Here is a 141423-nt window from a genome sequence, read left to right on the forward strand (position 1 = left end):
ACATGGCTTTATCGAGGATGCTTGGGATATCCTTTTGGTTTTATGTAATAGAGAATGACGTGGTCCTCATATCAGATTTTATTTTATTATTTGATTGTTTGTATTCTTGATCTTTTTAGACAAGTAACCTATTTTAGTGGAGAATTAGTTAAATTTTCTCATGTATTTAAATCAGAAATTATATATATGTTAATTTTATATTGGAAGTTGTATTAAAATTGCAACCATCTGTTTATTTGTTTGTGTTTGTGTAAGAATATTGCATCATTGGACGGTGAAACTATATGTTTGTTTGTGTTAATTTTATAAGAATATTGCATAATAGTGGACTATGATATATTTACTTGTAATTGTCAAAACTTTTAATAATTATCATCATCAATCAACAATCTATATATCTATATATGACTTTCTATTTTTCTTTTTTAAAAAATTTTAGAAATTTTATTTTTAATTTTCTACCATTTGATTGGGTTAACTTTTTTTAAAACTAATTTATATTTAATAAACATACAGAACTGTAACTTTTTTCAAACTTTTTTCTTATCTAGCGGGCTACCCTAAACATCATCTATTTAGTATTGGTTGGACGGTGGCTGTAAATCTTTCTCAACAATCGTGTCGTGAAGCCTATAAATCTATAGTCCAAATAAAACAACTTCATTGTCCCTTTTACAGCAATTATCGCTGAGCTTGGTGAGTTTTATTTCATTAAACAATGTCAATTAGATTTTCAGTTGGTGAGTTTTATTTTATTAGAATTTTTTATTTTTTGTTTCATCTCTTTTGGGTGTTTGTGCATTAAATAACACATGGTTTTATTTAATAATAAAATTAAGTATTATAAATACTCAATTAGACCAGATATAGAACTCACTATCATAATTAATAGAAAGTTCGTTGATCTTTTAATAATAAAAGAATTATCTATATTCTTTTGAATAATAAAACTACAACTAAAAGAAATAATAGTGGATTTTTCTGCTTGAAGATAACTTGATCGATATAAATTTTCATAGTAGCAATTAGTCCTTTAATTGATCTGGACGATAAAATAATTTCTCTGGATCTTATTGAGTCTGTAATGCTTTCATAGACTCTTCAATTGAATTCTATTATTTTGGAAAAATCATAGTAGGATCCTTCCGAAGTAAAACTAGTACGTCCTTTTTTTTTTTTTTTTTAAATATATCAATTTGTCCTTATATTTTACTTTCGTTATACTACTAGGTCCTTCTATCCATTTTCTACATCTTTTTCATTAAGTCAACAAGAAAATACAAAGGTTAAAAGAAAGATACTAAAATATTATATTAAAAAAATTACGCTACGGTCCCTACAGTTTAAAAAATACAACTAGTTCGTCTCTGTGTTTTTAAAAATAAAGAGGTATTTTTGTCATTTCATAAGGTACTTAATGGAAAAAATGCAAAAATTGGACGGAAGAACTTTATAGTCTGACGAAAGTAAAATATAAGGATATTTTAATTTATTTTAAAAAAGATAGAAATAGACTAGTTGTATTTCTCAAACCACAAGTATTGTACTGTAATTTTTTCTATTATATTTTATTACGTAACAAAATATATTTTTTATCAATTGATTTATCTGTAAAAAATTATATATTTATTAATTAATTTTTATTTTTTATTAAATATATTTATAACCATTTACATATAAGAAATTTAACAACATATTTAATTTATAATTTTTTATCAAAAACTTAAACTTAAATTTATGTTTTATTTCTAACTAAATTTCAATGCATGATCTATCTAGTGGATAAAATAAGAAATAAGTGTAAAAAAAATTCTATTCAATCTATTTTTATTATTAATTTTAATATAAAATTACAAATAATTTCTTTTTTTAAAATAACAATATAGCACATTACTTATTTAAATAATATCAATTACTCATGAGCGAAGCACGACATTTGACTAGTTAATGTATGTATAGATGTAGCATATTGAAGAAGGGAAGGAATTAATATTATTTAGAACCATCATTGGTTCATTCAAAATAAATGGCTAATTTGGATGAGATTTTTTTTTTTTTTGAAGATAAGAAAATAATTATGAAAAATACCTAAAGAAATAAATTCTCTCTTGTTTGGAAGAATAATAATAAAAATTTTTATCACTCTGTCCATAAAATATGATTTACTCATCAATATAATCAAAATCAGAAAATAAATTATATGAATTTTGTATATAAATCAGAACTTGTATATTTTAAATTTATATTGGAAGTTGTATTAAAATTTTATTAAAAGTGTAACCATATGTTTATTTGGTTGTGTTTGTGTAAGAATATTGCATCATTAGACGGTGATACTATATGTTTGTTTGTGTTATTGCATAATTAGACTATAGTGGACAATGATATATCTGTTTGTCATTGTCAAAATTTCTAATAATTCTATTCAAATGAATAATTTATATACCTATCATGATCAATCAACAATCAAAATAAATAGATATAAGAAGGGAAGGAGTAATATTATTTAGAGCCATTATTGGCTCATTCAAAATAAATGATCAATACCAATAAGATGTTAGTTGGGGTGGTTAGCAATATCAATTCCCGTAAGAATGAAAACACAAGTTTGATCCTAAGCACTTTGCTTAAATAGCCAAAAACCTTTGTACCCTATGGCTCCAGAAGATTAAACCTCTTAGTTATAAAAATATATTTAAAAAAAAAAAGTAATAAATGGCCAATGGAGAACCAAGTGTGGTAATACTAAACCCAACCACCCTTAATCAAAATAACTGAATACTAGAAATATACTAATCAAACCAAACCGAAAAAGCATGATTAATTAAATTCAACTGAATTAAATTGAAATATTTAGGTGTTACTGATAGAAAAAATTAAACCGAATTGAAGGAACTGAAACACAATTTTTACCCTTCCTAAAAAAATTGATTCAGTTGGACAGTTAAACTGAATCAACTAAAAAATATCATTTGTTTAATTAATAATCGAATCAAATAAGATAAGGATGATTAATCGAATTGAATAAACTATTTCAGTTTTACTGATAGAAAATCAATTCGTCAAAATAACATTTGTTCAATTTGTTTCTCACCGCAGAAAAATGTTTGTGTATTTGTGAATTTTTCCTTTTTCGGCAGATCGAAATACAAAATAGATTTTTCTCCTCCGATCTCCATTAATATTTGGTCTTTAAAATCTTTTGTGAATATCTAGAGCATCAAACTGCATAGAGTGTTTTTAGAAGTGTCAAAATGGGCATGACACAAGAACACGATTCGTCTAATACAGAAATTAAACATATTAGAGTAGAGTTTAAATGGATCGTGTCGTAAATAGGTGACTTGTATATGACACGAGTTTAAACTGATCGTGTCATGGATTGACTCGTCTAGCCTGTTTTTTTAAGGATAAAAATATAATATTACATATAATATGTATTAAACGAGTTATGCCGATTATACGTGTTATATATGTCGTAATTTTTACCTGTATACACCCATGTAATTAAATTTGATTTAATTTTGCACTCATATGTAACCTATTTAATTAAACAAATTACACGTGTAATGTTTATTTGACTTGTTTGATATTTGTGTCGTGTTCGTGTTTAAATATTTGACACGATCATTAAACGAGTTATGTTCGTATTGACTCTGATCATATTGCATGTTAGGTGGGTTGTGTCGAGACCGATACGGCTAACCATTTTGACACCCTAGTTTTTTTCATTATTCTATTTGAAAAATGACAAATTTTTATACCGAACATTAATATCTTTTCAAAATCATCTGTAAGTATTTGTATTTTTATTTCTATGGAATTTTATATTGTCCATTTTTATCTTTGATTGTAAGTGGGCTTGTAAATGTGTATTGATAAATAGCATTAGGTTTTCTACTTGGGCTTGATCTGTAATTGAATATGTGAGCCCACACTGTCAACAGCGATGAACTAAACTAATTATGTTCTTCATTCTCTCCGCAGTCTGTTTTCTCTTTCGTTTTCCTTTATTTATTTATTTTTTTTTTCCGTTCTTTATTTCTGCCTTCTCTTTTGCTTTTGCTCGTATGGAATGCAAAAACAAACAAACGAACGACGAACCTGCCATTTTCTTCTTCTCCTCAATCTGCATCAGAGGCAAAAACACACACTTGGCTAATCTTCAGTTATAGTTATTCGATTCATTTCTCTGTTTGATCTAATTGCCTCTCCATATAATATTCCTCTAATTTCTCCCTTTTTTTCCCTTTTGAAAATACTCGTTTATTTGCTCCAGTTAGACCTACTAATCTTCAAATTTATCGAAAATGAAATCTTTTGTTATAGAGCTGAAATTGCCTAATCAAAGTTTCCTAAGCTTATACCTTATTTGTGCTTCGATTTTTTAATTTTTTGCTTCTTTGTTGGGTTTGTTGATGTATATTTCAATCGAACAGTTTGGTTGAGTATGAGATATGATAATGGAGGTGGATTTTGTTAGGGGTGGCTTATTGGGATCTTCCTTTTCAAAACCCATAGTTTTCTATTATATAATATTGGATTTCACTTCCTGATTGGTCTGCCATTTCAATCTGCAGGCAATAATTGGAATTTTAATCACACGTGGCCCAATCTTATCATTTCAAGAAGATTCCAACAGCTTCCTTATGGGAATTCCAGAAGAACAATCAAGAAAGATATTGAGGCGTTTTCTGAAAAAGATACTGCTACAGGTCCATGTTTTTCAAGCGCTGGACAAGAAACCTAACAATCTTCTTGCCCTAAGAAGATACATCTGCCAGCCAAAATTAATAATTAATTGGACTAAAGTAAAAACCGCCATTAAAAAAAAAAAAAAAAAAACAGAACAAACCTTTCTTATAGAGAATAACTAATTAGAGGGAATTCATGATTTTCAGCAATAACTTGTGTTTTTTTTTATCAGCCACAGAGATACAAAATCAATTATTTGAAATATTTTTTAAAATCATTTTCACAATGTTGCTGCTATAGGAGCATATCGGATACGTTAAAAGTGAAAATTAGAAAATGTTTTCTCTAACAAATATAATATCTCCAGGACTAGAACATCTTGTTTCAGAAGGTGAACCATCAAACTTGATCAACCATCAACGAGTTATTTTTATATGGATGGGTTTATCTAGAGAGATGCACAGATAGTGGTTGAAGGCCAATTACGTGTCAAGGGCTTGAGTATGAAATAGATCCATAAAATCATCAAATCAATTGAATTATAATTTTAATCCTTTTTCAACTTATTTTTGTCTTACTTTTGTTTACGGAAAAAAAAACATTTATACTCTTTTAACTCAAATCGAATAATTTTAGGCATTCCATTTATTGAGTGGTTTCTAATTCCATTTATTGAATAATTTTTCAATACTCTAATCTCCTTTCACACAGTTTATATGTGAAATACAACAGCTCTATTCACTAGAGTATTGAAAACTCATTCTAAATATTATTGAGTTATACTCGCCCCTATGATTTTTAATTTTCAAAAACTTTTAGATTTAATTTAAATATAAATACACTGTATTTGAGCATTATAATATATTTGAATATTTAGAAAATTAAAATATAATTATTTAATCTTTTTATTAATTAATTTAATTTATTAAAAAAATAGATGATGTTTATTTTTTCCTTTTTCTCCATTAAATTTTTTTTCTCCGTTCAACTAAAAATTTAATCTTTTTGATCTTTTTTTCTCCATTATAGCTAATTCTTTTCTATTATAATAGTCACTCCCTCTTTTTTTCTTTTCTTTTTGCAAACTTATATATTTTTTATCAAAGAAATTTCAAATCTATCTGCTTGGGATAAATGAGTTTTGTTCATGTTTTTATTTATTTTTCCATTGTTTTGTTGTGATTTATCTCTATTTTAGGTAGCGTTTGTGACCTCTCTATTTTATATAGAGTATTTACTTTGTCTTTTTGCATTTAATTTATTTTTATCTGGATAAATGTATAATTTGTGGAGAATTATTTGATAGATGATGATCTTCATGATAATATAACATATTCATTAATTGGATTTAGTAATTCAAAATTTTTTTATTCATAGATAATTGACTATGTTTTGAAGGATTAGGTCTATCGATTTTTCATTAATATTTCTTATTAAATCAGTAAACTCTGTTTAGCTATTTTAGTTATGACAATTTTGCTCTATATTTAGTTATTAAATTAAGAGCATTTCCTTCTTGTATGATTTGTCTTACTTTGAAGTGGGTAATCTCTCATGAAATCCTAATATATATTATATTTGAAAAAAGAAAATACAAAACTGATGAATGCCTTCCGCCGCCTCTCTTTAAGGAAGAAAAAAATATAAAACCCTTCTTTTCTATTTCCATGGGTGGCCACCGCTGAAATATCAGTGATGGTAACCCCTTGTCTTCTTTTATATATATATATTTTTTTTTTTTTTGAATAATCTTCAAATTTGTATCTTTTGATATAGATCTGAGTCATTATTTTTCATATTTTGGAATTATTATTATCCATATTTTGAGATTTTGTCCTCAGAGTAGTTTTTAAATTTTTTTCATCACCATTATGGTGATTTTGTTTATAGTATTCTGTTATTTTGGCAATTATGCAGAAAGAAGTATAGATCATCTTTTTAATAGAAGGAAGAAATTTAAAGATAATTATATCAGACTTGTAGAAATACTATAGAGTCGAACAGTAACCATAAATAGCTACCAAGTGGAGCAAGTAATCGCTTACGGCAAGTATATTATGCTTTGTCAACTTGATCGATTACTTCAAATCAAGATTGTATTTTTTATTTTTTATATGAGTGGTTTATTATTAGACTTATTTTACAAAAATATAGAAACATATTAATTTGTATTCTATATCTATATACGGTTTTCTCTTTAACGAAATTTTCAGTTTGATTTCCTCTCAAAAAAGAAAACACAAGTTGTAATTTTTTTTTTTAAATCTTTTTCATGGATAATTGACCTTGGATTATATTAGAGAAAAATAAAATTTAATATAATTCCAAATAATTTTTTTTTATTTGTCTTTATGTCTTCACACGTTTAAAACAAGCTGAGTTAGGTTTAAAAGCGACTTAAAATTTTAGTATTAGAATCCTACATTTATAGTTTAAATTTTTAATTAATCATCTAGGCTTGGGACCATTGTTTGGTAGTCCATAAATAGTAGTTCCCTCTAGATTTTAGATTTTGTTTTAATATACAAGAAATATATTATGGGAAACATTATGACATTCTATATTATGCAACAATATCTAGTTGGTGCACCAAACATAAGATATGAAAGGTAAATCAAAATTATTTAATTGATTTTAATTAAATACTATAATATAAATCAAAATTACCCCATTAGGCAAGTATTTGGTGCACCCAATTTTCCCAAAAATGGAATTGAGCGCACCTAACATTCAATCATATCAATTAAATAAATTAATGATTTTCATCAAATTCATCCATCAACATCACCCTGCTGAATTACTGGAAGAAAAAAAAAAAAAAAAAGAAAGAGCGTACAATTTCAAGAAGAAAAGCTGGACATTTACACCGATGAATGAGTTCTTGATTATAAATATTTGGTAAAATCTATACACCAGATGGGTAAAAATAGAGTTGATGATGCTTAGCATGGACGCCGAGGCAAATGCTTCAGAACTAAAAAGTTCCACATCCAGATTAAAAGTTTTAAGATCTCCTTTCCCAATTTTTATAAATTTTTTTTATTTAATTTAATGGCTGCCCTGTTTCTCTGCACCATGCCATTTAAAAAAAAAAAAAAAAGAAAAAAGAAAAAAAAGAGAGAGAGGGGTTAAAGAGCAGCAATTTGAAAACCCTACACCAAAGTCCCAACAAGAAAACGAAGAACAACAGCAATATCTCATCCCTAATTTTTTTTCTCCATGTATTTTCATTCTAATTTTTTCTCCATATATTTTTAATTTTTTCTCCTAATTTTTAATTTCAAAATTATTGGACTTAATTTAAATAGAAGTATGGTGCTTTTGAGAATTATAACATATTTTAGTATTTTTGGAATTAAAATATAATTTTTAATTATTTTTGTATTAATTAATTAATTTTATTAAAACAATAATTTCAAACTGGCATACTAAATTAAACTTCATTTTATAAGAAAAATTTTATTTTGTAATTTTATAATTTGCATTTGATAAATATGAATTTTTTAAAAAATTTATTATAATTATAAACAACATAAAATTTAGTTATTTAGTATTGAAATGAAATTCGGAATGGATTTAGTTATTCATTTAAAATATTTTAATTATTTAAGTTGATTTAAGTGAATTTGTGAGTATTTCATTTATAAGTGTAAAAAATGCATTGTGATGGAGTTATTATGACTCATATGTAAAAATGCAAGCTAGTGTGTTAATTTCTAAGCTTCATATACTTACATAAATATCCATATAACATTATTTTTATTTTGGTAGTTAATGAGATAAACTAATAAAGCCTTGAGCCTTTTTTTTTTTTTTTAACAGATATAAAGTTTTAAGCTTTAGTTAGGTAAGAGAGAGTTGTATTAACTATTGTCATATGCCAGAATTGGCGGTTTTGATTTATGAGGTTTTCGGCACCCATCTTATCAAAGGAGGAACGAGGATTGATCCATTTGAAACCGATATATTATAGTTTTCGAGATTATTTTCGAAACTGATTTTTAGTATGAAACCCAATAACCATGAATACTATTATTATTGTAAAATTGATAAATCAATACTCAAGAATGCTCCTTGCATAGAGTTGAATTCTTTTCAAGTTATCAAATTTATTTTGATAAGATTGCATCTCAAAGATTCTTTTACTTTAACACAAAAATAGTGGTTGGTTGGTGTTAGTCTAATTATTATCTTTCATTTAATATTAAATTCACAAGTAAATTCATCTTTAAACTAAATTATTGCTTGAGAGTTCAAAATTAAATATAGGATTTATAGGTAAAATAGAGATATCTTAATTAGGTAATTTAAATAAATAAATCTATTTGTCAAAAGGTTGCACAAGTAAGAATAAGTTATAGCTTATTTAAATATTTTTGAATGGTATGAATAAAGTTATTGAATAGTTTAGGGCGTCAGCTCCCCAAATTTAGGATACATGTTTGGTAGTATTAATTGTTTCAGTAGTTATTAGTTATTGTAGCAGTTGTTAGATGTTCTAGTAGCTATTAGCTTTTTAACTTAAAATGATAAAACAAAAGATATTAACTGTTCAATTAGCTAAATTCGGGGGAAAAAATGGATTTAATTGTTAAAAAATTAAGTAAAAGTTAAATGGTAAAAGTTAGAGTGTTTAACGTTTCATAAATAGCTCTCCGAATTTCCAAAGAGTATAATTAACAGAGATAGAGTTTTAAGTTGATCAAAACGCTAAAAACTAACTCAAAAGTTATTGTCAAATAAGTTCTTAATACACTTGTTGTCAATTTATTATTTGATTAAAATGTCATATGCATTACTATTTATATGGCATTGTCTCATATTTTAATCATATAAATGTCATTGTTATTGGGTTTATTTTCCATTTTACGTAATCTGATTAGTTAAAGCTTTTCATGTTATTTTAAATTTAAACTTTATCAGTTTTAAGTCATTGTGCTAATTAGTTTAATATTCTAGTTTTCCTACGTGGACCTAATTATCCTTTTATTACAATTGTTTGTAGTTGTCTAAGAGAGAAATGTAGACAATATCTACTTATACAATCTTAGCCTATTATTACAAACTCTATCTCTATTATCTAAAAATAATTGTAGAATTATTTAGGTATATATATATAAGTTTGTATGTGTTGAAAATAAGAGACATAAGAGATTTTGGTCATGGTATTGTATAAGATAGCATATCCTTTTTGATTTACACATTTCATAATTTATAATAATTAATATTTTTGTTATTCTTTAGATTGTGGCAATTCATGTTCAAATGAAGACCCTGTATTTAGAATACGAAACGATGGTTATTACGTTAGAAATATAAATTATATATATATACTATCGTAATTCTTATTTATATTAATATAGTAGATCAAATATGTTTGAGTACACGCTGTAATATTACTTTTTAAATATTTACCACTATGTTATATAAATTTATATTTGAACCTCACTTTTTACTTTAATTGCATTTCCAACCCCTTCTCCATTCTAATAGTGACATAGAATGCTTGAAATTAGATACATTGCAATCCTGTGTTATTATGGTGGAAGACGAGATAGAAGATATTGCTTGGATTGAAAACGACGAGGATAAAGTGGTGGCAATGGAGATTTTAAGTTGTGGTTTGATAAGTGGATTTGGTGGGGCCATCAACCAAGGGATTGTACGTACTTGATCAGAGGACTCTTGGAGACTGTGGTGCATATGCATGTTCTATACAAAACAACCAATGCAATGGTATGGTTGCTTGTTTCTCTCTCTTTTTTTTTTTTTTAATATAGAAATGTCTTTTTACACGTTTTCACTTTTCATTACATAATATTTCAAAGTTTTTAAACTCGAATTGACTCAAGTAGCATTAAAGATTAGATAAATCTATTTATTACTATTAAAATTTTAGATTCATAAAATTTTATTGTTATTAGATTTGCAAACCGTTTGAATTAAATATTATGCTATAATAATAATCATAATTTAGAATATATATCAGATTATAATATATAATTGACATTTGATTAGATTAGAAAAATAAACTAAATTTCATGTAATTCTAAGCAAATTTTTTGATTCATCGTTTTCCATTTTACAATTTTAGATTTTATAAAGCAAAATTAGTTATTTAATAACTGTTATATGTTTCAGTAATTGTCAGTGTCTCGCTAATATTTAAATTGAGTAAGATTTCATAATTGCTTTCCGGCTCAAAATAAATTAGTTTCTTATTTAACTATTAAATGGAAGGTGAGATGACACCCTTAATAACATTAAAAGAGAGTAAAATTTCATAATTCGCATCTTTAAATTATTTTTTTTATAAAATAGAAAGCAAGAGCTCTAAGAATTAGATTCAATTTCTAAAATGAACTACACTACTAACATGATGGGTGAGCTAATAAGCAAACCTTGGAGGAGGGTCCAACAAAACATGAGTGCCCAAAGCAAAAGTTCTAGCTAGTTTAGACAGGAAGTCAACGCTAAGAGGTTGGAAAAAATTTTCAAAAATTAGGAAGATTAAATAAACAAAGTTATTCATTTTTTAAGTAGATTTTTTTTTTAAAAAAAAAAAGTCTTATTAAGATATTTATGTTTTCCTATGATCTTAATACTCTTTTTTGGAGGCAATAAAAACTCATTTCGCTTTTTACTGTTCTTACTTTTGGAAATTATAATAATAATAAGATAGATGGTAAATGGAAATAATAATATGTACTATAATTTTATTTACCTGATAATTTAAATAAACTTTCAAATGAAAAATTTTGATTAATAACTTTATTTTATTAACTAGTTCTCAATAAGATTTGAATTTGCAAATCTTAAAATTTCAATATTGCTTAAAGTTATGTTGACTTGGACTATTAATTTTTAAATAATAATCTAAAAGTACTAAAATAGTTAGCATACTGTCTAAGAACTCACTAATTTAGCATATTGTGTGTATATATGAAATTATAATTTAAAAGAAAAAGAAGATAAATAATGTTTTATTTTTATTAAATCAAAAGATTAATACCCTTCATAAAACTTAATTTATTTTTATTAAATAATGTTTTTTCTTCCGGGTTGGAACTAATTTCTATTTTTTTTTTAAAAATAATTTTCTATTTTTTGAAAATTCAACTGCAACTAATTTTCTATTTAAACATTGATTATGATGTTGATGACAATTTATAAAGACAAAAAATAGTGGAGGCTTTTACGTGCATCCATAATGATTTATGAAAAAGCTCTTGGCGTGTCGATTCGTTTTATCTCAGAAAATAAAAAATGAAATAGTTTAAATATATTTATTTTGTGATAGTAAAAACAAAAACTATGTGGTATTATAACCTTAATCTATTGAGACCTAGTTATAAAAATAATATTTTCTCATTTAATTAATTAAAACCCAATATTTATTTAATAAAAATTAATTCTAATTCACCGGCATAGGTTAAATATTGATTACATTTTGTTTCGAGTAGGAAATCATCAAAAAAAATTTGAAGAAATCCAAAAACTAGCTACTGCGTCACTGTCACGCCAGTCCCCTAAACTACAATGATTCACTACCCCGCTCACCTCTAAACGACACAAGTCCAGCCCATAATTCCTCGCCCAACGACAAGGTCGAGAGTGCGCCCCCAAGCGCAAATGATAGGCTGACAACTATAAAAGACAAATCCCAGTTTAACATCTAAAATAACTTTTTTTTATGTCGCAATTCTCTCCCAACTTAATCATTGATTAAAATTTTAATCACACCTCATATGAAAGTACAAAAATATCGTAATATGATAATAGTTAGCGATCAAAATTTCATCATTATATAAAGAATTATTTGTAGTGTACCGATTTAGAATTATTTGTTTAAGTTTTAATTTTGTTGTGATGACAAGAAATATTTTATGGGAAGATCTTGACAGTAAGTATAATGAGACAAACATCTGGTTGGTGCTTGCACCAAACGCAGTATATGAGTAGAATATAAAGCAACTCGTATAATGTTGATTTAAAAATTTTGAAATTTCTATTCGTAACGTTTGAATTATTTGCTATTTCTTATAAAGATATCATTTGATAACTTTTGAGTTTAAACATTCCAATTTGTATAACAATTTCTAGAAACAATGTCTTTGTGTTACATAAAAATTATACTTTGCTAATAATAAATTTATAAAAAAACATTGTAACATGTCAAGTACTAAAAAGATACATTTAATTAAAGTTAAACAAATTTTGATAAAACTGAACAAACATATATCAATTTCATTCGAATAAGTCTTCGATTTCGTTCAAATAAGCCTTTTAGATAATCGGTTTAGTTTTAGGTTAACTTAGCTTTTGTTAAATTTAAAAAAATAAGTTAAATTGCCCAGAAATACATCAAACAAAATTGAGGTTTTATTTTTTTTTTACATTATTATATTCAATTCAATTTGCATCTCAAAATTTTAGTTCTTCAATGACAATTTATTCAGTGTGGTTTAAACCTAGCTGAATGCTTAGTGCACCACTATTGCACTAAGAGATAATAATGATCAGAAACGAGATGTACTTCATGGATATGCTTTATACATATCAAATCATTTAATATCATGATTATATATGTAAATAAATAGACAAAACTTCCATTAATGGATGCTCAATCTACAACCGCCAAGATGTTTGTTATCATAATTTTTTCTTTAAAGAGTTTATAGTTGTGGAAAGCTTTTAAGAAATTTCAATAACATTTAAATCGCAAATATAAACCATAATAATGGTAAAATTAAGTCCAAATTCTTTAGAAAGTTGCATGGATATATCTAGTAACCTTTTTTCAACCAATATACACTGCGCAATTATAAAATACATGGGTTTAGATTGCTCTAATCCGTATAAGGAATTACTTAATTTAATTAAATAAATTTCTCAAGAACTTAACACTACAAAAAAAACGCCATTTTGCGACCGACAAATCGGTCGCAAAATGGCAAAAATCGGTCGCTATTTATACTTTGCGACCGATTTGCGACCGACAAACGTCGGTCGCAAAATCACTGGTCGCAAATGTCAATTGCGACCGATGAGAAAATCGGTCGCAAATTAGAGACCGATAATTCGGTCGCAAAATTGAAAAAGCGGTCGCAAATTTTGGTCGTGGTTTAATTGGAAATTCAGTCGCAACTTTGGTCGCAGAATATCGGTCGCAATTTTTTAAAATCGGTCGCAAATCGGTCTCAATTTATAAATTCAAAAAAATTTTTTTTGGTATCAAATCGGTCGCAAATCGGTCGCAAAAATGAAAAAGGGAATAAAAAAAATTAAATATTATTTTGAAACCAAAATTTTTCTACACCTGTGAAAGTTGACATAAATGCATATATACACACACGCAATTCAAGAACAGTATAAAAATGTAATTTTTATTGTTCTGAACAAATTAAAAAATGAAAATACAAATGAAAAAATAAAAGGTCGGAAATCAAATCTATATATGCTGCTGCTCATCTGCAGGATCCGATGTCAGACCGCCGGGAGGAGTACCTGCTGGATGTGATGTAGCGCCAGGAGGGGTGAGCAAGGTATCGCCTGCAGCATCGGGATCAGGAGCCAATAGTGGCTGCTGCTGAGACGTCGAAACATGTCGGTCTGTAGCAGGCGCAGGATCAGAGGAAGAAGTACCAGCACGGTCCTCACCGGACAGCCGCAGCACATGCGCTCTAAGCTCTGCAATCTGTCTCTGCTGATCAGCAAGCTGAGCCCGTATATCATCATCATAGTGCGAGCCAGTGTGCTCCGGCTGCGGTGCTGCGCTGGCTGTAGAAGCGTGAGCTGCTGAGCCAGTGTAAAACTGTGATGCCTGAGACCCGATGCCGTATACCTTCCTCTTCTTCTCGCCCCCTACAGCCTCGAGATAAAGCGCTACCTCGTCAATTCTTGACTCAGCTTCGGATTCATCGGTCTGAGAAGTAACAATACGCTCCCGAGCTGTAGTATAGTTCTCCTGAAAATAAAAAATTAATTAATCAATGCAATTGCAAGCTTTATTATATTGAACTTTGTACATCTTCGCAATGATTAGAGGGTAAATGTAAATATTATTCATTGTTACTTACATTGACGCTCAGCGCACGTCTGTCGACAAAGGTATTACGATCGTGGTCCTTCGTGTGAGTGTATGTAAACACCTCCATCGGTGTGGGCTCACGACCTAATTCTTTAGCCTGTAATAAATTTTTATTCATGATATATTAATATATATAATGTACTTTCATTAAACATCAGTGTATTGTAAATGGACTAGGTCACTTACTAATAATCGAGCTGTCTCTATAGCAGATATAGATCCGCCTGTGTGTCGCGAAGGTCCTGCTCCATCACCGCCAGTCTCACTGCGCCTGTTTTGTGCAAATATCTCCCGCTTTCTCTTGAATGCAGGATCCTCCCAAGCCTTTTGCCAACTCTCCCATATCTCCTGAGACACGCACTGCTGCTTCTTACCGCTTTTTCTCATCCTATACGTGAAGTCAGCGTATCGATCGGCGCATATCTTCTCTCAGGCTACTTTCAACATAGCTGTAATGGCCTCGTCCCATATGAAATGTTTCTGCAAAAAAATGAAATATAGCGTTTAAACACTAAGGATTTATCTTGAATTGTAAACATTGAATGATGATATATTCATCTTTCATACACATTGTCGGTGGTAGATTATATGGTGTGACAATGATAGGCCATGATGAATATTGTTGTCCTGATTGGCCAAACGGCTGAAACCCATCAGTACAAAGCCCCAATCTCACGTTTCTTATTTCAGCAGCAAACAGAGGATGAATGTTATCAAAATGTTTCCACGCTTCAGAGTCTGACGGATGAGTCATTATACCATCCTCATATTCATGCAAAGCATGCCATGTCATGTGTTCAGCTGTCGCCTTTGATGCATATAACCTTTGAAGGCGAGGAACAAGAGGGAAATAATACATCTTCTTGAAAGCCTTCTCCCTTTGTACTTTACCAGTCCCTTGACCGCGCCGTTGATATCTTGGAAGATTACAAAACTTGCATTCTCTGAATTCCGAGTCAACACCCCAGAATATCATACAATTATTACGGCAGCAATCAATCTTTTCTACCGGTAGTCCCAATCCCCGAACTAATTTTTTTGTCTGATAAAAATTATCAACCATTGAATGGCCTTCAGGCAACATTTCTTTTGCTAACTGAACAAAATCATCGTAACACCTTTCTGAAAAATGGTGCTCTGCTTTCATGTGTAGTAATCGTGCAACAACAGACAGAACTGAATGATTCTTGCATCCAGGCCACAGTTCAATGTTAGCTGCACTTAGCATGTCAAACAATTGTTGTGCTGCGACATTTGGCGATTCCTCCATATTATCCCAATCAAATTGTACTCTACTCGCATCGATTACCATATCATTGCATTGATTACCATACAGAAATTGATAAGGCTGAACTTCTAAACTTACCGGAATGGAGTGGCCTGACCCACTGGCAACTCGAGCTTCACCATGATGTATCCATTCGTAATAATTTTCCACGAACCCATTTTTGCACAAATGAAGTTTCACTGTATCGATGTCTAAGAAGGCTCGATTTCGACACTTCTTGTGATTACATGGACACCTCAACTTATTCCCATCCATAAAACTGGGATTACCAACTGCAAACTGTATAAACGCCTCCAATCCGTGCAGGAACTCTTGTCTTAATATCCCATTGACCTCGAACCTCCAGTACATCCAATCTCGATTATTTTGCATTTTTGTTACCTAATTAACAATGTGTTTATCAAGGGTAAATTATATGTAATTGCATTAGTCTGATCTAGCCTTAAAACATGCCACTAATGTAATGTTCAAGTTACACTTATAACTAACTAAGGTTATTTCTATAATAAGGGGGAACTATAGATAAATGTAAAATAACTAAGTTCATTTATTCAATACAAAGGTTATATATATATATATATATATATATAAAAAGGTAAGTGTACTATTCTACATATTGAATTTATTGAAAAAAATTCGGCAGCATTTCGGCACAACACTATCAAATCTCAAATAGAAAGACACTTCTATAACATATCAACATTCTCCAAAGGCAAAATGGCCACTACTAGGCCTCCAATCCAAACTCATCATTAACAGGACTTGCTCAAACAACAATTATCACAACAAAGTTGCACGTTAGGATAAAAAACTGCAGCACTCATTACAATTATCACAACCCTGATTCAAATTCAATTTCAATTAACCTAAAACGCAAAATTCAATTCTAGTGAGGGTTTCTTTTTAATTTTAACTTAGGCAGTAGTGGAGCAAGTACATGTTGATAATTACTATAACTAAACAATGCGTATTTATAAAAGCCCATAATTCTTTGGGCCCTTTAAACCATCGCCTTATTAAATTGGGCCCCAATGAGCCCACCTCTATCTTTTCTTGTTAACTAGCCGTTTAACTTTTTCTTTTTTTATTTAACTTATAATGTTAAAATTATTTTATAAAATATTTTAATTGAAATATAATGAAAGCATTTTCAAACAAGTTGTCGTTATCCATTAGAAACGGTGGAAATTATTAAAAAATAAATTAACAAAACACCACTTTTGTCAATGCAACTGTAACAACAATGACAAGTAAGTTTATTATTGAGAATGACAAATAAATTATATATATATTTGTTGTGTTCAACGTATTTTTATCTTATATTTGACGTAAGATGGTTAGACTTGCGAAATAATTTCTGAAAGTGACATAATTATTAAATAAGAGTTGGTGCCACATTATTTCATAATTTAACAATTATTAAAAATTAATAATAAAAAATATTTATCATATTGATGTAAATATGCTAATAGAATCCCCCAAAAATCAATACTTTCCTCATCCAGGTAACCAATTACGTTTGGGAATCTTTTGTTGTTTGTTTATTACTATAATTTTATATTTCTATAATTAATTAATTTTATTTAAATATTTTAAAGAATTCTTTTTTAATGTTATTTGGAATCTTTGTACGTATGATTTTTTACCAACTCCATCCCTCTATTATTGATGGTTTATTCTAATTTCATAGATAAATTATTCATGTATAATTATTGATATAATTATATATATATTTTTAATAAATTTAAATGAATGCCGATTTAAATTTGTATTTTTTAATTTAAATAATTTACTTATATGTTTTCATTAAATAACAAAAGATGATATTATATGATCAATACTTAAATATGATCATTTTTCTGCCAAATAAATTGAAATATTTATTATTGTAATTAAATTATTTTAATTCAACTGACATAATTATTTATTTTTTTTCATTTTGAAATTCTCATATATTCAATTCAAATCCTTATTAATTTTTTTTATAATTACAGGACATATATAAAGATTTAATGATAATGCAATTAATCTTAATGAAATGAAATTATATTTTATTTTATTAGTTAATCTTATTATTATAAATCCATTATTTGATTAATGTTATTAATTATAATAAACAGTCACAGTAACAATAATAATAAATCGAAATAATAATATTAACAATAATAATAAATTGAAAAATAATAACAGTAACAACATTAACAATATTAACAATATTAATAATATTAACAATAATAACAGTAACAATAATAATAAATTGAAAAAAAACACAAAAATCGCAAAAAAAAAATTTCGAAAAAATAATAACAGTAACAACATTAACAATATTAACAATATTAATAATATTAACAGTAATAACAGTAACAATAATAATAAATTGAAAAAAACACAAAAATCGCAAAAAAAAAAAAAAAAATTGGAAAAAAATAAAATGGTCACCGGCTTACCTCAAATGCTGTCCAAACGGTGGCGAACGCCGTAGAGGAGTGACTGGAGCGTCGGTGGCGGCGTCACAGTGGCTGGAGCGTTCTCAGGAGGGCTGGAGGCGCGCTGCGGACGGAGGAGAAGAGAGGAGAGGAGAAGGAGAAGAGAGAAAGAAGAAAAAAGGAAAAGAAGAGGGCGCGTTTAAAGCCCTAATATTTGCGACCGACTAATCGGTCGCAAATGTCATTTAAATCGGTCGCAAATTTTAATTGTCCGACGTCGTTTTAATATGCGCCAAAATTGCGACCGATCTGAGACTGAAATATGCGGTCGCAAAAAATCGGTCGCAATTTTATCTCATTTCGGTCTCAGATCGTGTCTTTTTTTTTTAGGCGCCCATTTTTGCGACAGAAACAAAGTTGGTCGCAAAGCGGTCTCAAAATCGGTCGCAAATGCGCAGTAATTCAGTCACAAACTGAAAGGCAATCCCGCGCGAGTTTTCCGCGCTAAAATCTGCGACTGTTTACCAATCAGTCGCAAATTGGTATCCATATTGCGACCGACTTTTGTCGGTCGCAAAAATCGGTCGCAATTTGAAGTTTTTTTTGTAGTGTAAGTTTTATACTCTATGCATCCCATTTTGTTTGTTTGTTATTCTTTTTTTGATATTCCGAGACGTTTGCAAGGTTTCTAAATTTGTATATTTAAACAATTATTTTTCTTATAATAACTTTTATAATTGTTCATTAAATTAATGACTTTTATTAATGTCTTAATGAGTTAAAAGTAAAAAATGATAAAATAATTTTTATTGATTAAATTCTTAATATGCGTGTTTTGTAAAAACATGCAAATAAAATAAGAATGAGAGAGTAATTTAAACTGTTTGAATCCTTCATATATTATCATACATACCTTTATCAAATAACTTATATAATAAGTAGTAACCACATCCACTAGACCCATTTTTTTTAAAGTTTTTTTTTTAATGAATTGTCAAACTAATCCAATATCATAGTACAATTGCACAATACCCATTTATATACCATTAATTTACATCTTCTTTTGTTCGGATTACAACAAGTGAATTTAATCCTTTCTTAATTGCCTCATTTCATTTTGGCCAATCAATTTTCGCACACATTTTGCCAATAGACTTAGGTTCATAATCATTATCATCTTTCATATTAAAAACTATATTATATGAAAAAATATCGTAAATGTTTGTTTTAAATCTATTCCATCTTTGTCTTTGTATAGTATAATTTATTGAGATTTCTTCATTTCATTGATTTCCAATACCTAAATTTTGAAGTTTACTCTTCTAGAGTTTTCTCTTCTAAAGTTTGATCAAATAGAATATTTAATCATTTTCGTATTCGATCTTTTTTATCATTATGGGGCAGCAGCTAGAATATTATATTACATATCAAAAAAATTTATACAAAAAGTATTTACCTAACCCAAAATTAATTGTAAAAAAGTACTTATTGTCACGCGTTTCTATAATGTATATAATATGAGTGCCATTAGATGCAAATAACATGTTTCTAGACATAAATAGAAAGTTTTGTTCTCATAAGCAATAGTGTTGTAATTAATTTCAGTCGTATAATAAGTTTTTCTATTATTACTGCGGATGTGTGAGGATAGGCAATAGGATATTCAAGAATTTTTACAATTGACATATAATAATTAGTGAAGAGACGTAAATTCACTAAAATTATCAATATAGATTATCTTAATTTTAGAAATATGCTCACAAGCATATTATTTATGCAAGTAATCTAGCAAATCCCAAACTATGAGATGATAATAAGCACACATATGACCACCTAATTGACGCATTGGTTAAAATCATAAATAACTAAGTGGTCATATAGTGGGAGCATGGACTATATACTACATTTAAAAAAAATGCATGAAATTGAAATCCCACTTTAGTTTGTGATGACCTAACAATTAATTTACTTTGACAACAACAATTCATTAGAACTCATTGAATTTAAGAACCTTATAGGTTTGTGATGAATGACCATATATGAATTTTTATTAAGTTCTACTACCATTATTGATCCAAGACGACCCAACTGCTCGTGTCAAATAATAAAACTATGTTGATTAGTAAACTTCAAGTTTAGTATAGCGTGTGTTTCAATCACGTTATCTTTCATGTAGAACAATTTAGGAGAACAAGTTTTAACATATATTTCCTAGCTACTTGAAACAATAGCAACAATACAAATATACTCTACATATCTCTCATTAAATATTCTGTCTAGATGATTTTATCACGTCAAATATCGTTAAAGCTTAATAAATTTCTTAAGGTAATGCATCATTCATTATAAGTGTTGTTTTTCTAGGTAGTAATATATTATCTAGTCCATGCATTCAATCAACTTTGCTCTAAATATGGTATTAGCATACAAAATATAAGTATATTTTTTTTTATCTTTAAATATGATATTGTGGTTACACTATCTGCAAGATATATATCCTCATTTTCTTATCTACGTGAATATCTATAATTTAATCATTCGATAAGATAGATATAATAAGAAACTCTAATTTCTTTATTAAACAAAATAAATGTAATAAGAAATCCCAAATAATATAGAGGGGACAAATAACTGTAAGAAAACATTGTATAGGTACTAGTAAAACCATAACAAAGGTATGTGAAATAAAACAATTAATAGTTGAGTTATTTATTTTTAGATATTTACAATAAATAGTAAATTAATTATACTTAGATATTTCATCAGTAACCATTCAATTACTTCTTCTAGATAGAAAATCGATAACATCTAAATGTGTTTAATAATCTGCCCATGGTCAAAATCATTATAGAGACTATTCTTATAAATGATTTGTCCTCTTTTTTTTTTTTTTTTTTTTTTTTCAATACGATGCTTGATAAGACTCATGCTTTAGTATATGACAAGTACATAATCAATGACCTTTTATGCCATAATGTAACATTTGTTCTTCATGTTCTTTTTATTTTGTCCACTTTATCTTTATTACTATTTTCCTACTTATTGGGTTGAAATGTAACCTTATGATTAGAATAACAATTATCATAGTCATCGCGATTGTAGAAAGTATGTCAATTTTGACTCATGGTCACATCCACGAGATTTATTCAAGCTTCATAATTTTTCATTAATAGCTCATCATTTTTCTCATCCATAAAGAGATATGAAATTTAATTTCAAATATTTTTTAATACCCTTTTCATAGTATTAGTGATGCGAGAGTGCATTTGATGTAGAGAATGTTTTCTCTAACTGTGATATCCCAGACTGCGGGACACAAGAATGAATCGATTCATATATCGAAAAGGAGGAAACTAATCAATAGAGGCATTTTTTCTTGAAATGGCTTGGAGAGTTGGAAGAACTCCAAGGTTAAGCGTGTTTGCTTAACGGAAATCCTAAAATGGGTGACCACCTGGAAAGTTTCTCATTTTACCTAAGGGACAAAACCGTGCGGATCCTACCAATCCAGTATGGGATGGATTCGGTTTGATCCAAAGCGAACAATTCTTCTGGTGGTTGGAGTCGGACGTGACACTAACATATCCTATCAGTAATATTTAATCCATATAATTTTGATTAAGAATGGATTTTAAACATAAATATACCCATTGTAATACCTTAATTTTTAAGTTCAAACTTTTGGACTTAATTTGACTGAAAATATTAGTATTTGAGTATCATAATTGTTATTTTAGTGTTTTTAGAACTAAATTACAATTTTGAATTGTTTATGTAGTAATTAATTTAATTTGTTAAATGAGTAAAGAATTGTTTTAAACTACAAAATGATTATATTATTATTTTAAATTACAAAATAATCATTCTCAAAATATGGGCATACTAAATTTAAATGCATTTTACATGAAAAGTTATTATTGCTTGTTAAAATTTTGGATTGTATATTAATTATTATGAATTTTTGAAAAAATTTACAATTATTAACATTATAAATTTAATTAGTTATTTAAGTTGATATAAAAATTGAATTCAAATATTTTTAATTAATTAAGTTGATTTTATATGAATTGGGGGTATATTTATTTTACAAGTATTAAAGATGAATTGTCATTGAGTTATTATGACTCATACATAAAATGCAGACTGATATACTAATTTCTAAGATTCATATTTCTACATAAACATGTTTTTGATATGGTTATAATTTATTAGTTAATGAGATAAATTAATAAAGTTTTAAGCTCTAGATTGGTAAGTAAGAGTTGGTATATATATCAAAATTCAAGAATGCTTATTGGAATATAGTTGAAGTTTTCCAAGTTTTTGAATTTATTATGATAAGCTAAGATTGTATCTCAAAGATTCCTTTATTTCAATATCAAATAATGATTGATTGGTCTTAATCTAATTATCTTTTATTTAATGTTAGATTCACAAGTAAATTGATCTTTAAATAAATTATTGCTTTAGAATTAAAAATTAAATATTAAGATTTATAGGTGAAGTATAGATATCTTAATTAGGTACTTTAAATAAATAAATATATTTATTAAAAGGTTCACAAGTAAGGATATGCTATAGTTTTACTTGTATATTTGAAAATTTATGGATGATATAAATAAAATTATGAATATTGCGCATGGGTTATTTAATGTATGATAACGATAGTTATATAGTTTTTTATTTTATTATCTAATAAATGATTGGGATATGAAATTTTGATTCTACCTGTAAAGGAATTATGTTGAGATCTAATAATAGACTTGAGTAGTAGAGGACATGATGTAGACTTAGAGGCTTGATCAGGGATATATTATGTGTGTAATTGTTGAGATTGACTGCACAAATTGAGAACTATAACAAGATATAATATTTGTTTTTAGTAGGTAGTAAAAGTATGATTTTTTAGGGGATGCTGTTAAATTTTTATCACGATCTTAATTGTAATTACGTTAAGTCCGAGGTTGAAGTTAAAGGTTAGATGTACTTCCTTGGCACATTCAATAAGCATTCATTGAAAATGCATTTATGCATTTGATCGTCGAATATATTGTTATGTTGCATACTCCTAGTGATTGTAAGAATTGGGCTAGGATGACGTAGAACCATCTAAGTGCGAACTCTGTATGATAGTAGGGGTTGATCATTTCCCAGCTACTTACTATTGAACATGGAAGCTGGATCACTATTTAGATTAAGGACAATATTTAGAGTTATGAGAGTTAAAGATAGGGCTCAACTTTGCAAATTGAAATTTACCATGGTTTCTACCTTCTAGTTATCATCCTATTGTTTGATTGTGTGATTATCTTATTAAGATGTTCTATGTACGAGCATTGATAGCACATAGGAATGCTTCACTAGGCAATGCATCACACTTTGATCATATAAGCTTCATGATTATTGCATTCGTTTTTCATTTTAAGTTATGCGATCAATTCAAGTTTTTCATATTATTTTAAGTTTGATTTTGTTAGTTTAAGTTATCTGTATTAGTTAATCAATATTCTAGTTTTTCTTTATAAGCTACATGGACCTAATTCTTTATTTATTAGGAAACATAGTAGTTGTTAAAGAGAGAGATATATAGGTAACCTATGACTGCGGTCCCAGATTAGGGTTCCATATCCTATGCCCTGAGGTAAATAAATATACTATAGAATTCATTGTGTGTATGATTTAGTTAGCACGTGTTTGAATGAGAGACTTATTTTATTTCTTTTCCTTTTTTATTTATTTATGATTGTGACGGATTTTTTATAGGTCATTTTGATTGAAGTGCAAGAATCTTTATTGTAATTTTAGTGATGTATAAGGTTTAAGGATCTCTATATTTATAATTTGTAGTTGTCGTGATTGTTGCTCAATTTTTATCTCTATATTAATGATCCACACACAACTCATTTCATTCAATTCAATTTTAGATATATCACCACTATGTTAAAACCTCTCAACTACTTCTTCCTTACTTTCTTCTTCTATTCTTCCTTCCTTTTTATGAACTGTTATGGCGAAGACTTTGTATTTAGCCCTTCTGTGAACTGCTCTACTCATCATTGCGGTAATGATTGTAAGATATCATATCATTTTTTGCTTATGGATGCCACGATTTATAATTATTAATATTTTTCTGGTTATCGAGATTTTGGTATTTCATGTTCTAAGAATAAACCTATACTTAGAATATCGAATGGTAATTATTATGTTAGAAACATAAATTACACAAGTAATATCATAACCATTGTTGATATTGATGCAACAGGTCAAATATGTCCGAAGGCACTTCACAATGTTTCTTTTGGAGATCTACCACTAAATTACTCAAATTTAGATTCAAACTTTGCTTTTTATTTCAGTTGCACTTCCAACTCCTTTTCTTATTCTATTAATGATATAGAGTGCTTGAGATTCTGTACGTTACAGTCCTATATTGTTATGATAGAAGGTGGGATAGATGATGTTGATTGGAGTAAAAATTGTGAGGAGAAAGTGGTGGTGACGGTGATGAGGACGGAGATTATAGGTCGTGGTATGATCAGTGGATTTGGTAGGGTTATGAACCAAGGGTTCATACTTAATTGGAAGACAGTCAAAGAATGTGCTACATGTGAAGCTTCTCGTGAATTTTGTGGGTATAGTTATGCCATTGGAAAGCCTTTGTGCTTTTGTAGCGATGCACAAAATAACCGGTACAAAGGTATGGTTGCTTATTTCTTTTTCTTTCATTTTTTTTATATATATTTTCGATAAAAAATTTTTCATTTATATGTTTTCATTTTTTACCTTCTACATGATATTTTTAAAGTTTTTGAACTCCTTCTACATCATATTTTAAAATTTTTGAACTTAAATTGACTCACTCGTTAAAATCTAAAAAAATTAAATTATTTCATCATACTTTTTTTCGGAAAAGGAAAATTTTCATTGTATTACCTTAAAACATAATACTGGAACAAAGATTTAAGGATCGAATCGCAAATATCAAAACGGTCAAAATGAATAGAGGTAAATGAGTTTTCGATTCGCTTGATGCCTAATCTTTCATCACACTTTTAAAAGCAGCCGAGTTAGATTTAAAATAAATTTTAGGACGAGAATGCAATAGTTTCATATAATATATAATTAATATTAATATATAATATAATGGCATTGACCCTATCACTTAGGCTTAGGCCTATTGTTTGGTAGTTCACAGTGACCTATTATTGGGTTTAACAACAGACAAAATGTAGTCTACAAGTCACTAAAAACGGCTGTGTGGATATACATTGGCCAACCAAATTACACCAAGTGGGAAAATAATACTATTCATGCAAACTATTTTATATTATTCAAACGCATCATTTTTAGCATGCCTTTAACATTACTAATTCAAACTTAATTAATATATTTAACTTTTCCTATGATCGGGGCAATCAGTTCTATATGGATCTACACATTGTGTGAATATATAATTTTTTTTATTAATTTAAACATATTGATGATAATATTTATTAGAAAAAAGGAAATTGAAAATATTAAAAACATCATTACTACTTTATATTATTAGTTTAAGAAATACTATAATTAACATTATTAATTTAATTAATTATAAGAATAATAAATTGATATTGAAATGTTTATTAACTTAAAAAGCATATTAATGATATCTTTAATTTTATTAATTATTAAAAAAATAAAATGAAACATTTAACATTACTTATTAACGAAAAAAAATTGAAACCTTTTGAAAATATTAATGACATTATTAATTTTATCAATGATTTTAAAAAATATTTAAAATAACAAAAACTTTACTTCAAAAAAAAATATTTTAACTTCAAAAATAAACATTGCTTAAATACCATGAAACTATATATGATGATTTCTTGGATTATAAATTTTTAAATAATAAGATAAATGAATCCTTTCTTTTCTTTTTTGCTCTATCTACGAATTTATTTCATTATTTTTGTTTTGTTTCGAAAAACAAAAACATATGCACATTTGTTTTTCAACAGTAAAACAAACACTACTTATTATCTTTTTCTGTATAATTTTATTCGATGACCCCCTCTTCCTTTTTCTCGGAATTGAAATGGGAAATTACCTTGCCTATGCATTCTTTCTTGTTCCTTTCACCTGCATCCTACTTCTCTCAAATCCCTTTGATCTTTTCTTCTCTCAGTTTATGCCTATGAAATTGTAGAGCAGAAACATATAATGTAATTGATTTTTATCTCAAATAATTATTTTATTTATAAACGATAGGAAAAAAATTATTTCTCGCTGCTAAAAAAGATTCTTGTTGTTTGAATGCAAGAAAAATTTTCTATCTCAAAGGAAATATTCCATGATAATAATAGCTAGTGTTAATCAACAACGTGTTGGTCGGGAGCAATGAGCTAATTCACTCTTGATATATTTTACAATACAAATTTGATTTCCGAAAAATATGAAAAAAAAAATTACTATTACATAGGTATTATAATTAAGAGCAGCATTGAACAAATTCAATTTTTCTACATAAATTTTTCTTCACCTTAAACAGCTAAAGAATTAATATTTTTGATCTAATTAAGGTTCTAATGGCTGTATATTCGTTCATTTGTCGCAGCCAATGGCCCCGATCTGAATGTGCCTATGAAAGTTGGTATAGGTAAGGTGCTCCAATAGTTCTCCTTCCTTTAAAAAATAAAAAATAAATTAAAAAAAAAACAAAAAACAAAAATTAAAAATTAAAAAACAACTGAGCCTATATCTCAACATTCAAAATTAACCCTAAATTATAGATCAATTCAATATCATCCAACCATACAAATTGCTTTTTCTTCAAGTTTTGTTAATTTTTAAAACAAAATATTAAAAAATTAGATTTTTTTTCTTTGAAAGGAATATTAAAAAATTAGATAAAGTGACACTATTAAATGTGTTAACTTTTATTACATATTGCTGAAGTGCCTTTAAAATGAAGATTTACTGCACTTTAAGTTAGATCATAAGGTCCACTTTTAATTATTAACTTTTTGTTCAAATGCTCAAAGATATTATATTTTATGTACTTAAAATTGTCTCAATACTTAAATTAGTAGTGTGCCAACTTAAAAAAACTATCTGTTTCATTTTTAATTTCCTTATTGATATACAAGAAATATTTTATGGGAACATCTTAACATTCAACACTAAAAGACAAGATCAAGTTGGTTCACCAAACCTATGATATAAGATAAATTTTTTATGTCTAACAATCATAAAACCAAATGCACTCATAAATTAATCTCTTGGATTTTTTAAGGATTCTAGTGGTAGCATTTCAATTGTTTGTTTTTCTTTTTGCTGATGAAATATCACAAAATAAAAGATAATCAATTATCAATTAAATATAAATTTACAATCCAAAAATCAAATTGGTACCAAGAAAGTTTAATCCAATTTAGAAGGCGATTATTTCAATTTTTATAGAAATTAAAATTTTATATTATGATCAGATTTCTGTAATCCCTATTCATTTGTTGTGAACAGGCTTAGCCATTGGAGAAATTGGGATATTGATCACTTGTTGCCTCATTTATTGTTTCAAGAAAATTCCATTAGTTACATTAATAGTTTCCTTGAAGGAGAAAAATCAAGATTTTGAGGCATTTCTTAAAAATCATGGACCTCTAGCTGTGAAAAGATACAGCTTCTCAGAAGTAAAGAAAATGACCAATTTTTTCAACGATAAACTTGGCAAAGGAGGCTATGGAAGTGTGTACAAGGGCAAGCTACACGACGGTCGTTTTGTAGCGGTAAAGGTCTTGAATGCTTCCAAAGGAGTAGAGGAGTTCATCAATGAAGTTGCAAGTATTAGTAGAACTTCTCATGTTAATATTGTCACTCTTTTAGGGTTTTGCCTTGAGGGGCAAAATCGAGCATTAGTTTACAACTTCATGCCTAATGGATCTCTCGAAAAGTTCATAAGCTGGCGAAATATTTTGAAGACAAATAGTTATTTAGGATGGAAAATTATGCACAAAATAGCAATTGGAATAGCTCGTGGACTAGAATATTTACATCACGGGTGTAATACAAGGATTGTGCATTTCGATATTAAGCCTTCCAATATACTCCTCGATGAAAATTTTTGTCCAAGAATTTCAGATTTTGGGCTTGCAAAACTATATAATAAAAAAGAGAGCATCCTAAGAATGTTAGAGATTAGAGGGACTATTGGGTACATAGCACCGGAGGTTTTCAACAAAAATTTCGGCAAAGCTTCACATATGTCCGATGTTTATAGTTATGGGATGATGGTTTTAGAAATAGTTGGAGGAAGAGAGAAAGGTGAGGTTCAGACAAATGATACTAGTAGTGAGAGATACTTTCCATATTGGATCTATAAGCGACTTGAGGTAGGAAATGAAAGTGAATTTTACGGAGGGATTTCTATGGAAGAGACTGAAATTGTGAGGAAAATGACATTGGTTGGGTTATGGTGCATACAGACAAATCCATCTGATAGACCATCAATGAGTAAGGTTATAGAAATGTTACAGGGAAACATAGAAAACCTAAAAATCCCACCAATGCCTATCCTATCTTCTCCTCCAAATTCTCCTCCATTCTGTTCTTTTACCTCATCAACAGCATAATATTACATTTTTATGCTATTATGGTCATGTACAATTGAATTGGCTAAGGTTATATCAGATCCATTTCCTAACTTACAGTAGCAACTAGCAAACTATAAAAGACAAAGCAACTGGTTTTTGAGAGCTTGGAAGAGATATGATTGTCTCATCCTTGTGCGGTGAGAAACTGAGAATTGCTAAATTAATAAAAAAAAGAGAATCCTCCTGAATCCAAGGTCACAAGACAGCAGCATTATTTCGGGATAAGCATTTTTTATAACTATCTAATTGATTTTAATAATTTATATTCTGCTAATTTGTATAGTTTTAATTAATAAGTAGAATAAAATTATGTTTCTCATCCTCTAGAATATCAGCTCATCTATACATCAAAGCAGTAACTAATTGCCTTTTTTTTTTAATTACATTTTAATATTATTTTGTTCATCATTTCGAAATAAAAAGACATCAATATCATTATTTGTATTGGATAGTCTTGTTAGGTTATGGCTGGACATCGACATTAGGCGTAAGTAAGTGTAGATGATCATTATTTTGTTCCTCAAGTTGAAATGCCTCATATATTTACCCTTTTTGAGCTTTTCTAAATCACCTTGAACAAGATGATCATCAAAATTTCGAACATCCAAATGTTCAAACTCCAACCCCACAAACCATTTTTTATTTATTTAGTTTCCCTAAATCAGGATTGGGATTCCTCCAGTTTAATATTCCAGTCACAAATTTCAGCATCGGCTTTGAAGCATGAAGGGGTAGATAATAGCATCAAGAATTTCAGGACGAGAAGAACTACAAGTAACAACAGAAGGAGAAGGAAGGTCTTGAAGTGAAGCAGCCATATGTACCACAACAGCATCAGTAGCTAAAGCTTTAATATTAGCACCAACATAATTATCAAGTGATGTAGGGAATAAATCCTATCGCCTTAGCAGTAGCACTAGAACCAATAACAACAGGAATAACAACGGTTGAAGCAACACCAGCACCACAAGGGATGAGTCCAGCACTGCGAGCTCATTCATCGCGATTTCCTTTTCTAAGAGGCTCAGCATTAACCTAAGTCTCCTCTTAATTGGGCTTCATGAACCTTTCTCTTCCCCTATCTCTTTGCTCAAGCCAGTCTCTAGAATTCTTGCCCCATCATAGAGATAGCAAGTATCCCTGTCCGGATAGAACTAGCCAGTTCTCTTCCTACAAAAATATACATAAGTAACAGTTAGCTCAATACAAAGACAAAGACACAAAATTAGCAAGCAAAAGTTAGCATAAATTACTCTGCAGACAAAGACATACAGATTTTGTGCCACTCATTCTCACCATTACAATGAACAAAGAAGAATAATGATCTCCAACCATGTCTTATATTAGTCGGGATTTTCTTCAAAAAATTTTATTAGCCTTAGCAAAGAATGAGAGGAAAAAGTCATTAGCCTTATTATGAGAATGGAACAATTGCAGAAAAGCCTTAATCATGGGTTCTCAATCCAGCAATCTACATAAGGCCCTGAAGGCTATGAGCATCCTCCTGGCGTTAAGATGGAGTTCAGCGATACTAATTCTAGACCCTTTCAGTATAGCAGCAAAGGATATATACATCTAAAAAAAACTTAGACCAGCTTCTAAGGCTTCCTCATAAACTGGAGTTTTCCCTAAACAACTACAAATCATTGTAATAGGCCTATTATCCGTCGCAGGGTGACGAGCGAAATATGCAAGAATTTCATATTTCTTAATAATTTGGTGTATGTCGTTAGCAAAAAAAATGGATCTGATGCCTTTGCTTTAAAGTTGATCTGTTTGCTCTCTCTCATTCTTCTCTCTCAAATAATTTTCACAGCCACAGTTGCTTGCTTCCTTCCTTCTTTTAATGCAAAGTCATTCTCTCAACCTCATTCTGCTCTAGAGTTTTAGGAACCATCTTTTCAAGCCTGATTTCACATTCCTTACAATATTTTCCAAGTGGCCCCCTATATTAACCACCATCGTTTGCTCTGACGCGCTTCAGATATCTTTCTGTTTCTCTTTCAACTCTAATATTAAAAACTTGAACATATCTAACACTTAATCTTTTCCAAAATTTAATGGATTTATAATTATAAGTATATTTATGACACAAGAATGTGTTGGAGCAGAATTTAGAGTGAGTTAATCAAGAAAACTCCAATTATGGCGAGATTATAAATCCCACTATGGAGGAAGCTAGCCAAGTAACACCACCTTGGAAGGCCAAACCAAGGATACAGAATTTCAGTCTTAGAAATCTACCTCAGGCTAGAGAAATCACAATAGCTAAAAGAAAGTATATTCTTATTGATCCAATCCAAAACATAACAGCTATGCACCTATATATAGGTGTTCAATCCGTAAGCTAAAAGGAAACAAAACTAAAATAGGAATAAAAACTAAACAAGAATAAAAACTAAATAGGAAATAAAAACTAAATAAAATTTATTTATTTCATTTTTGAAAAAGAAAAAAAGTGGAAAAACAAAAGAGAGTCTTCATTGTCATTGTTCAAGTCATTGTCCCCTTTTACCTTCTAGGTAATTATAATCTAGAGTAAATTAAATAATTTTATTTAATTTCTAATGAAAGAATGTATTGAGTTTACGCGTCTCTTAAAATTTTAATGCAACGACTTACTAATATTGTGGTTATCGGAATTTTGGAATTTTATGTTCTAATGATGAGCCTATATGACGACGGAGATTATAAACCGTCGTTTGATTAGTGGGTTTGGTGGGGCTATGAACCAAGGTTTCGTACTGATTGGAGCGCTGTTGGAGATTGGGCTGCATTTGAAGCTCACGGTGGATTTTGTGGGTATGATGATGCTGCAGGCCAGTTTTTCTGTTTTTGTAGCGATAGCAGCGTGCGAAGCAACTGCGAATGGGCATGGTAGGTTCATTGAACCGCCGGTTCCGATTCACGAAATCGACGGTTTAAAATTTTAAAAATGTTGAATTTGAACCGGCTTTTGAACTGTCAGTTTCAGTCCGATTCCAGTTCCAGTGCGATTTCAATAAACCGACGGTTTCGATCACGGTTTCTGGCGATATATGTTTTTTTTTTTTTTTAATAGTTCTAACTTTACATTTTTCTTTTCAAAATATTAATATGAGTTTAAAAAATATTGATAAATTTTATTTTAAATATATTTTAGAATGTTCATACTCATAAGAATAAAATTAATTAACTTTACAAAATAATCAAATAAGTTATCAGTTTATTTTGTTTAAATGTTGTTAATAAAATAAATTATAAGAAAATTTTGAAAAATGCTTTAAAAGATTGTAATTTTAAACTTAGTAAACAATATAAAAGGTTAAAAAAAAAGTTAAAAACAATATAAATTTAGACTAAATATTTCTCTTTTTTTTACCATTTTACTTTTTAGAATTTTAACTTTTAAAGTAAAGTGTATTTTTAAAAAACAATCTTAATTAAGGTATATCGTGTAGTAAAATATTATTGAAACTTTTAGAAATGTATTAAATAGACTAAGTGATTATTATTTTCAAAATAAAAATACAAAATTTTTAGTTCAAACCGGGCTGGAACTGCCGGTCCCGATTCAAAACTTTGAACCGATAATTCTGATCCAATTTCGGTTCATTTACAGTACGGTTAGATTTCAGTTCAACTCTAGTTCAAAATGAATTGGTTGCCATGCGTAACTGGGAAGGTATGCATGTTTATTTATTTTGCCTGTTTTCTCTTCTAGTTCAAGAAAATCAAAGGACAGTCAATTTCTTTGTTTCTCATATCGTGGGATTAATTCTATATATTTTCTCAGTAAATTTTTTAAATTTTAATAAACTATTATTAGATTGGAGAAATAAATTAAATTTAATATAATTCAATTAAATATTATGATTTACTTTACACTTTAAATCTGATGAAATATGAATTTATTCATATATTTTTAATAACAAAAATCGTTACACTCTCAACTTTTATTTTAACTCGTTAAATACTTTAATTTATAAAATACGCCTATTAAATATTTCATCTTGACCCATTAAATGCTTTAGTTTATAAAATTAGATCAATCAACACTTATATAAATAATTGAAATTTTTAAAAATTATTGTTCCAAAAAATATATTAACCACGTGTCAAATTAATATTTTATATATTAAAATCAATAATATTAAATTTTATTATTATTAGTATGAAAAAGTGTTTAATGCTGTCAAAACTTTTAACTTCAAGAATATGATATTTCCGCACAATTTGAGATAACACAAAATTTTTCGTGAAAATAATAAAGATAAATTTTTGTAGTTAATTAAGTCAATTTTAAATGCAGGTAAAATATATCATGCTATCGTAATATATTATTATGCAATGCACGAACCATTGTTGAATCACCTTCGTCCAACTTTTTTTTTATAAAAAAAATAAAATAAAATAAAATAAAATAAAAAAAGGAAAATCACCTTGGTTCAGGCCATTGTTTTATAAAAGTAGTAATGAGTAATTACAAGAAATTGAAAGAAAGTAAATTCATAGAAACTCTTCATACTTTGACTTCAATATTTTCAATTAGGAAGATGATATTTTTTGTTATTGAGTATTAGGGAAGGAGACTCGAACCTATATTTATTATCAGGTCGTATATCGTTAGGTACAAGACAAAAATAAAAATGATTCCGATATTAATTAAAGTATCTAAATCTTGAGAAGGACCAATTGCAGAGTTTGCAATTTAGTTATTCATCTAAGTTAATATAAGTCTTCTTCTTCTTACACAAAGCTAAAAAATTTCAAAATACTCGATCTAATTAAAGTTCATCTTCGTCTGTTGCAGCCAGCGGTCCCAATCTGAATGTGCCTATGAAAGTGGGAATAGGTAAGATTCTCCAGTTGATGTCTTTTCTTATTATTATTTTTTTTTCAATCGTTTTATTTATAAAAATAGTAGAAGTAAAAAAACAAAATACTGAAATACTTTTAACCCGCTAAAGAGAAAATTGTATCGGGCGCAATTTGAGCCATTTAACACAATTGCTATTTATTTCTTGTTTTTTTTCAAAGATTGAAGAAAATAGTTGTACATCACAATAAAATACAAGATAATCAATTATAAATAAACATGAATTTTACATTTCAGAAATCGAATTGGTATCAAGTAATTTGCTCAATCATACTAATGCTATAATAGTATGTACACATATATTAAACCATAACTCGACCTCTGTAACCCCAACATCTCAGTAGCATTGCTTTATTTTCTGCTTCAATTTCTTATATGATCAGATTTCTATGATAGCTAATTCCCACAATGGCCACGCCTAGCCATTGGAGTAATTGGAAAATTAATCACTTGCGGCCTCATTTATTGTTTCAAGAAAATTCCGTCAACAGTTTCCTTAAAGAACAATCAGAAATTTGAGGCCGTTCTGAAAAACCATGCACCTTCAGCTGTGAAAAGATACAGCTTCTCAGAAGCGAAGAAAATAGCCAATTTTTTCAAAGATATACTTGGCCAAGGCGGCTATGGAAGTGTATAAAAAGGCAAGCTATATGACGGTCGTTTTGTAGCAGTAAAGGTCTTGAATGCTTCTAAAGACGAAGGAGAGGAATTCATCGATGAAGTAGCAAGTATTAGTAGAACTTCTCACGTTAATATCGCACTCTTTTAGGGTTTTGTCTGGAAGGTAAAAAACGAGCTTTAATTTATGAATTCATGCCCAATGGATCTCTCGAGAAGTTCATATGCTCAAAACGTACTTTAAAGACCGACAATCATTTAGGATGGGGAATTATGCATGAAATTGCAATTGGAATAGCTCGAGGACTAGAGTACTTGCATAGCAGGTGTAACACAAGGATTGTGCATTTTGACATAAAGCCTCACAACATTCTTCTTGATGAAAATTTTTGCCCAAAAATTTCAGATTTTGGACTCGCAAAACCATACACCAAAAAAGAGAGTATATTATCAATGCTAAGACTAGAGGGACTATTGGGTATACAGCGCCAGAGGTTTTCAGCAGAAATTTTAGTGGAGTTTCGTACAAGTCTGATGTTCATAGCCATGGGATGCTGGTTTTAGAAATGGTTGGAGGAAGAGAGAAAGAAGAGGTTGGGACAAATGATCCTAGCAGTGAGAAATAATTTCCATACTGGATTTATAAGCGACTTGAGTTGGGAAATGAAAGCAAATTGTATGGAGAGATTTCTACAGAAGAGGCTGAAATAGTGGGGAAGATGACATTGGTTGGGTTGTGGTGCATACAGACAAAACCATCTGATAGGCCATCTACGAGTAAGATTATAGAAATGTTCATTCAAATCCCACCAAAACCTTTCCAATCTTCTACTCCAGAATCTCCTCCAATATGTTCTTTTATCACATCAATAGAATAATATTGTTTTATCACATAAAATTGAATTGGCCAAGGCTATCAATATTCATTATTCTTAATTTTTTTGATTTATTTTAGATATACAAGTATTCTTATTTATCAAAATTTATCTACAAGTATTGAGATTTTTAGGCCTTTTGCTGATATAAGAATCCGTTTCAAGAGATCAAAATCTACGTTTCTGGAAAACACTACGAATTTTCAAATATAACTATACCTCTATCATTTAACTGTTTTGAGAGTAATGATTATTTCATGCTTGTGTACTAAGAACTTTCAAATTAATAGGACACTCCTGAAACCAAGGCCAACGGCAGTTGGGGAAAGTAATTTTTTTAATTATTTTTTTGATTTTAATATTATTTATTCTACATTCAGTTAATTTACAATGTTTGTTTACTAATCAGTGGAAACACATTTTGGTTCTCGTCCTCAAAAAACTTCGTTTATGGAACTTTTTCTCATTCTCTTCTACCATACAACACCTTATGTAAGCATCAAAAGCATCTAGTATAAATCAAATTAAACCGTTAAAAGGTTTAATGGAAACGAGCACACATTCCATTCAATCATATCTATTAAACTAATTGATTTTCATCAAATTCCAGTTCTATGAACTTCAATCAGCATCAGCCTGCTGGATTACTGGGTAAAAAATAGGCCCTATCATTTCAAGAAGAAAAACCCGAAGCTTCACACAATGAATGAATTCATGATTATGTATGTATATTTGGTAAAATCTATACACCAGACGGGTAAAGAGCAGCAATTTGAAATGAAGAGTAGTGGAGCATTACCCTCAAGCCACTGGTTCGGTTTTACAGACCGGGCACATCTTTTTCTGTGCAAGCCATTGCTTTATACACTGTATGTGAAAGCCATGTCCACAATCCAGCTTTCCCAGCTCATCATCCAGTTCGTAATCCTCCTGTACACAGGTAGATATGTAAATGCAAGGAGTAAAACAAATAAAAATTGAATAGAAAAGTATAGGCAAGTGCAAAGCAGATCTCATCAGATATTTGGATTAAAAGATAAAAAGGAAATGTAGAATTTAAAGAAACAAGATAAATTACCAAGTAAACCTTAACGCACCTGGCAAATGCTGCACTTTTTGTCTGGTATCAAGGGCAATTGAGATGAAAGTTCATTGATAATTGAGAGCTTAATTTTTCGGACACAGCGTCCAATCTCATCATCTTTCAATCCGGTGCTCACATAACCAATTCTATCACCAAGCTCGAGCAATTGCTGTTAGGACCAGGAAACAGAACTCCAAACAATGAGAATCCAAATCCCGAAAATACAAGAACTAAATTAACTGAAACCACATTACTGCTAGAATTCAATACTTTTAAATTGTAAGCCATTTAGAAAGTGATAGAAATCTTGCCAAAAGTGGCCTAATCAAAAATGTATTACATTTGTTTAAATAGAACTAACAATTTCAAATACCACCAAAGCAACTCCAATTAAGGCAAATTTGTCTCTTTATGAATTATAAATAAGGATAAAATTGCAAAATAAGAATATTCATTTTCCCTTTCAATTGTTCCAAACATATCACTAACATTTATTACAAACATATAAATTCTAACAATAAATCAGGAGTCCAAATGCTTATGTAGAACATAAGCAAACATATCAGCAACACAGTAGTGATTCTGCCAATACAGTCCCTACTTCCAGCATTTATGCATCAGGTGGCGACTTGGAAGTTTCAAACGCTTAGATTTGAGCATAGTAGATTAAGAAACAATTTCACAAGTATCATAATCAAAATAAAAACTTGAAAGGCAACTCTAGGTTCATATAATACCTCATACGACATGTCATCAATGTCAAGTCTCCATTCGTGAAATCGATCCACTCTTCCTCCCATCATGAAGCTATTTTGGAGCAGCATTATCTGCAATTAGCCAAAACTTATAAATCATATTGTAAAAACACTCATTATAATAAATATTAGAAAGTCTTCCACAATAATACTGTGCAAGCAACATCAAAAATGTCCTTTTAACATGAATTAGACATGTTATCCTGCACAATAAAATTTTTAATTGGAAAAATTGCAGATATGCAAACTATAGTGCATTAAAATAACAGTATGTGAACAATTTACAATCGATTAATGCATATAAAAGCATAGACAATACATATTATCCGGTCTAAATCCAGCCTGATCAACTTTTTCAAGAATCGACATCAGCACATCCTTTTCTCATTTGTTCCCCTTTATGGCGCACAGATTCACAACAATAGTGCAAGCTCGCTTGTTTGGTATACCATTTGGTATTGTACCAAATACCAAGGGTTGCACACTGTGAATGGGAAGTTTAAAGGGCGATGAATGAAATACAACTTCAGAAAGAAAACAAAGAAACGAAATCTCCACACGTTTGCTATTACCAGTTACATCTTCCAAGAATACAATCATGTTTTCTAGATAACACAAAATGATAAATCATGTTTGAGGGCGTTACCCCCTTGAAGATGAAAAAAAAAAAAAATGAAAGAACAGTATTACCTACTGCAAAATTATTTGGATTCTAGATGGAAATTCATATTCAAATGGAACATGGGGCACTCAAACTCTTTAGAATAATTTAGTCCACTAACATTATAAATCATCTTGGGTGCAGTTAGACTTGGGAAAACATGAATTTGCCATCATGTCCTAATGTGCACTCTAAGATAAATTCTGTTTTACTATCCCCAAATGATGTAGGTAAATAACTAATGCAGAAACCAATGGAGCCATTAATTAACTCTTAGTCAAAAGTTAGGTATATCAATCTGACCAACCAACAACATATATGTAAACAATCCATGCAAAAAGCTATTATATTTGACTAAGCGAAGACGATGAATAAGAGAGTTTAAAAGCGTTGAGAACTTTAAACCTTAATCCCTCTTACCCATATGCCAGCCAAATTAATAATTAAATAGGCTAAAGGATAAACAACCACAAAAATAAGTCCTTGCTCATGCATACTACCAACAATTTGGTCCCATGTTACAACTCATTATCAGCTTGACCTCAAACTAATTAAAAAAGCACCTCTCCAGTTCTCCTCTTCTCAGTAACAATTGGGTAAAGATGAAAGGGAAAGACTGAAAATTTAACATCAAATAATAAATAAAGAAATGAACTTGCAGCACTATGTTTATCCATTACATGTAGTTGAGAATGGAATCATCAAATTCAAGTGTAAAAATCCTGCCTCAACTCAAATCAATATACTCCAAAATTTTATTGATAAGGAGATATTTTGATTATATTTCAAGGTGCAGCTCCACCATAACCACCAAACCCATGTAGAATGCATAGCTATATAATCACTCACTCCACTATAAGAAACATGAGATATTATAAAATTGCAATAACACAAGGAAATACTGAGCATATGACACTACCTCAGCTAAACCATCTGGGGAAGGATGCCGAACATGACGATAATACCTACTTCCAAAGACTTCTGGTTCAGGGCGAGAAGAAACAAAAGCAGGGTCCGTATCCAAAAAAGAAAGAGTTTCAGGGTTCACAGTTGCCCTTCTCCCTAAACAAAAAGCACGCTGCCAAGATTCACAGGAAAAAATAAGCTAACAAAAACAAACCGCAAACACAAATACTGAGAAGAGTGAGCTAACCAGAGAACACGAAATAGACCACAGTAATAAACCAGAGAAGAAAAGTGAAAGGAGAAATCTTTATATGCACAACCACAGCATAAAAAGAGAGGTGTGTCCTTCTCTAATTCAAAAACCAGAGAGCACGTATCACAAGCTCCGTGTAAACTAACTCCTACAAATTTGTGGGGTCCGCATTTTTTTGACCAGTAGAATGTTTGCGTTCCTAGCCATGGAACACCATACGTACACGCATTATAAGATTAGAGAAATAATAATAATAACAATAATAATAATAATAGTCACCCAATATTAAAAACCTAATGGATTCAGAATTAGAATAAACAAGTAATATAAATTCCAATGGTGTTGTACTCATAAAAAGTAAAAATGATAATAAAGGGTAATAAATTAGGGATTTAGATTAGAAGAAGCAAGAGAGGCAGAAGTTATTGATCACTTTCACTTGGTCTCCAATGGTGTGATACCCACGAAAAATAAAGCAGAGAATTTCTTGTTTCACTTAGAAACTATAAATTTATAGGTAAAATAAGGACTTTTAGATAACCCTTATTTTCAAAAATTACTAAAAATTTCTACTAAATATTTAATGAGGGTAATAATAATAGTAATATCGAAATGGTAAACGAACCGAGTCGCATTAAATTATCAAAATTTGTTTCCTAAACAATCTAAAATAACGCTACTAAAAAAAATTGAGATTGAAAATGATCAATAAATAATACTTTTTTATTCTTTATCTCAATCCAACAGTTACTCACGAAAGTATATAACTATTTACTCCTTAAAATTCTCAAAAAAAATATATATATATTTTGAGATAAAATAATCACACAAAAAACAAATTATATTTGGGATAGGAAAAAAAAAAAAAAGATTAAAAAATTGTCAGCAACCCAAGAATCATACTTGTCAGAGAGATTTCAATCAGCGATTACACCAACTCATCAATCTCCAAAAAATGATACTGAAAAAGATTTTAGCTTGAAGAACACCAACAACCAGAACAACAGCATGTATATATATGCAACAAATCTGAAATCAACCTCTCCAAATAAAATAAAACTAATCTCCATTGAATAGCATAAATTCACTGCACTTTCTAAATTCGAATAAGATTCAACTTTTTTCAAAGAGAGAAATAAATGGTGTAGTGTAGGCAAACACATCAAGCAAACTATCGCTAACAAAGCTTCTCTATTATACGTATAAGAAAGAAAGAAAGAAAGAAAGAAAGAGACGTGTGAAAGAAATAACCACAACAATAAAACTCTGAAATTAAAATATACCTCTCTCTCCCGCTCTCTTTCCCTTTGATTAATTTTCTCTCCATCAATTTTCCCTCTTCCAGACGCATTATTCCTTCTAGCCACAACACAATCCACTGACCCAACAACAGCATCAGCAGAAAACCCAATTCCAGGCCCACACCATACATCTTGAATAACCATACAGCTTCCAGAATTGAAACTCCCATTACCATTATCACTACTAACATTACCACCATTATTATTATTGCTACTATTCCCTTCACCGTTATTATTGTTACTTTCACTGAAAACCCTAATACTCTCCTTCTTCCTTTTCTGTTGCTGTTGACTCTTTTTCTTCTTCACCCTCTTCCCTTCCCACTCCGCCGATGACCGTATCACCGCCGGCACCGACACTTGTTGCGCCGCTCCAGCAGTGCATCCCAGGCCTCTGAATGGGGTTGTCTTCTTCTTGGAAGTGGTTTCAGTGGTGTTTGTGGAAAAAGGAGAGAGAAAAAGAGAGGAAATTGTAGATTTGGATGAGCGAGAAATATGTGGGGTTGGATCTGTTTCAGTTAAAATGGTAGGAATTTCACCTTGCTGTTGATTGTGATAGAAATGGTTTCTGGATCTTCTAAGCTTGATGTGCTCCGCTATAGTTGACGATGACGATGAACTCTCTGTAAAAACTGGCATGATCTTACAAGGCGAGAAAGAGAAAGGGACTCAAAGAGAAATGAAAAATATGAAAATGGAATGTCACAGAAGAAAGAGAGAGAGACAGAGAGGGAATGAGAAGAGATTTGATTTTGAGTTATTAGTAGAAAAAAAGAAAAAAGAAGAGAAGAAAGAATAGATTTTGATTGTGGGATTGAATTTTCTTTTTAAAAGAAAAGAATGAAATTGATTAAAAATATTTTTCTTTCTATTTTTTATTAATTTGAAAGAGAGTTTATTTGTTAGGTGGGCTATGGTTTGTCTTCTTGTTGGAATGGGAAGCGTGGGTATAATGTTCATCAAACGCCAGACTGAGACACTGGAATCCATTAATGCCCTTTGCTTTCTTTATTTTTTCTTTATTTCCTTCTTTTAAGCTTGATTGATGCTAACTTATCCAACAAAAAAGCTACAAAAAGCAAAAGAATTTTAGTTTATTGTTATATTATAAATAATAATAATAGTATTATTTTCTTAATATTTAACCAGAATATCAGTTCCTGCCTAAAGAGCAGTAAGACACCAAAATAAAATGAGAAAGGCTCACCTAATATCGGATCAAATTAATAAAAAAAATAATTTTAAAAAATGAAAATATTATTAATCATTCACATAAAAAATTTAAAAAAAAATATCTATTATCATTGGTTTGCCTTATAAATAACTATTTTGCTGAAAAAAGAATAGTCATCATGTATTTGTCATCTCTTTTAATTTGTTTTAGTTAATATATTACATTAAATTTTTTAGAGCATTCTTACAATTGATGATTTATTTCTCAAAAAATAATGAATAATTTATTTATAATAGTGGTTGGTAACATATTTGTATCAATTGATTTGATTTGTATAATGTATATGTGATGATTTTGTTTATTTTAGAAGTAAATGTAATAGATAAAGAGACTTGCAACTAAAATAAGAGTAGCTACGGAATTGATTACTATAATTTAAGTCATAAATTTGATTCTCCATAATAATGGAATTAGATAATAATAATTTAAAATAAGATATGAAAGTACATGATTCTTAAATAAAAATATGTAATTCAAATAATAAAAGAAAAAAAATTAAAAAAAGACGTGTGCATATATTATCTTATTCAGAATTTTTGTTAAATTTAAATTTAAAGGTATAAAATCAATTAAAAATAATTTAATTTAATTTTGTAATTTTAAATAAATTTGATAGATTTTATACTAGGGTGGGGGAAAAGGGTATTCAAGAGAAGAAAATAAGGGAAGCACCAAAAAAAAAAAAACTGAAAAAGTCATATATGTTGGGTTAGAGTGGATGAGAATAGAAAGGGACCCATAAGGAAATCACAAGGTCAAAACTGAATTGGGGTTGTCGGGATTGTAAATAAAGGGAAAAGGGTCCATATATATATAGGGCTATTAAATAGTTATGGGAATCCCTATAGGGTAGTGTTTGGGGTTAGGGGCCAAGACAAAGCCGGATAGTTGTAATCATGTGAGGTGCTCCGAAATCTGAATTTGACTCAAGGTATGTCTTCTGCCAAAAGCTTCCTCCCATGGGGTCCACATCTCGTAATAATAAACTCATTTCCAATTTCATATATTTTTTTAAAAATATATTTTAGATTGAAAAGAAGCTTATTTATTATTTTTTTATATGCTATTAAAATGTATTTAACTTTTATATTTGTATACCTTTTTAAGTAAATTTTAATAGACCATGATTGAAATTGAAAATAAAAGTTTTAACTTTGACCATTGATTAAAATATTTTAAATTGATAATTATAATATTCTAAAATAATTGTAATTAGGCGTTTTAAATCTATACTAAACTACTAATACAAGACTCTAGATAGCCATTTTTTCTTTCAATTCATGTAAAATCTTAAAAGAAAAGGCAAAGAAAATGTGACTTGCATAATTTTTAATTTTAATAATCTAGTCGCAAGAGAAAACTCAATATAAATTTTTTCAAATTTTAAAATTTTTATAAATTAAATTGAATTTTGAAAAATAGTTGGAACCACTTAATAAGTACCTAGAAATTCTAGAATATAGGTTAATTCATTAAATATGACCTTCAATTAACTATAATATTAATTGCACCTTGAATATACATAAAATTTATTAAACTATAATTCCTTTTCTTTTTTTTTTTTCCAAATGATAAAAGAGGAAGAGGAAAAATAAAGAAAAATGACAAAACAGAAAAGAGAGGAAATATGGTATAATTTTATTTTTCTTTCTGAAAATGAAAAACTATTAGTTTCTCTATTATCATTATTCATAAACATGAAATATGTTAAATTTTTAAAAATTTGACTCATTCAATTTGGTATTTTTCAAAAGTTTAAAAATTTGTCTCAGCTCCCAAAAGTATTACCAATTTTACATTTTATTATAATTGTACCCCAAATTAAACTTAATCCTCCAAACACAATTTATTTATTTTTTGAAAATAAGTCGAGGACTTCAATTATTATCAGCATCCACGAAAAGAACATTGATCAATATGAATAGCGGAGAATTCTAATTCATTCCCGTTAGACATAGAAACAACTATCCTAGTTAACTTATGAACAGCTTGATTTGCTGATCTATAAATATAAGAAATAAAAACACTAATTAGCTCGTTCATTAGAGCTTTATAATATGAAATAATAAGATCAAAATAAGAGTTTCCACATATACAAAAATGATATTGTTAGCCTTTAACCAGCTTAAAACATCTCTTAGTCCAATGGCTTCACAAATTAATGGATGAAACATAACCAATTTAACCCTCCAAAAACCTTAATTTTAACTTTCTGTCACAATTATATTTTAAATTCAAATTATAGTAAATTTACTCTCACAATTGCACTCTAAATTTACAATTATGGTAAACTTTTTATTCATCCTAAATTTATATTTTATTTCATTTTAATGGCACAAATCCTAGATTAACAGAGAAAAAAAATAATCTGGAGGAGATAAGGAAAGACAAGAATAGGAAGACACAAATGAAGAATATAAGGAAAGTCCCACTAAAGTTTCATACTTCTACTGCTTGGCAATTGAAGAAAACACACACTGAAACTAAATTAAAAAATAGTTTGAAAATTATCATTCTGATATAAATCTCTGACTTTTATTATATCAAATCATTTTCAGTATAAATTTTACTTAATTTTTTTCTTAGTTGTTTCATTTTGTTGCTTAAATTATGAAATTATGGAATTCAATAAAAAAAGCACAAAAATATTTCAACTTTACAAAGCTTTTTTCCATTTTATAATTAATTAAATATTAACATGAACTATATATAATAATTATAATGGCTGCTTATAATCAAGGATGGTTGACTATTGAAACTAATAAAAAAAATGATAGAATATATAATTATACTACTCTTTTTTATCCATTTCAACTTTTATTTAGGATAATTGCGTAATAAATATTTAACAGTAATTTACGAAAATAGTTATAATTAATTAAATTGCTCTTATTTTGACTATTTAAATAACTAATGGTTTCTTAATGGAGATAGCAGAAGATAATAATAAAAATTGAAATAAAATAATTATTAATCACTTAAATTTATAAAAAATATATATAATTAAAATTAGACTTGAGATAGATCCGATAGAATATTTTTTACAAACATCTACTTTATCTAAATTTTTAAAATAAACTATTTGTTTAAAAATCATCTTTTTATAGGTTTAATTTTTCATTTACGTGATAAACGAGATGTTTCATTTTTGAGAATTTTTATCAATTTAGTAAATAAATGATAAAACAATATATGTCATATTATATAATATTATTTCAATTTTGGTATTTTTAATGAATAAAAAATTATTTTCTAAAGGATAGTATAATTTTAATTTTCTTAAAGAAATGATTATACGGTTTTGTTTTGTTTGTGGACAAGACAATAAAATAGCTGTTTTTTCTTTTAGATTTTTTTTTTTTTTTTAAGAGGGTGGCATGGCTTTTTTAGACTTTTGAAGAAGCAATGTAATGTAAATAGTGAGATTGACCATAGTTTTATAGAGATGTGTGTAATTATTTAACAAGAAAAGAAGAGATGCTATTTGCTGATTGCAAGTTCTTTTCTTCAATTGGTGCAGAGCTGATTAGGTGCCTTTTGACTTTCCTTCTCCCTTACTCTTAACCTTTTCCTCACCCATTTTCCATTTTATTATTTTATTATTACAGCTTTGTGAAATAATCTAATCAAATCATCTAATAAAAGTCTAATGACTTTTTTATTATTAGAAAAAACAACAATAATTCATTCACACATCATTGTAAATTCTAAAGAAATAGTGCCCACATATTTGTTTCTTCCCCATTTTGCTATATTATTTATTAAAATTTATTAAAAATTAGTCTCTATAATAAGCTAAGATTTAAAGAGATCGAAGACAATCTTTATCGTTAAGTACTTGGCAATCAATTTGCTAAAATGCCACCAAAGCTAAAATTTGACACGTTTTGGAAATAAATATTATGTCTTCTCAAAATCATAATAATAGTGTGAGATTGTTTAACATTACAATTTTATTTTTATAAATCATAATTTTTAATATCATCATACAAATAATTTAAAATGCTATTTAAATTATTGAGGAAATTTTAATTTATAATATATGATTTATTTGAAAATAAAATTTAATAATCTTTAATTTTTACGTTTTGAACATTAATTATACAGTCATCAACAGCTAATCACAATAATGCTAATTAAAATTAACTACTCAACTACTCGATTATATTTCAAACAATAATACTAACTCACCTTGAAACTTCACCATTCTTTTTAAATTAGGTTGCAGTTGGCATGAAATGAAAAACATTTGGTTTGAAATTATTTAAAATATGAAGAAGATTAGTTTGCTAACCACGTACTTTGGTTAAAATAAGGTTGCAATGTATTTGACTAAGGTTTTAATTTAAATTTAGAATTACAACTACAACATTGTTAATTCTCAAAGAATTGGAAATGAAATTAATTAAACTGACTCCAATGCTAATTTCAATTTGGTAAAATTATTCCAATTCAATTTCAATCAATTCGATTATGGTGTCAGAAGAGAAACATTAACTATCAAGTTTAATTTGAATTTGAGTGTTTCATATTTAGGGGTGAGTTTTTTGTTAATCAAATCCAACCAAAGCTAATTAGCTAGGTTTCAATCTATCCAATTATATTTTCATGGTAACTAAATTTGGAATCAAATAACATAAAATCGAGTTAAACTAAAATGAATTGGTTTGATTTGATTATTTTAAACTAAATTATTTATTTTGGACTTAAAAATAAATTCGAGTAGTCATATATAATAATCAAACTAAAAATAAAAACTAAATAGTTTTCTATTTCAAATCGATTGACAATACAATAATCAAAATCCGATCGAAAATATATCAGTTTGGTTCAATTTTCGGTTAAAGAGCGAGTGTTGCTCAACGCTATCTATAAACATCATTATAAACAATAAATAACAATTTATTTTGATAATAATTAGTCATCTTTGGCCTTTGGGAGATTAATTACATTTTGCTTTGTCGGAAAATTAATTCTTTCTTGCCCAATAGTAGATTCGTTTTTTGGATTTCTTTTGGGTAATTAGATAATTCTCTCTTAATAATGAAGGGTTTGATAGTCCCTACCAGTGTGTTCAACAACAGACAAAATGTAATCTATAGCCATTAATATGCATTATTTTTATAACACTCTTGGGCCTAATTTCTTCAATGATACAAATGATACTAATTTGTTTGAATTAAGAGCAATAATCCAAATTCAATCTAGTGGAAAAAAAATATTATTAAAGTTCTAAGTGTGACTGACTAACAAAACAAGTTTCTTAACCAACTTTTTATTTTACTATATTTTATGTATGTCACCTTCAATTTTCATTTATATTTCGAAGCAAACATATATTTATATGATAAAATTCTGATAAAAACGCTTTTTATTTATAGGTCTGATGTAACATGAGCAAGATTAGGTTTTGGTTTAATGAACTAGAGACTCTTGTGATATAAACCTAAAAAAAAAAAATTATTTCTATAAATACATATGTTTATAATTAATATATTTGCTATTAATTATTGATAATTTCAATTATTTTGATTGGTTTGATTTCATATCCTATGAAATTAGTTGATCGTCAAGGAAAACTAGTTGCAGTAATGCAAGATTAAAGAAAATCAGAAGGTTACTGGTTAGCGATTAATCGATCAAATTTTATGAGTAAAATTAAGTGTTGAAAGGGCGAGGGAAAAAATGGAAACAAAATATTAATAAATTAATTAAGGTGATATATCATTTTATGAGAAGTGAGTTAACTGCAAAGTACATGATAATTGATACATGTAGATGCTAAAGAACATCAAAGTTTTCTTTAAGCTTAGTTAATCTCTATGCCAACCCTGGATACAAAAAGCAGGAAAGTGAGAGTGAAAGTCCAATTTATTTATTTGATACATTGAACATTTTCAGTAAGTTTTAAAAAAAGTTTTAAATTTCTTCTTTCTTGTACTATGAAATTGTTGATCTCATCGCATATTAAAAAATGAAATAATCAATAAAATAAATCAAGTGTTGTGAAATTTAAAAATATATATAAATTAAAATGAATGTATTATTTTTAATTAAATCATCCATATAAATAAATCAAGTCTAAGGCTTGCATTATAGTATTAAAGAGTGATTTGTAAAATGAAACGCAATATATATATAAAATTTATTTTTAGAGACGGTGAAAGTTCATTTTAGTTATTGATCAGAGCTAAAATCAACGTGGTATTTCAACTACCAACATCTATTTTAATAAGAAAAATTTATTAAAAAATTACAGGACGATCTATGTAGTATGCGAAATATAACTAATCGGTTTCTGTCTTTTTTAAAATATATCAATTTGTCCTTATGTATTGCTTCCATTATACTACTATGTCATTTTGTCCAATTTTTGCATTTTTTCAGTTAAATAAACAATAAAACACAAAGGTTAAAAGAAAGATACTAAAATATTATATTAAAAAATTATAGTACGGTACATATAGTTTGAAAAATACAACTAATCCGCCCCGTATTTTTAAAAATAAAAGGAAAATTTCATCATTTCATTATGTACTTAACAGAAAAAATATAAAAATTGGACGAAAGGACCTTACAGTCTGATGAAAGTAAACTATAAGGATGTTTTAGTCTTTTTTAAAAGGCAAAGACGAACTAACTATATTTTCCAAATTAAAAGGATTGCATTGTAATTTTTTCATTTTAATCCTGAAAAAAAAAAAGAGAGAGAGTAGATGTTAACAATTGGACGCTTTGGACATGTTCACTACATAAAATAAAAATAGGGAATAGAATTTTAATTTTTCCATTTCATTTTTTTTATTAATATAGGTGAGGAGAGGGAATAGGAATGAGAATGGGAAAGAAATAAATCACAGATTGTTTTTTATTTAAAAAAAATGAATATATGATCATTTTTTTCAAAATACCAAGTATGTCGATCTAAATCACAGAAATAAATCACAGAATTCGGTGCTTAATTACAGTTAAAACTCTTTACTTCTCTTTATAGGCGTTTTTAATCAGAATCGAACCCGAAAACCCTTCCTACATTTCTTCATCCCTATTTGCAGGCGTGTTTAATGAGAATAGTACTCAAAAAAACTCTTTCTACATGTCTCGTGTGCGTTGCCAACTGAACTATAACTCGTAGATTATGTTTCTTCTCTTTTTATAACAGAAGAAATAATAAATGAAATTAAAATTATATATATACTAAAAGGAAATTCAAAATCACTGTTCTTAGAACGGTGTTTTGCCTTTTAACCATTTCATTTTAATGTTATTTCTATTTTGCCCTTATCTCCTCTCGAAATTTTGTCTCCTTCGACGCTCCAAAATCCACCGACTCCAATCTCATTTTCTTCGCGAACTTCATCTTGGTTATATGCTTCTTCGCAGATATTATTTATGCACTGATCCTAATTCTTCCTCTTCTCTTCTCGTTTATATTCTATATTGCATACCAATTATAGGAATAAAAATTCCTATTTCCATTCTAGCTTTATCCCATTTCATGCTTTATCCTATTTCATTTCGTGCATCAAACATATTCTAACAATTTGTTGGTTTAAAAAATTTTATTTCCAGAGAATTTTTTATTTGCGCTAATATTTTTTATTTTAAAAACGTTATTTTAGATTTTTATTTTTTTTATGAAAATTGACATTCTTACATTTATCTAAAGTTTTTGAAAATAATAAATAGTTTTAAAATATTATTTATAATATTTAAACAAAATTGCACATACATAATAATACATGAAAATTTTTTAATTAATTACATTTTTTGTTTAATAATAATAATAATCTTTTATGTTTTATCAGTAGATGGAAATTTTTGATGGGTAATCTCAAGCACAAAGCCAACTCAAAAAAAGATTTTTTTAAAAAATATTACTGTTTTATCCTTCTTTTTTTTTTCGGTGTATAGGTGACTTCATACACAGGTGTCGATGGAGTCTTTTTTTTTTTTTTTTCCGTAGATTAATTACTCTTAAAATTTTAACAACTATCAATCTAGTTGTTAACTATCATCAATGGTTATTTTGAAAAGAAAAGACAAGCCCATATATATTTGGTTGGGCTTGCAAGCCCAAGGTCACAAGTTCTTATATATTGAGTTGGGCTTTCTAGGTCGAGTTCTATTATCTATAACCTGAGCGAAGTCATCAACTCTAGTAACGAAAAGCAAAAACCCTAAACCCTGAAGAGAAAGAAGGCGTTTGCTATGAAAGGAGCTTTTTTGAGAAATCTCTCCCTCTACTCTCGCTATCTGCTTTACTCTCCTCCAAAATCCAGAGCAAATCCGAACACATCCTTTGCTCTATTTGTCTCTTGCCTTCGTTCTAGATTCATATTTTACTCGTCCGAGTCCGACTTGTCCGGTGAGGCAAAATTACCACCGACCCAGAAGTCAAATAGTTCCGTCAAGGATGGTGATGACGTCAGCAACCAAGGTAAAGAAAAGCAAAGAAATGTGAATTGAAAGCTTTTGATTTTGCTTGGGTTCAGTTTGGCTGCTGGGAAAATGATGGAAAAGGACAAAAATTTCGGAACTTGGCTAGAAAGTTTTGGTTTGCTTTATTATATAAATTTATGGTTTTTGGCTTAACTAGCGTTATGGAAATTGTTGCAGAGCTAAAGAAGCAAATAGAGAAGTACTATGAAGGGGATGATGAGGCAATTCCATCAATATTTGAAGCAATACTGAAAAGGAAATTGTCAGGGATTAACGATGATAAGTTGATGCAAGAGCTTGGGCTTAAACCTCGAAATGAAGATGTTACAGATGGAGATTCTGATTCTGATTCTGATTCAGATTTTGATGATGAGGAAGAGAAAGATTGATGATTTATGAGGTGCATGGAAATGTGGAATTGTTGTGTTGTAAATTGCAATTCTGTTTGATAATTAAAATTTTGTTTTTCTGATGTATGCAATAATCTTGTAATTAACTTGTTCTTGTATAAGATTAAAGCTCATTTTATAATTATGTTTGGATCTCTAATCTAAGCATTCAAAAGAATGTTGAGGAGAGTAAAAACGTGCAACCATGAAGGAGAACTTGCCTTTCATACCAATTTCTGGATTTAAATGCTTTCTTGCTTGTCAAATTGAAGTTATAAACACTGTAATTAAAAATATTAATATTTAATAAAAAAAGAAATATTAATTTTTAAATTTTATGTTTTTAATTCATTAGAGGCAAATGACTTAATACATAAACTTATTACTTATATATTTTTCACCAAAAATATTAAATTTTAGGTGGCCGCAAGCCAAATTGAAGATGGTGCAATCAATTGAAATTAGAATTGAAATTTAAATCAAAACTGGTTCATTTAGTTTTATTTTTGATTTTTATGAAAGTGGGATGAAAATTAGACCCTTATTTGGAAGCAAGAGTTTGGTTCCAGTTCGGTTCGGTTACCTAATTGATCCTAAAATTGTTGTTGTTGGGATTTTGAGTTGCAAAATTTTGAAAACCAACTAGTGGAGGACCGGTCTGGTTCGGTTGAACTAAAGAGGAGCGAAAACTAAGTATAAACAGGTGATTTGGGAAACCGGTTTCTTGTTTTACTTGAAATCTTTAGATTAAAAACACATCACATCTAACGGCTGATAGTTATTGGTAAGTACTGTAGCCAGAACTCCGTCAACTATCAAACCAATGGAAAACCCCAAATGCTAAAACCCTAGAAAACAAATCACAACGATGAGAAGATCTGTGCTGCGAAATGCTACTCTTTACACTCGAAGTTTCCTTCAAACCTCTTCCAATGTCAGCCCCAGAATTACAAATCACTCACTCGCCCAGCTCCCCACTTCTACTCGTTCCGCACTCAGACTGTACTCGTCTGAGTCCGACTCGTCCATTGAAAACCCCAAATTATCAGCTGAATCAGCGCTGCTAGATCAACTCAAAAAGAAGGAAGACTCCGTCGAGGTTAAAGATGTGAGCAACAAAGGTATACAAACTATATGGAAACTATTTCTTGTCATTTTTTTTATTTGTTTTTATCTATTGATTGCTAACTTGGTTTGGGCCTGTAAGTAGCCAATAACTCGAATAAGAGACTTTTCAAATTAGTGAAAAAGGATTTACGATTTACGAATTGGATTGTCTTTTGATTGCCCATTTTCTCAGGAAACAAAAGGGGCACACTTTCCTTGTATTTTTTAGCAGTTTTTTGTTAATTACTTTATGAATGGTGCTACAACAGATCATGTTAAATTGTATTTAGAGAAAAATGTCTTAATTTTTTTGAATAATATGATTTTCTAAATTTGGAAAATAGTTGAATGTTGAGAATTTTGTGAATTGATCTGCAATTTTTATTGCGGCTATGAGCAAAAATTTGATTTGGTACCATTTTAGGCTGAAAACAGAGAACAAGATTTGAACTTGGTTGTCATTTTTTTTGACAAAGGAAGAATGTTATATAACAGTCTTTTTTTTTTCCCACACTCTTAGACTTTCAGGTTTTAACTTTTTATTTATTTTTGTGATTTTAAGTTCAGACTACGTGATATTTACTTTATTGGTTGCTTGGTTTCAGAGCTGAAAGAGCTAATGGATAAGTACTTCAAGGGTGATGAAGAGGTGCTTCCTTCAATTATGGAAGCAATTTTACAGAGGAGGTTGACTGGTAAGCATGTGGACACTGACGATGAATTGATCGAGGAACTCAATATGAAGCCATTGGATGATGTGGAGGACCAAGAGTTTGAATCGGATTTCGAGGAGCTGTATCAGACTGATGAAGACATTGATGATTTGTATAATGCCAAGGAATACGTCATGAAGAAAATGGTGAAGGATCAATACTTCAACATGGATGACAAAAAATGGGATGAGATGATTAAAGAGGCGGTGGAACAAGGGTTTTTAAAGGACACAAAGGAATGTGAGGAGATTCTGGAGGATATGCTCAGCTGGGATAAGTTACTTCCAGGTATAATGATGTGACATTTTTCTTATTCGTTCTTTTTGGTGTGCCTTGTTATTTCTCTTTTATTCATGTAGACTCATTTAATATTTCAATTTGATATCAATTCTTTTTCTTCTTTTTTTCTTCAAATTTTATAAGTTCGTCATAAGTTTAGAATTTTTGTTTTTCTGGGATTTGCGATTGGAAGCACTTCATACAGTAGTTTTTGGATCTGACAGTGAATCCTTTGTTTGTAGAATGGATAAAAATTTTGAAATATATGGTTTTGAGATTCTTTATGATGTGCCACGTAAGTGTCACATAGAATTGGCATACTATGTGCAATTAGTTACTATGTTTTGCACCTATAATTTGAAGAATTTTTGACGTGCCACATAAAGTGGTTTAATATTTTGCAGTTGTTGGCAGAATGGTAATTGGGTAACTGTCAAATGGCTTGTGGGTCTAGGTGATGGCTGTTACTTGTGAACTCTCTAAGTGGAATGTGCTAAGGCTTTTATATCCAGCTCTTTATTATGATTATAGTTGCTTTCCACCTCCATAAAAGAAGCACAAACACTCATTAAAAAAAGACATAATCACTATTGCTCTATTATATATATCCTCTCTATGGTACATTAGTTACATAGTTTTAGTTTTTCTGGCAGCTGTATATGTTACCTAATTTCATTGTTTTCATCAGATGACATGAAGCAAAAGGTGGAAAAGAGGTTCAATGAGCTGGGAGATATGTGTGAAAGAGGAGAGCTTGAACCTGAAGAAGCCTATGAGCTATTCAAGAAATTTGAGGATGAGATGGTCATGGAATATGGAAAGAAAATGGAAGCGGAGGGCCCTCCAAAATTTGATGAGAGTGCTGTTCCAGACAAGAAAAAGGACTTGGATGACCCACCTGGTGAGGGGCCGATTCTTAGGTGGCAAACACGTGTAGTCCTTGCTCCAGGTGGTGATGCATGGCATCCCAAGAACAGAAAAGTGAAAATGGCTGTTACTGTCAAAGAGCTGGGTCTTTCAAAGCATCAATTTAGACGGTTGAGGGAATTGGTTGGAAAACGGTACCATCCTGGGAGGGATGAACTTACAATCACGAGTGAGAGGTAAATTCAGCAAACAATTATGTGTTCAATTTTCTGCATGCGTGATGCATAATATTATATTATAGTCAAATATCCTGTTAATTACGTGCTTTCCATGGTTCAATAAATTTGTATCTGTATGCATGTTGTTCAAAGTGGGAATAATTTAATGAGGTAGTGAAACTGTGGTGTTTCAGTAATTAAGTGATTGTACCAAGGAGATTTGGTCTAATGGTACCTGAGTTATAGCTACGAATGTTAGGTTGAACCACACTCAGAACCAAACTAACCAAAAGAGAAATTAAATGATCAAAGAAACTGTCCTAGGAAAAGCCTATGGATAAAAGGATCCATCTAGCCTTAGTCCATTATTTTGGGTTAGATTTACTTGAATTCAATATTAAATTGATTGTGTTTCACTATTGCCATTTTTCATCATTCAAAGCAAAATATGGCGATCCTTTCAGCCAAGTTAATAGCCTCTTTTTATCAACTTAAAAAAATTTTCTCATTCTTTGGCAGCAGATGCTGCATGATTATCATACACAAATGAATTATGTTGATTAACATTCTCATGCGTCTCCATCTTTTGCAATAAATACTTAAAGTTGCAAATGATTTTGCTTTTGAAGGTTTGAACATCGAGAAGAAAATAGAAAAGATTGCCTTAGGACCCTCTTTTCACTCATTGAGGAAGCTGGGAAAGCAAACAAGTTGGCAGAGGATGCTCGAGCCTCATACGTCAAGGGACGACTTAGAGCGAATCCAGCTTTCATGGAGAGGTTGCATGCCAAGATAACAAAGCAAAAAGCTGAAGCCATCTCTGCGTGATAATAAAGTTGCTGCCCCTCGTGGAAGAAGGAAAGTTGCAGGAAGTTTTCCTGATAACCATCTGTTTTGTTGTTAGTGCCTTTCTGGAGATAAATTATATGACTGTATTGTTCCTTACCACAAATTTAGGGCCAAAACAAGTTACATTATTTTGCATGCTGTTGAAGTAGTCAATTACTTGTCACTAACAGATGCCCTTCTTGCTGAGAAAAAATACCTTGTTGATCCCCTCTTTTTTACATTTTTCTTTTCTTTTAGATTAATTGTCTATTTTATGCTATGTATAGATCTTCATTTATATTATTATGATGCTATATGCAACTCGGTCTTGTACTTTTGGGTACCTGAAGTTTAGTGTTTGGAGATCAGAAATTGTGTGATTGATTTTAATGCAATGCAATATAAAATTCATTCTGTAATATAATGAGATTTAAGTGTTTTGGGATCAGAAATTGTGTGATTTATTTTAATCGAGTTATATTAGAATTTGGACTGATAATCTGACAATTCTAGTGATAATCATACTCTAATATGATAATCTTACAATTCAATCATAAACAATGTGTCTCTTTTCTCCGTTGCTTTCCATAAAAAAGAAAATATTTTTCACAATTTTCCATTCTTTGAGGAAGCAAAATAATTTAACGGGAAATATTTTTTTGGTTAAAGGAAAATAATTTCGTAAAATATTTTCTGAACTTCGACAAATTTATTAATTTATTAATCATCGGTAGCTATTATCATCACTCACTGTTCACCACCAGCCATTATTGTCGGCCACCACCACAGATCCCCGGTGATTTTCATAATTTACCAAATTGTTTGCATTATTCTCATATTTAACAATAATATTTTTAAAATACGAAATTTATCTTATTATTATTATTATTATTATTATTATGAGTTCAAAATTTTAATATTTTAAACTAATTTTCAATTTTGCAACTAAACGATGGAAAATAAGTTGTTTTGAAAAATAATTTTTAAGAAAAACATTTTTCTTAAAAAATATTTTTCAAAAGTAAATTGTTTTCCGGAAACAGACAATGCTATAAAATGCTATAATGTCCAAATTTACCCTATTTTATCCTGGAAGCAAAATATAGATCATTGCAATAAAATGCATTCTCTCTATTTTACAATGGTGATCCAATTTTATAAATTATTGCAATAGATATTCCTTTTTAAGTTTTCTTTTATCAAATTGTTATTCATTTCTTCATGGATTCTCCATGATTCTATTGGTGTAAGCTATTGCATGTCTTCTTAGAGCTTTTCATCTCATTATTTACCTAAGCAATTTGTTATTCATTTCTGAATGAAATATTTAACAAATAAGGAATGCAAAACAACATCTTTGTTCAATTTTTACATATAACATTAATCAATCAATGATTGACAAAAAAAAAGTAAAATAAAGTATTTCAAGAAAAAAGATCAATCAATGAATTGCAATTAAAAAAAAAAAGAATTCACAAAATCAAATAAGTAAAATAAAATAATTGCTTTTCCTTTTTTTTTATAAAATTTAGATTTCATAAATATTCAAAAAAAATGCTTATTATGAATAATAAGTTATTCATTTTTTTAAATAAAAGTTATTATACATTTAAAACTACAAATAAAACATATTGTAAACAATAATGGGTTTAGATCTAAATTTAAAACCAAATCACCATTTAAAAAAAAAAATAAAAAATCAAAATGAAGCACAATTATTCTTATTAAGTCTAATATCTATTTAATTATCGTCCTATTTCTTGTTATTAATCCAATTTTATCGAACAAAATACTACTTAAAACAAATTGAAGAAAATAGTCTTTTCACCTCTTTTTCATCTTTTTGGTTAGCCATCAATGAGTATTCTTATCTACTGTGATTCCCTTCTTCTACTACGTATATTCCATAATACTTATAACATTTAAGAAAATAATTTGTTTCAAAATATTATTTATAATTTTAAGGAATAATAAATATTTTTTTTCTATATTGACCTTTTGTGGCCAATAACTATTACTTTAATTTAATGGTTTTATAACAATATTAGAGTTAAATTAAAGGCAATACAGTGAATTTACTCAATAAGTCATTATAATTTAGACAAATTTAATGATTTTTTTAAAAAATGTGAAATTTTAAATGTGAAGTAGTAATATTTGTCTTTTGTATATCCCTTCTATACAAAATTTGAGTAAATACATCAAAATTATTTATTTTAATAGGTGGTCATCACTTTCATGGTGATTTTGCTTGCATTAATTTATTATATGGACGACGATGCAAATCCAATATAAATTTTCTTTTTAGTATGCAGAAGAATTTTGAAGGATACCAAATTAAGTTTATGATTTATTTTCACCTGTGGCACCTGAATTATAAGCCTTATTAATTAATAATATTCATAGACTTTAATTCTTCACTTAAAATTACATAAACTATTAAAAAAAAAAAAAGTCATTTAAGTTTCCCGTGATTTTCCAATAGAAAACTGACGGAAATATTTTTTTAACAAATTAGTGAAAAATAAGTCCACGTCAAATTGTCTCATATTTTCTCTCTCCTACCTTCTCTTTCGAACCCTTTGCATTGAATCCTTAAATCTTTTAAAATCAATTCTAAGCCAAAACTTACCCTTTCTACTCCAATGAAGCAGACTAATCAGAGCAAAATGATGATCTCTATACAATCCTTGAAGATTATTGCCACTAAGTCCATGTCGATCCTATGATTCCTATCATGAGGCTGAAGAATGATTGTTGGTCAAAGAATCAGAGCAAGACACATGAACTAGAAAGAGAAGTGGATGTCAGACTTGTGGCCATCACAGAGACAGGAGGCGCAGATGCCAACGGTGCTACTGAGGTCGCAAGGATGTTCCTTGCGTGATTGTTTATGAAGATAATAATAAGGCATTCATGTGGAGATAGGGTCATATTGTCATTTTTCCTGAGTTTTGAAGAGATCTGATGAGGAAATGAAAGGGGAAAGAGGAGATCATGATGACCTTTTTGTCTCTTAATTCTCAATTTTCAGTGATGTTATGGCCTTTGTATTTTTTTTTTCTTTAATAAGTTGAATATTTTCTTTATTGAGATGATATTGAAGAAAATTGAGTGGATTTGATGTGACTTTTTTTTAAAAAAATATTTTGCTAAAAAAATAATAGCACGTCAGCTTTTGACGGAGAAATTAGCGGGTGAAGGTAACTGCTAACTGGCGAAATGACTTCTATATTATCCGAATAATAATTTATATATTTCAGTGTTACATAATTGTATTTTGCTCAATTTTCTTTTTGCTTTTTTCCAAAAAAGAACTCAAAAAAAAAAAAAAAATTATTTGATTGAAGTAAAGTGGATACTGAAATCCAACCTAAAGGACAGACTAGATTTGACAGGCTTTTCTTTTTCACTTCTGATTTTTCTTTTTTCTTTTTCTGTTCTTTCTCCTTTTACGTTTTACAACCTTGAGGATGCGTAAGGGTAGACGTTTTTCAAGACCGTGAGAGAAAGGTTCATCGCCTTTTCTGAGACGACACATTCTTTTCTGTTCTCTGTGCTCTGTTCGTCACCGTTTCTCTTTCTCCTCATCCAGACACCTCCTCTCCTTACTCCATTATTCTGTGAACTAAAATCATCTTATACAATTTCTGGACCCTGAATTTCATTTTGGAAATATGATTATCTGATGTATCAATGTAAGTAATTGCCCTAATCTTAACTCTTCTTCTTCTTGTCATGGTTTGTTTCACTTACTTTCCTTTCTTGTCTGTAAATTGTAAATTGTAATGGTTTCAATTTGGGGTTTGTCTATGGAATTTGATTTAGGTTTTTTCAAACAACTAATAACAAATATAGAAATTAAACCAAAAAAAGTATCTAACTTTATTAGTTATAAATTATTCCTTGGTCTTTAGGGATTAAAGTGTATACTTGAATTAGTGTTGGATCTCTTACTTACAACATATTTCAGGAAGTAATTGTAGTAATCATCCTTTTATTTATTCTTAATTTGCAGTAATTTGCTTACTTGTTCTATTTTCTTTGGGATTTTACTCTTACCCAAATGAATGATCTCCTAATTTTGATGATGATTTAATATTAATTACCTGCAAAATTAATCAAAAGATTGCAGAAATATGTGTTGGACGTTTCTTTTGTTTTCTTTTAATTAGCCACTCTTATCTTTATTTTCAGTTTTTTGTTTTTACCAATGTTCCATAAAAGCTTTCAAGTAGACAAGAATATCTTATTTTTTAAACAAGAATTTTAATTCTGAAGTTATTGTTGTACTATATATTGTTAAATTATTTGTTGTTCGGTATTCTTTGTGTCGATAGATTGGAATTTCATGCAAACAATATCGACCATCAAGAACTTAATCTGTTGCTGGAAGAATCTGCAGTCTGCATATGTGAAAAAGACTTGAAAGCATATTCCAAAAATTGGTTCCAATTTGATAAAAAGTGAAACGAAAAAAAAAGATGGTATAAATTTCAAGAAAAAGTATGTGCTGTGTTCATAGTACTCGTTGGAATCTTTATCATTCTTGAAACAGAAAACTACCATTCATAATAATGGAAGGCAAGTTTCTCCTTAGAGATGAAGCAAAGATAAATTCCTATGGCAAAGGACATGAAAGAATAAAGGAGGCAAAGCCGCCTTCCAGTAATTCATGTTCTTGTTCTTCTTTGTGTAAAGAGCAAGATCAAAATTGTTATTATAAAGCTGTAGAATTTTCTTGCGGTGCTTGTTTATTCTGTGCTTCTTGTCCTCTGTGTGTTGCTTGGTGCTGCATTAAGTTGCCCTGCAAGATTGGATGGAGAGCTGCAAAGCATGCTTGTGGTCGTTATTGGACTTGTTGTGGATCAAAGAAGAAAGTATATGAATCATATTCTTCGTTTTCTGATTTGGATTCTGATAGTTTGCCTAGTAAAGCGGGAAAATCTGAAAGCAGTTATTCGTCTTCGAAGACCAGATTGAAGTTTAGAGCTAATGAATTGCAACGTAGAAGGTCTGCTGCTGAAAGTTGATTTTTTTACAACAAATTTTTTCTTTTTTGTGTTTTCATGTGTTTATATTGTTTAAATCTTTGGTTTTATTGCATCTTTTATCATTGATATTGACTGGGACTGTTAATTGTCGAGATGGGTAATTTTTGTGCATTTCTTGCAAGGGATTTGCATCATCATGTAGAGGGAAATTTGGTTATTGGTAAATTTCTATTTTCTCTAAATAATTGCTCTTCTTGAATGAACATGTTGTGTCTTCTCCTTTAGGGGCCCATTTGAAGAAAACCCTAAAACCCTTTTGTCATCTTTTGTTTCATGTATTTTGTAAAATCCAAGCGAGAAATTAACATCATAATACAAAAAATGATTTGTTTTGTATTTTAAAGAAACTTCAAGAATTCAATAATTGAAAAGACATGAAGCTAAGAAAAAGTCAAAAAAAAAAAAAAAAACAAGAGTTCAATAATGATTTTGTTTAGTTATTTCCCTCTTTGCTTTCTTTGAGGCTTTAAAACATCAAAATGCACATTGAATATAATTTTAAAAGTAAAAGAAATTAAAAGATGCAATTGGAGGTTCAAATATACATGAGACTTTTTTTTTTTTACTATTTTTTTTCGCCTACTTCAAATATTGGAAACTAAAAACTTTGCAACTTGTTTGTAATTGCATTATATTTTTGGCTTAATTTTTTAAAATATCAATTGTTTTAGTTTTTTTTTTCACTCTATTTTGATTTTTTCACCAATTTTACTCTAATTTGAACCTTTTATAGCAATAGTATCCTCAATTGTAATTAAGAATATAATTGTAAATAAAAAATTAATACAAAAAATAAAATTCTAAATGTCCTTTGAATATCAAATAATATTTACATCTAGTGAGTGACACATTTAAGTATATTATCAATTCAAAAAATTATAATAATAAGAATTTTTTTCATTCTTAAAATATAGATAATAAAAAAAACGTAATTAAAAAAATTAGATTTTATTAATTTAGTTTTTGCTCCATGTATGGGGTTTTTTTTTGTGAGTAATATAAATTTATATTGTTTGATTATTAACATATATTTAAAAATTAAACTTAGTCTGTGTAACAATATTTTTAGACAATTAGACTAATGAAATTATTTTTAATTTTTACTAGAGTAATATGGTGATTTAGAAAGATGAAAACATTTTTTTACTTGCAATTGCATATTTAATTGAGGGTGATACTGCTATAAAATGTAGAAATTGGAGTAAGATTGATAAAGAATCAAAATAAGGTGAAATTATAAAAACTTGTAAAGTTCGAAGTATTCTAATATTTTAGTTTTTTTTTTTTATAAATATATCATAAAATGAAAATTAAAAATTAATTACATCCAATGGTCAAAATAAAGTACAATTACAGCATCTAAAATATGTAATTAATTCTCCCTTCTTTGTAATAAAATGACTTTTTTTGAATAAAAAAAAGGACCTTATTAAAGAATCAATGGAGCATCATAAATTCAAGAATGATAAGTAGTAAAATAAAATTAATGAAGAAAAAAGTTATTTTGATATAATATATTAAGATTTCACAAAGAAATAAATTAATAATGCTCTGATTTCAATTAAATAACATAAATTGTTCAATAAATAAATGAAAAATAAAAATAATTATGTCAAGAATGGGATTCGAACCCATGCCCTTTCGGACCAGTACCTGAAACTGGCGCCTTAGACCAACTCGGCCATCTTGACACTGATATTTATGTTTGTTGTGTATTACACTTAGACCAATGGACATAATAGTGTAATACTACTTGTTTATTTTTTTTCATGCTTTATATTAAGATATCTTCATTTTTCTAATTTGTTTAAAAGTAGAAATTTTTATACTATAATATCAGAGATTCATAAATCAGAAAAAATTCATATATTTAGTCTGATCTAATATATTGAATTCTAGTTCTAATCAATAAGGCGATAAACAATTTCACTTACCAGTTAATGCCATATTAAAATTAGAAATAATAGATCAAGTCTTAATAAAAAAAATGGAGCTCAAAATTCTCTTTGATGATTATAGGGACATGAGAGATAATACTAATATGATATAAGTATGGCCAATCAGGCATGCTTCAGTTAGAATTTTCACACACCATTCGGGAAGTGTGAAAAGTGAAAGTTAAAATTCTTCCTATCATAATAACTTAAATTTAAATTTGGAATTAAAGGAAAAGTGAAATTTTGCAATATATAGATAATTTAATTGTGATTAATGCCTCTAAGATAATATTTTCATCTCAAAGTCTAATTTAAAACTCATGGCTAGTCTAGTGATAAGTGTATGTACGATTTGATAATATAGTCAGATTCGAATTCTCCACTCCAATACTCGGAAAAAACAAAAAAAAAAAAACAAACCCACTGCCATGTATATACATATTAACACAATTGTTTTTTTTTTTTTAAAGTATATAATAACCATGTAAAAAAAATATTGGAGATACTAGATAAAGCAGTTAATTCGTTTCATATATAAAATTTATAAGAAGATGAATTCTAATTAGGCTTGAAGATATGATATATCTAGTCATCATCATAACTTCCTCTCAAAATTTATACGACACCTTAAAAAGAAGAATCACATACATAAGTGGCCGATAACACAATTTATCCACCACAAGCAGCGCCGCAACCGGCGCCACAACCAGCGCCATAAATGGTTGAATCAACGTCGGAAGACTTTTCTTTAGCCCCTTCTGCACAAGCCAAGATTATGGCTGACAGTAAAGAAAGGGTTAACAAAGCTGCCCACATTAGCATTAGACAACCGCCGCCACTACTGCTATTGACGCCGTCTGCTCCTCCGACCAAGGTGATCGCCTCCTTCCATTGCCTCACCATCTTTGCAGTGTGTGTGTGTGAGCATAACCTAGCTCATGGCCTTAGAGCAAGTGGGGTTCTTATATTGGTTGCAATCAAGAAAGGTCAATGTGTTGCACACATGAATATTGCATTATTTTAGCTTTATGTGATTCTCGTTGTTGCACTCGAATTGGCAGGCAATACAAATACAATACCATCAGAATTTTGACATCAAGATAATGGGGTCAATGCTCCCACTATGCACCAATATTATAATATAAAATATATCCAAATATATTTATATAAATTAGCGAGATTAATATGAATGGAAAGATTTCATTAGCTTAATTAAGACATCGAGTGTTTCATTTGCAGATGATTATATTTAAAAAAAAAAACATTAATCTCAATTACTAACTGATTTGAGAATGCACTTAAACATTCAAATAAGAATACAAATTGGTATAGTTTTTATTAAATCAAAGAGATGGATAAAAAATATTGTATATATATTAATTATTGTTGACTTAATTGTAGAATAAAATGTTTGTATATAAGATTATCAATTACAACCCTAATATAAACTAAATCAAATAATATTTATTTTATGAAAATTAACTAATATATATATTTTTTATTTTAGCATCCAAAAAGAGTAATTTTTAAATATATGGATTTACATATGGATCCACCTTCAAGCTAGTAGTGGAGTGTGGCAACCTGCCACAACTAGGTACCCATTAAATTTCTCTAGTTTATTTCAGAATAATTTAAAAATTGTCTTTCTGACTAATATTTTCATTGAGGAAGAGGAAGGCACATCTAGTCCAACCTTATCTTCAAATGGGTATCCGAATAATGCAATTATTTGGCAAAGTGGGACTACTTTTTTCCCATCAAGCTTAAAGTAATTAAGCCATAAAACAACATTATTGGAGCTTTATAGATTAATAAATCAATTAATTAAGCACATTGTGGAGGCCAATTAAGAAATTTATAATGTTTAATCATGCTTTTTTAAGTGGAAAAATTCTCAAAAACATATGTTGGATCTTTAATTTTCTATTCCATTGGCTTTCCCTTTTGATTGATAATGAACAGCACTCTCCAACTTTCATTTATTATATGTGAATCTAAAATGGTATATACAAAATAGTTGCTTAAGGGCCAAATTTAGTCCAACACATAGATTTCCGACATTCGATGGTGGCTGTGTTTCCAAGAGTCAACTCCACGTAAGCCACGGCTATTCTTATCAATAGCCCTCAGCCAGGAATTAAAATTAGAGTTAGGTTAAACAGGTTGGTGTCATAAACGGGTCATTCATTTATGATATGAATATAAACATGTTCTGTTATAGGTTGGCACGTGAGTTACGCGAGTGACTCCGTTTATTTTAAGGTAAAGCGATAATTTTAGTGTTAGATATAGATACTCCGTCTAAAATCATATTTAAACTTTATTGTTATATTATTTTTTATTTTAGTTATGAATCTAGAGGAATATATGCATTTCATGTATGAAATTTTATTTTTAAATATGATTTGAATTAAATAAATTAAAATTAAAAATTATAAACAAGTTAAGCGATTTGTATTCAGGTCAACACGAGTTAATTAACCTGCGTATGATATTAGGCGGATTATATATATTGTACTCGTATTACTTGCATAATTTTTATGTTGTGTTCATGTTGACAAATTTAACACGATTATTAAATGAATCGTGTCATATTAATCATGATCGTGTTGTGTGTTAACTGAATATGTATCAAACTCAACAAATCAATTCATTTTAACACTTCTATTTTAAAGAGTAAAATAAAAAATGTCAATAATTTATATTCTTATAAGTTCATTGGATTACCAATTTTTATATTCTCATAAGGTCAAATACATAAATTGGCCCTTGAAGAACGGTCTATTGTTCTCCAGAAATGCAAGATCCAATAATAAAATACACATGAATAAACTTTTCCATACACACATTTACATAAATTTATATATATATATATATATATATATATATATATATATATATATATATATATATATATATGCATAAATAGTAATTTATTTGACCTTTTCCTTCACCGGACCTCTTGGTATTTTGTTAAGAACGTTCGAATCAAACCTTCGGTAGGTTTTCTTCAGTTGTCGGAATAACCTGCCAACAAACTCGTCGACTTCTGCTTCGTATCGGTTATACAGAAATGGGAGTGTTTGGAAGCAAAGAAAACCTTAAACCATTAACAAGCAAGAATTATCAGATTATAATTTAACTAATCTTAGATAATTAATGGATTAATCAAAAGATATTGATCAATGGTTCTTACCGAAGTAAATAAAATTCAAGAAAGTGAAATAGCCTCCGATCATCGATAATATGTAGAGAGAAATAATTGTCTGACAGCAATAAATTGAAGCACTAATTAATTAAAAGCTTGAATTGATTTTTTTTTTTTTTTGAAATTAAGATATTTTTCACAACAAAAATGTAAATTAATTATATAATATGGTTAATTAATGGTATAGTACCAGAATGAAGAGTACTGGATCTTTTCCATATGCAATGTCAAGCAGCTTTGACAAAGCTTGATTGAACCTTTCATGGAAGGAAGAACCAAATTCTTGAAATGCTTGTCCATCAAATATGCTTCTTGGTATCTTTGGAGGACTCCTGAAAAACAAAAACAAAAAATACATTTTTTTAATTGGATAAAGTTTACATGCAACTAGTGCAATTAAGATTAAAAAATAGTTTTTAATTTTCAGTATTAATTTTAGTCTTCATCTGTTTTTTATCCTTTTGGTCAATTTGAAGCTGATTCGGTCATTAGTTCTAAAAAGTTGGCCTTATGGCAGTGCCGCATTTTATGTTGTTTGCTAACTTTTTAAAGCTAACGGTCGTATCAATTCAAATTTATAAATGTTAAAATTGATACTGAAAATTAAGTACATGACATCGATTCATAAAATTTAAAAAAAAAAAAAAAAGCAAAATTTGATAAAAGGTTAAAGTCTGAGATTTTTTTATGATTTGGGCCAAATAAAATTTGGTGAGATAAAAATGAAATAGTAAAAGGAAGAAGTTACCAATTGAAAAAATCAGCAAGGGTGCACCAAATGAAGACAACAAGCATTGCGGTGATGGAAATGTGACATAGAAGAGTGACAAAGTTGTATTCAACCACCTCAAAAAGAAACCATATAATACTCATCCCAATTGTAAGTGCTGCTGATACATTTATGTTTTTCCATAATAAAACATCTGCAACTGCAATTTCCAACACCAAATTCTTTCATTACTACAAGATTTTTCAAAATTTAAAATCTAACAATTATATTTACTTTAAAATTTTTAAATGCCATGAAATAATAGAAATATAAGAGTACCTTTTCCTCCTCCTAGAACATCATGGATTGATCTTTGCCTCCCAAAGAGCTTCTTCCCCTTTGAAATGATTTCATCATCTGAATCTGATGAATAATTATGTGACATAATTTTTTTTTCTTAGTTATATAAAATTCTCTCTGTAACCAAATAAATTGGATGTGTTAATATATTATATATATATAAATGGGTAGAGGCTTGGGGAGGTTCTAATCTTTGTGATAAAGAAAAGTTGAATTAAAGAAAGGAATGGCTTTGGCTTGCATATGCAGGGCATTGCTTTATATGGCGGCTACTATTAACATTAAAGTACTCGAAATAGATAAATCATGATGCTTGTGGCATCAATCAATAAATTAATAACTGTTTGTTTTTTTAATTATTATAATTAAATTTTTGAGATTGGAAAATATTTTTTTTCTTAAAACAAAAGGTATTTTCATTATGAATAATTTATTGTTAAATAAATATTTTTTTTAGTGACTAAAATTTTTCTAAACCCTACACGTACTGGAGAGCTTTTAAAAAAGCTAACCGGAATTTGCTTTAGTTTCATCCAATTTATCAACTTGGCTATTGTGTTTTTTTTTTTATATACATAGAAGCCTAATGGATCATTCTAAAACCTCCTCTTTGAATAACATTTACCAAGTTAACCGTAATCTTTGTGATGGAGAGGATTCGAACGAGACCTTTCACTTCCTATATTTTCTAGGAGAGGTAGAAAAACCAATCAGACCACACTTAATTGGCAAATTGGCTATAATTTAATAATGTGAAAATAAATATAAAAAAATATGTTGTTGAAATGTACTACAAATAATAATATAACAGTCTCTAAATTGTATTAAAGTTTCAATTGATCTTTACATTAAATTTAAAATTAAAATTAAAATAAATAAATTATATTTAATCTTCTGCGCAATTTCTTCAATTTTCGGACATTATGCAAAATTTCTTGCAATTCAATTGTATTAGAATTTTTCCTTAACCAATATTTTGTGCAAACAAATGCAAGTAATTAGATTATGGCTTTAAAATTTGAAGTTAAATATAGTTAATATGATTAACCAATTAAAGATATGTAATGTGATAAGAATAAATATATTGTCCAACATTATTTATTTATTATTAATTTTTATATTTTTTAATTTTATTCGATTCAATGTATCAGTTTTGACTATCAAATTATAATTAAATCAATATTGATGGTTTTCAGAATTTACAAATCAATTAAACTATTCATATCCAAAACTGCATTTTCAATTTAGTTTGAGTGAATTTAGTTGGGTTTCAACGATTTGAAGTGGTTTATAAATGCAAACTAGGAATACATGTGGATCAGATTCATTAATTTAAAGTATATGATTAGTATGTGCTGTTAATAATTTTTTTAACTCAACCAACTCATTAAATACGTTAACTCACAAGTTATGAACGAGTTAGGTTTTAAGTATGGGTTCAATATAAATCTACGGATGAAATGATAAATAACAAATATTTTTAAATAAAATCTAATTTCTTAAGAGAAATTATAAAAAAAAATTAAATATACTTAGAATTATAATTATACAATAGTTTGTAATATGTTTTAAACTATATATACTCCAATAGCAACATTTCAAACAAAGTTTATACTGAAGATAAAAATAATAATTTAGTATTTATATTTAAAGTTACAAATCAATTTATCTATTCTATTCTATATATTAAAAGTGTGAATAAGGGGAATAATGAGATTTTCAATATTGTTTTATAAAATTTAAGATATCCTAAAAATAACATTAATCAACTAAAAAATTTTAACATAAAAATATATATAACATTTCTATAATTTAATTGGATTTTTTTTTCAATGAGATATTACCATATAAGACATATAACTAAAAGAAATATTTATTGTATATATAAAATGTAATATAATTTAACTACTATATTTATTGCAATCTAAATAAAAATTTATATTTTAATATTACAAATAAAAAAGTTAAATGAATATAAATAATGATTATGTAACGAGTATAGTCAATATGCATCACAAGTCATTATAAGAATTAGTATATTTATATATTGATATTATTTATGAATTGAATTGAATCCGCGGATTTATGTTTTGAAGTTGTGACTCAATGTAATCCGTAAATTATAATTATGATCCATTGAATCTAATTCATTGTATTTTCAACCCGCTGGATTGAATTGGATTCGGTTAAGTCACTTGGATTGGTTCGGGTTATCGCGTGCAGCCCTAAACCTAACCCAAACACAGACAAACATAGTTTATGTATATATTTAAGTAATACTACTTTAACAGACCAACAACAACGAATACATCTAAACGACAACAAAAAAATAAATAATAAACAATGCAAACGACAACGAATACAAACAACACGTACCGTCCTCAGAGGGAACAAAAACTGACCAACAACAACAAAAAAAAAAAAAAACAATATTGACATGAATTAAAAAAGCCAAACGTACCGTCCTCAGATCAACACCCTGGTTTGCACCAGTCGGAAAATGGCATTCCTTTTCGATTCTTTATTTCACAACCCAATCAAAATCTCTCCGAAACCCGCCTCTCAAGTCCACCAAACCCCAAATCAAACAGATGCTGTCAATTTCATGTCACTATCTTTCCCTGCAAACCACCCCAAAACCTTTAAATGTCCCTAAAAAACTTATTTGGAAGTCTTGTGCAACCAAAGCAATGGCTTCAGCTACCCCTAACACAGCAACAAGCTTTGGGTTTCGGGATTTGATGGAAACTTTGACAATAGATGTGGAGAGAGCAGAGAATAGGCCGTTAAACGTGCCTTTGATAGCTCCTTTTACAATTGCATCTTCTAGGCTTGATAAGGTAGAGAATGTAGCAATCAGGATTGAATTGAGTAATGGGTGTGTAGGTTGGGGTGAAGCTCCAATATTGCCGTTTGTTACTGCAGAGGATCAGTCAATAGCTATGGCCAAGGCAGAGGAGGCTTGTGCGTTTCTGAGGAGCAGCTCGCCAATGACTTTAGGTTCGCTTTTGCAGAAGATTGGCGGGATACTTCCTGGGCATGACTTTGCTTCTGTAAGTGAATTGAGATTTTTCGTTGGTTTTGGTTTTTATTATCTGTTATTATGTTTCTCCTAGTTTTGTTGATCCCTCGTTTTATTTAACTTACTTATAAATTGAGCGAACTGTTTTATTTCTTATAAATTAGTTGGATAGAAATGAGTTATCATTCTTCACGGAAAAGGGTGAATTATTATTTAGTCCCTTTATAATGGTGAATACACTAAGTTGGAATCTCCAATACATAACAGAAGAGTAAGAGTGAGATTTTAAAATTCAGAATTCTTTGTGACGTGTATGTGTGACTTTTCAGTTCGGGTGGCCATTGAATCAGTTAAAGTACATACCTTTCAGTTTTATTATGGCTTTGGTGAGTATAAAACAGTATACATGCACGTCCTCTTCTCTAAAGATTGTTGACCTGAACTTTAAAAAATTAAGTATCAAAATTAGCCATATCCTGATATTGGTGGTTGATTGAGTTGGAACTTAAATGATTGAATTAATTTTGCAAGATAATAGAAGCAAATATTATGTAAGTATAATCATATCTTTCATATATTTTGCTCAATCTGCTCATCTCTGCTTCCGGTGATATATTATATAATTGAAGAATTTCTGTTTCCAGGTGCTTATAAATGTGTAATGATACTAATTTTGACTAAATCCCTGATGTATACATGAAGGTTATATGCCCTTTTTTGCAATAAGGTTCTGATGGAAATTTGTTATAATGATTTTTTTCTTCATTTTCCTTCTCGTCTTTGGGAACAAAATGGATTTCTTTCACGAGTACTAATTAATATGTTATTCATTGAAAGGTTAGGGCAGGAATTGAGATGGCGTTGATTGATGCAGCGGCAAATAGCACTAGCATACCTCTGTGGAGACTATTTGGTGGAGTTTCTGATAGCATAACTACTGATATAACAGTTCAGTGCCTTTGGTAGTAATTATTTGGTATAGAAAGATAATTACTCTTTTTGAGGTTTGAAATACATTGCATTTTGCAAAAATCACTTTCTGCAATCGGAGGCTTTTCATTTTAACTCTGTTTCTTCATAAATATGAAATATATGTACATCAAGGTAAAATAGATAAGAGTTCTATCCTTGAAAAGTATGCTTATCCACATTACTCATGCAGATTCCCATTGTATCATCTCTTGAAGCTGCTGAATTGGCTTCAAATTATCGCAAACAAGGATTCAAAACTTTGAAGCTCAAGGTGGGAAAGAACCTCAGGGCAGACATTGAGGTTCTTCAGGCCATACGATTAGCTCACCCTGATTGCTTCTTTATCTTGGATGCTAATGAGGGATACAAAGCCAAGGAAGCTATTGAAGTTCTTGAAAGATTACATGGTAAATTTAATGTTTGCTTTTTCATAATAGCTTTAGCTCTATTTGACTGCAGAGCGAGTACTTCCTGAGTTATACATTTTTTGCTCTTTCTTTCTTGATTTCATTAACACAGTGCATTTTGGAGTGCTTTGCACCCTAGCAGATTTTGCAGCTTTTGTGAGTATCAATGCTGCTTTTTCTGCAATCTGACTTTAGAATGACGCTGAATGCAATATCTGCCTATTACTGAATGTGCAAATCTACTATTACTTGTGTTTAACAAATTTGAATGCCATTCACATTTGGCCCACTTAAATACACTCGAAAATTCATACATAGTAATTCTCCCTTCTGTGCACTTGCTTCATTGGCTAACTGAATATAGAGAGTAGAATTCTTCACTTGTGCATGTTCCTCTCTCCCTCCCTCCCTCTGTTCATCCCTCTTCTTAATCATGTTGACCAATTGAATTTTTGTAGGCAATGATATGGAAACTAACTTGAACTACAATGCTTTTATCACAGAAATGCAGGTTACTCCTATTCTCTTTGAACAGCCAGTTCATAGAGATGATTGGGAAGGCCTTGGTCATGTTACTAATATTGCGAAAACCAAATATGGAGTATCTGTTGCAGCTGATGAAAGCTGTCGGGGCCTAGCTGATGTGAAGAAAATAATAGAAGGAAGTCTTGCAGATGTCATTAACATTAAGCTTGCCAAAGTTGGGGTTGTTGGGGCACTTGAAATTATTGAGGTTGCAAGGGCATCGGGATTGGATTTAATGATAGGTGGTATGGTTGAGACCAGGCTAGCCATGGGCTTTGCAGGTCACCTTGCAGCTGGCCTTGGGTGTTTCAAGTATGTCCAGTGAATTAATTACTGTTTGGCATAGCAAATGGCATCCTACATAATTAGCTTTTTTTTTTTTTTTTTTTTTTTTTTTTGAGTTTTATTTATCTTTGTCATTGTCAACTTCAAAATTTTGTTGTTTATGCTTCAAGTATAAAATACTACCCTTCTGATTGTCCAGTAACAAATTTTCTTTACAGGTTTATTGACCTGGATACACCCCTTCTGTTGGCAGAAGATCCTGTTCTTGGAGGTTATGAAGGTATTAAACTTTATTCTTTAGCTATGATATATATATATATATCAGTGTATGGCTGGAGTAGTTTGCCATCCTCTACCTTTAATGGCTTGAAATTTAAATTTTTGGCATTATATGGCTAGTGTCTGGTGCTGTGTACAAATTCACAAACGCTAGAGGACATGCTGGTTTCCTTCATTGGGACAATATTATTTGGTGAGTCTTCATCATAAGCTCTTCAATTAACTGGCACAAAGTTTAACATTCTCTTTTCGTTTTGATATTTAGGCTATTTTGAAATTTTGCAATATCATTAGTCCAATTTAAGTTAGATGACAGTAAATTACCCTTTGGTCTTCAGTTTTTTATGTCGTGTTTCTCTTGTATGGTTAGTATACTGCAGCTGGTAAGCATAAGCATCAGGATACAACACCTTATGTATCGCAGTTATGGAAAGTTTTTTATTTGTGTTCGCTAGATTGCCTCAGAAGCAAGCTCTAAGTTTATACTCAATAGTCTCTGACATCAAATTGACTTCTCTAAATTGTTCCTTATACAGAATTTGTTTAACTGCTGAATTTTCTTACTAAACTCAATGTCAATAAGAAAATAAGTTTCTGGAGTTGTACTGTTTGTTATCCTGTCGCGCATACTAATCAATTAATCATGCTATTATATGCAGAAATTAATAATCTCCATGGCCTGCTACGTGTCTAAGAGGAGCACTCAATTGAACACTTTTAATATGACTGATTGGCTTCAATTTCCCCAAGGCTTGCTACCAAATGCAGAAAATGAGCACAAGTGGTCTTTGCAAGTGTAAGGATTTTCTGGTTGCAATGACTAGCAATTTAAGCTTAGGATGCTTCTTTGACCTGGTAGATCAAAATCATGTTCTTCTGAGCTGTGATGAATAAAGATCTTGTTTATGCTGACAATTGTGAACTATAATTGTTAATTGTTGTCTCCCATTGCCATACATTTCCTTTGCATGTATTTTTATTCTAAAATTATATATTTTCACTAAATTTTGACTCTTAAATTTGAAAATTATTGGTTTAATTCAAAACTTGGATCATTTTGAAACGTGTTTTAAAAAAGGTAAATTTATATTTCATTTTATTAAATACAATTACTTTTTATGGTTTGAGGAGAGGCTCGTTAACGGACGAAATTAAAAGTATTAGTTAAAATTTAAAAAAAAAAAAAAAAAATCAAAGTTAGAGGCTTTTTTTATCATTAAATTTTTTGAAATGATGACCTGGCTACTATGTGGCGCTTATGTAGTGATGTGTGGAATTCACATGTTAGCGAGCTTCTTCCGGTTTTATTGCTACAAAAGACGAACAACATGTTTGATAATAGTAACATGTTAATAGTTTTTTTAAGTAACTGGATCAAAATGCTAAATGTTAAATAATAGTTAAATATTATTAAAATAGTTATCAGTTATTAAAATAATTAATTTTGTGGAAGTTCAGTGGTAATGGGTAAAGTGAAAAAAGAATGAAGTTCAATTTTTTTTAATCAAAAAACCTTTCTTTTCATAAAAATTTAATTTTTACATCATTTGAGGTAGAAATATATTTTCTCATGAACATAATAAAAAAATGAATGAAATTCATATTTAAAAACTGAATTTTCTCAACTAAACATCCAAATTTTATTTTCTTAAATTATATTTTCAAAAACTTTGGCAACAAAACTCCCCTAATGGATGATAAATAAATATCTGGATATAGTTATTTAGACTGAGGTCATGATTTCACTTATAAATCAAATAAATAAAAATAAAAATTTTTATTGAAATGTGAGTATTTTTGACAATATACAAACAAAAAAGATAAAATAAGAATAAAATTTAAAAATTTTAATTTTTATTAATTTGGTCTGCTATATAGCCGGTCAAAACAGTTATTTTCCATCTCCAATGATCGTGCGAAGGAACTTTGACCTAAACAATAGGAAAAGTAGTATTGTGCGTGACCAACAACAGTGAAATTTAAAGTGAAGTTAATGATTGCAAGACCTCAAATCTTGACTTGGTTTATGGAATTTAACAATAAAGAAAAGAAATGATGATTTCAAGTTGAAAAATCCTCATCATTTTTGAGGATCCATATAATGATTTCAAGCACTCTAATGTGCGAGACTATTATTAAGCTTTTTACTCTCTCTCTATATATAAATACATATATGAAAAAAGTATTTTTAAATCAATTTATACATATTAAAATTAAATTTCCTTTTCAAATAATTAAGGGCGTAAATTGTTTTTAATGAAATCAAACCTTAATTATTAAGAAGGGAAATTATCAAAGTTAACAATTAGACTAATCTTATTGATTAAATAACTTTTGCTATTTAGATTAGTTTGATTGAAGAGACCTTAATTCAATATCTTCTAGCATGCTTAGTTAAATGATTACGAGTGTAATTATGAGTCCTTGTTGGTTTACAAATTAATCTTTCCTCCCTTTCAGTATTATTATTATTATTATTATATTGTCTAGCTATCATGAAGTTAACTTTAACTTATTATATTTGCAGATCCATCATGTTTTCCTTCATCATGCAATATATGCAATAACCAATATTTAATGATTGAAAATAATATATATATATATATGCAGGTTAACTTTCTTTGGTCCTTTGCTCCACAGGGATGAGAACAAAAATAAATATATATTATTTTTTATTTGAGCCAAAGCCAAATATGCTGAAATTACATTGTGGATTTCCTGAAATTTATATTATCAGCTATTACTATTATGGTTGAAAAGACACAAACCGAAGATCCATCACTTTCATTTCCAACCTGAGTAAAACGACGGATCAAACTCTATTTAATTCACAAAAATATTTTTCTTTAATATTAATTTGATGGGCCTTCTCAATGAATAATGGAAAAGAGATCTATACCCAAACACTGACAGTCCTACACATAGGACTCTTTTATGCATTGCTTACATAAATGAATTCAGCACATGATCTAGAATTTTTTGGATCCACAAAAATATAAAAAAACTTTAAACTGAATAAAAATTTAAATCATTGAGTTTTATTTTAATTGCAATAAAGTGGTCTTTATGATTATAAAATTACAAATCCAAATCTTAATAATAATAATTAAAAAAAAAGTGAAAATGAAAATCAATAACTCATAAAGGCAATGCACATGTTCTTAGTACTTGGAGCAAAATCTTTAAAAATTTCAAATAATGTTTTCACAAATTACAATTTCAAAATGTTAAACTCTATACATGCCTTTCTTAATTCACAATTGGGAAAAACTAACTGTCAACATAGGATTATGAAGATCACCGAAAGCCGATTGGCAAAAACTGTAGGGTCCATAATTTCATGCTCTAGCAATAGCAATCAATAGAGATTGAATTGGATCATCATCATTCGTGCTGATTGATTTAGTCCCATGCTTGTGTAATAGGGTCCACCTTCACATTCGATTCCTGCCTCCTTTCGTGATCGTCTTTTTAGTTTAAGAATCCCGGAACAAATGAATCTCGTAAAATTCGGTGAAATTAATTTGAAAATTCAAAATTTTGTATTTGAAATGAAAAAGAATACAGATTTAAATTATATCAATTGAATTTTATAGAATTAAATATGTCTAACTCAAATTTTATTAAAATTGATGGAATTTATAAATGGATTCTATAAAATTTGCATATAAATTCCATAAAATTAACTATTAAAATATTTATTGACAAAATTACGCTCCATTGTAAACTCTACTATTTTTACTCTTTGTTTATTTTCTTTGAAAAATTTCAAACTAGTAATAACATTTTTTTTTTTGAAAGGAAACAATTATTTTTTTAAAATCTAGTAATAACTAAGTTTATATTTTTACTTTTTTTTTTTTTTGAAAAATGTCATACTAGTAGTAACGTTTTTGAAATCTAAAAAATTGAGTACCGATAATTTTTTTTAAATTTATTGGAGGCTTTTATAAACCAAAATAATACTACGGGCTACACAATAAGGAGTAGTCCTCTCCTTTGCTCATCAAATTGATGATAACAACTATGGTTGAGAGGTCTCGATCCTTACATAAGTAAGAAGACCAACCAGACCTCCACCTGATTGACATTGTTAATTGTTTTTAAATGTAATTAAAAACAGTGGTAATATTTTTAATATTTTTTAGTTTCCAAATTAATTACTTTAATCAACAAGAATTTTTATATCAGTTAAAAATAATTATTATCATGAAAGTTACTGCTTATATAATTAATTAATTAGCGTAAATATTCGTGTATTTATTTATATGAAATTTATTATTTATATTTTAATAAAAAAATATTATATTGTATATAATAAATATAGTTAGTGTTTTTGTTATTTATTTTTGTTAAGTTATTTTCTCAAGGGTATTATAAGAAATAAAGACAAATGAATTTTCATATAAGAATTTATTTCAAATATAATGTTATAGAATTTCATTAAATTCCTTATTTTAAGTTATGATATATTAATCATAAGCAATTTATTTACAAATGAATTCTACATTCATGATTCATTTGTTCTAAATATAGTGTAAATATTGGGGAGTAAAAAGTTTTTAAAAAATGGAAGACAAAATTGAGGGTCAATATGGATATTTATGAAAAAAATACATAAAATTTGGGGGAATTTTTGATTTTTTAGAAAATTTTGGAGGATAAATATGAAAGTTTTTGAAAATTTTAATTCTAAAAATTTTAAAAGGGAAAATATGAATTTATTTGAATTATATATATATATATATATATAAGTTTTGTAAGACTTTTATCTACTAAAAGAATTATATTGTGTTTATTCCTAAAAAAAAATTATTTTATTTTATATACCAAAAGAAAAGGTAGAAGCTTACCGTGCTCCTTCTGTGCTTAAATTATTTAGGTTGATGAATTTTTTTTTTTTTTTGGTTGGAAAATATTGGATGTACACATTTTATAATGTAGAAAGTACAAACACATCATCTTCGTACCTTCCAAATCATTAGGGAGAACTTACTTTCTGCATTGATATAATTTGTGATGGTGCGGTGTAAAGTTTTTCACGCTTTGATCCATCCCTGAAATTTCAATAATTATTTATATTAAATTGGAATTTGAATATAATATTTATTAATTAATGTAAGGAGAGAGAGGCTCAGAGAAGATAAGTTAAACATTTTGTTTTGTTTTGTTTTGAAGATGAAGCAAGATTCATCAATCTATTAAATAATTAAAATTATTAAAATGACATGCTCTTGAAAAAAAAAAAAAAACAAAACAAAATTTTTAAATATAAAATAGGAAAAAATATTAGTAGTTTTTTATTTTTGATGTCTCATGTATATATATAATATATATATTAAGAATTTGGTTATTTCAATTATTTTCTTCAAATTTTCTAATTATTTCAAATATTTTTAATTCAATTCAATTTGATTTTTCTTTTAAAATAACCCTATTTTTGTTTTTAAAAAAATCAAAACTCATCTATTGCTAAACCAAATTTTTTTTTTGAGGGAGGTGATTCAAACCTGAATTTATTGTTAAACAAAATTTTAGCTTCTCCAAACTTTAAATGTGTATTGAAATTTTATTAAAATAAGACTTTAAAATACTTACATGTTCAACTAACTTGTTTGGTTGAGATATATGAGTTTTTTTTTTTAAAAAAAAAAAGAAATTGAAATTTTAAGAGAAATAATAATTAACGATATTTAGGGTTTTTTTTTTTTTTAAAAATTTAATGCCTGCGAGCTAGACACGTTACCCATCCTCTCATTGCAATTTCCAAGTTGCAACCATGCATAGCCCACCCCACTATCTCATGCACACGCTACTTCCTATTTATAGCTAAAGGCTCTTCAATTCATTTCTCATGTTTAAGAATTACAAAATCGCAATTAAATTGGATTAGTTAGGGCACTAAAATTTCTAGAATCAAACATAACGATATGGTACATAACAAGTGTCCATATTCTTAATTATGTACAATAATTATTGAAAATATAAAAGGACAAAAAAAAAAAAAGTTGCAACCCATTTCATATGTTCACATATATTAAAGTAAATGAACTAATAACGCTGTAAATTAGGTGGTGGTTTAGTTGATCTTTTCACTTATATATGAGAAATAAGAGGTCTTGAGTTCGAGTTATCTTGATCACAAGTGTTTTCACTAATTTGGTGAGTCAAGAAGCTACTATTATTACTTTTCTAGAAATTTATATTGTAAGAAGCTACTCTTTTTTTTTTGTTTGTTTTGATAAATTTTAAAAATTTAAGGCTATGTTTATAGTACATAAAATAGAATGAAATAAGAAATGAAAATAAGCATTTTAACGACAAACTGTGTGGGTATAATCTCATCAAGTGCATATTATCTTCAATAAGCTTAATGCAGCAAATTTTTTCACAATATATACGTAGGACATTTTAGACATTTTAATCCGTTATATTGAAAATTATGTCAGATTCAATTCCATGTCATGATCTTAGTATATAAGAAAATAGATTAAATCACGGGTTTTAATCAATTCAAAGCACTGAATGAAAAAGAAAATTGGTAATTGGTATTGTGAATGGCAAGTTTAATAAATTGATTGTTCTTTAAATTTATGTGCAGTGTCGTACTCGTATGTAGACCTTAACCTTGAAGTTATTCAAAATGAATTGATTGGAGGGACCCCAATCTATGTTTTCTTTCTCTTACTTCTTCTTCACTAACCCACCATTTCTGTCTCAATTCTTGAAATATCAATATATTAGTGTGAATATAAATTAATTTCTTTCTTTCTTTTTCTTTTTTTTTCTTAAAGTTCAAGAATCCCAAAATTCTTGATTCATTATTCCATCATTCTTGACCATTACTTTTTCCCCTCTCCCTTCTATAAATAGGGAGGCAACAAGGCCCCTAAATCAACACACAAACACAAGAAAAAGAGTTCTTTTAGTTCATTTCTTTAGAGAAGAGAAGAGAAGAGAAATCCAAGAAAATGAATATCTCATATGTGGCAATAGCGAGCACTCTTGTGGTGCTAGTGTTGGCTTATGAGGCAGAAATGGCAATGGGTGTAGTTTGCAACCCAACAGAGTTAAGTTCATGTGTAGGTGCAATCACATCAAATACTCCACCATCTGTAAAGTGTTGCAGCAAAATCAAAGAACAAAAGCCTTGCCTTTGCCAATATCTCAAGAACCCTAATCTCAAGAAATTCATCAACACACCAAATGCAAGAAAGGTTGCTAACACTTGTGGAACTCCTTTTCCTAAGTGTTAGATCTTTCAAAATTTGAAAAATTTGGTATGTGTCTAATAATATTCAAAGTAGTGGAGAAAGCACTTGTTGTGTTAATTGAAATAATAAGTTGGGTCATGTCATTGTCATGTGTGCCTAACTTCCTTCTTTTGGTTTGGTTCATCATTCTATCATGTTCTACTAGCTAGTTGGAAAGCCACTATCTTGTAATGGGTGTTATCATAATTAATATTATGAAAAGTTAATTATTTCTAGTTAAAATTCATTGCTTTTTCAGTCTAATTTTTAGTTTAGACGAATTCTAACTAGCAATCCAAGATTTAAATGGTAACATTGTTTTTTTCTTTTTTAAATATTTGCATTATAGAAAAGAAAAAAAAAATCAGTTTACAAATTTACAAATATTTTTTTTTAAAAAAAAATTTAAATAGTTGGATATAGAACAATTTTTAAAGATTTTTAAGATTATTTTAACTGTTAATATTTATAAATTTACAAATTGGGTAAATAGGTATAAAACAAGAAAACTTAATCAATGTGAGACTTCTTATCCTTATCATGTATCTAACAAAAGCTAAGTCAATTCCATTGAAAAGCTTAAATAAGGACAAAGGAAAGCAAAAAGGCTTTATAGTCATTGGGGACAGATGTAACAAAATTACATAAATTAGGGATTAGTTTGCATCCCATGGATCACCTAATCAAAACAGGGCTTAATGGGTGAGGTTTTAACTTATGCAAGTCTACCTAATGAAAATTGAAAATGATGGCCAAATGACAAGGCCTAATTAATGACTCTTGAACCCTAATAAAATGAATTATTTGATCAATAAGTGCATTATGGGTTATATCCACCCAGCGGATTGATACAAGGCAATAAAACAAATTGCATTTCGATCTTATTGTATTACTCCAATTTGTTTTTTGAATTAACTCATGATTATTTTCATAAGAATTTCGAGTTATTCTAACCTTTTGCAAAACTTTTGTCAATAGTAGTTAGCTAACAACATGGCCTTGAGCCACAGATAGTTGCAGAGTCCTGAGTCTCAACCAACAATAAATCAACCATTTGTTTTTATTTCGTTATTGTTCGCAGCTGAGTTTGCACTAATGTCAAGAAGCAATAGCTCTTTTAGAGTCATAAATAACACACAAAAAAAAAAAAAAAAAAAAAAAATCCCAAAACAAACAAATCCAAAGTTTTTTTCTATTGAAGGAAGATATTTATAAAGGAAAAACCCTATTATTGAAATGTGAAGATACTATCCAAAGTCTAGAACCATCTTCTCTTCATGCAGAGTGTGCACAATCGGTCACACCACAACTTAACCGAAAGAAATATAAATTAGAATGCTTGGAGAGAAAACTCCAAAAATTCATTTACATGTACAGAAATAGGAAAACGAACAACTACTTACAAACAAATAATGGCATGTAGTTCTTACAAATGTAGAAGGTTTGAAATTGGGTTCCATCCCATAATCCATGGTCTCTTATCTGTTGGTAGTGCAAAATTGAGCTCAAACATCTCCTTTGACATATTGCCTCCCTCACAAAAACCTACAAGCTTTGCCACTATCTCAGCACTCTCTTGTACATGCCTTGCATCATTAGGATTTGTCCATAGTTTGTTCACAAACTGCAGCTTCCTCTGCTTTCCCTCAAGTGGAACATCCCATTTCATGTACAGTGCATCTCTCTCTTCCACAGTTAAACGTGAGGTTAACCTTTTTGCTAGGAACTCCCTTTCACGTCTCAATGCTCTAATACTACAAAATCACATATATAAAAAAAAGTTATAAATGGGGTCGATGCAGATATTAATTTATACTTGTTAAATATGGAAATATGAAAATTGGACTCATCTGACACCGGACAAAATGTGTCTTCTAGGTTCATTAGATAGAGGAGGAGAGGGTACCATGATGATAGAGATATTGTAGGCTCATCACCAGCGCGAGCTGGACTTGTATTGCCAATTTCTGCCAAATGGTCCTGCAACCAAGTCAAGCGCCTAAGCTCAACTTCCATGTATATCTGATCAGCAGGATCCCCTTTGAACAGCAAGTAAAACTGTGTCCTATGGATGATGGATACATAGCACACATCCCATAATTCAATGATCTGCTGCCTCTGCTCCCTGAAAGTTACTTGCCAGGAAACTTGAGGCTCTGCTGGCTCATTTATGTTCTCCTCATCTTCAATATTGTACCCAGCTGCTTCATTTGCTTCCAGCTCAAGAACCTACAGAGATGTCAAACGCAGATGTCTAATGAATTTTTCAATGTTTTGGATAAAAAGAAATGAAGATAGAAAAACGTGAAACAATCTGAAATGTACCTGGCAAACAAGCAGCTGCTTTTGGTATTGCAATTTGGCAACACGTTCTTTCAGTTCAGTTACATATGCTCTTATGCTTCTTACATTCTCCTCGGCCGCATTTTGAAACATCTTTTGCATTTTCTTCATATTAACTGAACTAGAACGTCGGTAGCCTGGAGTGCCTTCCTTCGATGAGACATCTCCACCTTCTTCACTCTTTGTAGGAGTCTCTTTCTCATACTCTGGTAGGGTCTCACAGGAAACAATGTCTTCATTTTCTGGTGCTCGATTTTCAATGTCGTTTTCCAAAATTTGCTTGGAGGTTGATAGAGGTGAGCAGGGAGATCTTATAAAGTTTTGCCTATTGGCACCATTACTTGAAGCCAATGGAAGTATCTTTTTCTTCTTCTGTTGATTTTTAGCTTTGGATGTTACTTCACCGGTTGATTGTGAATTATTGCTTGGAAGAGACATTACCAATTTGTCTATGGACTTCTGCACATTTTCCAATTGCTCTTCAAGATCTGCAATAGTACTGCCCTGTGAATGAAGTCTTGTTATCTCGTCTTTGAGGTTGGCACTAACACTTTTGTTAGGGGCTACAACACTTCCAATTTCTACTTCTTTGGGGACTGGTGGAACAGAACGCATTTCTCTTATTTCTGCTTGCAGTTTAGCAATTGTCTCTGCTGCATCTTGGTTACCTAGTCTATGACAAGCAACCTCCTTTTGCAGAACTTCTAAAGCTCTATTAGCTTCTTCTCCAAGTTGCTCCTGAAGATGTTCAAGTTTGCGGATTTCATGCATTAGAGTAAAAGGTGCAGCCGATGATTGTCTCATAGACTGCCTTAGCATAGTTTTTCTTGTTCTATCACCACGGCTTAACTCTTTGTTGTCAAGTTTTGGCAACAATGCATCAGAATAGGAGAGACACTTCTTCACTGATGGACGCGGTGATTCTGATGCGCTCAAAGCCTGCATTTCAATAGCAAGTTGAGCATACAGCAGAGAGAGAGAGAGAGAGAGAGAGAGAGAGAGAGAGGGATACCTCTTGGTCCTCTTGAAGTTTTCTCCGCAACTCATCCACTTGAGATTGTGCCTGATCTCTCTGACGTCTCAGTTCTTCAATTTCCATCTCCATCTAGACGGAAGAATGTAATGAGATTAAATATGTGCCTTCATAACCATGATCACAAATTGCAACAAACTAAAACATTCTGTGGCAAATCACCTGTTGGATTATCAAGTCTTTCTCCTTTGAAGGTTCAGGAGTGCGCAGCTCTGCTTCCAGCCTGGCTACTTCCTTCTGTAGATGTTTTACCAGTTGCTTGTCTGATACAACCTGAAAAAAATTGTATACAAAGGAAAATATGGAAAAGATCTCAGGATTTTTGTTGTTAAAGTTGGAAGGAAACTCAAATAAAAAAGATAAGGAACAAAGAATAAGTACCATGTTGACATGGGCATTGTTAGTGACTTCTTTTGCTCGTGTGGCAAAGAAGAGGGTGTTTCTAGATTGTTCAACATGGCTGAGCGCTGGACTTAAGGTACATATGATAGCAGTACGGGCATTTCCACCAAGTGAATGCTGCAATATGCGAGTAAGCTTCGAGTCCCGGTATGGTATATGACCACTTCTTTTCCCAACACTACAAAGGGAAAGAAGATTACAAATGTAGACAAGGAGAATCAGTTACTTTATATTGTCTGAAAAATAACATAAACAGGCAGCATTTTTTATTTCAAATTTTTAGCAAATTGAACTTAGTTTGGTGATTCTGATAATGATTTTCGATTCTATATTAGTTCATAATGGTCGGGTCTCATCCTTCTATTGAAATATGTAGGAGTCGATATTATATGAAATTTTCCACGTATAAGAAGTCCATAATAGTGCCTTGACAAGCAGAAGGTTAGAAGTATGGTAGTAAAAGACTCTTACCTGAGCTTTCTAATCACTGTTGTCAGAGTCATCAAACTAAGATTAATGTGGCAACCTTCTCTAAGCCTGGCTCCGTCTGCATGTGTCTGTGAGGCTCTTTCACTTCCAGCGAGGTCTACAAAATTCTGCAATCATGGAAGGGTCCCAAGAGTTATATTAAAACCAGTGATTCTTAGTGATTTGTGGAAACAAGGCACAATCTTGGCTTTTTAATTTTTACCAGGCTTGCAACGAAAGATCTCACACAATCTGAATTTTCGCGGAGAGTACTTTCTATTGTCTGTAGCCACAAAAAAAGGTATTCAGAATTTCAGATATTAGTTTGCACAGGGAAACTGCTGCTGAAGCGTATCCATAAAAAGTATGATCCGTGAAATCTTACCAGCCTTATAATTTGGTGTGATCGTGAGCTGGTATCATTAAGGGCAGTTTCACCAACTTGCCTTTGGGCTACAGCGGAATCAGTGAATAAGTAAATGAGCTTGCATTGGTATACCAGGCTAGACAGCAATTGACAAATAAAGGAATCCACAAGATTACCTTCACAAATACCGATCAGATGCCTTAAATGCTGATCATTACTTGCTGTTTCTTCTACCAACTTCTCAACCACGGTACCTTTCTGCAGGTGCGAATCGCAAGAAATCCAACAAATGAGAAAGGGAAGGGAAGACCTCAGAGAAGCACAAGAAATCTACTCTTAATAGAATATACCTCTGGATCATCTAGAAGCTTGAGATTTCGACCAGATTCTGAATTAAGCAGGTCCCTAACATTTTCATTATAAATTTCCAGTCCAGAAATCTTAATTGTAAAATCTCTCTCTGGGGTCTGCAGCCAGGCCAAAAATGAAATTTCAGTTCAAATACAAAGATCTTCAGTTTTATTTTAATTGAAACATTTAAAGATTCAATACCTAAAGTTTAAATCAGAATCTACAAATGATATTACAGGATAAACAATAATTCTGATAAAGCTTACGTTCATTATATGCTTATAGATGTCATTAACAGCTTTCTCAGTTATTCCTCTCATAGTATATGTCTTCCCACTGCTAGTTTGCCCGTATGCAAATATGGTTGCTGCAATATAAATACGAACCCATTTTTCAGCAAATATTGAAAATTAAACATATTATTTAAAGGGGAAACCCAAGATATACCATACAGAGATGAAGTATATACGTTACCGTTAATACCCATCAATGCAGACAAAGCAACAGTCTTTACTCCATCCTCATATACAGTTTCAGTTAAACAAGTGGGGCCAAAAACTTTATCTGAAAGAACAAAAACCTCAATAATATTATAATATGATACGAGAAACATAGAAGACTACACAATCTGCAATTAAAACAACAATACTCTAAATAAAAGGGCAATATGTTATGATAAGTTACCAAATGTAAAAGGGTTCGATTGAGCTGTACGTTCCTGAGTTGGTGGCTTGAATACAATGGTGTGATCATCGACACATTCCCATGCTACTTGGTCTTTGGCTAACTGCTCTTTTTTGTTTAGAGGTCTTAATCGGACAGTAACAACAATTTTCTCTTCCTTTGCTTTGGGGCCTCCAGGAGTCGTTGCTGGTGTCCTGTCAAACTTAGATGCAGGTGTTCCTGGGGTTCTGACAGTCATGTCTTTACAATAATTTAAACTTGTCCTCTAATTGAATTCAGAAAGATCAAATAGAAGCACAAACTTATGCCTCTCACAGGAGAGGCTATGAAATTTATGTCTCGTCTCTCTCTTGGTGCAGAAATTGGTTAAAAATCAGGAGCTGCCAAATCTAGTATTGTCCAAGAACAGGGCATAATAGGTTAGTTAACGCATGGTTAATTTCAAAAAGTTTTCCAAATAAATAAGCAGCTATATCTGTTCTTTTAAAAAACAGAAACAATCATTTAGTCAAGCACTCTTACAGAAATAGGATCAACTAGAACTCAAAATAAAGCATAGTTCATATAAAAAGTGGAGTAGATTGAATTAGATCAACATTTAAATCAAGTTGTTCTTACAAGTCATAATCCGATATCAAAGTTCTGTTTCAATTAAGAAATGCAACAACCAAAAATTTCAAACAAGAAAAGTCCCCGATTCGGCTTGATTAAGGGCATCAGACAAGTATGCTGAATAATGGCCTTATAGTACAATTCTTTTAAATCCAAATAAGAACATAGCCAATTAGTGATGGATTTGATTCGAGTGCACAAACCCAATTCCTCCCTAAGAATATTGAAATTTTAAATCCTGGAATTGCATACAGGTTGCATCATCAAATTTAATTAAGAAAAGGAAATTTCACAATGTTTTGTTTCAGTTTTTCCTAATCTTCTATTTCCAAACCATAATTTTTCCGACCAAATAAAGCAATCACATCAGCTATCAATCTATTTAAATCGCTAAACAAGCTCAAAAAAAGGTTTACCTGAACCAGTTAAAGAAAAAAAGAAAGAAAGTAAGTAAAATAGGAAAGTTCAAGAAACCCTACGCCATTTATGCATTATCTACTAATTCTAAAACAATCAAAAAGAAAAGTAATTAACATTCCATTTTAACCATAATCTAACCTAGTCATATAAGGCAACTTCATGAAAAACAGAGTTCCCTTCGATTTCTGTACAATTTAAGCTCAAATTATAGGGAAATGAGTTAAATAAAACAAACAAAAAAAGGAAAGAATACTCACAAAAATCTCCCAAAACAAAACAAGCAGATCTGCACTGCAAGCTCGCCAAAGAGCCAATAAAACTAATCAGAACTAAAGAGAGAAAGAAGCGTTAGAGAAAGAGAGAGAGTTGCTTTTGGCTCTTCGATTGATTTGCAGGCTTCGAAGAAGAGTAATGTGCTTTGTTTGTCTTCTCTTTATGAAATGTACGTTTGTGACCAATGACATTTGAATTGAAGGCCTAACGGCTAGTTTGTTTTTGTTTTCTTTTTTCTTTTTGGAATTATTTATTTTTATTTAAATTCTTTTGTCACCGCCGATTAATGACGATTAATATTATTTAGAGTATATTCTGTAGTGCTGTATGCGTTTCGTGTTTTAATCGGCGAGTAAACCGGGACCCGGTTTCAAAGTTTTTGAAAAACGGCGATTTTTGTAATTGATTGGTTAATTGAATTTTTCTTTTCTGGAAAAGGGACAAAAAGGAAAGAAAAATTTGCACAAGGGCCCTCCACGATGAGTCGGCCTTTTTATGCTCTTCTGGTTATACTTTGCAATTTTGTTTTATGTACCCATGAAACTTTAATATTTATACTTTTAACCTTATCTTTTTGTTTTTTCTCGTTTGGTCTAGTTGTCTTTCGCTAATTAAACTAGAACTACAAATAACTTCAATTAGCAAATTCGTTTTTCAAATTACAATGTCATTTTCTCTATATTTTTTTCTTGTAATAACAAAAATATCTTCATTGTGATAATAGAAGAAAATATGTTGGAATGACTACTAAAATTTAAATAAGAGAAATAGCAAATTTTAAATTGATTCAGGAATTAGATCCAAATTTAAATAATATGCTTCATTTAAATTTATATTTAATCTAAAAAAGACCTGAATTCAAATCATCTAAATATAATGAAGATTAATTCGCTAATCTACTTTTTAACCAGTTAACCTAATTTTGATTGTGACATGTTTGACGCAAAGTAAATAAATAAAAATATATAAATTTTTTATAAATATTACAGTATTTTTAAAAGAAATTTCAATATTATGATGTTATAAAAAATTGTACATCTACTAAATATTTTTATTATTCCTTACAAATAACTATTTTTATTATAATACTCCATGGGTTTATAAATATAAGTCGTTTTGAAGATATTAAAGAGTAATTGATGAAATTTTTTTCAATTTTATCCTTATATATATCAAATACAATAATTATTGATGATACAAAATAAATGGTATTTAGTCAAATTAATAAAATTTTTTATTGTAATTAATTTTTTAATTATTGTGTAAAAATCTTAAATGACTTATATTTATGAACGGATGAAATACAATTAATTTAATTGTCTATTTTCTCAGGTTTCATATATAAAAATAAAATAAAAATAATTTAAGTTGTGATAATCCACTTATAGTAGATAAAAATAAATATTTTATTATAGAAATTAGATTTAAACTCCCAATCTAAATAAATATTATGAACTTTTTCCAAATTATATATTTATATTGACCAAACAATTGAGAGGAAAATTTTCCATAATAAAAATTAATATCTGATTTGTAAATAAAATAAGTTGTTTATCATTATTTTTTTAATTATATCACCATTGAATACTATGTCGATTATCATATTAGTTAGAAAATAATAATATACTTAAAACATATTTCATATTACTTGCTTTATGAATATTAAATTAAGTATATTATTAAATAAATATTAAATTGTAATACTAATTAAAGTAACGAAAATTACGTTTTTGTCTATCATTATAATTTATATAATGCGAAAATTATTATTTTAGAAGGAAAGCTGAAATTGTACTTGAAATTACTTTATATATGAAACGACCCGAAATTTCAATTTCGTAGAATTTTCATTTAAAAACTAAAATTTTTATTTCAACCAATGAGATTATACCAACTAGTATTTTATTATTGCTAAATTGGACCCATAAACCAATTTGATTTTTCGAAAACCAAGCAAATTGAGCCATATCGTTGAATCAGATCAAACCGGTTCGAATCGAACCGGAATGATCTAGAAAACCGACATACTTTCTTTCTTTCCTTTTTCTTTTTTTTTTCCTCTTTTCTTCTCCTTCCCTTGGCAAGCGCGCGCGACCCTCCTCTCTTCTTCCTCCCTCCACTGATTTTCCGGCGACCTTGTCACCACCGAACGGTTCCAGTCCTCCCCTTCATCGACGGCGAGCTTCTCCCTCTCCTTATTCGTCTCCGATTTTGGCGAAGCATGGGAATCACGAGCGAGTCGCGATTCCATTTCACTCGAGACAGTCGTGTCATCTGCTTTCACCTTCAAGTTTCCGACATTTTCCAGCTGAGTAAGTCAATCCCCAACATTCATCAGTTTAATTTATGAATTCCTTGATCAAAGATGGAGGTTTTGAATCATGAATAAAACTATTGCATAAATCTAGACCCTAGCTCCTACTGTCATACCTTTTTTTTTTAGGAAAAAATTTGATTCTCTAATTTAGTTTAAATTATTAGCTAAGTTAATAGATAAGTTTAGCATGAACAAGGGAATTTTAGTTAAGAATAGATATAGCATGATTATGACAGCAACATTATCGCTAGTACTTGATCTATTGCAGGAATTTATAAATTTAGCTACTGTTTAGGCGAATGTGAATAGAAATTTTGAATTTTTGCTCTTGAAATCGGTATATAAATGATTCCTATATTGGGATGGTTAGATTATTGCGTTTATTATAAATCCTTGTGAAGAATTAAGCATTCTTTAGGTTAAAAATAACTAGTTAGCTATATGGTCAAGTTCTCGATATCCTAGGAAGGAGGAATTGAATTGTTTCCAATTTGAATGAGTTATAAACTGAATTTTTATAAAAAAAAAATGTGCAAAACCAGGGGATATATTATGGGTACTAAATAGGAAATCTTGAATTCCTTGAGCTAGCAGTAATTATTTAGTTGATTTCTTGAATTATAGTGTTTGGGATGAATATGCGAAGTCATAAACCAAGTTCTTAATGCGATATGAGCTCAAGTTTAAGGAAAAAATATTTTTCTTGGGCGCAGTAGCTATTTCAGGTACTTCGTACCATTTTAAATAATTGGTATGGAAACAGATGAATGTATATATATTTATATTTTCAATACTCTTATGTTGGTTAGTGTTGGTTACTGCTTGATAGCAATATTCTTGCAAATTTAACGATTCAATTGTAAAACTCGTTAGCTATATCTAGAAGTGGTATCTTTATGTCAAGACGGAGAAATTTATGAAGCTTTAGTTATATGTTTAAGTTTCGAGCTGGGTTATCTAGTAGAAGTATTTATTAAATTGTAATTTAATTGAAATGTTAGTTCTTAATAGTTAGTCTAGAACTTTAATAAATGTTTAATGATATTTTATATAACTTAAGCAAAGAATTATTGATAACATTTCCAGATTAGTTGAAGGTATTTTAATTTGTAAATTATGGTTGATTGGTGATATACTATTGGAGGCGGATGGGTATTTGGTTTGATCGATTGCCCGACGGATGGGTTGTGTGTATTGATTGAGAAATATATAATAATACTGTGTTATCTAAACAGGTGGATAGTCCAAATTATAGGGGAGGTGCTGTCGAAATTTCATTAGAACTTAAACTAGTTTTAATTAATAACATAATTAAAAAGTTTATTTAGATTAATTCTATAACCTAATGCATAATAAATAGAGTGCTCTAATTATTTATTTATTATCTTTATTATTCATTTAATTATTTAATTATTTACTTATTTTCATTGTTATTGTTTATTATTATCATTTATTTTATTGTTGTTGTTTATTGTTAATGGTATTGATTTAATTATTTAATTGCATTTGAGAACAGATGTCTAATTGTGCATTGCATTACGATGTTCAACTGATCAATATGTCTGCATTTGATTGCAATGTTTGATTAATTGTGTTGTGAAAATGCTATGCTTTGTTTGTGTGGAATTGGGATGAAGTGGACCACCATGGGTTTGTGAGGACGGTCTGTGATATGGATCCTGAATACGATATGATACTTGACCGTCGGCCGGGAAAATGGGAGATCGGCGCCCCCTTGTGCACCTGATGATATAGATTATATAGGGATTTACAGGATGGCTTCTTGTTGTTGCGCACCTGATAATCTAGATTTGATTGTAGCCCGCAGGGTGGCCTCCTGTTGTGAGCACTTGATGATCTAGATTGGATGGAGACCACCGGGTTGCCTCCTGTTGATATGGAAAAGAAACGAGAGAGTGGAAAAACAATGAGAGGACTGGTCAGTGAGGATTAGACCAGTTGGCCATATGGATGATCGGCTCCCTGGTGCACATGTACGAGAGGGCGAGCCATGTGTGAGGACGGCTCATTGGGGTTTCAGGTGGTGCCACTGACTAATTACCACTTGCTTGATTACTTGAAGGTGACATTACGTGTGAGTGCTGGTATGTGCCATTTTTGTGACTAGCTGCGTGAGCATATAACTAGTCAGATGACTAGATTGAAATGTTTACATATTTGTGTGACTGCGTGTGTTGTGCAATAATTATTACTCCTTAGAAAACTCACATGTCTTGTTTGATTTTTCAGGAAGTAAGTTTTTCTTTAATTCGATTTAGGTTATGTTTCTTCGGCGCAGGGCAATAGAGAAATTTTCCTAGTTCCATAATTATTTTACTATATAATTATGTGTATAAAAAGCCATGTATACCAAACAGTTAGTGACTCCGCAGTTGTAAGATTTACATATATTTAGTCGTGTATTAACATAGATAAATTAATCCTATAAGCCCATATTAGAATGTGATGTATTTTAAATTGGGCCCGAACTATGGAATGCTGTAGGAGATAAACTTGGGCCGAGAAATAATAAAATATTGAGGTTTATTTTTCATAATCATATGGGCTGAATGTTGAAATTTATACCAAGATAATAGATTCTAGTGTTTCAGGCTGACTACGGGTCTCGGGGGCCTTAAGCTTATCTGGGCCTTAGTGCCGGTCCAGCCCATGGAATTGGGTCGTGATAATATAGAATTAAAAATTAGTTGTTGTTTAAGAGTTAAAATGAATTAAATTATCTAATCTAATTTATTTTATTTTATTTTGATTTAATAATATGAATAATTAATACCCTCTACATCTATAGATTCTAATTTATATATTTATTTTATTCTATTATTACTTATTTATTTTCTATTTTCAAAATTATTCGTGTAAAAGTTCTATTCTCAAAACTTTTTCCTTTCTAAGAACATAATATTGTTGGCAATCCAATCTAATCCGCAAACCCATAAATTAAAATCATCAAGCTCAAACTTACTTAACATGACGAATTCAATGTTAATAAAAAACAAAACTCTCATTCGTTATTAGTAACAAATAAAAATTTACACGTACGTCCAATTTTTTAAAACATTGTCCATTGCGGCTTTCAAGTCCTCAAAATACCTTTTATAATATATTAACACTTACATATTAATCTCTTCTATTGCACTTATCTTATGTGAGATTTGTCTAATGGTAAACTAACACATCAAGCTAGCACCGCTGCATCATTTATACCATATTTTTTTGGTGAAATAAGTAAATTTCATTTAAAAAATTAGGAATTAAAATCTAGGGGTGAGCGAGGAATTTAATTAATAATTTTAATATTAGAATTCAACCAGAGAAATTACTTAAAGTTTAGGATGGATTAACTATGCCCATCAAGGCATAGTAATAATAAGTGTATATATAACTTGATAATATATTCAAGTTTTGAATTCTCCCTCCTCGATACTCAAAAAAAAAAAAAAAAAAAAAGGATGGATTAATTATTAATCAAGGGTAGGGGTATCAAAACAGATTGGCATATCAGGTTCACACGCATTCGCCTAACAGGCGACATGAATAGGGTCAACACGAACACAACCTGAATAATCGTGTCAAATTTCTCAACACGAATACGATACGAAAATAGGCACGTGACACGAACACGACATGTGTAACCCACTTAATATTACAAGCAGGTTAGTGTTAACACGAACACGACTCGTTTAATAATCGTGTCAAATTTCTCAACACGAACACGATATGAAAATTAAGCATGTGACACGAATACGACATGTGTAACCAACTTAATATTACTAGCCAGTTAAGTGGGTCATGTTGATCTGTACATAACCTGCCTAATATCATAAACAAGTTAAGTGGATCATGTTAATCCTTATACAACCTACTTAACCTGCTTATGATATTTTAAAATTTTAACCTATTTAACTTAAATTATATTTAAAAAAATATTTTTGTACATAAAATATATAGATTCTCTAAGTTTCATAACTAAATTAACAAAAAGGAAAAATTATTATTTCGTTCTTGAATTTTGATTTAATTAATAACTTCATCCATGTATTTTGGTCAAATTATTCGGACATCCTTTAAGGTTTGACCCCATTCCATCAAAAAAAGCGCTGATTTTCGTTAATTTCATGTGAAAAAGACCAAAAAAATCTCTTACTATGAGACCCATAGATAACAAAACGCATAGCAAAACCCTGAACTCATCCCCCTCCCCTCCAGTTGATTTTTCGACCTCTAAATGGTCAGCGAAAAGTGGCTATTGAACCTTCAGGCGCCGATAATCACGTCAACGGTCTTTCTTTCATTGATCAAAGCCTTATAGCGCGAATTGAGGCTCTCCTTCTTGCAGCGACACAATGCCTTCCAATCTGCTTCCGCGAGTTCTAGCGAGTCTGTATCTACTTGCGGCGGCACCATCCTTCTCATCTACTTCCGCGAGTTCTAGCGAGTCTTTATCTTTGATCAAGTTTTCTAAGAATGGACGTTGTTTCTGTCTTTTTTTTTTTAATATTTTGCGGGTCCCACAATATTGGTTTTTTTTTTTTTTTTGTCTTTTTCGTGTAAAATTAACAGAAAATCAGTAATTTTTGGACAGAAGGACTATATTGTGAGACGGAGTCAAATTTTAGGGATGTCCAAATAATTTGACTAAAATACATGGACGAAATTATTAATTAGGTCAAAAATCAGGGATGAAATAATAATTTTTTCTAACAAAAAATTAATAAAAAATAAATTTTAAATAGGGGTTTATTTGGGTATTTATATTTGACACTAAAATTATCTTTTTATCCTAAAATAAACGGGTTACTCGCCTAATTCGTATCATAAATGAGTGACTCGTTTATGACACGAATCCGTTTAACCTCAACTCTAACCCGTTTATTTCACTTGTTAGACGAATCGAATTTGTGTGTTACGATCCATTTTGACACCCCTAATCAATGATGCATATCTCAAGTTAAGCCTAAGCCAACTCTCCATCTTCTCCTCCCTCCATGATTCCATTCTTCAACTTTCCCAGTTCCATCATTATAATTTTTTGGTTCAGTGTAATGTGTAATATGTTGACAAAGTTCAAAACATTATTTCTATCACGTGTAATATTTTACTTTTATTACTATTAGTATTTAGAGTTTAAAAGAAAGTTTACATTACTTTTATTACTATTAGTATTTTAGGGTTTAAAAAAACATATTATAAAATGGTCCTTTAACGTTTGAAGAAATGCTAATAAAGTAACTAATAACTAATAAAACAACTAAAACAATTAATTTGTACAATACTAATTTTCATCCCTCTAAATTCTAACCAAACAAAGCATTATCACCTTGAGAATATGATAATCTTTTCTTTTTCTTTTTTGAAAAAACAACAGAATTTCAAAATTAGAATTTACGCTATAATTCTCAATTATAGTGTAATTCAAAGAATAAAGTATTGATCGATGATTTTAAATTATTACAAAATGAAGTATCTTCTTTTTTATTATTATTTTTTTTTGCTTTTGAGGGTAAAGTAAAATATCTTTGACTAGAAATTCAAAAGAACTAAAACCATGTTCCATTAATAATACAATGGATGATAGTGTTGATTTTTATAGTGTTTTTATTGTAATTTTGATTGAAATTTCTATTACTTTTAATTAGTTTTTATAATATTGATATGTTTTTATTCAAAAGCTTCCTTTAATCACAACTCACCCAATTGGAAAGAAAATTGTAGGATTTTGCAAAGAAAAGAACAAAAATAAAGCAAGGTACAATTGGCACGCCCCAGAAGCACTGCCATGTCTGGCACAAGGCGAGACAAACCAAGAGACAGAGAAATGCACGCCCCAGACCGTGCTACAGTGCACGCCCGTGCTACAGTGGAAAATCCTAAACTAAGTCAAGATTGCCAACTTATTTCCACCATTTTCATAAGATCACTTTGGATACTTTCTTCACATACAAATCAAGCCTTAATTTATGCACATGGAAGATATGATTGAGAGAAATTGAAGGCTTGATTGAGAACTTTATTCCATAAACAAGGTGGAATTTATTCCCTAACAATGTAGAAGTTCTCTCCCAAGAAGTCTATATAAAGAGAGGAAGGATGCATTGTAGACATCCATCTCACACACTACACTCCACTCTTTCTTTCTCTCATTTTATAGTCTTGTATATAGTTTTATTTTCTTTAAAAGTTAAGTATTCAAGAGTTGTGCAAAGTTTCAAGGAAGCCATCCAAGCAATTCATCACTAGTTCTTATTTCTAAACTCTTAATCTTGTTTATTTCTTTCATTATCTTTATTGATTATGGAATATTTATCAAGTATTGTTGAGTTTTATTTAAGTACTATGTGTAACTAAACTCTTATACTAGGGGGTTTGATGCAGCTTAATCTATTTTCCAATTTATGCAATTAGATTTATTTTTCCTTATTCAAGTTATGATTTATTAATGAATTTAATGCTTCTAGGCAAAATTTTTCCCTAGATTGATTTATTTCAATTATCACTATCGGAAGAAGGATCTTTGATATGAAAAGGTTAATAAATCACATGAGAATAACAACTTGATGCGGAAGCTATATGGTTTGACTCATGGGGGTTTTTCATGAATTAACAACCTTAATTTATGGATTCATAAACAAACTACAAAACCTAATGATTTAATTCATATTTGATTGCGCTATTGGAAGATAGGTAATTAAATGGAATTAAAATATCTAGCAATACATCGGAAGAACTTGTTAGTGAATTTAGAGTTGTTTCCCCTACTTGAATAATTAAATTGATTAATGAACTAATGAAATAAATTGGATAGAGTTAAGTGAAATCAAAACCCCTTGTAGTTTTACTTCCTTGATTTCTTTAATCAATAATTGCTTGCTTAACTTCTTATTTTTACTTGTTGAATTTAATTTCTATAAACAATTTCCTCATCTATCATTTAAATAATAATAGGATAATATAATTTTAGTACTTGGTATACAATCCCTGTGGATACGATACTCTACTCACTCTATATTACTTACAGCGAATTCGTACACTTGCGAAATAAGCTGTCAATGGACTTTAATGTATTAAAATTTCTTACTTGTAGAATAATGATATATATAAATTAGTACTATACAATACTAAAAAAAATATCTAAATTATTAACAAGTTGTAGCCTACGTCAAGCAACTTGGTACAAGTCTTTTGCAGTCAACCACAAGTTATAAATATGAAAATGAAATATGGACACATAATTTGAAATGTGATTACAAAGAAAATTTCAACCTGATGAACATTTATTAATGTGACTTAGAAGTATGTCTATAGACTGTTTCAAAACATTTGCAATGTTAATTAAATGACGATAATGACAATAATTTTGACATTTTGCTTAAAGAAAAAAACTTTCACAGTCTACCAAACGTCGACGTATTGAATCCGTTGCTACCAACTGCAACTAGCTTGCCTTTTCTATTTTTTTTTCTCTTTTCTACATCATATTCCACATGAATGCACTGTGATCCTTTAATTTCTATTTTTAATTATTTTATTTGTGATAATTTATTGACCATTAATTAGTTAGCTTAGTTGATACATCAATGAGAAATTATTGATATAGGTCTTCAATTAATTATAATATGTTTTATTAGTTTTATTAATGAATTTACATCACTAATCGAGAATGCTATTACAATGTAAATTGTTTTAAATTTTACCTTTCCTTAATATTAAAAAAATATTATATTAAACAGTAAATTTCAAAACATTATTTTGTATTATGTTTATAAAAAAAAAATTTAAACAAACAAACAATTGGGAGAATAATTAGAAATTTTCCTAGGAAGAAAAAAGTATTTCTTACATTTTTGAAAAAGAAAAAAGAAGGAAAGTCTTGGTCTTGGTCTTGGTTCAAGTCATTGTCCTGCTCACCTTCTAGGAAAGTATAATCTAAAGGAAATTAAATAATTCTTTAACGAAAGGAACGTGGAGGACATACGTTTTTACATGGATTACGTGTTGTTTATAGCCATTCATTTTGATTTTTATACGTTGTAAATAAATAAAATTTAATTTATTTATTAAATTTTTTATTGTAAATTATAAGATTATGAATAATTTATATTATTAAAAATCTAAAAGCATTTACAAAATAGAAACAATATTTTATAAAATAAAAAATTCAATAATTAAATAACTTCTTATAGAAATAATATATTTATAATTATAAAATGGTCTTATAATATGACATTCAAATTTTCATGAAAATAAAATTACTTGACAACCAATTTAAATTTTCTTATATAATTAACTTAAATTTTTTGTACATGATATAATTGTCTATGTTACTAAAATATGAGAAATTGATATTAGCTATTACACTAACTAATATATTAATCATTATTTTAAAGTGTCATTTATAATTTTAATTTTATTACTTTTGCTAAAGTCTATGAATATATAATTCATTTTATATTTACTTTTTTGAGAAAAAAAATCTTTTAATATATTATATAATTTGCTAATATAACGTGTTATATCATAGTATTATATTTTATATATATTTCTAGTAATTTTATTTTCTATTTTATATCAAATAATAAATTTTATAATATATTCCTTAACAAATAATAATAAGTTTGAAAAAAATAAAAATCAAGAAAATCGAAAAAAAAGTAATGCAAAATCCAAAACATAACGTACAATAAATACTTCTATTTGACTATTGCTCACAAAGCCTTGACTAAGATTCTATTCCTTAAAACAAATAAAAAATATCAATCCCAAAATCAAACATGCAAGGATGCATTATATAATTAAGAAGAAAATCCCTTCACATATATTTACGATTTTATTATTTAATCAATTTATAAATAAGAATTATATTTGAATTCCAATATATAATTATAATAAAAATTTCAAGATAAGAAGAAATTAAATTTTCATTAATAATAAAAACTTTCTTTACACATATTTATTATTTATTGTTTAATTTAATTCTTAAACAAGAATCATATTTAGAATTCAATATACAATATTCAATTATATTTTTTAGCCAATAGAATTCAAGTTCAAAACCCTAATTGTTGACTAAGATTCTAGTCATTAAAACAAATAAAAATATCAACTCGAAAATCAAAAATACAAAGATGCATTATATAAGATGAAAATCCCTCCGCATATATTCACTATTTTATTATTTAATCAATTTTTAAATAAGAATATATTGAATTCTAATATATAATACTTAGTTACATTAAAAATTTCTAAATAAGAAGACATTATATACTATTAAAATTTCTTTAGACAGTATTCATTATTCAATTTTATTTAGAATATTATGTTATGTATTATATTTTTTTTAGCCAATAGAATTTAAATTTAAATAAAAAAAGTAAATAAAATATTTTATTTTCTCAACCAATAGAATTAAAATCATTAAAAATACTTTTGTCAATCTATAAATTTAATAGGAACATTTTTGGCAATCTAAATGTTATCCTCTCCATATATATCTTGGAACGTCACTTAACATTATTTAATGCAATTCCTGCAAAGACGTTGGTTGATTATTTCAAAGGAGACAACCACTAAACATAATATTTCAGTTCGTATCATAAAATAAATTCTACAATAGACTTCCAATTTTGCACTTTTTTTTTTCTTTAACCCTTAAGTACACTTTATTAAAAAATAAAAAATAATAAATAATAAAGTACGTTGCAAATACTATATAGGAAGGAGACTAGTGTAATTTCACACCTTGATCTGTTTATAAAACTAAAACTTAACTAGTTAATATACCAAAATACCATTTCATTTCAAAACACATTAATTCCATGTCAAAACCTCTCTTCTTCTTCTTCTTCCTCCTCCTCCTCCTCTTCTTCTTCGTGATATGCTTTGGGGACAATTCTGCTAATCTTCCATCTATATGCTCTACACACCACTGCGGAAATAGCGTCGAGATTAAGTATCCCTTCTGGTATAAGAGCGCCACAACTCCAAATCAATATTGTGGGTATCGGGGTTTTGGTATTTCATGTTCTAACGATGAGCCTACACTTCCCTTACAAAAAAATGATTATTATGTTAAAAATATAAACTACGCAAGAAATACCATAACACTTGTCGATATTGACGCAGCTGGCCAAGTGTGTCCCAGAGCTCGCCACAACGTTACTTTTGAAGATTTACCACTAAATTACACAAATTCAGATTCCAATCTGACCTTTTACTTTAATTGCACAACCAATCCCTTTTCCAATCCTATGAGGGATATTAAGTGTTTGAGATTCGACACATTGAAATCCTATGTTGTTATGGGAGGCAGCGGGATGGAAGACGTTGATTGGAACGGAAGGTGCAAGGAAAAAGTGGTGGTGACGGTGATGATGACGGAGATTAGAAACCGTGGTTTGATTAGTGGGTTTGGTGGGGCTATGAACCAAGGTTTCGTACTTGATTGGAGCACTGTTAGAGATTGCGGTGGATGTGAAGCTCACGGTGGGTTTTGTGGGTATGCTGAAGGTGCAGACCAGTTTTTGTGCTTTTGTAGCGATGGTAGCGTACGAAGCAATTGCAACAAAGGTACCTGCTTATTTAGGGTAAATTATTATTTAGTCCCTCAGGTTTTACATAATTAACCAACTAATCACAGGTTTTGAGAAAATATCTAGCTAGTCCCTCAGGTTTAACTCCGTCTAATTAAAAGGTCCTTCCGTCCGAAAAGTTAGTTTTTTTCCGTTAATTATAGAGTAAAAGACTAAAATACCCCTCCCCAGCTGACGTGGACCATAAGGAAAAATTATTATCTAGTCCCTCAGGTTTCACATAATTATCTAACTAATCCCAAGTTTTGCACAAATATCTAACTAGTCCCTCAGGTTTAACTCCGTCTAATTGAAAGGTCCTTCCGTCCGAAAAGTTAGTTTTTTTCCGTTAATTGAAGACTAAAAAACTAAAACACCTCTCCTAGCTGACGTGGACCAGTATGAAGCGATAAGGGAGGGGATTGTATAAACTAAAAGACTAAATAATTTACCCTTTTTCTTTTTACCCCAAATTATCATCATAGTTTCTTTTTTAGAAAAAAAGTAATAAACATAATTTTCTATTTTATTCATATTTAATATGCAAATTTTATCAAGAAACATTACTATTATCATTGATAAAATCTAAAAAAAAAAAAAAACAAAGTATTCCATCTATTCATAAATACTTTTAATGTTTTTATGGTAATTAAGTAAGTAAATTTATTCTTATAAATTATAACAAAATATTAATTAATTTTATTACGTAACCTTAAATAAGAGAGGAGATGTTATATGATTTTCGAAAATTATAAAAATAATTATTAAATTTAATATAAATAAGGATAAAATTGAAAAAAAAAATTAATTACTCATTAATATTCTAAAAAAATATATATTTGCGGAGAAAACACCGGCTCTAAAATAATAGTTATTTATAGATAAAAAAAGTAATTATCTATAGATAAAAAAAGTAATTGTCTCCATCGACTTTATATGAAACTCTTCAATTTTCATTTTTAAATTTAGCGAAGCTAATTTTCCTACTCGTGTAATTAAGCTTAGTCTATATAATTCTACATGTGCATAAAATTATAGGGAAAATTATTATTTAGTCTTTTAGTTTATACAATTCCCTCCTTTATCGCTTCATACTGGTCCACGTCAGCTAGGGAGAGGTGTTTTAGTCTTTCAGTCTTCAATTAATGGAAAAAAACTAACTTTTCGGACGGAAGGACCTTTCAATTAGACGGAGTTAAACCTGAGGGACTAGTTAGATATTTGTGCAAAACTTGGGATTAGTTAGATAATTATGTAAAACCTGAGGGACTAGATAATAATTTTCCCTTATGGTCCACGTCAGCTGGGGAGGGGTATTTTAGTCTTTTACTCTATAATTAACGGAAAAAAAACCAACTTTTCGGACGGAAGGACCTTTTAATTAGACGGAGTTAAACCTGAGGGACTAGCTAGATATTTTCTCAAAACCTGTGATTAGTTGGTTAATTATGTAAAACCTGAGGGACTAAATAATAATTTACCCGCTTATTTATAGTACTATATTTTTTTCATATATGTTTATTTATTTATTTATTTTGTTTGTTTTCTCCTTTGATATAGATAAATTTTACATTAGAAAAATTTGATGAAAATTAAAAAGTAAAAGAAACAATGATTAATTTGTGTAAAAGACAGGAGAATTCCCCCAAGCTAAAATTTGATTAATTTTTTCCCAATTATTTTTATTTGAGAAAGCACTAAAAAAAAGCATAGGACCTTATTTGTACCATTTGATTTGATGGTTTGTTTTCCCAACCTTATTTTCTATAATGAAAATATTTGAAGACAAAATATGGATACCTCTATGATGTCTTCGTCACTTAATTATATATAAGACTAATTTCATTTTAGAATCGGTGATTATCTTTTTCAAAAGAATTTTGAGTTGATTGAATATTCAATTTTGTAGAAACGTTTAAAACCCAATTGCAGCCTACCACTTCAACATGTAGGAGGGTGCATTGAATCAGGATTATGTTAGATTTTAAAAAAATTATTGAGTCTAACGAAATTGAAGGATTTCCTAACATTTGCATAAATTCCACTAGAATTCTACATAAAGTTGTATGGTACTGATGGAACTTTTCTTAATAGATTTTGATTGACTTTGATGGAATCACAAGGAATTTTATATATCTAATTAAAATTAATAGATTTTTGGATGGATAAGGTAGTTAATATTTAAATGAGTTCGAATATGGGTAGGTATTTAAATAAGTTTAGAATGGATATGGATAATAAAATTTTAAACAGATACTTATACATGTAGTTTAAAATTCACGGGTACTTGCTCCGAGGTGTATTAGATTAAGAGTTTATTAGATTTTAAAAGATTTTTAAAATCTTTGGATTGAAAAATGAATTTGTGAATGACTCTTTTATTCGTATATAACACTTTTAAATCCAACGAAATTAATAATTTTATAGAATTTTTTTAAATCAGTAATTTTTTTGAATACCATTAAATTTATATGGACTTTTAAAAAGTCAAAATTGAATACCATCAGATTTTTATGGATTTTATGATAGTCTAAATTGAATACCACAAAATTTTAATATACTCTAAAAAAATCTAAATTGAATATCATTGAAATTTTAAAATTTAAGAGACTCTTAATCCAATATACTCTCATTAATTTATTATTAATACTATTACTTTTTGTTGGGTCTCTTTGGAAATGTCATAGAGTTCAAGTTTATGGTTGGCCCATAGCGGCAGCCCATAGATTAGGCCCTTCGTTTAATTTCTTCGGCTTTCCTCTTTCGTTGCTTGTTTGAATTTTGGCATCTTAGCTACATAGATTTTATTTTATAGTTATTCTATCAATTAGAGTTACTGTCTCTATCCCCCATATATATATAAGTAGAGGTAGCATTCTGAAAACCGGCGTACACGATTCCAAAACGGCCGAGCCGAAAAAGCTCGTTAAAAAATGGACGGACCACCTACTCGATTTCAAAACAGCCGAGCTTTAAAAAATGGACCCTAATTTTCAAGTCCAATCCGGTCTGCTTGGGCCACAAATGGGTCCGACCATGTCCGTTTTGGGGGTTTATTTATTTATTTATTTTTCTAACTTTACTAATTTCTTGGATTTTTATTGGCTTTGTATGTCCATTCAAAGATTTTTAATGTGGAAAAAAAGAGAGAAGCAAGGTCTATACAAATTTTGAATTGTTATTCTCTTTTTTATTTTAAAATTTTATGATATATAGATACATATATTGTTTTAAAGTGAGTTCCACAAGCTTTGATAAAAGACGGGCCGAATAAAAAAACTTGTTTTAAAAATTGGTCTCAATTTCTTTTTTATATCCGAACAAATTACGGAAGAACACGAACTATATATGGGTTTAAGTCCATTTTGACAATCCTATATGTAGATCTAATTTGATTTTCACATAAATTACGAAGAATTAATCCCTGTTTTGGTGTGAGTTTTTTCTAGGTCAGGAAGTCACTTGTGGCCACATATTTTCCGTTTTAATCACGAATCATGACCCGTCTCCAGTATAGTTAAATTATATTTTTATTTAATTTTTCTAAAATACCCCTTTACAATATTAGATGATGTGCGTACAACTGGAAGTATATATATATATATATTTAAAGATCTTTGCCGAATGCACATTCCAAAGCCTGTTCATAATAAGGGAAACACACCCATCCACCAAGTTTCTAAATCTGTGAACCGTGGTTCCTCTATTAGAACAATATATTAATTGTTTAATAATATACTAAATTGATATTAGTGCTTTGCTGAGACGTAAGCTGATTTGGCATATTTAGCTCACTGTGCATCACATCAACAGGCATATATATAATCTTGTATTGAGATGTTTAAAATCAATGAATAAATGAATATATACATCCTTTCTTTTCTATTTTCTCACTTTCCATTTCTCTATTCTTCAATTCTCTCTCCTTTTCTCTTCTTCCAAACACCATTACGCTATTCTCATATAAACAATTAGAATCCCTGATCTGTGATCTTAACATCAGCTAAATAATTTATTTTTATATAATTTTAGATTTATCACTTTTCTCTTTCGCAGTCTCAACGGTTAACGTATCAAATTTAAAAATCGAAATACATAAAATCTATATTAGATATATTTCTGTTATGTGGCACATATGAGGCACTCATATAGGAGAATATTTGAAATGTTTTTGAGAGCATCAACACATAGGAGAATAGGTTTAGTTTCTAATGCTAAATTTAGCTCAAAAATAACCCTGCTCGTTTATTAAAAAGAAATTGAAAGTATTTCTTCAAAGATAGTTGTTTTTTTAGACTAAATCGTAGCAATTAGAATAAATAAATTAACAAATAAATGAATAACAATTAATAGAAATTGCTATGACTTGACTTCAAAATAGTCAATTGATCTAAGGATTATTAACTCAATTTGTAAAAACGTTTATGAGCTCTGCTCATTATTATCAAAGCAACATCGAACTTAGGTGATATTCCGCAATAATTTTTTAAGTAATTTTTAAGGTTTTGTTTAGTTAAAATGTTAAACGTTATTTTTTATAGTATTCGATAATATAACATTTGAATTAGCTTTTAGAGGTTAAGGTAGTTTTTTTATAAAATATTAACATTTGTTACCAAAATAACTAATTTTACCGCACGTACCGTTAATATATATATATATGTTTTTTTTTTTTTTTTTTTTTTGAAGAAAGACCCTTAATAGTTTTTTTACCACTAAACAACTCTCCTCTCCTCTTTTGCCAATACCAACCAACCAATTTGACATCTTTCACCTTCTTTAATTGAAACATTCTTTTCCTCAAGTGATTATCTTCTTTCTAATCCTCTTATTGTTATTGAATTAGTCCAAGTCACATTTCTAATATGAAATTGTACCGTTCTAAATTAAACCACAACAAAGGCTTCTCAGAATTCTGGCTTTTCAAATTTACATCTGTAGTGTAAAACTATAACTGGACGGCACAGCAGATTGAATTCATTTTTATACTCTTTTTAAGCTATTTCCCAGCAGCTTCAAACAGTCAAATATTAGAATTTGTTTTTCGTCTGTCGCCCGCCATCAATCATCTTCTACCAAACAGAAGCAAAACTATATTTCCATTTACTTAATACAAAAGTCTTAGTCAAATGTCTTCTCGTGCTTCATAATCGAAGCAAACAAAATAAATATAATCACTTTGCATTTAATATTGTAATATTTAATTCTTCAATTCCTTAGTTTCTGTTATTATTACTTATCATCTTCTTCTTTTCTTCTTTGACAAAAAAAAAAAAAAACACATAAATGGATACTCATCTGTTCTTGCCATCCCATGTACACTCCATGATCACCCTCTTCTTTCTCTTACTTTTTGTTTCATCATCTTACTGTGAAGATGATAAGCACTATACAGAGTGCAGCAAACCCTTTTCATGTGGAAATTTAACTGGTCTTTATTATCCTTTTTGGAGCGATGAAAGGTCTATAATATGTGGTGACCCAAGGTTTAAGCTCCGCTGCGAAGAAGATCAATTTCCTGTTCTAAGTATCACAAATCAAGATTTTCGGTTACTGTCCGTTGATTACTCCGGACAAACAACGATTAAAATCGTTCGAATGGATTTATCTGAAAGTATTTGTCCGGTGAATATCGCTGAAATTCGTCCGATTACTATCGACAATGCTCTCTTTTTAGATGAAAAGGAGGTTCAAAAAGTTACTTTATTCTACAATTGCTCAGCGGAAACACCTGCTATTCCAAACCACGGATTTTTATGTGATGTAAATGGAGAAGAAAGGGCTGCATATTATGCGACTGGTGAGTGGGAGATAGACCAACTTTCCAACTATTGTACCATCGAATTGCAGGTTCCGATTCCTAGAAATGATATCGAAGAAATTTCGAACGGGCTTCAAAATTTTGAGAGAGTTTTGAATGCTGGATTTAATGTTGTCTACAAGCTCGATAAAATGTGCGAGAGATGTAGCAATTCAAGTGGGATTTGCGGTACCAACTCCATTACTTCCAGTTTCACCTGCCTTTGCCATGATCGTCCTTATGCTACGAATTGTCCTAAAGTTGGTACGCGTATTCCTTTCTCTTTGCCATTAATCCGTTTAATATTTTTTCCAACATCTTCCTCTGTTTTTAGATTATTAGTCTTGCCAATGAGTTCAGTCAAGTATATGCAAATTGTTAAATTGCAGAGTTTAGATTTCGTTAATATATATATATATATATATATATATATATACTAAAAACCACCTAGATGGGAAAATTAAGATTTTTTTTTTTTTTTTTTTGAGAAGGGCAAATTAAGATTGAAAGCAAATATGAAAGAATTTTATTTTAGAGGTTCCGAGATTATCTTTATCCGTAATTTTATTAGAGCAAATGTCCAAAACTGCAAGTTTGCAAAGTTTGGGAGTCTAATTGCAAAAAGAAGAAGACACCTTTGTTGATCAGTACAATTTTATGAAAGGTGTATATTTGCAGTAGGCAAAAAGAGAAGGGTCACGATCGTTGACTAGTCTTACATACAATACGACAACTTAGCTTGACCTTAAATTGAGTATCTTGTTTGCTTTCCTCGTGTTCTTTGAAGTTGAACCAGTCAATAGTCTATGAGAAGGAGCTTGGAATTTGCAATTGCCTACTTTTTTGAACTGGGCCTTAAGCTTAGGCCTGGCTATGCTTGGCACAAGTTGAATGTTAAGGGCGTATCTGTCATTTAATTATCAAATCCCGAAAGTCCAATATTTTTCTGCTTAATCTATCGTTTGGTATAAATGAATTTTATAAGATTTTATGGAATTTCTAATTTTGAGTGGTTTCTATGTCAAAAAAATATTTGTCTTAATTCAATGAGTATGAGTTCTTGGATTTCCATAACTAAGAAGAATTCCAACTTCCAAATTCCAACGGGTTGGCAAATGAAAAACAGGCTCTTTTTCCACACTTTCGGTTCAACAAACCAAGTCCTCAATCGAAAAAAGCCATCACACTCAAATACACTGGCAGCCTCTTTCAATTTGTAATTATCCCAAAGTGCCCTCACCTAATCTTCCCTTCTTCACGAATCCTTATATTTATGCGGGCATAATGGTCTTTCCATGTCCATTCTTTTGCTTTCTGATCCACTCATACCTTGACCCTCTGTTCATTTAACTTGTTTATGGCCAGGAAATTACCTGGCCTAGACTTTAGAGAATCAGAACATTATAGAAAATTTAGATCACCATGATGTCATTATTGCTGAAATGAGGTTTGGTTTAGAACATTAGATTATTTAAATCCCTAATTGGGCCTCCTTATCTTGACTTTTTTCTTATCCTTTTTGAGAATCTGGACCTTTTTCTACTGTAATTTATTTGTAGGGCACAAATTTGACAGCTGAAATTTGATTACTTGTTCTTTTTTGTTGTTTATAATTAAGAAAATTTAATGAAATATTATGTGATACACAAATATGAAATCGTGATTTATGTTTTGAGAGTTTGAATAGGGAAAAATCTAACTATCCAAATTAATATTCTTAAATTTTGTCAAAATTTCAGAAACATATTCTTGAAATTTTTATATGCTGCTCACAGTCACATTCTTTCTGTATGTTGAAAATTTCTCCCATTGAATTTCTTATGATCATTGAGCAGTTGGCCAATCACGCCTACTTTCCTCTTGAAAGCAGGTTAGTCACCGTCCAGTCTTAGAGTTCCCCAAAAATTTGGCTTCATGATTCTAGTAGTTTCACGCCATTTACGTTTATAAAATTATTGGTAGTAGACAATGCTCATTTTGGTCAAGTAGTCCCCACAACGTTATGGTTATTCTTCTAAGACTGTAGTATGCTCGAGCAACTCATTGTCCTTGCTTTTGCTTCAACCAATAGTTTTGGCTCTTTCTCCTCTTTTTTCAAACTCTTCATAATTATTACAAACCAAAATAAATTAAACAGACCAAAATTTATAAGCAATCATTTCCATTTCATATTCTTAAAACCAAGAACAATATTATTTCTTTCTCTAAATGCTTCTCTTTTTCTCCTCTTCTTTCTTCTTCCACTCCCAATGGATTTCATAAACTACTACTTCTTGTTCTTCTTCTTCACTTTAGCTTATCAGTCCTCATCAATGGAAGATCAAAAGTTCCAAGCTTGTGCACCCACAACTTGTGGCCGAGGCCCTAACATAACATACCCTTTTTACCTAAGTCAAGTTCAAAAACCATTTTGTGGGTATCCGAATTTTGATATTATTTGTAATGATGATGATTACCCAGTTCTTAAAATCGCTAATGATGATTATATCATTAAAGATATTTATTACAACAATCAGTCTTTTCTTGTGGCTAGTGCTAGTGTCTATGAGGAAGAAGGGGAGGACTCATGTCCAATGCCTTTACATAATGTGACTCTTTATAGAACTCCTTTTAATATCAGTCCTGATTATATTGATTTTTCTTTCTTGTATAATTGTACTTTGAAGCCAACAAAGTTCCTTTCCTACCCGATAACTGGTGCTACTAATGCTTCTTTTTATTCTTTTGCCGGTTTTCATATTCAAGAATTAGAGTTGTACTATAACTATTCTTTAGAGTCATGTCGTTACTTAGTTAACTCTCCTTTACATGCTACTGGTGATTTTGATAATAGTATATTCCAAAAGAACTATACTGAGATTTTGAAGATGGGGTTCATGTTGAATTGGACTGCACATAATTGCAGTAGTTGTGAAATAAGTGGTGGTCGCTGTGGATTTGAGAATAATGAATTTGTTTGTTTTTGCCGTGACCGGCCTTATCAAAATTCATGTTATGGTGGTAACTTCAATTTCTCAGCTTATAACGTTCATTACTGGTTTTACATTAGCCATATCTAGCTCAGCTTGTAATTTTGTAGATTTTGTTCATTAATTTTTTTTTTTTTTTTTTTTTGGCTTTTCAAGTAAAATCAGCACATAACTTTTTTGTTTGTTAAATTCGCTCTGGATGAGGTTCAAACTTGTAATCCAGAGATGACTTTAGTACCATTAAGTTGAAACTCATTGATAGTGCATAATTTTTATAAGAGCATGTATAGATGGTTAGACTCTAACCAGGTTCAACTGAATTAAAACTATAAAAGTGGATCATGGTATAATAAATTGCAGAGTATATAAGTTCACATAATTAATTTTTTACGTTAAAGAATTAGTTGAGTCGTGATTAGAGTCTAACCATGCATATTTTCTCTTTTTATAAATGCAATTTTTTTGATACATAAAGTGCATCATATGGTTAGAAACATATTCTGCAATCTTCTAGTCAACAATCGTTAGTCAAGTTACTCCCTTCTATGTTTGATAGGCTAGTTTCTGCATACTGCGCGTGATCTATTATTTCTGTCACTTGACCTCTTCAAAGACTAGAGCTTGTCACTCTCAATTGTTATTGAACTAACCATAGATTCAAAAAATGAAGTTGTGACTTGTGTTGAAGAATTCATTTCATATGAATAGTTAAAACGTCATCCTATTCAAGCATATTTTCTTTTCCAACCATAGATTGCATTTGGTCATTTCCTAATGTGTTGAATATTTCACGATTTTATCAAGTGGGATTTTATTTTATTTTTATTAAAAGTTACATTTTTTTTTTAGAGAAATTACAAGTGACATTTTGAATCCTGCAACATTTCCCGTTGAATCTTTTACTGTATACTCCTTTTTTCAGTATTGAAGAGGAGGATTCAAGTCTAGATTTGTTGTCAGATTATAGATGTACTTACCGATCATGTTATGGATTAGTCTGCCTTTTTACCATATACTCTTGTTCTGTCTCGCTAACAATAAATATTACTCCTTCCGTTCACAAATACTTATCACATTTGTTTATTTTACATTCTTTAAAAAAACCATTCAATTTTTCTAAGTTATAGTAAATTATTGAGTGAATCGACTATACTGCTCTTAGTTTACAATATAGGAAGGGTAAAAGATATTTATTATTTGTTAAATACAAAGGGCAAAGAGGGAAAAAAATAATTTATTATTTGTTAAATTAACAAATGTAACATCTATTTGAGAATATAGTATTTTCTCAAATGTGACACTTATTTGAAAACGGAAAGATTAATTTAAAACAGAATACTAGCAACATGAGAGCAGCAGTAAACCAATTCAAAACATATACATAAATATTTCATTATTCTTAAAAAAACCTATAAAGTTTAATTTTTACTTTCTTTTAGTTTTGTAAACGTTCTAACACCTCTGCTTATTCTGCTGTCGCAGATAGTCGAAGGGTGACGCTCAAAGTCGTTATTGGTATTGGTAAGCTGCTCCCCCTTCATCTTAATTTCTCAGTTCCTGGATGAAATTTGTTACCTTATCGTGTCTAAATGGCAAAGAAATAAATTTCTTGCGTACTAAAATGTCAGTGCGAAAGTTTATAGCTTCATATCTTTGATTCTTTTCTCAACCATTTTGAAAATAAATGCTTGCTAGGGTGACTTCAAGTAAATTGAAGTCACCTAAAATTACGAAAATCAGTCACTTTTATAGAATGGTGAAAAATTTTTATATAACAGTGATAAAAATATATCTTATTTTGTAATCGGCTGCCTTAAAAAAACATTTAATTTTTATAAAAGGATGATGTCTTTTACAAAATCTTAAAAAAAAGAGTACATCTTACTTTATAACTCAACGACTTTTACAGAAAAATATTCACTTTTTTATATTTTATTTGACCATATTTGAAATTTACATTTCATGATTCAATCATTTTTTAAATTTTTTGTAAAAAAAAAAAATTACTGAATGTAAAGAGTAATATATACGAGGTTTCTATTCTATTATATTAATTTTCCTATATGATCATCTCCCGTTGCAGTGGCAGTCGTTGTGGTACTTGGAATTTTAGTCACTTGTGGTGGCCTCATTTATTGTCGGAAAAAGATTCCAACGGTTTTCCTACGGAGTAATAACCAAGATTTTGAGGCCTTTCTAGAAAATCATGGGCCTCTATCTGTGAAAAGATACAGCTTCTCAGAAGTGAAGAAAATGACCAATTTTTTCAAAGATAAACTTGGCCAAGGAGGCTATGGAATTGTGTACAAGGGCAAGCTAAAAGACGGACATTTTGTAGCGGTAAAGGTCTTGAATGCTTCTAAAGGAGAAGGAGAAGAATTCATCAATGAAGTTGCAAGCATTAGTAGAACTTCTCATATTAATATTGTCACTCTTTTAGGGTTTTGCCTCGAGGGTCAAAAACGAGCTTTAATTTATGAATTCATATCTAATGGGTCTCTTGAAAATTTCATATGCTCGCAAGGTATTTTGAAGAGTGATTATCATTTAGGATGGGAAATTATGCACGAAATTGCAATTGGAATAGCTCGAGGATTAGAGTATTTGCATCGTGGGTGTAAAACAAGGATTGTGCATTTCGACATAAAGCCTCACAACATTCTTCTTGATGAAAATTTTTGCCCAAAAATTTCAGATTTTGGACTCGCAAAACTATACACCAAAAAAGAAAGTATACTATCAATGTTAGAGACTAGAGGAACTATTGGGTATATAGCACCGGAGGTTTTCAGCAGAAACTTTGGTGGAGTTTCGTACAAGTCTGATGTTTATAGCTATGGAATGCTGGTCTTAGAAACGGTTGGAGGGAGAGAGAAAGATGAGGTCGGGACAAATGATAGTAGCAATGAGAAATATTTTCCATACTGGATTTATAAGCGAATTGAGTTGGGAAATGAAAGCAAATTGTATGGAGAGACTTCTACGGAAGAGAAAGAAATTGTTAGGAAAATGACATTGGTTGGTTTGTGGTGCATACAGACAAATCCATCTGATAGGCCATCAATGAGTAAGGTTATAGAAATGTTAGAAGGAAGCTCAGAATCCCTTAAAATCCCACCAATGCCTTTACTATTTTCTACTCCAGAATCTCCTCCACTCTGTTCATTCACTACATCAACAGCCTGATGTTATGCATTTTATTTATGTTTTCTTTGGTTTGAATGAATATACAAACTTAAACTGACAAAAACACATCTTGAAATATACAAAACTCATTTTATTTATCGTTCATTAATTATTTAATTAGTAGTTATCACATTAAACTTTGGTTATAAATCCACACAAAGCCATATATGAGGCATCAATCCAAGGGCTTAATTACATACTGAAAAGCATATGCTCATTAAACTTATAATGGATGGAGCACGATTTGCATTCCATGTTGTGGGCACACAGTAAGAAGGTTCACAGGAGAGTGAACATAAGTTGGTGATAGAGTAAACCGGTAATGTTGCAGAATCATTGACAAAGCAATCTTGGTCTCTATAATTGCAAAGTTGTATCCCACACAGCTTCGAGGTCCCAAACTGAATGGAAGATAGGCATTCACATTGTTGTTTGTAGCTTTGGCCAAGCCTTCTGCAAATCTATCTGGTTTGAAAAGGCAAACATCTTCTCCCCATATTTCAGGATCATGGTGAAGTGCAATGACTGGAATTTCGATTATTATATTTGCAGGAAGAACCAACTTCCCCAATCTGACTTGCCTTTGGACTGCTTTTGGGATACTAAGAACTGGAGGATATAGCCGGAGAGCTTCATTGATAATCATGCTCACCTATAATGACAAAGGACGACTAATAAATTGAATCTTAAAGCTTATCGTACAGTGACAAAGAGCATATTGAGTCATATTTGGTTCATCTTGGAAATGAAACGAGAATGGAAGTAGAATCTTTTGGCTATATTAAGAACTATACTTAGAAATAGATATCATTTCAATATAAATTCAAGTTATTCAAATATTAAAAAACCAAAAAATTTTAGATTCTCTGTGAACCAAAAAAAAGGAAGAAATCCTATTTTAAGAATTGCATTCATTTCCAGTTTCAGAGCAAACGAAAAATGGCTTGTAGGCTTGAGGATATAAAAGCATAAGCTTGTGAGCGATAGCATGAACAAGTTTTAAGATTTCCAACACTTACAATTTTCATTTTTGAGAGTCTATCTGAGCTCGGATTTTACTGGCCGAATAATTCAAGGACCTCCTTCCTGGCTTTATCTTGCCAATCTGTGTGGATAGCTAGAAGAAAAATGGTCCAGGTAAGTGAGGTTGCAGTTGTTTCATGTCCAACAACATAAAAGGTTTTACACTCATCAATCATTTCTTCAACTGATAATCTCTTTGACTGATCAGGATCACTATTATCATGATGTGCCTTCAACAGTAATCCAAGAAAATCAGTCCCAAAGCCATGTGATTGGCTCATCATTGCTGCTTCTTCTCTTTTCTTTATCATATTCATAATGGAATCTCGTATCTCCTGATCTATCTTTTCTGCTTCAATATCATCCCTGGTTTTTACAAGATTTCTGGAACAACAGAAAATGAAACATATAAATATATCGAGAATTTAAAGACATGCACAAAACCAACCCAATAAATTCAAGAACTAGTATATAGCAGAGCCAAGCACCGTACCTAATTCCAGGAATTCTTATCCGATATCTGTTTCTACCAATAATGAGAGTTAACTGGTTTATCATGTCAAATATACGCTGCCCTTCAAAGTAGCTGCTTCCAAAAGCAGTCCTGGAAATGATTTCTGAGGCTAAGACTTTGAATTCTTGGAACACTTCAATTTCCTTTCCTTCATTATGTCTCCATTTTTCAAGCATCATTTTCACACTTGTTATCATGGCAGGAATCATACTCTGCAAAAGAAACCCATACACATATATAATTTGTATTTCTACGAGTACTTGAAAATTTTCTCTGTTATAAATGAAAGCAAGAAATTGATTATTTACTTTCAGGCACTCTGCATGAAAAGCATAATTAGATAATTTACGAAGCTTAAGCCACTTTTCTGGTATCCTAGTAGTTCCAATTCCTTCTCCTATTAGCTTCTTAGTGTAATCATTGGTTTCGGGTTTGGGAAATGCCCCATCCCTATTGTTAAATATCTCCTTAATAAGCTCATCAGGTTCTGAGAATACCAAGTAAGCTTGAGGACCTTGCCATCTAAGGAAATTCTTCCCTACGAATAATTTCACAAAAAAAATCAAACACATAGGTAATAGTTTAGAAAAAAAAAAAAAAAACTTCAAGTAATGGAATAAATTGTTACCGTAAAGCTTCATCCATGAATGGAAGTGTGGCAATACAGTTGGATACACTTGGTGTGATAATTCCATGGGATTGCTCAAAGCTTTATTTGTCAGATGGATGATCTCTTTGTTGTTGCCGTAGAAGAGCTTGTAAGAAGGGCCTTTTATACCTTGAGACATCATCATGGATTGGATGCGCATGGGAGTCCACCATTATACTTTGTTGAAGAACTTGATTAAAAATGAGATCAAGATCGCAAACACAGTACAGCTTGAAATATAAATTAGCTTCACAGTTTCCATTACCGCAGAACCAAGCATGCATTGATTATAAACTAAAAACACTAACTATTATTTACAAACTCACTAGCTAATCCATATTGTAAACGTGTAAAGGTTGCTACTGACTTGTGGCACATGAGGATAAGATAATATTATGGATAACATGATACTATTTCCTTGTGCGCGGGTAATATTTTATTTTATTTAACAAAAAAAAACCTTTAATCCAATTAAAAATACAAATATAAAATAAATAAAAAATTTTCGAATCGGGAATTTAAAATTTTTGAAATAAATTATTTTTAAAAAATTATAATTATCATTACTAAATATTAATTTTAAAAAGTGAGTTTAGTCTATTGATATGGATATCTATCTATACTATACATAAATGTGAAAATAGAGGCAATAATGAGATTTCCGATAGTACCTTTAATGAAATTTAAAATATGCTAAAATAATTTTAGTTATAGTCAATTAGAAAATTATATTTTATTAGTTGATTAAATATATTTATAAAATTATTTTTTAAATAAATATCTATAGATAATTAAGCATTTAAACTTTTTATGTTTTATCCTTTTTAAATTTATTTTTAATAAATATATATGATAAGTAGACATTTGAAAATTTTTATTATTGTATTTTTATTTTGATTCTATTTTAATTATAATTTAAAATATTTTATTTCGAAGAGAAATAAAAAAAGAAAAAACTATATTTTTTTTATTAATATTCTTTTTTCTTTATATCTGTATGATTTGATTGGATATATTTTTTTCAAAAAATAAATTTTCAAATAGAATACAAACAATTTAAGCTTTTAAAATTTTAAAATTTTGACTTTTAAAATTTTATTTTAAATAAAATGAATATATGTGTGTGAGATTGACGAACAGTTTAAATTTTTAATTTTAAAATGTAATATTTTATTGATATAATTTATATATCTATATACATTGAAACTCTTTTTGTTGGATGAGTTTTGAAAAAAGTTTTATTTTTAATAATAATTTTTTATTTTTTATTTTTTTTCATTACTAATAATTTTTAATTTTATTTTTAATAATAATTACGCTAATAATTAGAATAATTTTTTGAGGTCTCTAAGGATTTCCTTAGCTCATGTATCGCATAAAGATAACTTTTTTGCAGATGGGTTGGCGAAATTAGTTGTGGGTTTTGCTACTTCTTTCTTAGCTTGGATTTGATGGCTTATTGGTTCTTCGTTTTTGTTTGCTACATGTCTTGAGAGATTCCCTGCTAATACGCATTATTGGTATTTCTTTGTTTATGTCTTGTAGGTTTGATGGTATAGGTGCACATGGCTCTATCGAGGATGCTTGGGATATCCTTTTGGTTTTATGTAATAGAGAATGACGTGGTCCTCATATCAGATTTTATTTTATTATTTGATTGTTTGTATTCTTGATCTTTTTAGAAATGTAACCTATTTTAGTGGAGAATTAGTTAAATTTTCTCATGTATTAAATCAGAAATTATATATTTTAATTTTATATTGGAAGTTGTATTCAAATTGCAACCATCTGTTTATTTGTTTGTGTTTGTGTAAGAATATTGCATCATTAGACGGTGAAACTATATGTTTGTTTGTGTTAATATTATAAGAATATTGCATAATTGGACTATAGTGGACTATGATATATTTATTTGTAATTGTCAAAACTTTTAATAATTTTGTTTCGTTAAAATATTAAACGTTATTTTTTATAGTATTCGATAATATAACATTTGAATTAGTTTTTAGAAGTTAAGGTAGTTTTTTTTATAAAATATTAACATTTGCTACCAAAATAATTAATTTTGCCGCACATACCGTTAATATATATATATTAACTAATTAATAACTACTAAAATAATTAATTTTATACGATTCTAATTTTCATCCCTCTAAATTCTAACCAAACAAGGCATTATCACCTTGAGAATATGATAATCTTTTCTTTTTCTTTTTTGAAAAAACAACAGAATTTCAAAATTGGAATTTACGCTATAATTCTCAATTATAGTGTAATTCAAAGAATAAAGTATTGATCAATGATTTTAAATTATTACAAAATGAAGTATCTTCTTTTTTTATTATTTTTTTTTTTTGCTTTTGAGGGTAAAGTAAAATATCTTTGACTAGAAATTCAAAAGAACTAAAACCATGTTCCATTAATAATACAATGGACTTTAATATATTAAAAATTCTTACTTGTAGAATAATGATATAAATTAGTACTATACAATACTAAAAAAAATATCTAAATTATTAACAAGTTGTAGCCTACGTCAAGCAACTTGGTACAAGTCTTTTGCAGTCAACCACAAGTTATAAATATGAAAATGAAATATGGACACATAATTTGAAATGTGATTACAAAGAAAATTTCAACCTGATGAACATTTATTAATGTGACTTAGAAGTATGTCTATAGACTGTTTCAAAACATTTGCAATGTTAATTAAATGAAGATAATGACAATAATTTTGACATTTTGCTTAAAAGAAAAAAACTTTCACAGTCTACCAAACGCCGTCGCTACCAACTGCAACTAGCTTGCCTTTTCTATTTTTTTTTTTCTCTTTTCCACATCATATTCCACATGAATGCACTGTGATCCTTTAATTTCTATTTTTAATTATTTTATTTGTGATAATTTATTGACCATTAATTAGTTAGCTTAGTTGATACATCAATGAGAAATTACTGATATAGGTCTTCAATTAATTACAATATGTTTTATTAGTTTTATTAATGAATTTACATCACTAATCGAGAATGCTATTGCAATGTAAATTGTTTTAAATTTTACCTTTCCTTAATATTAAAAAAATATTATATTAAACAGTAAATTTCAAAACATTATTTTGTATTATGTTTATAAAAAAAAAATTTAAACAAACAAACAATTGGGAGAATAATTAGAAATTTTCCTAGGAAGAAAAAAGTATTTCTTACATTTTTGAAAAAGAAAAAAGAAGGAAAGTCTTGGTCTTGGTCTTGGTTCAAGTCATTGTCCTGCTCACCTTCTAGGAAAGTATAATCTAAAGGAAATTAAATAATTCTTTAACGAAAGGAACGTGGAGGACATATGTTTTTATATGGATTACGTGTTGTTTATAACCATTGATTTTAATTTTTATACGTTGTAAATAAATAAAATTTAATTTATTTATTAAATTTTTTATTGTAAATTATAAGATTATGAATAATTTATATTATTAAAAATCTAAAAGCATTTACAAAATAGAAACAATATTTTATAAAATAAAAAATTCAATAATTAAATAACTTCTTATAGAAATAATAAAGTACGTTGCAAATACTATATAGGAAGGAGACTAGTGTAATTTCACACCTTGATCTCTTTATAAAACTAAAACTTAACTAGTTAATGTACCAAAATACCATTTCATTTCAAAACACATTAGTTCCATGTCAAAACCTCTCTTCTTCTTCTTCCTCCTCCTCCTCTTCTTCTCCGTGATATGCTTTGGGGTCAATTCTGCTAATCTTCCATCCATATGCTCTACGCACCACTGTGGAAATAGCGTCGAGATTAAGTATCCCTTCTGGTATAAGAGCGCCACAACTCCAAATCAATATTGTGGGTATCGGGGTTTTGGTATTTCATGTTCTAATGATGAGCTTATACTTCCCTTACAAAAAAATGATTATTATGTTAAAAATATAAACTATACAAGTAATACCATAACACTCGTCGATATTGACGCAGCCGGCCAAGAATGTCCCCGGGCTCGCCACAACATTACTTTTGAAGATTTACCACTAAATTACACAAATTCAGATTCCAATCTGACCTTTTACTTTGATTGCACAACCAATCCCTTTTCCAATCCTATGAGGGATATTAAGTGTTTGAGATTCGATACATTGAAATCCTATGTTGTTATAGGAGGCAGCGGGATGGAAGACGTTGATTGGAACGGAAGGTGCAAGGAGAAAGTGGTGGTGACGGTGATGACTACGGAGATTAGAAACCGTGGTTTGATTAGTGGGTTTGGTGGGGCTATGAACCAAGGTTTCGTACTTGATTGGAGCACTGTTAGAGATTGCGGTGGATGTGAAGCTCGCGGTGGGTTTTGTGGGTATGATGACGTTGCAGACCAGTTTTTGTGCTTTTGTAGCGTACGAAGCAATTGCAACAAAGGTACCTGCTTATTTATAGTACTATATTTTTTTCATATATGTTTATTTATTTATTTATTTTGTTTGTTTTCTCCTTTGATATAGATAAATTTTACATTAGAAAAATTTGATGAAAATTAAAAAGTAAAAGAAACAATGATTAATTTGTGTAAAAGACAGGAGAATTCCCCCAAGCTAAAATTTGATTAATTTTTTCCCAATTATTTTTATTTGAGAAAGCACTAAAAAAAAGCATAGGACCTTATTTGTACCATTTGATTTGATGGTTTGTTTTCCCAACCTTATTTTCTATAATGAAAATATTTGAAGACAAAATATGGATACCTCTATGATGTCTTCGTCACTTAATTATATATAAGACTAATTTCATTTTAGAATCGGTGATTATCTTTTTCAAAAGAATTTTGAGTTGATTGAATATTCAATTTTGTAGAAACGTTTAAAACCCAATTGCAGCCTACCACTTCAACATGTAGGAGGGTGCATTGAATCAGGATTATGTTAGATTTTAAAAAAATTATTGAGTCTAACGAAATTGAAGGATTTCCTAACATTTGCATAAATTCCACTAGAATTCTACATAAAGTTGTATGGTACTGATGGAACTTTTCTTAATAGATTTTGATTGACTTTGATGGAATCACAAGGAATTTTATATATCTAATTAAAATTAATAGATTTTTGGATGGATAAGGTAGTTAATATTTAAATGAGTTCGAATATGGGTAGGTATTTAAATAAGTTTAGAATGGATATGGATAATAAAATTTTAAACAGATACTTATACATGTAGTTTAAAATTCACGGGTACTTGCTCCGAGGTGTATTAGATTAAGAGTTTATTAGATTTTAAAAGATTTTTAAAATCTTTGGATTGAAAAATGAATTTGTGAATGACTCTTTTATTCGTATATAACACTTTTAAATCCAACGAAATTAATAATTTTATAGAATTTTTTTAAATCAGTAATTTTTTTGAATACCATTAAATTTATATGGACTTTTAAAAAGTCAAAATTGAATACCATCAGATTTTTATGGATTTTATGATAGTCTAAATTGAATACCACAAAATTTTAATATACTCTAAAAAAATCTAAATTGAATATCATTGAAATTTTAAAATTTAAGAGACTCTTAATCCAATATACTCTCATTAATTTATTATTAATACTATTACTTTTTGTTGGGTCTCTTTGGAAATGTCATAGAGTTCAAGTTTATGGTTGGCCCATAGCGGCAGCCCATAGATTAGGCCCTTCGTTTAATTTCTTCGGCTTTCCTCTTTCGTTGCTTGTTTGAATTTTGGCATCTTAGCTACATAGATTTTATTTTATAGTTATTCTATCAATTAGAGTTACTGTCTCTATCCCCCATATATATATAAGTAGAGGTAGCATTCTGAAAACCGGCGTACACGATTCCAAAAAGGCCGAGCCGAAAAAGCTCGTTAAAAAATGGACGGACCACCTACTCGATTTCAAAACAGCCGAGCTTTAAAAAATGGACCCTAATTTTCAAGTCCAATCCGGTCTGCTTGGGCCACAAATGGGTCCGACCATGTCCGTTTTGGGGGTTTATTTATTTATTTATTTTTCTAACTTTACTAATTTCTTGGATTTTTATTGGCTTTGTATGTCCATTCAAAGATTTTTAATGTGGAAAAAAAGAGAGAAGCAAGGTCTATACAAATTTTGAATTGTTATTCTCTTTTTTATTTTAAAATTTTATGATATATAGATATATATATTGTTTTAAAGTGAGTTCCACAAGCTTTGATAAAAGACGGGCCGAATAAAAAAACTTGTTTTAAAAATTGGTCTCAATTTCTTTTTTATATCCGAACAAATTACGGAAGAACACGAACTATATATGGGTTTAAGTCCATTTTGACAATCCTATATGTAGATCTAATTTGATTTTCACATAAATTACGAAGAATTAATCCCTGTTTTGGTGTGAGTTTTTTCTAGGTCAGGAAGTCACTTGTGGCCACATATTTTCCGTTTTAATCACGAATCATGACCCGTCTCCAGTATAGTTAAATTATATTTTTATTTAATTTTTCTAAAATACCCCTTTACAATATTAGATGATGTGCGTACAACTGGAAGTATATATATATATATTTAAAGATCTTTGCCGAATGCACATTCCAAAGCCTGTTCATAATAAGGGAAACACACCCATCCACCAAGTTTCTAAATCTGTGAACCGTGGTTCCTCTATTAGAACAATATATTAATTGTTTAATAATATACTAAATTGATATTAGTGCTTTGCTGAGACGTAAGCTGATTTGGCATATTTAGCTCACTGTGCATCACATCAACAGGCATATATATAATCTTGTATTGAGATGTTTAAAATCAATGAATAAATGAATATATACATCCTTTCTTTTCTATTTTCTCACTTTCCATTTCTCTATTCTTCAATTCTCTCTCCTTTTCTCTTCTTCCAAACACCATTACGCTATTCTCATATAAACAATTAGAATCCCTGATTTGTGATCTTAACATCAGCTAAATAATTTATTTTTATATAATTTTAGATTTATCACTTTTCTCTTTCGCAGTCTCAACGGTTAACGTATCAAATTTAAAAATCGAAATACATAAAATCTATATTAGATATATTTCTGTTATGTGGCACATATGAGGCACTCATATAGGAGAATATTTGAAATGTTTTTGAGAGCATCAACACATAGGAGAATAGGTTTAGTTTCTAATGCTAAATTTAGCTCAAAAATAACCCTGCTCGTTTATTAAAAAGAAATTGAAAGTATTTCTTCAAAGATAGTTGTTTTTTTAGACTAAATCGTAGCAATTAGAATAAATAAATTAACAAATAAATGAATAACAATTAATAGAAATTGCTATGACTTGACTTCAAAATAGTCAATTGATCTAAGGATTATTAACTCAATTTGTAAAAACGTTTATGAGCTCTGCTCATTATTATCAAAGCAACATCGAACTTAGGTGATATTCCGCAATAATTTTTTAAGTAATTTTTAAGGTTTTGTTTAGTTAAAATGTTAAACGTTATTTTTTATAGTATTCGATAATATAACATTTGAATTAGCTTTTAGAGGTTAAGGTAGTTTTTTTATAAAATATTAACATTTGTTACCAAAATAACTAATTTTACCGCACGTACCGTTAATATATATATATATGTTTTTTTTTTTTTTTTTTTTTGAAGAAAGACCCTTAATAGTTTTTTTACCACTAAACAACTCTCCTCTCCTCTTTTGCCAATACCAACCAACCAATTTGACATCTTTCACCTTCTTTAATTGAAACATTCTTTTCCTCAAGTGATTATCTTCTTTCTAATCCTCTTATTGTTATTGAATTAGTCCAAGTCACATTTCTAATATGAAATTGTACCGTTCTAAATTAAACCACAACAAAGGCTTCTCAGAATTCTGGCTTTTCAAATTTACATCTGTAGTGTAAAACTATAACTGGACGGCACAGCAGATTGAATTCATTTTTATACTCTTTTTAAGCTATTTCCCAGCAGCTTCAAACAGTCAAATATTAGAATTTGTTTTTCGTCTGTCGCCCGCCATCAATCATCTTCTACCAAACAGAAGCAAAACTATATTTCCATTTACTTAATACAAAAGTCTTAGTCAAATGTCTTCTCGTGCTTCATAATCGAAGCAAACAAAATAAATATAATCACTTTGCATTTAATATTGTAATATTTAATTCTTCAATTCCTTAGTTTCTGTTATTATTACTTATCATCTTCTTCTTTTCTTCTTTGACAAAAAAAAAAAAAAACACATAAATGGATACTCATCTGTTCTTGCCATCCCATGTACACTCCATGATCACCCTCTTCTTTCTCTTACTTTTTGTTTCATCATCTTACTGTGAAGATGATAAGCACTATACAGAGTGCAGCAAACCCTTTTCATGTGGAAATTTAACTGGTCTTTATTATCCTTTTTGGAGCGATGAAAGGTCTATAATATGTGGTGACCCAAGGTTTAAGCTCCGCTGCGAAGAAGATCAATTTCCTGTTCTAAGTATCACAAATCAAGATTTTCGGTTACTGTCCGTTGATTACTCCGGACAAACAACGATTAAAATCGTTCGAATGGATTTATCTGAAAGTATTTGTCCGGTGAATATCGCTGAAATTCGTCCGATTACTATCGACAATGCTCTCTTTTTAGATGAAAAGGAGGTTCAAAAAGTTACTTTATTCTACAATTGCTCAGCGGAAACACCTGCTATTCCAAACCACGGATTTTTATGTGATGTAAATGGAGAAGAAAGGGCTGCATATTATGCGACTGGTGAGTGGGAGATAGACCAACTTTCCAACTATTGTACCATCGAATTGCAGGTTCCGATTCCTAGAAATGATATCGAAGAAATTTCGAACGGGCTTCAAAATTTTGAGAGAGTTTTGAATGCTGGATTTAATGTTGTCTACAAGCTCGATAAAATGTGCGAGAGATGTAGCAATTCAAGTGGGATTTGCGGTACCAACTCCATTACTTCCAGTTTCACCTGCCTTTGCCATGATCGTCCTTATGCTACGAATTGTCCTAAAGTTGGTACGCGTATTCCTTTCTCTTTGCCATTAATCCGTTTAATATTTTTTCCAACATCTTCCTCTGTTTTTAGATTATTAGTCTTGCCAATGAGTTCAGTCAAGTATATGCAAATTGTTAAATTGCAGAGTTTAGATTTCGTTAATATATATATATATATATATATATATATACTAAAAACCACCTAGATGGGAAAATTAAGATTTTTTTTTTTTTTTTTTTGAGAAGGGCAAATTAAGATTGAAAGCAAATATGAAAGAATTTTATTTTAGAGGTTCCGAGATTATCTTTATCCGTAATTTTATTAGAGCAAATGTCCAAAACTGCAAGTTTGCAAAGTTTGGGAGTCTAATTGCAAAAAGAAGAAGACACCTTTGTTGATCAGTACAATTTTATGAAAGGTGTATATTTGCAGTAGGCAAAAAGAGAAGGGTCACGATCGTTGACTAGTCTTACATACAATACGACAACTTAGCTTGACCTTAAATTGAGTATCTTGTTTGCTTTCCTCGTGTTCTTTGAAGTTGAACCAGTCAATAGTCTATGAGAAGGAGCTTGGAATTTGCAATTGCCTACTTTTTTGAACTGGGCCTTAAGCTTAGGCCTGGCTATGCTTGGCACAAGTTGAATGTTAAGGGCGTATCTGTCATTTAATTATCAAATCCCGAAAGTCCAATATTTTTCTGCTTAATCTATCGTTTGGTATAAATGAATTTTATAAGATTTTATGGAATTTCTAATTTTGAGTGGTTTCTATGTCAAAAAAATATTTGTCTTAATTCAATGAGTATGAGTTCTTGGATTTCCATAACTAAGAAGAATTCCAACTTCCAAATTCCAACGGGTTGGCAAATGAAAAACAGGCTCTTTTTCCACACTTTCGGTTCAACAAACCAAGTCCTCAATCGAAAAAAGCCATCACACTCAAATACACTGGCAGCCTCTTTCAATTTGTAATTATCCCAAAGTGCCCTCACCTAATCTTCCCTTCTTCACGAATCCTTATATTTATGCGGGCATAATGGTCTTTCCTTGTCCATTCTTTTGCTTTCTGATCCACTCATACCTTGACCCTCTGTTCATTTAACTTGTTTATGGCCAGGAAATTACCTGGCCTAGACTTTAGAGAATCAGAACATTATAGAAAATTTAGATCACCATGATGTCATTATTGCTGAAATGAGGTTTGGTTTAGAACATTAGATTATTTAAATCCCTAATTGGGCCTCCTTATCTTGACTTTTTTCTTATCCTTTTTGAGAATCTGGACCTTTTTCTACTGTAATTTATTTGTAGGGCACAAATTTGACAGCTGAAATTTGATTACTTGTTCTTTTTTGTTGTTTATAATTAAGAAAATTTAATGAAATATTATGTGATACACAAATATGAAATCGTGATTTATGTTTTGAGAGTTTGAATAGGGAAAAATCTAACTATCCAAATTAATATTCTTAAATTTTGTCAAAATTTCAGAAACATATTCTTGAAATTTTTATATGCTGCTCACAGTCACATTCTTTCTGTATGTTGAAAATTTCTCCCATTGAATTTCTTATGATCATTGAGCAGTTGGCCAATCACGCCTACTTTCCTCTTGAAAGCAGGTTAGTCACCGTCCAGTCTTAGAGTTCCCCAAAAATTTGGCTTCATGATTCTAGTAGTTTCACGCCATTTACGTTTATAAAATTATTGGTAGTAGACAATGCTCATTTTGGTCAAGTAGTCCCCACAACGTTATGGTTATTCTTCTAAGACTGTAGTATGCTCGAGCAACTCATTGTCCTTGCTTTTGCTTCAACCAATAGTTTTGGCTCTTTCTCCTCTTTTTTCAAACTCTTCATAATTATTACAAACCAAAATAAATTAAACAGACCAAAATTTATAAGCAATCATTTCCATTTCATATTCTTAAAACCAAGAACAATATTATTTCTTTCTCTAAATGCTTCTCTTTTTCTCCTCTTCTTTCTTCTTCCACTCCCAATGGATTTCATAAACTACTACTTCTTGTTCTTCTTCTTCACTTTAGCTTATCAGTCCTCATCAATGGAAGATCAAAAGTTCCAAGCTTGTGCACCCACAACTTGTGGCCGAGGCCCTAACATAACATACCCTTTTTACCTAAGTCAAGTTCAAAAACCATTTTGTGGGTATCCGAATTTTGATATTATTTGTAATGATGATGATTACCCAGTTCTTAAAATCTCTAATGATGATTATATCATTAAAGATATTTATTACAACAATCAGTCTTTTCTTGTGGCCAGTGCTAGTGTCTATAAGGAAGAAGGGGAGGACTCATGTCCAATTCCTTTACATAATGTGACTCTTGATAGAACTCCTTTTAATATCAGTCCTGATTATATTGATTTTTCTTTCTTGTATAATTGTACTTTGAAGCCAACAAAGTTCTTTTCCTACCCGATAACTTGTGCTACTAATGCTTCTTTTTATTCTTTTGCCGCTTTTCATGTTCAAGAATTAGAGTTGTATTATAACTATTCTTTAGAGTCATGTCATTACTTAGTTAACTCTCCTTTACATGCTACTGGCGATTTTGAAAATAGTATATTCCAAAAGAATTATACTGAGATTTTGAAGATGGGGTTCATGTTGAATTGGACTGCACATAATTGCAGTAGTTGTGAAAGAAGTGGTGGTCGCTGTGGATTTGAGAATAATGAATTTGTTTGTTTTTGCCGTGACCGGCCTTATCAAAATTCGCCTTATCAAAATTCATGTTATGGTGGTAACTTCAATTTCTCAGCTTATAATGTTATTACTGGTTTTACATAGCCATAACTAGCCCAGCTTGTAATTTTGTAGATTTTGTTCATTATTATTATTATTATTATTATTATTATTTTTGGCTTTTCAAGTAAAATCAGCACATAACTTTTTTTGTTTGTTAAATTCGCTCTGGATGAGGTTTAAACTTGTATCCTCGTAACCCAGAGATGACTTTAGTACCATTGAGTTGAAACTCATTCATAGTGCATAATTTTTGTAAATGTAATGTTTAATTGATGACATAATTTGCATCATATGGTTAGAAAAATATTCTGCATTTTTCTAGTCAACAATCCTTAGTCAAGTCGATTCATGCTATGTAGGGTACTATTAATAAATTGGGAATTTAGTAGTATTGGATAGGCTAGTTTCTGCAAACTGCAACTTGATCTGTTACTTGACCTCTTCAAAGTCTAGAGCTTGTCACTCTCGATAGTTATTGCACTAACCATAGATTCAAAAATAAAATTGTGACTTTGTGTTGAAGAATTCAGCTCAGGCGAGTCGGATTATCACAAATTCTCTCTTGATTTTCCCCTCTTTCTTCTACCAAATCCTTATAAAAAGAAAAAAAAATTCTTATCAGTTCTACATAAGTGGGTCCATCCATAGATTGCATTGGCTCATTTCCTATTGTGTTGAATATTGCATGATTTTATCAAGTGGGATTTTATTTTATTTTTATTACAAGTGACATTTTGATGTTCTGCAACATTTCCTGTTGACTGTTTTACCATATCAAGTGAAATTGAACTTTTTAAGCATATACTCCTTTTCTGCTTCAAAAGGATTTACCTTGACGTACAATGTTTGCTTCTATCTTGCTGTCAATTAATATTAATTTATGACAGTATACTAGCAACAAGAGAGCAGCATTAAACCATCTCAATATATATACTTAAATCTTTCTTGCTCCTAAAAAAACCTACAAAGTTTAATTTTTATTTTGTTTTAGTTTTATAAATGTTGTAACACCTCATTGCTGCGTATTCTTCTATTGCAGACAGTTCAAAGGTGCCACTAAAAGTTGGTATTGGTAAGCGACTCCCTCTTCATCTTAATTTTCTCAGGTCCTTTATCCAAATTCTTACCTTATCATGTCTAAATGGCAAAGAAATAAATTTCTTGCACACTAAAATGTCACTGAGAATATCTATTGCGTCATATCTTTTCTCAAACAGGTGTAGCAGCAGGTTTTGGAAGTGTAATCATAACATGCATAATCTTCTATATTTATCTAAGACGCAAGAAAAAAGCATATAATCCATCTTCCTATATCTCTCAAAGCAACACATCAGATTACTCTTCTTCGAAGTCAGATGTTGAGAAAGGAGGTAGCTACTTCGGTGTTCATCTTTTCACCTATGGTGAACTTGAAGAGGCTACAAACAATTTTGATTCTGCTAAAGAGCTTGGAGAAGGAGGTTTTGGCTCTGTATACCATGGTAAGGACAAACTTTGGGCCGTTTGGCATTAAAATTTAAACTATTTTTCCAGAACAAATGTCATTTGAGATGCTGTAGAAAAGGAGTTTTGGAGTGTTGTTTTTAAAGTTTACTTCAATGATCTATAATCAATATTCTCAATTTAGTACTTTTTTCAATAGCAGCTTAAACAATAATTCAAAATAATGCCTTTATATCTATTGACAATTCTTATTTAAATGAACAATTGATCACAAATATTCTTTCTTGCAAATTAGGCACACTTCGAGATGGACGTGTTGTTGCAGTTAAGCGCCTGTACGAAAACAACTACAAAAGAGTTGAGCAGTTCATGAATGAAGTTGATATCCTAACTCGGTTACGCCATCCAAATCTTGTGACACTATATGGCTGCACATCCCGCCACAGCCGTGAACTTCTGTTAGTGTATGAGTACATTCCTAATGGTACAGTTGCTGATCATCTTCATGGAGAAAGAGCAAAGCCTGGTGAACTCCAATGGTCTACTCGAATGAAAATTGCTATAGAGACTGCTAGTGCATTAGCTTATCTCCATGCTTCAGATATCATACACCGCGATGTGAAAACCAACAACATTCTTCTTGACAACAATTTTTGTGTTAAAGTTGCAGATTTTGGATTGTCTCGCCTCTTTCCACTAGATGTTACACATGTTTCCACTGCTCCACAAGGAACTCCTGGCTATGTCGATCCGGAGTATCACCAATGCTATCAGTTGACTGATAAAAGTGATGTCTACAGTCTTGGAGTAGTCTTAGTTGAGCTTATATCATCAATGCCAGCTGTTGATATCACGAGGCACCGGCATGAAATTAATTTGTCTAATATGGCAATCAATAAGATACAGAGCGGTGCATTAGATGAACTTGTTGATCAAAGTCTCGGATTTCAATCAGACTATGCAGTAAGAAAAATGATAACTGCAGTTGCCGAGTTAGCATTTCAATGTCTACAAAGCGCGAAAGAGTTAAGACCATCTATGGAAGAAGTGTTGGAAACTTTAAAGAAGATTCAAAATAAGGGTTACAATATTGAAAAGGCAGAGGAAGTTGATATTCCATCAGATGATGTTGGATTGCTGAAAAGTGGTCCTTTGCCACTTTCTCCTGATACTGTTATGATAAAATGGATAAGCAATTCTTCAACAGCTAGTATCAGTAGCTGAGTTTTGCTTCTTTCACTGTGTTTTCAAGTACAATTTCAGTTCTTGGAAGGGATGTATATATATGATTTGAGAAGGTGAGATGTGTGTTCTATATGCTTAATGTTCTCCTTCTGCTTATTATTCTTTAGGTGATTTTTGCCTTTTTACTAATCGATTATATATTAGTTAAAAAAATATTGCTTTATTCATTGAACTGACACTGTAATGTATCTTAGAAATAAATTCTGTATATCTTGATAATATAGTGCAGCTATTTACTGTAGAATAGTGTTGTGCTCTTTTCATTGCTGGGTAGTGATTGTTGCATCAAATCTTGGTAGATTCAAAACACTCTTAAAAAGCATATATTAATTACTAAATAACCCTTTTTTTGATATTCCGATATAAAATTGAGCCAAATATATATAATTACGAGTAATTTTATCAATTCAAACGCTTATGAAAATAGCAAAATGAAAAAAAAAAAAATTCAAGTTCTGCTTTTATAATTACATATCATTATCATTACCTATCAATAAAAAAAAATCCGAAAATTGTGACTCAAATGACTATCCCTTTTCAATACTTTTTTTTTTTTTTTTTTTTAAATTTTAAAGAGAAGACTCCGCCTCACAAGTCACACCGATGAGGCCACGACTCGATTAATAAATAGGTCAGGGATTTACAGGACATTTCACTTATATGGAAGAATGTTTTCAGTGGGCTTACTCTGACTCACGGATCAAACAATACTAGGACAACTATTTTCATGTCGTATCACAACGATTGACCTATCTTCCTCCTGCAACATATTGCTTCTTCTTTCCTTAACAGTAACACAAAATCCCCCAATCTGTTCAAAGTTTGTGAGATTAAAGGTGCTGAGTTCATTACTGAGCTGGAGTAAGATTCTCAAACCATTCGAGTTCTGTTCTGGGTAGGTGAGCTTATAATTTGTTCTTAGACCAAATATTGCTGCCTGTTCATCTCTTGCTATTGTTGACAATGTCCGGGACTGATTCTAAATTTGCGTTTAAAATTGCCTTAGGTATATGATGCTCCAATTGATATCTTATTTTGTTCCTTATTTTCTTATATGATAAAAATTGCTTGAACATCAATCTGTCATTGAATGATAAATCGTTCCCCATCTTCTACATCCAGGTTCTGGGCCAGCTATTGCAACTGTAGCATAATATGTGTAATCTTGTTCATCTATCTACGTCACAAGAAAAAACAATTTGGTCCATCTTCTTCTGTTTCTTTACGGGAACATGTTTCTTCAGAGGAAGATATTGAGAAAGGGCTTGGATTCTTTGCCCCTATCTTCCCGTACAGTGAACTAGAAGCTGCAACCAATAATTTTGACGCTGCTAGAGAAATTGAAACAATTTGGTCCATCTTCTTCTGTTTGTTTACGGGAACATGTTTCTTCAGAGGAAGATATTGAGAAAGGGCTTGGATTCTTTGCCCCTATCTTCCCGTACAGTGAACTAGAAGCTGCAACCAATAATTTTGACGCTGCTAGAGAAATTGAAACAATTTGGTCCATCTTCTTCTGTTTCTTTACGGGAACATGTTTCTTCAGAGGAAGATATTGAGAAAGGGCTTGGATTCTTTGCCCCTATCTTCCCGTACAGTGAACTAGAAGCTGCAACCAATAATTTTGACGCTGCTAGAGAAATTGGAGGTGGTGGCTTTTGCACAGTATACTATGGTAAAAGAAGAGACTGTCATTAAATATCTAAGTGAATTATGTTAAATAAAACTTTTATGTGTATCTTTTCTCTTTAGGCATGCTCCGGGATGGGCGAGAAATTGCAGTTAAGCGCTTGTATGGTAACAATTACAGGAGAGTTAGGCAGTTTATAAATGAACTTGAGGTCCTATCTCGCTTTCGCCAGACACATCTTGTCTCATTATATGGCTCCACCGCTCACCGTAGTAGGATACTGTTACTAGTGTATGAGTATGTTCCTAATGGTACAGTTTTTGGTCATCTTCATGGTGAAAGGGCAAAGTCTGGTGGGCTTCCATGGTCTACTCGAATGAAAATTGCAGTAGAGTCAGCTTGTGCATTAGCATATCTCCATGCTTCTGATATCATACACCGTGATGTGAAAACCAAAAACATTCTCCTTGAATACGATTTTCATGTTAAAGTTGCAGATTTTGGATTGTCTCGCCTCTTTCCACTGGATGTTACTCATGTTTCAGCTGCTCCACAAGGAACTCCTGGTTATGTTGATCCTGAGTACCATGAGTTCCACCGGTTTACTGATAAGAGTGATGTTTATAGTTTTGGAGTGGTCTTGATTGAGCTTATATCATCACTGCCTGCTGTTGAAATCGCTGGGAATTGACACGAGATAAAATTGTCTAGTTTCGCCATCAATAAGATACAAAGTTGTGCACTAGATGAACTTGTTGATTGAAGCCTTGGATTTGGATCAGATTATGCAATAACAAGAATGACAAATGCAGTGGCAGAGTTAGCATTTGATTGTCTACAAAGCACGAAGGATTTAAGACCGTCTATGGAAGAAGTGTTGGAAACTGAGATTCAAAGTAAGGATTACAATATTGATAAGGCAGAGGAAATTGATATTCCATCAGATGATGTTGGATTGCTAAAAGGTGGTTCTTTTGCTGACATTTCCTGATGCTGTTATAATGAAATGGGTTAGCTCCTCTACAGTGCCTAAGTTTTGCTTCTTTCGAGTACATTAAACTGAAGCAGCAGAATAGTTACTTGATGAACTTTGAGGAGAAACTTTAAAAGGCATCGGAGGAATTTCCAGTGAATCACTGGAAACTTGTAACATAAACAAAACCTGACTCATTGAAGGTCTTTGTGAAGGATTGGTCTGTACGCACCATAGGCCTACTATGGTCATTTTTCTTGCAATTTCATCTTCTTCTTTGGTCCTAACAGAACATAGCCCCAGATCATTTTCGAGTTGCAGACGAGTGTAGATCCAATGTGGGAAATAAATCTTCCTTCTATTTTCCGCCATAACATTTGCATTCTTCCTTCCACTTACCATTTCTAAAATCATCACTCCATAGTTATACACATCGGATTTATGCGAAACTTTTCCAAAGCATCTGTTATATACTTCAGGAGCAATGTATCCAACAGTACCTCTTGCATCTTCCATTGAAGTAAAATTTTCTTTTCTAGGACATAGTTTAGAAAGTCCAAAATCTGCAATCTTCGGACAAAAATATTCATCTAGAAGTATATTATGAGGTTTGATATCGAAATGCAAGATTTGAGTGTTGCATCCGCCATGTAGATACTCAAGCCCTCGAGCTATTCCAATTGCAATTTCATACAATTTTTCCCATCCTAGGCAACTTTTTTTATCATATATGAACCTTTCAAGCGAACCGTTAGCCATGAACTCATAAACAAGTGCTTGTTTATGACCTTCAAAGCAGAATCCCACCAGAGAAACTATATTAACATGTGAGGTTTTACTGATGCTAACAATTTCATTTATAAATTCTTCCCCTTGCCGTTTCCCTTTCAGATTTTCATTAAGGATCTTCACCGCCACAGGACGACCATCTTGCAGCCTTCCTCTGTATACACTTCCAGAACCTCCATGGCCTAACTTATTCTTGAACGAGCCTGTCATTCTTTTTACATCTGAATAGCTATATTGTTTTGGAGAATGAACTGTTTAATCACTTTCTCAATATTCTTGTTAGTTCTCACCTGCCGAAAGGGAACAATCAGTGTTGGATTTGATGCTATAATCCATCCGGGGCGCCAAAAATAGAAAAGAATGACAGTGAAAAGTAATATTCCAGCTAAGGCAAAAGCAATAATGCCTATTCGAGACTTCTTTAGTCTTGGTTTTTGGCCTGCAAAACAATGTAAGTTGCATCAAATAAGCTTAAAGATTGTACAATCTAACTGTAATTTTTCACTCAGTTACAAGTTCGAAAATGAAAAAGACTATACAAGAGACAATTCTGATAATTCCACAGATAATAAGGTTACGAGAATACATACCAGAGATAATTCTTGATCCTGGAGAAGATGAATTTTCTTTAGGTTGGTCTTTACAAAGACAGAGAAAATCATGTGTGGTTAAATTAGAACCACAAATCCCATCAGAGTCCTGACAGTTAAGACAAGCATGTCTATGTACGTTATATTCAGCTTCAAAACCTTCACTAACAACTTCATCAACCGTCCTAGATGAATCATACAATTGAACTAAAGCCGCCTGCAACACCGGAGTAGTCAAATGAGCTCGACAATGCTTTTTAAGATCAGGTTTTCGAGTTTCCCAGGTAACTTCATCCGCATAGTAATTATAAACACCTGTAAGACTTTCATTACATGTAAAATTACATTTCTTAATTGAATCCACCATAGGACATCTATACATTAATGTAAGATTTCTGAAAGTTGAAGTGTAACTAAAGAGACGATTATCCAAAGCAACATCTTCAAGATTTTCACCGTCAGGACAAGAATCTTGCCACAAGTCCCATCTAACGATTTTCATTCTATAATATTCTTGGCTTATATTTAGAACAAAGAATCTTTGTCTTCCAATTTGGATATATGGGTATCGATTGCCCAGACATATGAGTTGAAAAGCAGGGTGGCCGCAAAATTCAGGAACATCTTCACCCCAAAAAGGGTATTGTATTCCTTTTATGTTTCCACAATTGTAATTTGCAGAGAAACATTTGGTAAAAAGATCGTCACTGCCATTGTTGCAGTAACACAAGATGAAGAGCACCAACAAGAAGAGAAGAAGGTGATTTTTTTTCATTTGGAGCTACAAATCTTGCTAATGACAAATGTAGGGAAGTGTGAACGAGTTGAGAATTAAAAAAGAAAAAAAAAGGGAAGAAGTGAAATTGGTATGATAAAATTACTATAACACCCTTGAGGAAAGTGCTGCTAATCTATTCATATTTATGAGCTAAAAAAATTTTTTTTCCTAAAATATATTTATATACTCGAAGGGTATGATATTTATTTTTGTTTCGAGGTTTGTGGTTGTTTATTTTTTGAGCATTCTCATGAATGTCTTTTCTATGAACCGAGCCCTCTAATATTATAGTAAAGAAAATTCATTAACTCAAGTGTGTTTTACCATTTGAATTATTTTAATAAATTCTATTAGATATTATATTAATTTATCTGATTTCCTCATAGCAAGGGTAAAAAGGGTAGCAGAATGAACAATGAAGGCAAAATGAGATTGAGATATGTTTAATTCTTGTAACATTTAATTCCTTACACTTGTAGTGGGTTGTCTTGCTCGAATAGACTTTGTAATGAATTGTATTGCTCGTAATGGATTTTCAAATTGTTATAACTGCCGTCGCGCAGAGTGTAAAAGTTCAAGCTCATTGTATATAATATTGAATGGTAAAAAATAAATAAATAAATAAAACATAAATATTGGAGTAACCAATTTATTGGTTATTACCAAAACAAGAGTAGATGATTACTATGGTGGACATAGAGACATGGAATATTTTCTTTTGTTTGTTCTTTCAATTTTAAAAGTGTTATACAAGGGCATCGGTGTATACAAGAAAATTTCAGGTTAGATTAATTTATATTTTGTACAGAACCCTCAGTTTCTTTTACAAAACGAAGGCCAAGATAGAAGTTTCTACTTTTAGTCTTTTATCTTAGTTTAATTGTGTAAACATACTAAATTAAGTTATAGTTCAAGCCTGATATAAATTAAAGATGCATAAAATAGAAAATTGATAGGATTATTCTCTTTGAAAAATAGAAATCAAAATATAATTTGAAACAAATGAAAAAAAAAAATTTTCACTAATTAAAAAGGTGATCTCCGTAATTTTTGTATTTTTTATAATTTATTTTTATTTGGTAGGTCATAAATGTAAGTAGTTCACTTTAAATGCAAAGAATTTCTCAATTCTAAGTTATATGGTATAAAATGCTTAAAAATAGAATTGTAAAACAGTTACTGTTGTATTTAAATCATTTAAAAGTGTAAATAGAGTAAAAGATGTGTAATGAATTATTTTAGGAAAAACAAGAAAATAAAAAAAAAAAAGGTTAGTGGAGGAGATAGACTGAGCACATGAAGGAAGATAAGGTCATATTTGACATTTTTGACTAATTTAACTTATGAACTTATTTAGAATGATTGAATTTAGCACTTGATTTTTCGTTTATTAAAATTATAGTTTGAAAGAAGCTGTATAATTTATTAAAAAAATTAAATATGAAATAGAAGAATGATACATGTATCTAATCTTTACCTTAATTGATGATTTTGAGTTCATACATGTGTACAAATTTAAACATTTTAAAATTGACCTTTCTTATTAGATTCATTATACATGAAGCCAATGAATTTCTCATGTTGAAAATATTAAATTTATACTACATATTTTATGAATTTACTACGTATTAGAAGAAATTATGTTTTTTATGCATTTTCAACTTCTACTAAGAAGTATTGGAAAATTTTGATTTGACCATTTTTAGAGCAGAACAAGAAAAGCTACTTCTATTGAATTGAATCAATTTATTAATTTATAAAAATCAAAATAAATTTAGAGTTAAAGTGGCTCAAAAGGTCAAATATGACCTTTTTTTTTTCTTGAGAAGAAAGGAACTTTTTATTCATAAATCAGAAGCAAGAACAATCCAACACTATTTGGAAGACAAATTTTGAGACTAGCATATATAGTGACAAGCAATCCTTGCAAGTTTAAATCTGACTTTTTCGATCTTTCTAAATGCTAAAATTTAACAGAAAAGGGTAATTGTTGAGGGGTTAAATTAATTTTTATTTCTTTATTAAATCATTTAAAAAAAAAGAAAAAAAAAAAAGAAAAACTTTATTAAACACACTAGTCGTGTATCAACAAAAGATCATTTAACAAATTCAAGTAAATTATGGGGAAGTAATTTGTCAGTTTGAATAAGAAAAACAATTTAATAGTAATTATATGTTAACATTTTATTTCAGTACTGAAGAAGAGAAAGAAGATTCAAACCTAGATCTATTGCTCATTGACACCTTATTTGACTAATTTGATATTTATATATCTAAAATAACTAATTTAAAATGACAGCAATCGAACAATTAAATAACCTCACTCACAAGTGGCGATTGAAGTCATAAAACACGCTGGAGTTCAGCGAACATATTTGCTATATTAGAAATCCTATCCATGAAAAAAGTACTTATAAAAAAGACAACTACGAGCTCCAAAATAAGATTAAAAAGGGTATAGAATACTCGTAGGAAAATCAAAAACTATTATCTACCTCAAGCTGAGCAATTATAACTCCTAATTTCTATTTACATTTCAGTTAAGAGTTTAACAAGCATCAGTTGCGATTAATGTAGGACCGAGGTGTCAGTTCACCGTCCGACGACGACTCCGATATGCTATAACCGATGGTCGGACTAATTGGTGCAGCCATATTATGCCAGTTGTTGTATCCCATCATATTCGCAGTGCTACTAGTGTTAAGTTGGGTCCCCATGTCAGTATATCTATCATCACTTGAATACCCAATTTCGTGAATTGGTTTTATCATGGCCTGAAGATGGTGACTCGGGTACTCATTCACTGCTTGCTCACCTATATCAAGTTTAAAGTAATTAATCTTGTTAATAATAGTTACTTAATTTTCGGATAAAAATGACTTTTTTGATTGCTCGATCTAAAGAATATTAAATTTTTAAAAGCTCGATTCGCTCAATCTCTGATTTTTTTTTATAAATTGAAAATTATGGATAAATTTAAATATAGATATGAGATGCATTTATAATCCGTTACATTATAGACATATTAATTACCGAGTGTCAGCAAAGCCATTTCACTTGATACTCCAACTATCTCTTGTAATGAGTTCCAATTTGCATATGCTTGTCTCACCAAACTTGCAATGTAACCCTACATAAAGCAAGATGAACCTAAAATCAATGGATGAACAAAATGAACAAGGACTTAGAAATTTGAGTTGTGTAAAATAAGGACACATACCCTGTTAATGGTTGGAAGATCCCTAGTAGAGTAGGTATGACCATCAATAATGGCATTAACAACTTGACAAATTGGGTTCAATGTAACAGTACAATTTTGTCCCCGGAAAATGTAATGTTTGTTTCCCAACTCACATGTCCTTGCATGCTTTATTGTCGCTTCCCATATTTTCTCAGACATTCCAGCACCTAAAATCTGTTCAAAACATACAAAATTCATAATTATAATATTTTAGTACTTGAATTTTGGAAAATGTAGTAAATCAGGTGTAATTTGGTTGATCTTTTCATTTATGTGAAGAGTTAGAGGTCTCGAGTTTCAGTCTTCTTGATCACAAGTATTTTTATCAATTTAGGGAGAGTTACCTGTTGTATAGAAATTGAAAGAATGGAAATTAATTTGCTTACCCTCCTGAGCTTTTGCGAGTCGACAATGGACAATTTCAAGAAGTCTTGGACAGTGTTAATGCCATCAGAATTTAGCTTTTTGTGGAAAGCTCCATCTTTTCCTATCTTTTCAAGACGCCATACTTCGTCTTCCAACATTGGTGGGTAATGCTTCTTATACACTACGTTTATATATATACATATAAAAAAAGGTTAATATATATTGTTCGAAAAAATGTGACATATATACTAATATTGAGAGGTTGAGCTAGACTTTGAACATTGGGGGACCCCAAGTAAAATATATAGTTAAACTTTGAACATTAGGAGGCTAACATGAAAACTCAAGGGAAGAAAATTGAATTTTTAGAAGTTTTGAAGAACAAATATGCATATTTAAAAAAATATAAATAAGATTTAAGAGAAAAATTTTGAATTTTAAAAAGTTTAGAAAGCATATATTATGCCAAGAATTCATTCACTCAAATAGTAATAAACATTGATATTTTATATTTCTAAATTATTATAAGCTTTATTTTTAATTTATAGGATGTTCTGAAAAACAATTTTATAAGAGAAGCAGGGGTCAATTGCAAAAAAAAAAAAAAAAAAGAGTTAATTAATTTATCTCATCCCAATTGAATAAATATTGGGATTTGACTAGAATGGATAAAGAATACTATTACTAGTTCATCTTTAAATTTTAAAATATACTATATATTAGGAGTAATTTGTGATGATATTAATTAAATATTATCAATTCTGTGACCAAAATTACCATTTATTGACCTTACATCATTGATAGCAATTGTCATTATCGGAGACTTGGTTGTTACTGGTCCTGAGATCGTATCAGTAGGGGACACTTGTACTTGTTTTATTTAAGAAACTTAAATAAATAATTCGATGTTGAAAATAAATTTTATGGCTCTTTGTTGATAAAAAGTTGCTGGTGTATGTTATTTTAATTTAAAGCATGAAAAGGATGTGTCCTAATATATGCACTGAATGCAATCTTTTTGTTTTGTGATGTACTTTGTCTTTTAATTAAATACTCAAAATCAGAATTTTATCTTTTTTAATTATAAATCAAAAATTTTTAGGGGGATATTAAGATTTGAAGTTTTATATATATATATATATATATAAAAGAAAGATTTGAAGTTATTAATCTCCTAAGATAGACCAACAATCAATTCATAGGCAAGAACATAGTAATTTTCTATTAAATTTTTAAAAAATTATTTAGTTCTTTTTCTAAAAAAAAATACATTGAAAATTTTTAAAGAAAAGGAATTATATATTTTTAATATAATGTATTGGGAACTAATGGCAAAAATTAGTGATCCTAGAGATTATAATATGATTAACAAGTGAAACGAGAATGATTATCAAATAATTCATATATCAACAAGAGTAATCAGCTAGGGTAGGACCCTATATATGAATTATTAGCTAAGCTTTAGCAATTTGATGAACAGATAAAATAATTGAAAAGTCAGCAAGTAGCAACTTATATAGATATGATTTATCCCAAGTTGTTGCAGAAAATTAATAATAAATTTGATTTGTTCATCACTAAAAAAGTTTGATTCAAGACTTAGATTCTCTATTTTATTTAAGCAATCCATCGTTGGCAGAGACAAAAATTTATATATGCGTACATCATCACCAACCCATATTAATTAGAGACGCAGGAATAATTTTAAAGAAGCAAATAGATCATAATATATATAATATGCAGCCATTTGATGATCATTGTATATTTTTATTGATTTCCCAATAATTGTTAAGTGTCTAGCAAGCATGAAACCAAAATATTACTCTAATTGGCAAGCAAAGAAATGTAATATGCATATTGTCTAAGGGGAAAATCTATACACAGTGAACTAAGTCATGAAATATCACAAAGAAATAACAACAAAGCCAATGTGTGTGTGTCTATATATATGATCATCTTTTATTTTATTTAAGATTTTTATTGGTGCAAACTTTGATTGGTGCAAATCTGAAATTTTATTGGTGCAAATCTGAGATTTTATGTGCACATAAGATTTTTAGTGCATAACTAAATAGAGATATTCATACAAACAATAAGATGAATTCGGTATGCAGTGTGTATGTATAGGATATATGCATTTAGTAAAGAAATAAGCAGATAAATATAAGTAATCAGGTAGAAGAAACTTACACTCTCCGCGATGATCCTTCACAACGAAAGCTTCAGTCATCGCTTCGCGAATTCGAACACCATGAGAGCTACCTTGAACTATTCTTGCACCCAGCCTGAACTTCCTGCCTCTAATCCAACTTGAATTATCAGTAAACTCAATTTCTCCAATTGGTGCAGTTGCATCTCTTAATGTGACCGTTAAGCAATCTCCGGCCAGTAAAGGCCTTTTGCCTGTTCTCTCCTTTAAAATTTTGTTGTCAAATTCTTCACTGGTCCAAGTGCTTTTATCCTCCAAAGGGAAATCGCCGTCAAGAACAACGATTTCTATTTTGACTGGGTAAGGGAGAGGTGTAGGAATCATTCGACCACCATCTTTGTCTACTAGAAGTATTTGAAGGGAAGTGCCATCTATGTGAACGATTTTGCTTCCTGTAAATATTGGAGTTAGAAGCTTTTTCCCAAAGATTAATTGTAGGCGTGATGGTGAAGGCTCCGGTGCTTGGATTCGCAGTGAAGGAGATCGAGTGAATTTGCAGGATGACAACCGTTTTAGACTACTCTCCACTTCTTCATTCACCTACAAACATGCATAGAACATGAACAAATCCTTGATGAATTAAGATGAACATACTATTATAATCTTTAGGGTTTACATAATTAGTTTAATTACAGTAATTTAAAAAGAAAATAAGGTTCATATACATAACAAATTGCGGACCTACTTTAAATGTATGTTTGTATGTGATCAACTAATACTTTCTTGTATAAATATATAAGAATTAATGATATATGCATAAGAGATTAACTTACCACTCTCCTAATCATTGGCTCTAAGGCCAAACAGAATTTTTGTAAAGAATTCACCATAACCGCTTCTCCAATTACTCTGCAAAGATAAATAAAGAAAGAAACAAAGAAAATGAGACTTTATTTCTTTCCAATTTAGTGCAATCTCCTTTACTTTCTTGTCTTTTTTCTTTTGAAAGAAAGAAAGAAAAACCAATTCATTTTCTAACTTTGGACAGTACCAAAGAAAAGAAAAATTCAAGAAATGCAAATAAGAAAAAGCGGAGACTCCAAGACTCAAAATCAAAGAGATCCAGAAATCACAGAGAGAGAGAGAGAGAGAGATCCAAAAAGAGATTTGTAATTAAGCTAGAAGGTTAAAGACATACGAAGCAAAAGAAGGTCTAGTTCGTAACCGCTTGTCGGTTGGTTGATCTGGGTCAGAACCCGATTCATCAAAAAAACGTTTGGCAGCCATTTTTAGAGCTCGGGAGAGATGATGGTAATAATGAAATACGATGAAGTTAGGGTTTGTCTGTGTATTGCTTATAAAGGATATAAAGTTTAGCAAATAGTTTGTAAAAAAATAATAAAGAGAACCTTCTTGGAATGATAAAGGAAATAGCTTGGTAAGATAGAGAACGTGGCGTCCTAGGCTTACATGATGTAAAGAGTTAAAAGACTTTGACGTCAACCTCCATTCAAGTCAACCTTTTTTTATCTTGTCTTTGTAATATCTCCCTTCAGATCTTTTGATCATATATTTCTGGTCAATAGGCAGGTGAAATGAAGGGCTATGATCAAATAGTGATTGAATGGGAGATACGCATAACAACAGCATATATTATTAGCCTCCTTTAGTTGGGAGAAATGTTGAGTGTTTGGCCGGATGAAAGTAGTCAATCAATTACTATGCTTCCAAGAAGGAGTACCTATAGCCTACGTGGAGCCCCAACAAAACATTATTACATGCTTCTCGTGTAATACATTCACAATCAGTTAAACCAGAAATACTTATTTATAAACCATTTACCTTAGTGAATGAAGCGTAATAAATAACATTCACATAGTCAAGTTGTAAAGTCGGTATCTCAATTCGAAAGAGATTAATCTTTCATCTAACTGTTAATTAGAGATTAATTTTTTAAGCTTATACCATATATTATATATGGATTTACGGTACATCGTCGTTCAAAATCAAGATATTGGGAGAAGACTAGCCAATCTATTCATAACCTTTCGACACAAACAATATCTATTATCTTTCTTTCCACAGTAGAATATAGCTAGCTATAGGCTTAAAAGAATAGTATTTATTTGAGTATGCGTTCTTCTCTTTTTTACTTCATCTAAACTGAAGAAATAGCATTCCTCTCCTTTATAAAGAAAAACTGGTTTTGGTAGTCTTGAGTCTTTCTAGTCATAAGAATTCATTTCTGATATGATCTAGTTAATCATATGATAGTCAAATATGATCATATTAATCTTCATATATATCTTTTAAGGTATTGAGTAGCATAAGATTTTAAATTCTAATTTTTATAATAATAAGAGTTGTTTAAAATCTATAATAATATTATTTTGGCTATTTAGCCTTGATGGGTGAAAAGGAAAAAATGATGATTATTTACTGTGTATTATAAAAAATTACCGATAATCTTAATTTTCAAGTGGTTTTTTAATTTATTTGCAAGCGTCATAAAACGTCCAATTTGATACGTAATCAAGTTGAGGGATGTTGGAATATTCAGTGTACTGGATGCGCCGCTGGAAGAATCCTCCTTGCTGTCGAGAAGTTTGTTAGTACTTTCACAATACCCTGATGGCTTTTTCCATTTCTATTTAGCTCTGTTTTATTGCTAGAAATGGACTATTTATCATGTTACTTTTTATAAATAAAAAATAAAATTTCATTCCCTTTCATTTTTAATTATAAAATCATTATATATGTTCTAAATATAAATTAACTAAAAATTAATTCTACATAAATATATTTGAAAATTGAACTTACATGCAAATTCAGAAGTTTAAAATTTAAAGTCGCTATATATTATTGTAAGAGTTTATATAAATATTACTCGACCCGATCATAAAATTAATTCTGCTAACCGAAAAATATTTAACTGTTGAAAATGTATTCAGGAAAAAACTTTTCAAAATAAACTGGTTTATAAATATTCTTATCTTTTTAAGGAAAGAAAAGTAGTTTAAATGTGTAATGTTGCAAATTAAAATAATTGAATTTTTATAGTTAAAAAGTGACATTGATTTAATTAATTTAAATATAACATAATATTAATTACAATATAGGTGTAAAATATCCTAGGATGGACCACTCGCTACACTCGTAATGCCGCCAAGGCCTGTCATCAAAACTGAAAAGCAAATCATTAAAAGAGTTGGGGACCCTTTTTTTCTTTTTTTAAGATTATGGCCGGGCCCGGGCTGATCTTGACCCAATTAGTCTAAATAGTGGGTTAGTCTCGAGTCGAGTCGCCGACCTTAGAATAAAAGTTTTAGAGTTTAACTCCATTTTTTTAATTCATCAAAAGGTTTTTATAGACCGAAATAATACTGTGAGCTATATAACCGTAGATAATATTTCTCTTGACTTACTAAATTGGTGAAAACAATTGTGCTGAAAAAGACTTGAAGTCGAGATCTCTCGCTCCTCACATAAATAAGAAGATCAATTAGACCATCACCTGATTGACAGATTTTAACTCTTTTTATTTCTTAAACATAATTTAAGTTTTATTTTTATTTAGAAAGTGAGTCATCAGAAAATACTTTACAGATTCGCCCGATACTTTATGTACTAAAAAAAATAAGTCAATAAAAATATTTTTCTGATAAAAAAAAATTAAATCATTTATAAGGACAATGACTTCTCATTTTTAAAAGAAAAACATTTTATAGATATTGATAAAATTTATTATAATTTTATAAATATATATTTATGGATTCACCATCGACTATCACAGTAGATATTTTTTTATATTTTCTTTTTATATTTAATAATATTTAATAATAATTTTAATAGGTGAAATTAAAATATTCAATAGGTCAAAGTAATAATTAAATTAAAATAAAAATTTTTAGAAAATTATAAAGTGAATCTATG

The 141423-nt window shown here is 29.9% G+C and overlaps 13 protein-coding genes, 1 long non-coding RNA gene, 1 other non-coding gene and 3 pseudogenes across 24 annotated transcripts; 10 read left to right on the forward strand and 8 right to left on the reverse strand.

Annotated features, from left to right (window-relative positions):
* Positions 1-28144: 28144 nt before the first annotated feature.
* On the forward strand, positions 28145-29109 carry LOC149496389 (LEAF RUST 10 DISEASE-RESISTANCE LOCUS RECEPTOR-LIKE PROTEIN KINASE-like 2.5). The gene has a single exon (XM_089721709.1). The coding sequence runs from the start codon at positions 28180-28182 to the stop codon at positions 29107-29109; it is 930 nt and encodes a 309-aa protein (XP_089577835.1). The 5' UTR covers positions 28145-28179.
* Positions 29110-31805: 2696 nt separating this feature from the next.
* LOC105636730 (PR5-like receptor kinase pseudogene) lies at positions 31806-35484 on the forward strand (annotated as a pseudogene).
* Positions 33741-41361, reverse strand: LOC105636713 (RING/U-box superfamily protein). Of its 3 annotated transcripts, none has more exons than XM_012220053.4 (6): positions 40424-41361; positions 38901-39059; positions 37303-37392; positions 36579-36734; positions 36281-36411; positions 33741-33946 (listed from the first exon to the last, which is right to left on the reverse strand). In XM_012220053.4, exons 1-5 carry the CDS (start codon positions 41078-41080, stop codon positions 36283-36285), a joined length of 1191 nt encoding a protein of 396 aa, XP_012075443.1. In that variant the 5' UTR covers positions 41081-41361; the 3' UTR covers positions 33741-33946; positions 36281-36282. The 3 variants fall into 3 exon arrangements, with proteins under 3 accessions (XP_012075443.1, XP_012075444.1, XP_012075441.1); XM_012220054.4 differs by lacking the exon at positions 33741-33946 and adding an exon at positions 34101-34536; XM_012220051.3 differs by lacking the exon at positions 33741-33946 and having other exon boundaries at positions 36022-36411; positions 40424-41360.
* Positions 41362-49821: 8460 nt separating this feature from the next.
* On the forward strand, positions 49822-54861 carry LOC105636714 (uncharacterized). 2 transcript variants are annotated; one of them, XM_089721998.1, is made up of 5 exons: positions 49822-50053; positions 51518-51627; positions 52219-52614; positions 53294-53708; positions 54320-54861. In XM_089721998.1, exons 1-5 carry the CDS (start codon positions 49887-49889, stop codon positions 54516-54518), a joined length of 1287 nt encoding a protein of 428 aa, XP_089578124.1. In that variant the 5' UTR covers positions 49822-49886; the 3' UTR covers positions 54519-54861. The 2 variants fall into 2 exon arrangements, with proteins under 2 accessions (XP_089578124.1, XP_012075445.3); XM_012220055.4 differs by lacking the exon at positions 49822-50053 and having other exon boundaries at positions 51295-51627.
* Positions 54862-56920: 2059 nt separating this feature from the next.
* Positions 56921-59169, forward strand: LOC149496390 (uncharacterized). The gene is made up of 2 exons (XR_016320773.1): positions 56921-58216; positions 58859-59169. It is a non-coding gene; the product is annotated as an uncharacterized LOC149496390 (long non-coding RNA).
* Positions 59170-61182: 2013 nt separating this feature from the next.
* Positions 61183-61263, reverse strand: TRNAL-CAG (transfer RNA leucine (anticodon CAG)). Its single transcript has one exon. It is a non-coding gene; the product is annotated as a tRNA-Leu (tRNA).
* A 2926-nt stretch (positions 61264-64189) lies between these two features.
* Positions 64190-65985, reverse strand: LOC105636731 (Reticulon family protein). Its single transcript, XM_020680330.3, has 5 exons — positions 65769-65985; positions 65469-65649; positions 64911-65052; positions 64709-64778; positions 64190-64612 (listed from the first exon to the last, which is right to left on the reverse strand). Exons 1-5 carry the CDS (start codon positions 65872-65874, stop codon positions 64446-64448), a joined length of 666 nt encoding a protein of 221 aa, XP_020535989.2. The 5' UTR covers positions 65875-65985; the 3' UTR covers positions 64190-64445.
* A 2232-nt stretch (positions 65986-68217) lies between these two features.
* On the forward strand, positions 68218-72235 carry CYP77A5P (cytochrome P450, family 77, subfamily A, polypeptide 5). Of its 2 annotated transcripts, XM_012220059.4 has the most exons (7): positions 68220-68842; positions 69649-69759; positions 69974-70190; positions 70694-71027; positions 71219-71280; positions 71400-71472; positions 71939-72235. In XM_012220059.4, coding segments are annotated over exons 1-7 (1260 nt in total). In that variant the 5' UTR covers positions 68220-68380; the 3' UTR covers positions 71940-72235. The 2 variants fall into 2 exon arrangements, with proteins under 2 accessions (XP_089578275.1, XP_012075449.1); XM_089722149.1 differs by lacking the exon at positions 71939-72235 and having other exon boundaries at positions 68218-68842; positions 71400-71476.
* A 5917-nt stretch (positions 72236-78152) lies between these two features.
* On the forward strand, positions 78153-78775 carry LOC149496391 (non-specific lipid-transfer protein 2 pseudogene; annotated as a pseudogene).
* A 1067-nt stretch (positions 78776-79842) lies between these two features.
* Positions 79843-85652, reverse strand: HIK (ATP binding microtubule motor family protein). Its single transcript, XM_012220061.4, has 15 exons — positions 85470-85652; positions 84181-84569; positions 83971-84060; positions 83763-83863; positions 83496-83612; positions 83322-83403; positions 83164-83231; positions 83002-83061; positions 82782-82906; positions 82290-82488; positions 82071-82181; positions 81888-81980; positions 80858-81814; positions 80439-80761; positions 79843-80286 (listed from the first exon to the last, which is right to left on the reverse strand). The coding sequence occupies exons 2-15, from the start codon at positions 84416-84418 to the stop codon at positions 79959-79961; spliced, it is 2892 nt and encodes a 963-aa protein (XP_012075451.1). The 5' UTR covers positions 84419-84569; positions 85470-85652; the 3' UTR covers positions 79843-79958.
* An 11964-nt stretch (positions 85653-97616) lies between these two features.
* On the forward strand, positions 97617-110448 carry LOC105636721 (LEAF RUST 10 DISEASE-RESISTANCE LOCUS RECEPTOR-LIKE PROTEIN KINASE-like 2.1). Of its 2 annotated transcripts, none has more exons than XM_089721367.1 (3): positions 97617-98386; positions 108640-108678; positions 109241-110448. In XM_089721367.1, the coding sequence occupies exons 1-3, from the start codon at positions 97636-97638 to the stop codon at positions 110341-110343; spliced, it is 1893 nt and encodes a 630-aa protein (XP_089577493.1). In that variant the 5' UTR covers positions 97617-97635; the 3' UTR covers positions 110344-110448. The 2 variants fall into 2 exon arrangements, with proteins under 2 accessions (XP_089577493.1, XP_089577492.1); XM_089721366.1 differs by lacking the exon at positions 97617-98386 and adding an exon at positions 102402-104452.
* LOC149496392 (LEAF RUST 10 DISEASE-RESISTANCE LOCUS RECEPTOR-LIKE PROTEIN KINASE-like 1.2) lies at positions 104631-107889 on the forward strand. Its single transcript, XM_089721368.1, has one exon. The coding sequence runs from the start codon at positions 106216-106218 to the stop codon at positions 107245-107247; it is 1032 nt and encodes a 343-aa protein (XP_089577494.1). The 5' UTR covers positions 104631-106215; the 3' UTR covers positions 107248-107889.
* LOC105636719 (cytochrome P450 CYP749A22-like) lies at positions 110412-112904 on the reverse strand (annotated as a pseudogene). Its single transcript, XR_016320883.1, has 5 exons — positions 112509-112904; positions 112189-112418; positions 111860-112092; positions 111363-111750; positions 110412-110995 (listed from the first exon to the last, which is right to left on the reverse strand). The product of XR_016320883.1 is annotated as a cytochrome P450 CYP749A22-like (transcript).
* Positions 112905-116178: 3274 nt separating this feature from the next.
* Positions 116179-127197, forward strand: LOC105650703 (LEAF RUST 10 DISEASE-RESISTANCE LOCUS RECEPTOR-LIKE PROTEIN KINASE-like 1.2). Of its 4 annotated transcripts, XM_037636163.2 has the most exons (5): positions 116811-116948; positions 120931-121532; positions 125326-125358; positions 125504-125767; positions 126025-127197. In XM_037636163.2, exons 2-5 carry the CDS (start codon positions 121067-121069, stop codon positions 126951-126953), a joined length of 1692 nt encoding a protein of 563 aa, XP_037492091.2. In that variant the 5' UTR covers positions 116811-116948; positions 120931-121066; the 3' UTR covers positions 126954-127197. The 4 variants fall into 4 exon arrangements, with proteins under 4 accessions (XP_037492090.1, XP_037492091.2, XP_037492089.2 ...); XM_037636162.2 differs by lacking the exon at positions 120931-121532 and having other exon boundaries at positions 116179-116948; XM_037636161.2 differs by lacking the exon at positions 116811-116948 and having other exon boundaries at positions 120205-121532.
* A 1009-nt stretch (positions 127198-128206) lies between these two features.
* On the forward strand, positions 128207-129951 carry LOC105650731 (LEAF RUST 10 DISEASE-RESISTANCE LOCUS RECEPTOR-LIKE PROTEIN KINASE-like 1.1). Its single transcript, XM_089721333.1, is given in 3 exon segments — positions 128207-128269; positions 128430-128649; positions 128727-129951. Coding segments are annotated over 3 exon segments (924 nt in total). The 3' UTR covers positions 129368-129951.
* On the reverse strand, positions 129659-130799 carry LOC105650730 (LEAF RUST 10 DISEASE-RESISTANCE LOCUS RECEPTOR-LIKE PROTEIN KINASE-like 2.4). The gene has a single exon (XM_089721369.1). It carries the CDS (start codon positions 130574-130576, stop codon positions 129659-129661), a length of 918 nt encoding a protein of 305 aa, XP_089577495.1. The 5' UTR covers positions 130577-130799.
* Positions 130800-130811: 12 nt separating this feature from the next.
* Positions 130812-131731, reverse strand: LOC149496393 (LEAF RUST 10 DISEASE-RESISTANCE LOCUS RECEPTOR-LIKE PROTEIN KINASE-like 2.7). The gene has a single exon (XM_089721334.1). The coding sequence runs from the start codon at positions 131729-131731 to the stop codon at positions 130868-130870; it is 864 nt and encodes a 287-aa protein (XP_089577460.1). The 3' UTR covers positions 130812-130867.
* A 2364-nt stretch (positions 131732-134095) lies between these two features.
* Positions 134096-138847, reverse strand: SARD1 (Calmodulin binding protein-like protein). The gene is made up of 7 exons (XM_012237669.4): positions 138689-138847; positions 138324-138399; positions 137532-138090; positions 135362-135522; positions 134955-135149; positions 134768-134864; positions 134096-134549 (listed from the first exon to the last, which is right to left on the reverse strand). The coding sequence occupies exons 1-7, from the start codon at positions 138775-138777 to the stop codon at positions 134293-134295; spliced, it is 1434 nt and encodes a 477-aa protein (XP_012093059.1). The 5' UTR covers positions 138778-138847; the 3' UTR covers positions 134096-134292.
* Between the last annotated feature and the right edge of the window lie 2576 nt (positions 138848-141423).

The sequence above is a fragment of the Jatropha curcas genome, chromosome 5 (genome assembly GCF_041381405.1).
Source record: "Jatropha curcas cultivar XTBG-Jc1 chromosome 5, XTBG_Jcur_1.0, whole genome shotgun sequence".
In the NCBI taxonomy this organism is placed as follows: domain Eukaryota; kingdom Viridiplantae; phylum Streptophyta; class Magnoliopsida; order Malpighiales; family Euphorbiaceae; genus Jatropha; species Jatropha curcas.

What these genes read in the sequence shown, in the direction of transcription:
- LOC149496389 (XM_089721709.1), top strand. Translation starts at nt 28,180, where the DNA reads ATGACCAATTTTTTCAACGATAAACTTGGCAAAGGAGGCTATGGAAGT.
- LOC105636713 (XM_012220053.4), bottom strand. Translation starts at nt 41,080, where the DNA reads ATGCCAGTTTTTACAGAGAGTTCATCGTCATCGTCAACTATAGCGGAG. An exon ending in AAAGAGAGCGGGAGAGAGAG is followed by an intron (nt 39,060 to 40,423) that starts GTATATTTTAAT and finishes GAATCTTGGCAG; the next exon opens with CGTGCTTTTTGTTTAGGGAG. An exon ending in AAAAGTGCAGCATTTGCCAG is followed by an intron (nt 36,412 to 36,578) that starts GTGCGTTAAGGT and finishes ACCTGTGTACAG; the next exon opens with GAGGATTACGAACTGGATGA.
- LOC105636714 (XM_089721998.1), top strand. Translation starts at nt 49,887, where the DNA reads ATGAAAGGAGCTTTTTTGAGAAATCTCTCCCTCTACTCTCGCTATCTG. An exon ending in GACTTGTCCGGTGAGGCAAA is followed by an intron (nt 50,054 to 51,517) that starts ATTACCACCGAC and finishes ACTGTACTCGTC; the next exon opens with TGAGTCCGACTCGTCCATTG. An exon ending in CTGGGATAAGTTACTTCCAG is followed by an intron (nt 52,615 to 53,293) that starts GTATAATGATGT and finishes TGTTTTCATCAG; the next exon opens with ATGACATGAAGCAAAAGGTG.
- LOC105636731 (XM_020680330.3), bottom strand. Translation starts at nt 65,874, where the DNA reads ATGTCACATAATTATTCATCAGATTCAGATGATGAAATCATTTCAAAG. An exon ending in ATCCAGTACTCTTCATTCTG is followed by an intron (nt 64,779 to 64,910) that starts GTACTATACCAT and finishes TATTGCTGTCAG; the next exon opens with ACAATTATTTCTCTCTACAT. An exon ending in CTTGAATTTTATTTACTTCG is followed by an intron (nt 64,613 to 64,708) that starts GTAAGAACCATT and finishes TAATGGTTTAAG; the next exon opens with GTTTTCTTTGCTTCCAAACA.
- CYP77A5P (XM_089722149.1), top strand. Translation starts at nt 68,381, where the DNA reads ATGCTGTCAATTTCATGTCACTATCTTTCCCTGCAAACCACCCCAAAA. An exon ending in CTGGGCATGACTTTGCTTCT is followed by an intron (nt 68,843 to 69,648) that starts GTAAGTGAATTG and finishes ATTCATTGAAAG; the next exon opens with GTTAGGGCAGGAATTGAGAT. An exon ending in GCATAACTACTGATATAACA is followed by an intron (nt 69,760 to 69,973) that starts GTTCAGTGCCTT and finishes TTACTCATGCAG; the next exon opens with ATTCCCATTGTATCATCTCT.
- HIK (XM_012220061.4), bottom strand. Translation starts at nt 84,418, where the DNA reads ATGACTGTCAGAACCCCAGGAACACCTGCATCTAAGTTTGACAGGACA. An exon ending in CACACCAAATTATAAGGCTG is followed by an intron (nt 83,062 to 83,163) that starts GTAAGATTTCAC and finishes TTGTGGCTACAG; the next exon opens with ACAATAGAAAGTACTCTCCG. An exon ending in ACAGTGATTAGAAAGCTCAG is followed by an intron (nt 82,489 to 82,781) that starts GTAAGAGTCTTT and finishes TTCCCTTTGTAG; the next exon opens with TGTTGGGAAAAGAAGTGGTC.
- LOC105636721 (XM_089721366.1), top strand. Translation starts at nt 103,675, where the DNA reads ATGGATACTCATCTGTTCTTGCCATCCCATGTACACTCCATGATCACC. An exon ending in TACGAATTGTCCTAAAGTTG is followed by an intron (nt 104,453 to 108,639) that starts GTACGCGTATTC and finishes CTGCTGTCGCAG; the next exon opens with ATAGTCGAAGGGTGACGCTC. An exon ending in CAAAGTCGTTATTGGTATTG is followed by an intron (nt 108,679 to 109,240) that starts GTAAGCTGCTCC and finishes CTCCCGTTGCAG; the next exon opens with TGGCAGTCGTTGTGGTACTT.
- LOC149496392 (XM_089721368.1), top strand. Translation starts at nt 106,216, where the DNA reads ATGCTCGAGCAACTCATTGTCCTTGCTTTTGCTTCAACCAATAGTTTT.
- LOC105650703 (XM_089721365.1), top strand. Translation starts at nt 123,294, where the DNA reads ATGCTCGAGCAACTCATTGTCCTTGCTTTTGCTTCAACCAATAGTTTT. An exon ending in TCAAAATTCATGTTATGGTG is followed by an intron (nt 124,282 to 125,325) that starts GTAACTTCAATT and finishes CTTCTATTGCAG; the next exon opens with ACAGTTCAAAGGTGCCACTA. An exon ending in TTTTGGCTCTGTATACCATG is followed by an intron (nt 125,768 to 126,024) that starts GTAAGGACAAAC and finishes CTTGCAAATTAG; the next exon opens with GCACACTTCGAGATGGACGT.
- LOC105650730 (XM_089721369.1), bottom strand. Translation starts at nt 130,576, where the DNA reads ATGACAGGCTCGTTCAAGAATAAGTTAGGCCATGGAGGTTCTGGAAGT.
- LOC149496393 (XM_089721334.1), bottom strand. Translation starts at nt 131,731, where the DNA reads ATGAAAAAAAATCACCTTCTTCTCTTCTTGTTGGTGCTCTTCATCTTG.
- SARD1 (XM_012237669.4), bottom strand. Translation starts at nt 138,777, where the DNA reads ATGGCTGCCAAACGTTTTTTTGATGAATCGGGTTCTGACCCAGATCAA. An exon ending in GAAGGATCATCGCGGAGAGT is followed by an intron (nt 135,523 to 137,531) that starts GTAAGTTTCTTC and finishes ATATAAACGTAG; the next exon opens with TGTATAAGAAGCATTACCCA. An exon ending in ATCTTCCAACCATTAACAGG is followed by an intron (nt 134,865 to 134,954) that starts GTATGTGTCCTT and finishes TGCTTTATGTAG; the next exon opens with GGTTACATTGCAAGTTTGGT.